Source organism: Cucumis sativus, chromosome 5, assembly GCF_000004075.3.
Source record: "Cucumis sativus cultivar 9930 chromosome 5, Cucumber_9930_V3, whole genome shotgun sequence".
NCBI classification, from domain to species: domain Eukaryota; kingdom Viridiplantae; phylum Streptophyta; class Magnoliopsida; order Cucurbitales; family Cucurbitaceae; genus Cucumis; species Cucumis sativus.
In genome coordinates, this window is record NC_026659.2 from 3,359,667 (window position 1) to 3,488,307 (window position 128,641).

General features: G+C 32.6%; 16 protein-coding genes, 1 long non-coding RNA gene and 1 pseudogene across 30 annotated transcripts; 6 read left to right on the top strand and 12 right to left on the bottom strand.

The window, feature by feature from the left end:
* Positions 1-2,472: 2,472 nt before the first annotated feature.
* LOC101213358 (MDIS1-interacting receptor like kinase 2) lies at positions 2,473-9,359 on the bottom strand. Its single transcript, XM_011657858.2, has 6 exons — positions 9,278-9,359; positions 7,770-8,458; positions 7,058-7,427; positions 4,878-5,730; positions 3,360-4,105; positions 2,473-3,015 (listed from the first exon to the last, which is right to left on the bottom strand). Exons 2-6 carry the CDS (start codon positions 8,364-8,366, stop codon positions 2,720-2,722), a joined length of 2,862 nt encoding a protein of 953 aa, XP_011656160.2. The 5' UTR covers positions 8,367-8,458; positions 9,278-9,359; the 3' UTR covers positions 2,473-2,719.
* A 1,212-nt stretch (positions 9,360-10,571) lies between these two features.
* Positions 10,572-11,107, top strand: LOC116403986. Its single transcript, XR_004216921.1, has 2 exons — positions 10,572-10,726; positions 10,822-11,107. It is a non-coding gene; the product is annotated as an uncharacterized LOC116403986 (long non-coding RNA).
* Positions 11,108-13,777: 2,670 nt separating this feature from the next.
* On the top strand, positions 13,778-16,841 carry LOC101213113 (glycosyl hydrolase 5 family protein). The gene is made up of 3 exons (XM_004143675.3): positions 13,778-14,580; positions 14,990-15,590; positions 16,329-16,841. Exons 1-3 carry the CDS (start codon positions 14,002-14,004, stop codon positions 16,766-16,768), a joined length of 1,620 nt encoding a protein of 539 aa, XP_004143723.1. The 5' UTR covers positions 13,778-14,001; the 3' UTR covers positions 16,769-16,841.
* A 139-nt stretch (positions 16,842-16,980) lies between these two features.
* Positions 16,981-23,029, bottom strand: LOC101216661. Its single transcript, XM_004143613.3, has 3 exons — positions 22,543-23,029; positions 19,731-19,933; positions 16,981-17,563 (listed from the first exon to the last, which is right to left on the bottom strand). The coding sequence occupies exons 1-3, from the start codon at positions 22,636-22,638 to the stop codon at positions 17,227-17,229; spliced, it is 636 nt and encodes a 211-aa protein (XP_004143661.1). The 5' UTR covers positions 22,639-23,029; the 3' UTR covers positions 16,981-17,226.
* A 680-nt stretch (positions 23,030-23,709) lies between these two features.
* On the bottom strand, positions 23,710-27,842 carry LOC101215685. Its single transcript, XM_004143609.3, has 6 exons — positions 27,606-27,842; positions 27,314-27,532; positions 25,867-26,033; positions 24,921-25,002; positions 24,751-24,819; positions 23,710-24,103 (listed from the first exon to the last, which is right to left on the bottom strand). Exons 1-6 carry the CDS (start codon positions 27,726-27,728, stop codon positions 23,933-23,935), a joined length of 831 nt encoding a protein of 276 aa, XP_004143657.1. The 5' UTR covers positions 27,729-27,842; the 3' UTR covers positions 23,710-23,932.
* Positions 27,843-31,071: 3,229 nt separating this feature from the next.
* On the bottom strand, positions 31,072-33,826 carry LOC101215928 (probable serine/threonine-protein kinase kinX). Of its 2 annotated transcripts, none has more exons than XM_011656563.2 (5): positions 33,622-33,826; positions 32,853-33,429; positions 32,531-32,761; positions 31,482-32,443; positions 31,072-31,388 (listed from the first exon to the last, which is right to left on the bottom strand). In XM_011656563.2, exons 1-5 carry the CDS (start codon positions 33,733-33,735, stop codon positions 31,299-31,301), a joined length of 1,974 nt encoding a protein of 657 aa, XP_011654865.2. In that variant the 5' UTR covers positions 33,736-33,826; the 3' UTR covers positions 31,072-31,298. The 2 variants fall into 2 exon arrangements, with proteins under 2 accessions (XP_011654865.2, XP_031742149.1); XM_031886289.1 differs by having other exon boundaries at positions 32,531-32,773.
* Positions 33,827-36,825: 2,999 nt separating this feature from the next.
* On the bottom strand, positions 36,826-41,830 carry LOC101217369 (receptor-like protein EIX2). Its single transcript, XM_011656564.2, has 2 exons — positions 37,767-41,830; positions 36,826-37,385 (listed from the first exon to the last, which is right to left on the bottom strand). Exon 1 carries the CDS (start codon positions 41,776-41,778, stop codon positions 38,866-38,868), a length of 2,913 nt encoding a protein of 970 aa, XP_011654866.1. The 5' UTR covers positions 41,779-41,830; the 3' UTR covers positions 36,826-37,385; positions 37,767-38,865.
* Positions 41,831-44,757: 2,927 nt separating this feature from the next.
* Positions 44,758-47,860, bottom strand: LOC101212393 (receptor-like protein EIX1). The gene is made up of 2 exons (XM_004143674.3): positions 45,223-47,860; positions 44,758-44,970 (listed from the first exon to the last, which is right to left on the bottom strand). Exon 1 carries the CDS (start codon positions 47,683-47,685, stop codon positions 45,223-45,225), a length of 2,463 nt encoding a protein of 820 aa, XP_004143722.2. The 5' UTR covers positions 47,686-47,860; the 3' UTR covers positions 44,758-44,970.
* A 1,146-nt stretch (positions 47,861-49,006) lies between these two features.
* LOC101216892 (gluconokinase) lies at positions 49,007-51,371 on the top strand. 2 transcript variants are annotated; one of them, XM_031885177.1, is made up of 5 exons: positions 49,007-49,138; positions 49,236-49,278; positions 49,575-49,654; positions 50,080-50,418; positions 50,778-51,371. In XM_031885177.1, exons 1-5 carry the CDS (start codon positions 49,126-49,128, stop codon positions 50,840-50,842), a joined length of 540 nt encoding a protein of 179 aa, XP_031741037.1. In that variant the 5' UTR covers positions 49,007-49,125; the 3' UTR covers positions 50,843-51,371. The 2 variants fall into 2 exon arrangements, with proteins under 2 accessions (XP_031741037.1, XP_004143662.1); XM_004143614.3 differs by lacking the exon at positions 50,778-51,371 and having other exon boundaries at positions 49,008-49,138; positions 50,080-50,615.
* On the bottom strand, positions 50,673-65,378 carry LOC101214975 (serine/threonine-protein kinase TIO). Its single transcript, XM_011656565.2, has 23 exons — positions 65,189-65,378; positions 64,570-64,660; positions 64,420-64,494; positions 63,420-63,512; positions 62,940-63,014; positions 62,718-62,810; positions 61,094-61,157; positions 60,605-60,689; positions 59,099-59,171; positions 58,944-59,012; positions 58,768-58,848; positions 58,407-58,503; positions 58,177-58,326; positions 57,388-57,526; positions 56,343-56,514; positions 55,524-55,622; positions 54,905-55,444; positions 53,641-54,798; positions 53,084-53,317; positions 52,644-52,787; positions 52,443-52,523; positions 51,878-52,066; positions 50,673-51,241 (listed from the first exon to the last, which is right to left on the bottom strand). The coding sequence occupies exons 2-23, from the start codon at positions 64,657-64,659 to the stop codon at positions 50,996-50,998; spliced, it is 4,047 nt and encodes a 1,348-aa protein (XP_011654867.2). The 5' UTR covers position 64,660; positions 65,189-65,378; the 3' UTR covers positions 50,673-50,995.
* A 1,406-nt stretch (positions 65,379-66,784) lies between these two features.
* On the bottom strand, positions 66,785-75,411 carry LOC101216417 (ADP-ribosylation factor). 2 transcript variants are annotated; one of them, XM_004143612.3, is made up of 8 exons: positions 75,274-75,411; positions 75,060-75,151; positions 73,253-73,343; positions 70,964-71,079; positions 69,554-69,613; positions 69,411-69,476; positions 67,357-67,558; positions 66,785-67,265 (listed from the first exon to the last, which is right to left on the bottom strand). In XM_004143612.3, the coding sequence occupies exons 2-7, from the start codon at positions 75,114-75,116 to the stop codon at positions 67,370-67,372; spliced, it is 579 nt and encodes a 192-aa protein (XP_004143660.1). In that variant the 5' UTR covers positions 75,117-75,151; positions 75,274-75,411; the 3' UTR covers positions 66,785-67,265; positions 67,357-67,369. The 2 variants fall into 2 exon arrangements, with proteins under 2 accessions (XP_004143660.1, XP_031741117.1); XM_031885257.1 differs by having other exon boundaries at positions 75,060-75,336.
* Positions 75,412-76,292: 881 nt separating this feature from the next.
* LOC101212151 (general transcription factor IIH subunit 2) lies at positions 76,293-84,695 on the bottom strand. Of its 2 annotated transcripts, none has more exons than XM_004143673.3 (5): positions 84,437-84,695; positions 79,055-79,626; positions 78,065-78,526; positions 77,462-77,837; positions 76,293-76,913 (listed from the first exon to the last, which is right to left on the bottom strand). In XM_004143673.3, exons 2-5 carry the CDS (start codon positions 79,334-79,336, stop codon positions 76,762-76,764), a joined length of 1,272 nt encoding a protein of 423 aa, XP_004143721.1. In that variant the 5' UTR covers positions 79,337-79,626; positions 84,437-84,695; the 3' UTR covers positions 76,293-76,761. The 2 variants fall into 2 exon arrangements, with proteins under 2 accessions (XP_004143721.1, XP_031741116.1); XM_031885256.1 differs by lacking the exon at positions 84,437-84,695 and adding an exon at positions 79,871-84,420.
* A 1,665-nt stretch (positions 84,696-86,360) lies between these two features.
* Positions 86,361-91,501, top strand: LOC101215212 (65-kDa microtubule-associated protein 3). Of its 4 annotated transcripts, none has more exons than XM_004143607.3 (13): positions 86,361-86,592; positions 86,990-87,080; positions 87,241-87,447; positions 87,916-88,164; positions 88,267-88,476; positions 88,568-88,723; positions 88,841-89,000; positions 89,090-89,241; positions 89,333-89,420; positions 89,631-89,704; positions 89,799-89,873; positions 90,037-90,295; positions 90,734-91,501. In XM_004143607.3, the coding sequence occupies exons 2-13, from the start codon at positions 87,009-87,011 to the stop codon at positions 91,207-91,209; spliced, it is 2,178 nt and encodes a 725-aa protein (XP_004143655.1). In that variant the 5' UTR covers positions 86,361-86,592; positions 86,990-87,008; the 3' UTR covers positions 91,210-91,501. The 4 variants fall into 4 exon arrangements, with proteins under 4 accessions (XP_004143655.1, XP_011654870.1, XP_011654868.1 ...); XM_011656568.2 differs by having other exon boundaries at positions 86,997-87,080; XM_011656566.2 differs by having other exon boundaries at positions 86,361-86,585.
* Positions 91,502-93,335: 1,834 nt separating this feature from the next.
* LOC101211908 (AT-hook motif nuclear-localized protein 3) lies at positions 93,336-99,719 on the top strand. Its single transcript, XM_004143672.3, has 5 exons — positions 93,336-94,214; positions 95,753-95,820; positions 96,512-96,643; positions 98,647-98,808; positions 99,052-99,719. The coding sequence occupies exons 1-5, from the start codon at positions 93,866-93,868 to the stop codon at positions 99,340-99,342; spliced, it is 1,002 nt and encodes a 333-aa protein (XP_004143720.1). The 5' UTR covers positions 93,336-93,865; the 3' UTR covers positions 99,343-99,719.
* Positions 99,720-100,237: 518 nt separating this feature from the next.
* On the bottom strand, positions 100,238-101,194 carry LOC116404090 (probable ATP-dependent RNA helicase ddx52). Its single transcript, XM_031886298.1, has one exon. It carries the CDS (start codon positions 100,955-100,957, stop codon positions 100,514-100,516), a length of 444 nt encoding a protein of 147 aa, XP_031742158.1. The 5' UTR covers positions 100,958-101,194; the 3' UTR covers positions 100,238-100,513.
* A 733-nt stretch (positions 101,195-101,927) lies between these two features.
* On the bottom strand, positions 101,928-104,106 carry LOC101216173 (probable rRNA-processing protein EBP2 homolog). Its single transcript, XM_004143611.3, has 2 exons — positions 103,923-104,106; positions 101,928-103,116 (listed from the first exon to the last, which is right to left on the bottom strand). The coding sequence occupies exon 2, from the start codon at positions 103,107-103,109 to the stop codon at positions 102,168-102,170; it is 942 nt and encodes a 313-aa protein (XP_004143659.2). The 5' UTR covers positions 103,110-103,116; positions 103,923-104,106; the 3' UTR covers positions 101,928-102,167.
* A 6,075-nt stretch (positions 104,107-110,181) lies between these two features.
* LOC101211673 lies at positions 110,182-112,652 on the bottom strand (annotated as a pseudogene).
* Positions 112,653-117,602: 4,950 nt separating this feature from the next.
* On the top strand, positions 117,603-124,549 carry LOC101211175. 7 transcript variants are annotated; one of them, XR_969469.2, is made up of 5 exons: positions 117,604-120,201; positions 122,119-122,340; positions 122,642-122,810; positions 123,159-123,230; positions 124,239-124,549. XR_969469.2 is itself a non-coding variant. In XM_011656570.2 (3 exons), exons 1-3 carry the CDS (start codon positions 117,896-117,898, stop codon positions 122,119-122,121), a joined length of 2,355 nt encoding a protein of 784 aa, XP_011654872.1. In that variant the 5' UTR covers positions 117,603-117,895; the 3' UTR covers positions 122,122-122,254. The 7 variants fall into 7 exon arrangements, 4 of the variants coding, with proteins under 4 accessions (XP_011654872.1, XP_011654871.1, XP_011654874.1 ...); XR_004216736.1 differs by having other exon boundaries at positions 122,634-122,810; positions 123,159-124,549; XR_969468.2 differs by having other exon boundaries at positions 123,159-124,549.
* The last annotated feature ends 4,092 nt before the right edge of the window (positions 124,550-128,641 follow it).

The following is a 128,641-nucleotide window of genomic DNA, read 5'->3' on the forward strand; positions in this document are numbered from 1 at the left end:
CATTACTAAAATATTTAAAGCCGTGATCTCATAAAAGAAAATAGTCTCTCAACTCTAGAGGCACAAGTAATTACAACCCAGACTTCGTTGTTTTTTTGCCCAAAATGCAAACCAAACTTGTGTCGCGATTGTGATATTATATGTTCAAAATGCAAACATTATTTTTGTATACCAATGTTGTGAATATACAGCCCATATGGTTGTAGCGATCTATCCTTCAAACGTAATCATATTAGATCACAATGAAAGGAAACGTTTTGAAAAATGAAAGAAAATGAAAACAATTAATCCAATAACATTATCCGACTATTGACAAGAGATTAGCAAAACTGACACCTATATGTATCTAAAGATAAAAAGTTATGGATTCAAATCTCCCATCCTCAATTTGACTAATTTTTTTTTTCCACCGTTACATCAATAGAATTTCATTGTAATATAAAAGATTAGGCCAAAATAATTGGCTGGATTCTAATGACAAATGGCTTACCTATGAGTGAGATATTAAATTTTAGATTAAAATATCATTTTGATTAATGCACGTCGGTGATGGTAGCTTTACATTTCAGAAGTAGTACAGTTTTGAAAAACTTGTAATTTTCTTTTTCTCCGTCAAACTTGACTAAGTTCGACACCAAGTATCTTTCCAAATTTTTTAAAAATATTCCCACGTAATTTTTTGGTTCATCTTGACTATGTTCGACGTAGAGATTGTATTTTAAAAAATGAAAATAAAGAAATTTATCAAATGACTTTAGTCTTAGTCTTGTAATTTAGTAAAACTTAAAAACAATTATTCCTCTCTATTAAATTGAACTAAAAAACTAATTAAAAAAATCTGAAAATGATTTTAGAAAATTCTTATTTTTATTTTTATTTTTCAAGGTTCCTTCCCTCTCTCTTTTCCATGAGGATCATCTTCTCTATGAAACCTTTCTCTCTTCTCACATTCTTTCTCCGTTTCTTCCAGCCAAAACAACCAACTCCCAATATATATATATATATCCAATTCATCTTCTTCCACAAAACCCTTTCTTCTCCTAATCTTTTCACTCTCCAACAAAAATGCGTGAAGTTGAAGAAAAGGAGATAATAAGAGATCGACACAGATAGAAAGAGAAAGGGATTAAGAGGTTCATATGTGTGAGTGAAAAAAGAAAGATGGTCGCAGAAGTCTGATGGTGAACACTTGGACGGTGTTTGGTGGCCAAAGGGAGGAAGAGAGAATAGAAGGAAAATTTCAACATCCCACTGTATATCTATGCTTTTAACAGTGTATGAACTCAAATTGAATAATCATCAAACTACTCTGCCAAAATGATACCTTCATGAATGTTTTAATTATATTTTTACACAAAATGTTTATAAATATATCAACTAGTTTTTTCTATTGTCAATTGAGAGTGAGATAGAATTTTCTGCTATTTTAATATAGTATTGTAGTCCATAAAATCTAAATGACCATTTGTTAAACAGGGAATGTGCTGGGAATGTGCGAGGCTCTCCATCCATGAAGAAATATGTCGAGAATATATATCACGTTACATATATAGTCAATTAATTTTTAGATGGAATAGAATTGTTATTTTTCGACAACGATAGTGAAATCAAGAGAAAGAAATTAGTGATACATCACTGTTGAAATGCATGTCCCTATAGATGATTTGATCACACGTTTGAAAAATTAGTACATCGATGTTCATTCCTCTAATCGAGAGATTCAACAAGAACAAGTTAATAAGCATGTCAAGTCAATAGATGACTTCACTGTATATTCTGATCACTCTATTCACCATGCATAGTTACTTGAATGTTTGGGAACCACTCACAACCACTCATCTCCTGCTTATTCATTTCACCCAAAATATCAAATAAAAAGACAATAGTTGATAAATAGACCACTTCGGTTTATTTATTAATAATTGATACGTTGTTTTCAAACATAATAAAATAAATTAAAATATTAATAAATATAGTAAAATTTTATTGTTTATCTATGATAGACATTGACACCTACCATCATTTATTGCGTAATGATAAACACAAATAGACTTTGACATTTTGCTGTATTTGAAAATATTTTCATTGTTACATAATCAACAATTAAGCGATATAAAAAATGTATAACTACCAACACATATATAGCTCGCTAACATATTATTAACTACATCAATGAGCACGGAAAATAATATTATTAAGAAGAATCTTTCATAATAAAATACAGCGCCACTAAGTTAAAGAGTATATATATTCTCAAAATCCTTTGGTCAAAATCGTAAATAACTCATAAATAAGTATATGGGATCAAAACTCTATACTAATTTTTTGATTTAAAACAATTGAATATTTATTTATTTATTTATATTATTAAATATATTGCATGATAGTGATTAATGGAATTAATTATATGGCTCATATCTAACATCTTCTGGTGAACATAACTAAGGGTTTTGTTGCTGACCCAATGTATCCTTTTCCAACAAAAATAAATAAAAGGGATGGAAACCATCTTCGATTGAGTGCTATCATCACTTTTTTACAATCAACCATAATAGTTAAAAAGAAACCTCTATTTATTAGAGTTTTAACTTCTTTGAAAGTTAATGATGCTAGTACCTAATGAAACTCCAACGATTAATTAATGTTGCTACAAAACACCATAATTGACATTATTTTCTTTCAGATTATATTATTGATCCCTTTGATAAAGGCTCTTTTCTCACTTCAATCCCATCAAACGACAGACGTTGTGCATAGTGGGGCGTAAATGAGGCTCAGCTTGCACACAAGAGATTGCTATGCTCACAAGGGAGCTCAATTCACTTAAAAGCTTTCCTGTTTGAGGGCATGCAAGGCGAGGATCCAACGACGCTTCCATCTCAATCGCCTTTTGTGCGGAACTTTGTAAAGGTAGAAGGGCTTCTCCTGGATGTCTTCCCATCAATACTTCCAAACTCACCACTCCAAAGCTATAAATGTCACATTTTTCTGTTACTTTGCTCGTATATGCCAGCTCTGCATTTTTTAATCAATACAAGAAATTGTGACCATTACTATAAAATTAGCTTTTAATATTGGAAAAAAATTGACAGTATTGGGAGTACGAAGAACAAATGGATGACTGACAATGCAAAGAAATAATTCTGAAAGAAAAAAAATGTAAAAAGTTCGACTTGAACATATCTAAAAAGGCAAGGAAAACCAATTTACCATTAAGCCAACAAATTATATATACATATAGAATCAGTAAATAGAGATTTTTTGTTTTGAAAATAATTAACAATAAAAGATAAAAGATAATAGAGCGATGATTTGGACGTCATAATCAAATCATAGGAAGAAAATCGAAAGTCCCATACCTGGAGCCATATACCCATGAGTGCCAGCAACATCAGTGGAATGCAAAGCATCAAACTTCAAAAACCTTGCAGTCCCAAAATCCGCCACATGAGCTTCAAAATCCACATCCAACAAAACATTCTTCGTTGTCACGTCACAGTGGACGATCGCCGGAACGCAGTCATGATGCAAATAATACAAAGCCTCAGCCACACCCTTCACTATCTCAACTCTCTTCACCCAATCAACCTCTATCGCCTTCTCTTCACTTCTCAAAACATCCCATAAACTCCCTCTTTCGATGAAATCGTATACCAAAAACGTGTGTTCGCCTCTCGAGCAGAATCCGTAAAGCTTAACTATGTTTCGATGTCGGATCTCGGTTAGTGTTGCGACTTCCCTTTTGAAACTCTTCAAGTTCTCCATCCCCATGTCACTGTCCCAAAGGTTGAGCTTCTTTACTGCGAATACCTCACCACTCGACATTTCGGCTTTGTAAACTGTTCCTGACCCTCCTCTTCCGATGCAGTATTTGTCGTCGAAATTCTCTGTTGCTTGGATTATCTCGTCGTATACTAGCTTCCCGTCGTACTCCCAGAGGTTTGCAAATTGTGATTTTGGTTCCATTTTTGGTGTTCTTGGTGTGTAGTTTGATTCTTTTACGACTTTTTTTCGTCGGAACCACGAAATAATTCCGAATAGTATTAGAGAGAATAATAGTACACTGAGTAAAGTTGGAACCAGAATAATCAATAGCTTCTGCTTTCTGTTAGAAATATAAACAAAATGAAAGTCAAGCATTTGTTGGACAAGAAAAAAAAAATCATGAATATTTGTTCAAGAAAATAACCAACAATAACTATACATTACTACTTGTTTGTTTCCTAATAAAAGGAAAAAGCTATCCATTAGTACTAACATATTTCATTGAAGTTTTAACATTCGCCAGTGCCAAAAGCCTGCTTGCTTAGCTCAACTATAACTCACGTAAATATTTATCCTCAAGGAGGGAGGTCTAATCCTCAAGTCTGAATTCTTGTACTAAAAAGAACACTCACCAACATGAATCTGGTTCTAAGTGGTAACAACCACCTATATTATTAAACTCAACTCTCAAACAAGATCAAACTAGAAATAAAAGAATTAGGTTCTAAATTGACAATAGAAGTGCTATATGTTTAAAACGATTAAGAATTTCAAAGAATCAAATATTCCTCATGTACTTGACAAATTGAACTGGAAATTCAATATAAAATCCTTGCACAAAGTTATTGATCCTGTTAAATGCACAAAGTAAAAACAAATTAGATATCTCAAATAAAAAAACCACAAATAAATTTGATATGTTTTTATATTTATAAATAGTTTGGTTTATTTTATTACTATATTTTGAAAGCACTCATAAAAAATTGGCATATGTGGTAACAGTTTGATTATAGTTATTAGGGTTGTTTTCAATTATATTATTGTTATTTACCATTTTAAAGAAAGTAAAAAAAATATATCAAACTTTTGAGTTATAGGGATGAGTTTAGTACCTTTCATCTTTGGATTTTCCCATGAAAATATAACATCTTTGCATGCCCTCAATATTTCCACATAAATCTGTGTTGTTAACAAAATCTTGTAGCTGAGCTTTGTCAAAGACACCACCAGAAGGAAGAGGTCCACTTAAATTGTTGAATGAAAGATTTATACTCACTAATCCCATCATATCCTTCAAGGAATTAGGGATTTCACCAGAAAGATGATTATGAGACAAACTCAATCTCTCTAAATGCATCAAATTCCCAAGTGATGAAGGAATTTCTCCAACCAACGAATTGTTACTCAAATCCAACAAATCTTCCAAGGACAAAATATTCCCTAACTCATATGGGATCGAACCGTTCAACCGGTTCGTACTCAAGCTTAGATTTCGAAGCCTTGAGCAATCTCCAATTTGCTTAGGGATCGAACCTTCAATCTTGTTCATCGACAGATCGAGCGATTCGAGATTCGAAAGGCTACCGATATCCAGTGGTATGTTTCCAGATAGTTGACGGTTCCCTTGCAACTGTAGAGACGATAACGACGATAAATCTCCGATATTCTCCGGTATCAGTCCAGAGAAATTGTTGAAGGAGAGATCAAGGACTACTAAATTCTTCAATTGAGTAATTTCTTTTGGAATTTCACCGGTAATCATGTTGGTGGCGATGCTCAACTTGGTCAAATTCTTGCATTTCCCCCAGTTTGGAGAGAGGTTTCCAGTCAGTTTATTGTCACTCAAGTCAATGTAAGTTAAATTAGGATAAACACCAAAAGCTTCTTCCACATTTCCTGTTAATTGATTGTGTTCTAAACGAAGCCTATACAACTTTGGGCAATTTTTGAAGCTAGGAATCGGACCTGTAAAAGTAGAACAACTAATTAAACTTAATTACGCATAAAAGGAAAAAGTTAAATATAAACAAAATAGATCTACATGTTTCTTTCTTTTTTGTACAACAAACAGAAGACATATATTGAATATCAAGAGAGAGCATACAGTTTGTTTTTCACTGAACTAAACTTATTTTTGCCGAAAACAGATTTATTTTAGAAGCAAAATCATCATTGAATTTTTTTTTAATAGACATGTAAATATTGTTGTTTTTCTATAAAATTGTCTATCTAACCCCTAAAACGATCCATTTGGATTGAAAAAAACTAACCAGATCTTCAACAACAAACAAAAGAGCACTTTGAACTTATGGGAAGACTCCTATAATTTGTCGTTAGGCCTTTCTTGTAGTAGACACCCTCTTTTCAAAGATTGCTCCTAGCAACTAAAGCTCTAAACTTCAAAGCTTTTCTCAACTAAGAGGCTTTTCTTAGGGCTCACCTCCAAGCCCTGCATGTAACCGGTTTGATTTTCATTAATAAAATCCGGTGTCTTGGCAGTGCTTTAATTAGGTTTTCCACCATCGGTTTTAATCTAAAATAGTCTATCGTTTTACTCTACAAATAAATAAGAAAAAGTTCACTATATTCGTAAATATTTTAATTTATTTTGCTATATTAGTAATCCTTTCTAAAAACTACTTACACTTTAATCTAAATCAACTTTATATATATACATAAATATTCGTTGATATATATATATATATAATTAAAGTATAATTTAGTTAATAATATTTCTTATCATTTGTCAAATTACATGTTTTGAATGTTCTACAAAAATAAACAAACAAGAAAAAATTAAGTGCTCCTATATCAATTTTTAAAATTCTAAATTACTAAATAAATTGTCGTTAAACATATTTAAAAACACAGTTTAATCTTAAAAATTATATATTAAAACAATAAAAGACAATTTAGTTAAAAGGAATGGAAAATTAAAAAGGAAATCATTTTAAAGTAAACGGATGAGAAATGTAATAGATTTTGAACCTATTTTTCTTTTCCACCACTTTTATCATTATAATTTATTAAAACAATATTATTTTTTATGCAACTTTTTTTAAAAAAAAATCTTAAAAAAGCAATAAGAAAAATCAAGAAACCTGATTATTTCTGGCTTTGAAAATCTCTATGCAACTTTTTTTTTTAAAAAATCTAAATAACGAGAAACAAAAAAACAGAACAATTACCAAAAATTACTTCGTGCTTTCTTAAAACCTTGAACATTATCAAACGAATTTTAAATTTGTCTCATGAAACACAACGAGTGAAACGTTTTGAAAATGAGACTTACCTGTGAAAGAGTTGGAAAATGCAGTGAGGTTAACAAGCTGGCCATGGGTGCACAAACCTGGGGGCAAAGGACCCGTAAAGTTGTTCTCAAAAATCTGAACATCGACCAAAGGTGAATAAATTCCCAAGTCTTGAGGCAATGCCCCACTTAACTTGTTACCAAACAGCCTTAGATCAACCAATTTTGTCAATTTTCCAATACCTTCAGGAATTTCACCACTGAAATTTCCAATACCATTCAGACGAAGTTTGGTTAAATTTTCCAAGTTTCCTATAGATTTAGGAATTGAGCCATAAAATTTACATCGATCAAGAGCAATTATACTTAGCGACTTCATATTTCCAAACTCCTCGGGAAGCTCGCCTTCGACCTGATGATCAGTAGGGTCGAGCTTAGAACTTTATGTTAGATGAAGCACAAATTCTTATATATAGAGTACCCTTTAACATTTATCGTATTGTTCTTAGACCCTCTTTTTGTTTAATGGTAATATGTTTAAACTATAGGTTATTATAAACTATAGATTTACAATAGTTTGTAGGTTATAATAATATGTGTTTGAAAGGTGTTTATTCCAAAAAAGATACATTTTTTTTTCTCTTTAAAATTAAATTATATATATTATATATTAAATATTAGTTTAAATTAAGGATAGCTTAACCGATTAAGAAATTAGTAACTTTTGTTTTCAAATTTCAGACATTTTTCTTACCATGGTATCTTGCATAACCAAGTGCTGCATGCTTTTCCAACCAAATTTCGAATCTTCAGTCGGGAAGAAGCTTGGATGCAAGCCTCCAGTAATGTGGTTTCGAGATACATCGAGCTCGTAAACCTCGGTGAAATTAGCAAGAGAAGAAGGAAGGGTACTATTGAAGGAGTTGGTGGAGAGATCAAAAAATTGAAGCTTACTGAGAAGTCCAATGGAAGGTGGAATGGATCCATTGAGATTATTCAATTTGAGATCCAATCTAAGAAGGTTGGGAAATGAAGAAAAGTCTAAACTTTCAATAGTACCATTCAAACCAGTGTGAGCCAAATTGATTTCTATGACATGAGTGCTTTCATTGTTGCAAGTAATTCCCTTCCATTGACATGGATTTGAGGCTTTGGATGAGGAGCTTGATGAGTTTGATGGAAGAACCACCCATGTGTCTAGAATTGATTGCTTTGGCAAACTTGCTTTCCATTTCAATAAAGCTTCAGTTTCAGTGGTGATACTGGCTCTTGTTTTACAAAGGATTGTTAAAAAAAGAAGCAAAACAACTACAACTGGAAGTGGAATTGGGTGTTTAACTTGGTTGGTCATAATGAAGTTTGGTGTTTGGATAAGATATTGGCTATGTGTATATAAAAAGAAATATTAACGGTTTGTAGTAGCTGACAACTACTTTCCTCTACCTGTTCAATGGAATTAAAGGTATAAATTAATTTTATTTCCAAATAAAGATGTCATATACTTCATTTCATTTTCTTTTATATGTATGGTTCTGAGTTATTGGTCTTTCAACGTTTATGGTGGGTCCTTCTAGCTTTTGAAACTTTTATAAGGTTCTGTTTTTTTTCAACAACAGTTACATTATATATTTTATGGATGTTTTTTTCCCCTTTAATTAAATTCTCAGCCATTAGGTGTTGACTTGTAGTGTATTGGATATGCAAACTTGCAAAGAATGGAAATAGGTCAAGCTTGGAGTAATTAGGCAAAGTATAGGTTGATTATTTTGGCTTTTTTTGTTGTTGGTAACAATAGTTCCAGTGAAACTTGTGACTATAAAGGTGTATATATATGACTGTTGAAAATTGTGGAAAACCTTCTCAGTATATAGTGTCACGTTATACGATCACTTTCATCAAACGTTGATTTTATAATTTTGAAAAACATGTATGGAAATTCTCAAGAGCAGAAGTAACTAAAGTAATACAAAAATTCAGAAGATTTGTTAGAGTGGAACGTTTTTAAGAAACATTTGAAAGGTAAAATAATCTCACGAGTGGAAGCAATAACTACAACAATTCAAAGAAATTACAACAAATAAGAAATGTTATTTTTCAGATAAAAATTACTTAACCAAACACATGACGATGCTTGACATTCAGAATTAATAAAGACACTTCGTGACCTTTGTATTATTGTCAACCAACATATATTGCAGTAAACAAACTAAACTAAACTTGGATCAATGATCTCTAAGATAATATACACAGTCCACTGCTTACCTCTTCCCCAGCTGGGTGATCATCAACTGATATCTGAGCTAATCGTCGTTGTCCTTTAAGAAGAAGAAGAAGAAGAAGAAGAAGAAGAAGAAGAAGAAGAAGAAGAAGAAGAAAGAAGAAGAAGAAGAAGAAGAAGAAGAAGAAGAAGAAGAAGAAGAAGAAGAAGAAGAAGAAGAAGAAGAAGAAGAAGAAGAAGAAGAAGAAGAAGAAGAAGAAGAAGAAGAAGAAGAAGAAGAATTTAATTTTGTGTTTTTAAAGTTATAAATATGCGTATACTTCATTCTTAAATTTTTGTGATTATTAGCATAATTCAAACCGTAATTAATATACATTACTATTCTTTTTTATAAAATTATATATTACAAAACATAAATTATTGAGATAAATTAAGCCTTTTGTTTTCTACTTAGATATATATCATATCAATTATAAATGCATAAGAAAAAGAAATATTAACAATATTTGGACATAAATTAATTTTCTATTAATTATATTGTCTTTTTTAAAAAATATTTAAAAAATCATTTTTTTTAAAAAAAAAGTTAATTTAATTTAATTTTGTTATTTATTGAAAAATATATTTTATATTTGGAAAACAACTTATGGGTTCGGCACTTGAGCCTCAATAATTGCATCTCTAGTTTATTGATCTTATGAGTGAGATAAATGTTGATGTAATAATTGATATAATTTCGATGGAAATTTAATAATATGAGAAACGGACGATGAAACCTCATCTCATATTTTGAAGCTGAAAGTAAACGTTTGTTATTTTTTCTTTTTTATTTAAAAGAAAAAATAAAAGTTACGATGGAAAACACTATAACGAATAACTAGAGATAGTCGAAGGATAAGCTTGCAACCCACTCGTCCCTCTTCCTTTGATCTAAGGTCATAATTTATATGCCTCGTTAATTGTCAGTTGAACTATGTTACATTGGAAGAGAATGTAGTATTCTATATTTAATTGAAGTGCTTTTCTTGAAATAATTGTAACGAATAATACTTTTAGAGTTAATAATTAAGTATATATAGTAACATTTTTTAAAGAAGGGTAAATAAGTCATATATATATATATATATATATACCGTTTATCACTGATAAACTTTGAGTATATTTGTAAAATTGTTGACACCGTCTTATTTTGTTAATATTTGATTGCTACATTTTTCATTGCTTTTTTTAAAAATTAATTAGCAGCCAACAAAATTTCAAGCAATGGACCATTAAACATTAATTTAAATTTGAAAATTGAGCACTAATATATTTATTTGAAAGATACACATAACCTTCAAGCATTATTCACATATAAACAGCAAAGGAAAGAGGATCGCAAGAGATGAACAAAATGGCTTCTTATAAGAAGCACTTAATAATCTTAGCAACTCTCTTGTATCTTATGCTTTTCCTTTCAACCTATGGGGCAGCAAGGATCTTGGATCTAAATGGTACATTTTCTCAACATTTCTATTGTTATTTTTTCTTTGGCTAACCAAGATCCATGAAAAGTTTATAATTTTATGTTTTGATTAATTTTTTTCAGGAAGTATGAAGGTCCGAGAGATCAAGGTTATTGTAGTAGGACGACGAATTGTACGACGAGATTTGGCACATGGAGGAAATTATGGCCCGGGAGTTCAGTGAGATATGATGTTATAATTAAACTAGTTTTCTTCGAGTTTCTTTCTTCTTAAATAACTTGAATGTAGTGCAAAGTATATTGTTAAAAGTTCGATAACATTTCGGTTTGAAACTTCTTTTTTTTTGAAGTACTAATGATTTTAGAGAAGAAAATAATAAGCATATATATGTATATATATTAGAAAGGATGATTAGTACTTCTTGTTTGTTTGTTTTGAAATATATATACATATAACATTATTGTCAAAAGAAAAAAAAATTGTGATTGTTTTGAGGCAAAAAGAATAGGTTTGTTGGTAGAAACCAATTAAAACTAACATGTATAAGTTAATATACTAAGAGAGAGTTGATTTTTCCAATTGAATGCAACAACAAAGATGCAATATTATTCCACTTGATCTATCCCTATGTAGTTTTTATTAATATTCAAGGCCTTAAGTTCATAATTATTTATTAATTTTCGTCTATGGAAGAAAACGTGAAAATATTTATTACAACAAAAAAAGCCCATGAAGTCATTCTTGTTTTTTTATAAATTCCTAATTTGTCTTTGTTAGTTTCGAATAATTTCACGAGAAGAAGTATTGAATTCTTGCGCATCTTCTTCATATTATTACTTCTCCATTTCATATTTTCATTAATTTGTGTTCGCGATTTCTTCATCTCCTCTTCCAGAATTTCTTCCTTCTTCATCATTTCCCATCTTCTTCTTTTTTTCTTTTTCACAATACGATCGTGTACCAAAATCTAAACGACCAGTTGTTTATCCTAGATAGATAAGTGATAGATTTAAACGATCATATCATTTACCAAGATTATGTATTAAGATTGTTTAGATATAATTATTAGTATACCCGTGTCTATCTTAGATAGGTAAATGATATACTCAAACGATCGGTTGTCATGATCTAAATAATCTAATTTTAGACTATATTGTAAGATCGTTTAAATTAGAAACATTTTCGCACGCGAGTGTGGTAGATTAAATCGTTGGTATTTTTGTTATTTTATGTTGTGGACCGTTGACCCTTTTCTATTTCAAAATGATTCTTTACCTTGTAAATAATTTTTGCATTTACTTTTTATTTTTTCAAAAAAACCCCATAATTATTTTACTAATCATTTGGTGGGTCTTCAATCAATGTTAATTAGAGTCACCTTTTTGTGCATTTAAGTTCTAATAATCTAAACTACGTCATGAGCACAAGATTTAGAAACAACAATCAATATAGGGCCAATAGATTAAATAGTGCATGAATATTCATTCATTCAATGGATGGGTCTAGATTGATTAATTTATTTATAAATATAAACACTAGCAAACATATTCATCTAATCAAACGATAGGACGTTAATCAAATTAACTAAAATCTATTTTATAATTAAAAAGAAAAAATGTAATGGGACAACATAGATAGTTGTCCTTACTTGTATATCCAAGATCATCCTCTTATCTAACCAATATGAGACTTTTTCTCGACTTCACATAATAAATAAATAAATAAATGGAAAAGAACAAATAGTTGTCGATTACGTCGATCCGTCTTCTTGGCTCAAACACTACAATCTCGAGCCTTGAAAATTCGTTTCCTTCAACTGATCTAAGGTCATCTCCAACCCCTTAAATGAAATATTTTCATTTTAATTTGTCTAAACTTTTCTCCTTAAGAGAGGGCGCGGTAGCATTGGCCATTGAGACCATAGGGCGTAGCCATCTGGATGCTATTCATTCCCAAATAGTGTTTAGTGACATTTCATATGCCTTACGCACTTTGCTACTGGGAGAAATTTAATGATTTTGGTCATTTGAGACACTTTATTGTTGGGGGTAAAGAGTAGAGTATGGCTATGTGAGATAACAATTTGTCAAAGGCTAACATTTCCATAAAAAATGATTCTATAGCCGAGGCATTGCCTATAAAAAGAAGTGTTGATCAAATTTGAAGGGTTGATAAAGTCCTCCATTTATTATATCATAAAAATCATGACACAAACCCCAACATCAATTCTTTTCAATTTCTTTCCCTAACAAGCTTCCACAACATTACAACAATTAAGCTTATATGAAGGAGAGCATATTTTTCAATGTTGTTCTTCAACAACCCAAAGTTTAAAATATCCATAATTTTTTTTAAAAAAAAATAAGTTTAAACTAATAAATAAGTATTTTATTATTTTCAAATAAATAAACACCTCTATTATTTATATTATATTTATATTAATGACGTGCATTATTTGATGTTTATTTTCATGTTGTTTCATGCATTTTCTTATTCATGCCTATAAAAAATAGAATATCAAAATAGCTTTTAAGTCATTTTAAAACTCTTTCAAATTTTATTTTAAACAATTTTTATCAAAAAAAAGTTTAAATAAAAACTACTTAGCTTTTAAAAATTATATTTTTTTCGTTTAGTCAAATCAGAATAGACTCTGACTTAGGCTATCATCTACCACCTTTAATTGATCCACTTACTGAAAATTTATTTAGCACACATGATGTGTTAAAGTGAGGTAGAAGATTCAATACTTCAACCCACGATTATTGTTTTGTACTAAGAAAAATAATTTATTAAGACTGAACAAAGGTATATAATATAAAGTTGAAGGATGAGATTTTGTTATCAGTTTTAGGCCTTTCTCATTGGAAAAACACAGCTGATCCATCATGATTTGAGAAGACAGAGTATGTATCCATAAATGGTATAGCCTTGTAAAACACATCAAATTCAAAACTTGAGTTTGGTGGATCATTAATTGTTGAGAATTACTCCATACTTTCTCATGAATATATGCCTCAACACTTTTTCTTTTTTCCTTTTTAAAACACATTCTAATGAACACTTGTTGGAATGCATGTTCATTCAAAAAGGTAAACCAAGCCTAAAGATTATTATTTATGATATGATCCCTCAATGCAGAAAAAGCCTGTTGAGTTTTTAAATTCCACAACACAAAGTTGGCCAACAACCTCCCATATTAACTTCTTTCTTGCCTTTGTTGATACCCACAAATATTTGCTTCAAGCACTATAAAAAATGGCTTTGGAGTACACCAAATTTCTCCTTTGTAGAAAAACCCAATGGAAATCACTACTCAATTCGGCTTTGTGGTTTTAGCTTTCATCTCTTTCTTTTCATCTCTTTCTTATTCTTTGCCTCTTTCGACAAACGGGAGATGGATTGTCGACTCCGCCACCGGGCGTCGAGTGAAGCTTGTGTGCGTGAATTGGCCTTCTCACACGCAAAGCATGTTAATCGAAGGCCTTGATCGCAGACCATTGAAAGACCTAGCAAATGAGGTAGTGCGATTGAGGTTTAATTGCGTGAGGCTCACATATGCAACTCACATGTTTACTCGATATGCTAATAGGACAGTTGAAGAGAATTTTGACCTTCTTGATTTGAGAGCTGCTAAGGTGGGGTTGGCTTTCCATAATCCGTTTGTATTGAATATGACCATTTTTGAAGCTTATGAAGCTGTGGTTGATGTGCTCGGGACCAGTGGTTTGATGGTTATAGCTGACAATCATATTAGCCAACCAAGATGGTGTTGCTCTCTTGAGGATGGAAATGGTTTCTTTGGAGATCGATATTTCGACACGGAAGAATGGTTGGAAGGTCTTCGTTTGGTTGCCAGACGATTCTACAACAAATCAGCAGTACGTAAATTCAATCTTCATACTTTTGAAATGATTTTTGTGAAATATGAAACAAATACATAACATAGACACATACACATTTTTATAAAAGTAAGTTACAAGTATAGTTCATTTGTTAAATTAAAGATCAATCCAAATATTTATTAAAATAAGTTAGGGAGGACTCGTGGGTACTCAGTTTGAGTTGTATTAAAGCACTTTTTAGACCCAACTCTATTCAACCATAAAATATATTTACGCTGCTTTGGCTCAGGTTCCTCGAGTCACTAAAGTCATCTATTCATCAAATAATTGGGTTCTTAATATATATTTAGAAAATGAAAATAGTACTAGAAAGTAATTAATTAGTAAGTAAAATTATGTCTTTCTTTGATAAATTTATGGGACTTTCACCTTCACGTCCAAGCAGGTGGTAGCCATGAGCCTACGTAATGAACTCCGAGGAGCAAGCTCAAAATCGAAAGATTGGAACAAGTACATAACACAAGGAGCAACAACAATCCACAACATAAACCCAAAGATCTTGGTAATCATTTCCGGTCTAAACTTCGACAACGATCTAAGATGCCAAAGGCAATACCCCTTGCAACTAAACAACCTACACAACAAGCTAGTATTTGAAGTACACTTATATTCCTTTAGTGGAGAATCCCAATCAAAGTTCATCCATAACCCACTCAACAAAATTTGCTCAAAGGTCATCAATGGGTTTGTGGAGAGAGCTGAGTTTGTGATGGAAGGAGCTGAGGCAGTTCCTTTGTTTGTGAGTGAATTTGGGTTGGACCAAAGGGGAGTTAATGAGGCTGATGATAGGTTTTTGAGTTGCTTTAGTGCTCATCTTGTTGAGAAAGATTTGGATTGGGCATTATGGGGTTGGCAAGGGAGCTATTATTATAGACAGGGTAAAGTAGGACCTGAAGAAGTGTTTGGAGTTTTGAATTACAATTGGAGTGATGTTAGAAACCCTCATTTTTCTCAGATGTTTCAACTCTTGCAAACCATGTTACAAGGTATGATTTCAAGTTCTATTTGATGACGCTTTTGTTTCGGTTTTTTTATTTTATAAAACGACTAAGTTCATTTTTCACTATACATAAATGATAAACTACAAAGGACAAAATGAAATTTTAAAAATAAACTTTTGAATAGAACATACAGCTAATGATAGTCTATTTTCTCTTGTTACTTTGTCTATCGAAAATACTCTTATACGTTCAAAAGTTTTTAAAAAAATTTAAACTCCTAAACAAGAATTCAAAAATACTTTTGTCATTAGCTTTTCATAGAAACGGTTAGTATTTTATTTCAGAAATACTCATAAATTGTCAAAATTAATATCAACAAAACTCCCTTAAACTATAATAAAAAAATAAAAAGTTATTAAAAATATACTCTTACATCGGCATATGAACAAAATCCATTAACATTTGTGAATCATATTAATATTAAATTTTTAATGATTTTACAACTCAACTTTTTTATGATTCGATAATAGCAATTGTGGTAGTACTTTTAGAGCTAATAATTAAGTGTATAGGAACACTTCAAAAGAATTACGAATATAATAAAATCCATCAATGATAGATATTATCGCTGATAGACTCCTAATAATAAAGTCCATTACTTATAGGCTTCGAGAGTTGGACTTAAATTTTACTATATCTATACATTTCTTTTATATTATGATATATTTGAAAATATTTTGGATATAATCTCTATATTTGTTACTAGCTTAATTTGATTTATAGATCCAAATTCCAATTCCTCAAACACTTACGTGATGTATCATCCACAAAGTGGGCAATGTGTCCTAGTGCAAGACATGAAACATATGCAAATTTATCTCAACGATTGTTCAAATGCAAGCCATTGGAGTTATGAAGGAGATGGAACTCCAATAATGTTGGCATCCACTAATTTTTGTCTAAAAGCCAGTGGAGATGGGCTTCCACCATCACTCTCAAGGGATTGTTTTGGTGAACAAAGTGTTTGGACAGCCATTTCAGATTCTAAGCTTCATTTGGCCACACTAACAAAGCAAGGCAATAACGGTATGTGTTTAGAGAAAGAGAGCTCAAATTCTAGTAGGATTTTGATGAGGAGTTGCGTTTGTGTTGGTAATGATTCAAATTGTTTACAAGATACTCAAGCTCAATGGTTTCAACTTGTTGTTACAAATACTTTGTAAATTGTTCACATGGGGAGATGAAATGGTGAAATAAGAAAGTGGGATTATTTAGTTTCAATTATTTGTTTCATGAGGACTTTTTGCCTTTTCTCTTCAAGTATTTTAACGTATACATATCTTGGGATGATTTTGAGTTTGATTTTTAAGTAAATTTTGTCGTCTTTGTTCGAGTGTATCCAAGTATTATTCACATTTTAATCCACCATTAGAGATTGAGTTCCAAATAAATCCTAAAAATAAAACAAAAACAGAGTCCCAAATACATTCCTTTTTCACATAAATACTACATGTTCTGTTTTGATGATAATCTTACTATACAACATCCCTCAGCTAACCTACACAGCCAAATGCTGAGGAGCAACAAATTTCCATATCCTTCTAAAGTTTCCACTCTCTAAGTACTTAGTGTCTTCACAAGCTCACCAACTCACAAAAGTTGCTTGGAGACCATTTATGAATCATGCATACTGTCGTCGTGCGTACGTGTCTTCGTGAACGAAAACAGGTTGCTGAGTGTTTTGTGGTGGAAACTGAGGCTGCCCCAAAGCAATGCCTTGAGCTGGAGCAGAATTCCCCCACAATGGGCTATTGTTTTTTGCCAAATTCAAAGTGAGGTAATAGACTATTGCCAATAAAACACTTGCAAGTGACAGAATGGCGCCTCCAGCAAAGACTCCGGGTTTCACGACATAGCAGTAATAGTAATAATTACCAAAGTACATAGTTCCTCCACCGTGCTGATCGTTAAGGGCAGCACCAGTCAGCAATAACAAGAAGGCAATTACGAAACTGAACCTGAAAACTCAGCCAAATGGAATATGACATCAAGACATAAACTAATGGTGTAAAACATACAAGATTATGAACTTAAATTCCTCAAAATGTGTAGGACCGTGTAATAAATTTGAAGTTGTAGCAAACAAAAACATCCTTCTCAGCATATGCTGACTTGAGAGAAGATGGAGAGAAGGGCAAAAGAGTAAAATAGCTGCTTCTAAAGTAAAAAAATGTTTATTACTGACAATCATTACCTCCCCTTCAAAATAAAAGGATGACCACTTAACGATATACCCATTCCAATGCAAGTTCTGCCTCTCACAGTCATGAACCGATGGTAAGGTTACACAGTACAGGAAGTTAGGATATACCCTCCTAGGTTCTGGGTCCAGATCCCATGTGGAAAAATTAATAATTGAAACCCCTTGTGGTTAGTTAAAGTTGGTTCCATTTATATTCTATTCTGTCTCAAAAAAGGTTGCACTAATCTAAGAGACTATTTCATTCGTGAAATGAAACATAGAAAAGAGTTGGGCTAGAGAACTTAAAAGAAAGGACTTACTATACGAAGGCTTTGTAGTGTTTACACCAAGAAGCAATTAGAAAAAAATACGCTCAACTAAGATCTTGAAAGATTTGCCTTTCCTCCCACAGATTCTTTCTAACCTTCCTAAAACACAAGGAATAGCCCATTAACGCCAATACCAAATGAATGCTCTTAGTAATTAACGCCAAAGAATTTTAGCTTCCTTAGGTAGATAGATAGCCATCTAGAGCGACATGACATCAAACAGAGCATGAAATTTGTTTGATGAGGGGAGATCAGGCCAGGGCCAAAATTACTGAAAATATTACTCCTACGCCAAATTAAAGAAGCCATTATACCAGTCAATTTAGATCCTAAATGAAAACACGAACTCCAGCAGTATTACCCATCAAGAGCTTTGCTTGGTTGGGTGAACACTGTAGATAGGCTTCTAGTTCGCTGGGTGTGTGCCTGTTTTTATGGGATTTTTTTTTTTTTTTTTTGGGGGGGGGAGGGAGATGAACAATGGAGGGTTCAGAGGGGACCCTCGTGAGGTTTCACATGTCACTTTGGGCTCTAATATCAAAGCTTTTTTGTAAATTTGTAATTATTCTCTAGGTGGGGGGGGGGGGGGGGGGGGGGGATGAACAATGGAGGGTTCAGAGGGAAGGGTATGGACCCTCGTGAGGTTTCAAATGTCACTTTGGGCTTTAATATCAAAGCTTTTTTTGTAAATTTGTAATTATTCTCTAGGTAACATTTGGGGGGGGACCAACAATGATTGAAGAGTAATCTTGGGATAAAACCAGTTGGTTCTTTCAAACTTTTAGGACTAACTATGTCAGGCCAGGTTTTGACAGAAAATTTGAGGAAAAAAGATGAGAATTTGATACCAGAGAGGAGAAGGGTGGGAGATTAGTCGATGGGAAGTGACTTTCAGAGTGGAGCGGAGATCACTCTTCTAAGGCTCTAACTCTCATACATCATTTATATTCTAACTCGATCAGTATATCAATACCAGACATTTCCATATTAGTGTAGTAGAGTATAAAACAAGGAAAGCTGAGGAGAGAACAAATTTATTACAAGAAGAAAATTGGCGACTGATGACATCTTCACTGCATCCCAAAGCTAATTCCCTTCTTCCTCAAACAATCCTACAACCCACCCACCTGTTAGTTAACTGTCATAACTCATAATGAACCATTAACCACTCAATAGACAGCCCAGATGACTAATGAGTTATAGTACTGCCAGAAAAAAATCAGCAACTTCCAAAGTATTTGTCTAGGTGCAACTAATTCCAATTGGGAGATGAGATGAATATTCTCTACCAGTGAACTGTATAATGAACTTCAGAGATTACTCAGGATGGGGAGAGCATTAGAGCATCTAGAGTAAAACAGCATAAATACTGATCAAATTTGACCAAATTCGCACCCCAATTCCTGTTTGACTATCAAACGGAAAGGCATTCTGAAATTCAACAACCACCATCATTTCCAACTATTTCAAAAGTCAGGCCTAGTGTTAGCTCAAATTCACAACTCAAGGAATGGCATTTGACAAAAATAATGATTTGTTTCTCCAGTTAGAAAGATATGTAACTGTAAAAAGATGGAATGTTAATTCAATTAGAATGGTTCATAGACCCCTTACCATGAAATAACGAAGCTCAAGAGTGCTATTTTCCAATTAGGATTGGAAGGATTGGGACTTCTTTTGCAACAAATGCAACCACTAGAAACATTTACAATTAGTTGTGCAATTAACAGAGAAATTGCAGCAGTTAAACCAAGACCCATTGCTGGACTTCGCGGATATGCACACTCAGATGTAGAGATAAACTGCACCTGAGAGCCCTGTTAGAAAAATTGGAATCAATTTTGTGTTACTCCTTTTCATAGATTCAGGAAACAATTCACAAACCAAGAACAAATAATGCCAAAACAATAGGTAATTACACCATCTAAATAATCAGTTCAAAGATTTGACTGCAATTTATACAACCGTTAACTGAAATTGTTTTTTTTTCTTTTTTTCTTTTTTTTGCACAAGGAAACTACAAAAATCATGAAAATAATGGGTTCCTAATCCATTCAAACTGATATCCAAAAATAATAATGAAACAAATAAATGATCGCTATGGTTAGAATAATCGCAGTGTTCTTCTCATTATATGTAACGTCCCACATTTTCGAACGTAGTTAATTTCCGTCAACCAAAGTCTTCCTTTGAATTTCATCTTGATTAAGTAATTTAGATTGTGATGGACTAAGATCCACTTGTTGCTTGAAATAAACTATTGGTTTTAATTTGGTTGATTCACTTTCAATTATAGGATTTTGGAGCTAAATTTGTTTAATTTGAGGAGATAATTCATTTGTTTGGATTTCCTAAATTTATTGGATTCAAGGAATTCGAGGTTGGGCTAGGATAGAGTTGTTGGGCTTCATCTTGGCCTGAAAATTGACTTTGACTTGTCAAAGTCAACTAGGACAAAAAAAGAGATATATATACATATGGATGCAGATGTATATATATTAAAATACTGTTTAATATTTTCGAAGAAGTGGGGCAGGAATATCAACTACAAGTCAGAAATATTTATTGTTCATAGCCTTCCACTCATTTAGTCTGCCTCTCTGCTCCAAGTCTTTCTGCTGCCTATTTTCGATAAAGCTGAAGATAACCTCACCAAATGGAGCAATCATTCCATATCAAAGGGTGGTATAGTTGAAATAATCCAAGCGGCCCTCTCCAATTTAACAATGCCTAACTTCAAAACTCCAAAATCAGTGAACAAACGATTGGAGACATTTTAGAGGAATTTTTTCTGGTACATCCTAGAAATGAGAAAGTAAGCTTTGCTTAGTAAACTGGCAAAGGTGCAGCTGCCCACCTAATTTGGACGACTTTAGAAACTTAAAGGAAAGAAATCAGGCCCTTCCTGCAAATGGATTTGGAGGTATTTATATGAGAAATCCTCCCTATGGGAAAAACAAAATTTAAAAAAAAAGTAGAAAACTATTGTGTCTAAAATATGGAGCACAAGGCTATGCCTCTTGGTCAGAAAACAAGCCTTAACGACGCGAAGGACCATGAGCTGATTGAATTTCCTAAATCTGATGGAGGCTAAACAAACCTTGATATAGAGTTGTCAGTTGAGAGGATATCAGTATCAGCTTCCAGCATGACAACTAGACAGCCAACACTCTATTGGCAGTGGAGTACCGCGATTTCTAAGATTTATCCAAAAGAGCTTAGCTCAACCAGCATCTATATGTAGTGAGGACTAAGAAGTCTGTTGTTCAAATCCCCCAACCCCCCCAGCTTACGTAATGTGTTAAGCGGCTACATATTCTTGGAATTATTTCTAGAAAAACAAGACCTACCATCAATCTAGACTCTCTTTTGTCCCCTTCCCCTCCCCTCAACCTCAACCTTGCCACCGCTTCTCAGATGATGCTAACTGTTCACTTCCTCCCTCCTTCGCCTACCATCCTCTATCTCTCTCTCCTAATTCCTCTTGACTCTAAAAAGTAAAAACTTTCCATCCCGATCCCTAACCTAGTCTTCAACCATCTGCTCATTGCATTGTCATCTATTTGGCTTTGCAGCTGATCTCACAACCCACACCCATTCAACCCATAACCCACAACCATTCAACCCAAAACCCATCACCATTCACAACCTGCAACCTGACCATTCGTGACAGTCTTCTTCTGTCTTTGCCAGTAACCATTCATTGATGTGATGAAATTGAATTAAAAAAATATCTTAATGAGAGATAGTTACAAAAAAAAACACCTCCAACGACTAGAAAGGGTGTTTAGAATAAAATTACAAAAAGGAGACAACATGCTCCAACTTCCAAGTAAAAGCTAGTAGAGAAACAGATTCAATAAAGTAGCCTACGTTCTGTTTTTTCTCCATGACGAGCATGGAATAGGGGTATTAAATGGGAGTCTCCGCTTTCTCCTTTCTAAAGCCACAAATATGGGACATTTTACAACTCAATTTTCTTAATTCCTTTATTTAGTTCGGACCTCCAAGCTTCAATAGACAGAAGGAAAAAGAAGAAAAAGACAAAACAGAGGCAACATTGATCTCAAGCACCAATCTAAACCACAAGTTGTATGTTGTTTCAGTGAGAAACTATCCAAAAAAATGAGAAAAACTGAAAAAGGAACCCTTAAATTTCGAAGTTTCGAACAATCAAAATATCAACAGAACTGCAACTATTCCAATAAGATGCATTGCCATCTAAAGTTCACAAAAGACCTTAACATGAAAAAGAACTTCCCCCCTTCCATTTTCCTTATTAATTTCATCAGCCAAGAGAATGGTCGAGAAATACAAGAGAAACCCACAAACAGAAACCCAAATGCAAGTGAAAATCCAATGTTAAAAAGAACAAACGAAAGAAAACTAAAGATGGGTTGCAAGCAGAAATAAAAGAAAAAATGACCTTGATTCGTGTAGCTTCAGCAACAAACCCAGTAACAGCTGATAAAATTCCCAATAAACCCACAACAGAACACACCACCAAAACCTTTCTCTCCATCCCTTTTGCTCTCTAATGTGGAGGAGGACTGATTTCTTACAGAGTCACTCAATGGGAAGTCTCAAAAACCCTTTTTTTTGTTCAAGAACTTGTGGGTTTTTGTTGTTGTATTGGCCAATCTTTGGGTGTTTGCTTTAAAGCAATAGCAAGAAAACGTAAAGTTGGTGTTGCGGTGTCGAAGAGAGTGGATGGTACACCAAAGCAGATTTTCACTATGCACAACTTCGAAAGCTGACGACTGCTTTTTTTTTTTTTTAATACTTTTTCTTTATATGTTCCCCTGTTATGTTATTCTTGCTTTTGCATTGCATATTCTTTCTTCTTTCCTCTTTTATGAACCTACATTTTTCTTTCTTTTACGATAACAATTGACGATAAGACATTGAAACTTCACTATTTTTTTCACTAATTTTGGTATTGTTTCTTACCATTGTTATTCTACATTTCCTAGCATGTCGTCGAATGCATTGCTACTATCTACTACTTATTATTGTATCATCTTTGTCACGTTCAAATTCAAAACGGTAGATTTGTAGTCTTGTCGTAATGCACTGTTGTCAACACACTCATCATCTGACATTGTTGGTCTACCACATGTTACCCAATAGCTTTGAGCACTAAAAATATGAGAAACACTCCAAACTAGAACTAAAGTGTCCAAATCAATCTCTTTCATTCAAGTATAGTACATCCTTGTTTCATCTCATAGTTTTACTTTAAAATGACTAGAAACAAACTAGTTGTCAAATTTGGTCTAATTTTCTTACAACAATAAAAGGGGGATTTCTAGCCATTTAAAGAGCAAACTTCCAAAATTAACAACAGTGATTAATTGAGTCAATTATTTTTTTAAAATCACTCATATCTTGGACTTTAGTCTTCAACTTGAATTAATCGAATATCAGCAAAAGATTATGTTGCCACAAACAAAAATGATTGATAGCCAACACAAGTGACTAGCAATTTTGTATCATTGGATCCATAAGGAAAATACACAAGTAATTGAAATCTATAATCAATGATTGCTAAAAGACAATTTCTCAAATTTATATCAAACAACCATTATCAGAATGCAACCAACACGTCTTTTTCTTAAAAGGGCTTCCATTAAAATTTTATTTCCTCAAGAAAAGGATCTTATACAAGTGAATCGAATATAATTTATAATATTAACATATGTGCAGCTCGAAAATGTGAGGACAAAAAGATCAAGGTTAAAGAAATGGAAATAAGAAGGAACTATGAATTAGGAAAATGATAAATGATACAAGTTTTGGATATAATGGAATGAGTATCACTGAAGGCCATAAACAAGCAATGCTCCAACAGCTCCAATGCCAGCAACCAAACCAGCAATGACTCCAATTGGAGGCAAACCTCCTCCTACTGCTTTTCCTGTGCTCACATCATATTTTGCAAACCTTTTCTTTGGTGCTATACATTGAGGGCATGCATATCCATCAGGCTGCACCATCCAAACACCACTCATTTAGTTCAAACAACAAAACGAAACTCAGTAGAGTTTCAAAACTTTGACTTCTACGTTGATGATATATGTTTAATAGCACAATTAAGTTTACTCGTGTTTTGAAAGAATTATACAATCCAGACTATGCTTAAAAAACAAACACATCCAATATAGCCTTGTCAAATGACATGTGACTCATCTCACTTGAGTCAACCTAACCCCCCCCAGCACATCCATAGGCTTGGCTCAAGCCCGACGTAGTATTACTGTTTGATTAACTTGACTTAGCCCACCTCGTTATTACATATAATCTATCTCTTTGAACTTGTATTAACAACGTCATTAGCGACCAAATTTGAGTATATATTGTTATTCACATATTATTTAGATGTAGAATAATACAATAACATCCTTACTTATCACTATTAGCAACCAACATTTTCTTTTAGATGATATGGATATACAAGCTAAGGCATCATCTTATATTAACAAGTCATTCTTTTTTCAGTTCGACAGTTACAGAGTGGAGATCAAACCCTTGATTTCTGAATTAGGAATTGGTGTCATATCCACTAAACTATACTCTTGCCTATCTGATCTTAACTTAGTGAAAATGGTTTAAAAGAGCCGAGATCAAGACAAACCTGCTCGTCGAAGGGTTTCGATAGGGTGTAAATATATCCACAATCCAGGCATATGTGAGTTGCTTTAGCCTGCACAACACATAGTAATGCAAAAACCATGAAGCTAAAGCCTAAAGATGAAGTAAATTTAATACAAAAGGTTACATTATAATGGCTGAGTGATGCTTTACCTTTTGTGCATCAGTAAGTTTTCTTCCAAAGCGAGGTGGCGCAGGTCTCTTTGGGAGTCGTTTAACATCCACCTCAGCACCTCTGTTTTAACAACATTTTACAAGTTAATATACATCATATATTGTTTGTGAAGTTTTCTTAAAAAGTTAGTAAGCTTTCATTAAAGTTTACTGTTATTTATTGCAAAAGAAATGTTTCAGGGTTGGATCAAATTCAGTGTCCTCTTGGTATTCTTTAATAACGGTTTAGGTCTGATCGTTGGATAATGATTTGTCTTTTGTTTGATTTTCTATTATTTCCTCATCCTGGTTTTATTTTTCTTAGGTAAGCATTTTAACTATTGATTTTTAAAATAATAGTTATAGTCAATTTCTAAAAAATTAACCCTATTCTTTCATGATTTTCAAAATGAAAAATACTGAAGTGCATTATGGATGCAACAAAGTTATTCAATTATGATTTGTCACATGATAAATTGTTTCTACTTTTCTTTTAAAATATTTTAATCCATTCTTCATGATTTGATAAGACATTTTAAGTATGTTCGTAGACTTAATTTTAAAGAATGAAAAATCCAAAAACCAAATTGTTATCGAAATCTTTGTTCGAACTAATATTTTCAAAATCTCACCCAAATTTTTCTAAAACGAGATTGTTTTAAAAAATTTGTTTCATTTTTAAAATTTGGGGAATAAAAAATGTGAACAATAGAAAAAAAAGTGGTAAGGACTACAATAGTTGTAGAAGTTGATCAAAAGGGTAGTTTTTTAAACAAATAAAATACTAATCTTAAGGACTTAAACAGTTCTTTTATACAAAATCAAACCATTAAACAGAATATTGAATAATTCAGGCCATTAACTAAGAACTTACAAAAAGTAGTAAGAAAGTGAAATCAAAGTTAAAGTATATATAAGAAGAAGATGAAAGGAGAGGGAAAGAAACCTGCTAACAACAAAGTAGACAGAATCAGGCTTGGCTTGAATGGCAGTTTTGGTAAATCCCAACTTATCAGCAGGCCATAATTCATCTCCAAAGAAACTGCTTGTGTATAGAACTTGATCTCCTGATTTTAACCCTGCTTTTGCTGCATTCCCTCCCCCATCCACTGCCTAATCCAACATACAAAATTACCTCAAATTACAAATGCATCCACACAAATTCCACATCTACGAATCCATCATAGTAAGATTTTGTTTCAATTTGATCGTCTCTATAGTTTATAATTAGAATTTAATCTCCATAGTGTGATAGAATTTAATAAACTATAAGGACTATTTACACGGTTTTATCAAACCATAAGAACTATATTCTAACTTTCAAAATCACAGAAATTAGAGTCAAACTTCATCTAAATTGTAGGTCTAGATGTATGGATACAAATACAATACACAAACACGTTAGGACACGAACATGGAGAACGTTGTTTTTCTAAATGTAGGATACAAACATGACAAGGGCACATTGATTTAAACATACATTTTAAAATATATATTTTTTTTATATATAGAAGAAAATTCAAAGCAAATGGACCGATACATATGTTTAAAAAATTAATTTGATGTATTACACAATTGCACTAAATGTTTGATATGTATTTAACAAGTGTTAAAAGTGTCGGAGACGAACACACCAATCAATGACCTCAGTTATAAATTTGTTGATTAGTTTTAACTTTTATAATAGCAAATTATAATAATAAATGAGTTTGAGAATGAACATTAAAACAGTAAACTAGAAGTTTTTAGATGAATTTGTAAAAATAATTTAACAAAGTTCTAAATATACTCTGTTCTTCCAAGAGAACACATCTACAACCCCTCTTATTAGTAATCATAATCCATAAACGAAGTTAATCGGTATGGTCACATTCTTATTTCTCATTTCTTTTTTCTTTTTCTTTCTTTGCACTCTTTTAATAAAAATAAAAATAGAATTATGTACGAGTTATTTGTTATTATAAACCAAAAGCAAGCAACTATATATGAAAATTAGATATGCATAAAAAAAAATTAGAAATAATCAACTAGAGCTTAACTCAGTTGGTATGTGCTTAATACCTTAAGATCAAAAGACCTTGTTTAAATCTCTTTTAACTCTATTGTGCTAAAAAAGAAAAAGATGCAAATAAGCAACTTCAAACTTGATTTTCGAATTTTTATATACTTTAGAAAAAGTTACAAAAAGTAATATAAATATTGTTTTGAATTCTTTTTTTATAAATATTGTCCACATCGATATCTCCATAATCTTTATTGTTTGGTTCAAAATACACAATTAGTTAATGATTTTTCCATATAATAAAAAGAATAAACAATAAGCAATCATCCATTCTTGATCACAGATTATCCAAACCCACAAAACAGCAAGAACGAAACCAAAAATTACTTACAGTGATGACAACGCCACCGCCAGATTTCTGCCCCAAAGTAAGACCCAACGGCTTATCAACTTCAACCTCAATCGTCTTGGAAGCTCCGGCAGTCTTCGCCGCTCTAATTTGAAGCCCCTTCGACCGCTTACCGCCCTCGGCCTCTGTATTCTCCGCCGTAAACCAATGCGACACCCCCTTCTTAGCCTCCGCCACCGACAACCCTAGAAAAACGCTTTTCTGAAGAACAAACAACAACAGTCAGTAGAAAGCCCAAGCAAGGAAACGGGGATTTGGGTTTTATTTGGAATACCTGAGTAGTCAGCGAAACAGATGGTTTTGGAGATGGGAAGTGAGGGGAAGATCTGATGGAGGATCTGGTGTAGGCGGCGGAGCAGGAGGAGGATGAGCTTGCTGCAACAATGGCGGATGACATTTTTGTGGAGATGGGGAGATTTGAAATTTGGGGGAAAATGGAGGATGATGATTGTGATATAAATATGGTGTGTGTTTATTGGGTGAGGAATGTGGTGGAGTTGGACACACTCATAGCCACACGCCTACTTCTTTTGCTCACCACTAACTAACTGCTAGACTACACAGTTTTTCAACTTTTTTTTAGTTGTATTTGTTTGTGAAAAAATTACTTTTTTCTTAGTCCTCTAATTTTCAAGTTTGGTCTATGGAGTATGCCTTCTGAGAAAAAGGTTTAAAAACTATGATGTTATAGTTTTTCTTCTGATATAAACATGTGTGAGTTGTTCTGGTGGAAGCATTGGTTTGGTTCTCACAAACATACAAATTTGTTAAATGTATATGATATTTTCTAATGGGTTAAAAAGTTATTTAAGGATGTAGCAAATTAGTACTTCACAAATCTAGAGAAAGCAACTCATATAGATAGAGTTTTGTCAGTTAAAATTCATTGACACTTTCTATATGATTAGAATTCATCCATTAGAATACAAATATAGATAGAAAAGATCTCTTGCCTTAGCACCATGTCTTCCTGTATAAATAAGCACATCCATCAAGAGTACAAATGAGCTTCTTCAATGGCTTGTTCTTCCCCTTGTTGCAACTTTAGCTTTCATGTCTTTTAATAGAAGAGATAATATTTCATATGATTCAAATGTTGTAATTATCAATGACGAATAACGTATTATGGTATTCTCGGGTTCAATTTATTATCCACGCATCACTTAAGCAATGTGGCATGATCTTATTCAAAAAACTAAAGATTGTGGACTTGATGCAATCGAGACATACACATTTTTTAAGATCGTCACAAGCCTCAATGATGAAAATATTATTCCTCTAAACGTCTAGATTTTATCAAATTCTTTCAAGCTTGTCCAAGATGTCGGCCTCTACGTTGTCATGAGTATTGGTACTTACGTGTGTGTCGAGTGGAACTACAAAGACTTTCCATTGTAGTTACACAATATGTCAGGAATCCAACTGCAAACTACCAATCAGGTCTACAAGAATGAAATGCACATTTTCACGCCAAAAGTAGTGAATATGTGTAAACAAGTTAACCCCTTTGCATCATAAGGAGGGTCGATAATATTAGCTCAAATCGAAAATGAGTATAGAAATGTGATGACACCTTATGGAGATGCGGGGAAAGCATATATCAATTGGTGTACTCAAATGGTCGAATATTTGAATATTTGTGTTCCATAGATCATGTGTCAATAAAGTGATACCCCTATGATAATTTTACTCCAAACAATCCTAAGAACCCAAAAATGTTCACTAAAAATTGGGTGGGATGGTTCAAGAAATTGACAAAGACCTTTACAGAACTGTTGAAGATGTAACATTTTATGTGGCAAGATTTTATCAATATAGTGACGCCTTCATATCAATCATTACATGTATCATGTAGGCAGAAATGTTGGAAGAACATCAAGAGGTTCATTCATGACTACATCTTACGATTGCCATGCTCCACTTAATGAATATGGAAACTCGAATCAACCTAAATGGGGGACATCTCAAACAACTTCATGCTTCAATCAAGTTGGCTGAGAAGATTCTCACTAGCGGCACACACTTAGACCAAAATTTTAGTAGCTTTGTAACTTTAATGAAATTGTCTAACCCAACAATGAGGGAGTGGTTTGTCTTTTTTAGCAACATAGATGGTAAAAAAGATGTCATCGTAGATCTACAAGCAGATGACAAATATTTTGTACCAGCTTAGACTATGAGCATTCTTGATGGGTGCAACAAGGAAGTTTACAACCCTGCAAAATCAATTCTCAGACATCTATATTTGCGAGGGAGCAACATTAGAGAGAAAATGCACAACTTTTGTGGGTTCGGGCTTTAGAGCTTATGAAAGACACCCTACAAGAAAACGTAAAATTGTGGCAAACCTTCTTTTGTAACAAAAAAGAGTCATGATTGATTTCAACAATTACTTGTGGTACATGACGAATGTTAACACCAATGATGCAACATCTTCACTTCAAAAATGACTCTCCAAGTAAATAAGAAGGGTCATGTGCTTCATGTTTTCGTCAATAGAAGGTAAATTAGAAGTAATAGTCAAAGTTTTGTGTTCGAGAAACTTATTCTATTAAAATCGAGAACCAACACAATAACTCTCTTTTTAGTACCATATCGTAATATGGTGCCAACGAGAATCGATGGGGTCCTATTTATCTAATTGGAGATAAAAATGTGACGACTGAAGAAAATTAATTTACAACTCAATGTTCTCCCACGTAACAAATTGAAATGCATTAAATTATAAAGCTATTGGAAGACCAATAACATGGCTATAAGACTAGCTTTAAAACCCGTTACGAAAATGGCCTAATAGCCTTGGACATGCAAGGAATGAAAAAATGTCAGACTTGGATAAATGACCAAAGCATAAGCAGATTTTGGTCTTCTTTCATTGTTGGCAATGATAGTTGTAACACAACTTATGACTATAGAGGTGCATACGACCCTACCCTAGCAAATGTGTTGGAAATTGTAGAAATCCTTCTCCAAGATGGTATCAGGTTCCAAGATTGTTTCTATCAAGCGACACAAAACGTGTTGATTTTATTTGAAAAAATTGGTAGATATTCTCAACATATGTCCGTTCAAACCATCACAATAGGAACTACACGTGAAAATGCTAACGAACAAAGGAAGCATCTAGCTATCTTGTCAAAGAAGACATGTCATCTCTAAATCCAATTTGGTAGCTACAAAAGTTTGAAGGAAAAATGTTGTTAGAAGTGAGACTCATGGGACGTGACAAACCATGCTATTTTAGTGGAAAAGGTTTGCATAGGGATGGCAATTCAAGCACTTTAATAATTTGCACAAAAAATTGAGTGATGCAATTCAAGCACACTATGCGACAGAATTGGGTGCTGCGATGCTAATTTTTTTTTTATTTCTTTTCATTTTCGTGGACCGTGGGGTATGATTATTTACTAATTCACAAACATAAGAGAAACTAGAAACTTTGACTTGGCAAACAGAAGTAAAATATAGACAAAAATCATTTTAGTCCTCCAGGTTACTTGGCCTTGGCAAAATTCCATAAACCAGCTCATGAACCAGCTTTGGAAAATAGAAAGAACAACTTGATTTGATTGAACTAGAACAACTTGATTTGATTGAACTAGAACAACAACTATAGAAGGGTTAATGATTTTCAATATTTGTCTCTTTTAAACTGGTTTTTACTCCCTCAACTTCGACGATGAGAATAATAAAATCAAGAAAATCAAAATGGCAGATGAAAGAAAAATGGATCTAAGAGATTCAACTAAGACAGCGGTTGTTTTCATCAAATCCCATCCAAAGTTGAAACACAAACTGCTAGCATTTTTATTATTGAACTAATTAACATAAACTCAGACAAACTAATCGTTTACCTCATTGTTCCCTCCTCTCAAAAAACATCATGGAAAGAATAAAACAAACACAAAATCAATAACATGAGGCAAACCACAGTTTGAACCATGCACAATGCTCTCTTTCTAGACTTTTAATGTCTCTTCTCCAATTCATCCACGGTCATTCTGTTTTCCGGCACTGGTTGTAAAGCAGTTCTCACCTTCACGCCACCTCCAACAACCTGTTTATTATAATAATCATGATGTTATTAAGAATTCAAATTCAGACTACAAATGCAAGTTTCATTAGTTGTAAAAAAATTCAACATGCTTACTTTTGTGTTGATGTTATTATTGTCCATCTTCTTATTGTTAAGTTGGAGTTTTTCCTTGAACAACTTCTTCAGCTGCCTTAGGCTAGTATCATTCTTCACCACAAACTGAACGAACTTTGGGTTCTGTTCTTTTTCAGCTTCTTCTTCCTCAACATCTGGGTTGTCCATTAGCAGACTAATGGTTTGTTCTTTAACGGGAGATTTGGCTTCTATTGTTGGCCTAGGGAATTGGGTTGCCAATGATTGAACTGCATTGTTGTTGGATGATGTGGTAGTGATTTCCACCAAAGCTTCCTCACATTGAACAATGGCATTTGGGATTTCTGGTTGTGAGTCGATAGCTTCGACAGTTATGTCTTTAGGAAGAGTTTCTTCTTCCACTTTCCATTGGATCTTGACATCAACCAAATCATCAGAAGCATTCTCAGGGAACTCCTCCATGGACTCGTTGATAATTGTATCATCTTCTTCAGCTTGAACGGAACTTTTCTCCATTTCCGTTTCCTTCTTGTCTCCTTCGATGTCAGCATCTGATGCTTCATTTCCGGTTGTGGGATCTGATTTGTAATCATTTTCATCTTGATCGTCTTTCACTTCCAAAGATTCTTTATCACTGCTCAAGACATCATCTCCGACTTCGGTTTCTTCTTCCACATTTTCATGGGGAAGAGATAGTTCTTCAGCAGAGTTATTCACGTGTTTTTCTTCTTCAACATCTTCTTCAATTTTATGGTCCAATTCACAGGTAGACTCATTTTGTTGAGATTCAAACTCCTTACCAAATTCTTCTGCAATGCTCGATTTGTGAACTTCAGTAACATCCAAGTCTTCAGTAGGCAGAGAAGATTTGTCAGATTCATTGATTTCCTCAGCAGAACTCTCCACAGAATCATCATCTTTCGAAACTTCATTTACTTTTTCATCTTCAGAGAAGCATTTCACATCCGAGTTAGCATGAGGTGCTGCAAAAATGTAAAGAACATACAAAAATATCAGCTAAATATTGCTCAATACACAGATGAAGAAAAATTATTGACGGTTATTCATACCCTCTGTTATAGAATCATCAACGCTCTTTGCACTAATTACATTTTCATCAAAAGATTTTAACAGATCATCAAGAACAATTTCTGGTTCCTCCTCTGAGAGTTTTACTTCAGTCCCCATCTCATTCTTCTCTCCATCATCAACTTCCACACTCAAATCTTCATCTAATTTGCTTACGGATTCATCGGTTTTCTTAGATTCAGTTTCTAATTCCATATTTTCCTTCACGGGTTCTGCACCAATTGCTATCAATCATCAAATTTCTCAACAAAAACAGATCGATAGGAAAAACAAAAAAGAAGAAGCCAATCACAAAATGCAAACCTGAAATGTTAGGCATATCATCGAATGACATATGGACAGTAATTGGTTCCATTTTCTCATCTCCCCCCAAACTCATGCTCTCCATATTCTTCTCCAGCAATCTGACAGACCTTCTAGTACTGTAAACTCGTTGCTCTGCAGCCCCACTGTCCTTAGTCTCGGTTCGTTTACGAGTTGAGGCCCCGGCAACTCTCTTCTGGCTTTTAGGCACAGCAGGGGTATTTTCAATCTCTTTCTTTTCTTGATCCAGATCTTTATCCTCTTTCTGATCATCAACCGTCATCTGAAAATCAACTTTCTTGCAAGCTGAAGAAGCCGCCGCAGTTCTTCTCCGGCTACCCGGCAATGACGGAGTAGTCAAAGCCATATTAAGATCTCTGTTTTCGGATTCCTCCGTGTCTCTTGCCGCTGCACCTCGGCGTGATCGAGTGGTAATTGTCTCATCTTTGACGGCTTTTCTTCTTGTCGAAGTTCTCAATGCAGTTCGTGGAATTTCCGAGGAAATAACCTCTCCTTTCATCGGCGATTCAGGTACTCCAGATCTATCACCATTCAAAAACTCCTCGATTCCTTCAACCTATATCAAGAGCGAATAAAGAAATATCTAAAAATTAACTTCCAAAATCTCCAAAATCACAAGATTCGACAGAATCAATAAACAAAAATAAGATTCAGAATCTCAACAAGACCCACAGTTCTAAAATAACAAATCTTGAACAAGCAATACAAAATCAAAAGATGGAACACTAAAGGAAAGAAAACGACTCACGGATTGAAGAGCGGCGAGGGCATCGGCCATGGCAACATTAGTGATATTGGCTGGAATCTTATTCCTCTTGCAAAGGGCTTGGAGCTCTCTCCTGGACAAGGTATAGAAATCCATTGCAATAGGAAGATGAAATTTTGGTTTGGATTGAAGAAGTAGTTTTGACGCTGCCACAGGAAACGAGACGATTCGATGAAGTGGAGAAATGGAAGGGCTTTAAATAGGATGATAATCGGTGAAGAGAATAGCCGTTGCGTAAACCCTAAAGAAATGTGACCGTTAAGAGCGTCAATTTTGAATTTTGAAAAAGATGGACTAAGCCCACCGTTTACTTGCATTTCGGATTTCTTATTATTTTTTTTCTTTTTCTGACTGAAAATTAACAAATATAATTTATTTTTAAGTTTTGAATTTAACTTTTCTTAAATATTATATATCAAAAAACTACATTAATAAGTGTTTTTTTATAATTTAAATAGTGAAAACAAATTAGATTTTGTTTAAATAAAAAAAAACAGGTGTCACGATAAATAAAAATAAGAAAATTTGAAAAACTCAATAATCAAAATCTTTTAATTTTATTTCATAGAATATAACACTATGAAAAGCTTTAGTATAATTAAAAAATTATTAGGATGGAAGATTGAAATTCTGTGTGATGTATACTTTTGTGCACCATGTTGATAATCTCGAGTTTAGTGTTAAAATAAGGTCATTTTGAAAAAATTGTTGTATAAGAAGAAGTTAGTTGTATGAAATTTATTTGCAAAAATAGAGTTATAAAAAAGAAGTATTTTACTAATTTTTTGAAGTTCAGTATTTTCTAAATTTTGAACAGTAATTTTTGTTTTATATCTGTTTATTATTTTATTGTAACTCAATGAATTTATATATAATGATATATGATTTCCTTTCGTCTCTATTTTATTTATTTTGAACCTCATTTTCATTGTTGTAAGTGCATTCTTAAGAATTAAATAATTTTTTCTATTTCATAGGTTACACTGAAACCATTTTGATATTTAAATTAATAATAAAATGCTGAATTAATTTTCTAACTTTATGTTAAGTATTATATTTATTTTCTTACAAAATTTAGGATTTAAACAATTTTAGAAATTTAAAAGACATTTAAATCACTTTAATGTTATAAATTTAAATTTATATGTGAGTGGTTCAACTGTCTTCTAAATTTCTAAAATTGATAAATCCTGAATTTTACATTTTAATCTTAATTTAAATGTGAAATGTAGTTTCAACGTGGTACATATGAAATAGAAAATTTTATTTAATTTTAAAAAATACACTTATAGAATAAAAAGAAAGCTCAAAATTAAATAAAAAAGAAAAAAAATTCATCCATTAAATTTATTGAGTTGCAATAAAATAATAAAAATATAAAACAAAAAGATTACTCTATTTTTTCAAATAATTTTCGTAGAACTTTATTTTTTCAAAATGATTTTAACACTAAGATTTGAGGTTCCCACGTAAAAAAAACTAAAGAGATTTGCATTCTTTATTGGATAGATTGACTATTCCTTTCATTACTTTTTCTGTTGGGATAAACACGTTTGACTTGGACCAATTATCTCACTCTTGTGTGAAGCTGATAGAATACTACTCAACAATAATAATAAGCGAATTTAACGTGGAAAAACTCCCTCAACGTGAGGAGTAAAAAACCACGGACCGAAGTCAAAATCTCCACTATAATCTTTAATGGGTACAACAAAGTTCTCCCTAGTCACAACTAGAGGCAAATATCTCGAGAATAACAATCCCGGTAACAAACAACAATGACAATGAAAGAAAAAAGGAAAAATCTCACAATATGTGGTAGCCAACTATCAACGAGAATCTAACTCTAAACAAAATCTCCACCGTACAGAATGAAGAACCTCGTGCCCAGAATACACAGTCCAAAATACGAACCACACAAAAATTTTATTTTTCTTTCTTTTTCCACTGTCTTGTCGTCACTCCTTCACTGTCCATTAGTTAATTTCATAATAAAATTAACCTAATGGACGGGGCTTCAAGTGAAATAAGCTCAACATTCCCTTCAAAAATAAATTTAATTTGTCAATATGATCCATTTAAATTTAGGGATAGTTGCAAATTTAGCAATTAAATTCAAATTAATTAAGTATATAACACAATTTTAAAAAATTTGCAAATATAGCAAAATTTATCAAATTCTATCAATGATATAAGTCTATCACTGATATACCATGTTGCAAATATTGGTCTATCACTGATATATTATATGAATTCTATCAGCCATTGATAGTTTTGCTATATTTGCAACTTTTTTAAAATATTGCTATATTCTTAATTATTATTGTTAAAATAGTCATCCATTACAAATTTCCTTAAATTTAAGATTGTTTTTCTTTTAATCTTTTTCTTACTTTAAATGCAGGGAAATTGGAACGGATGAAATGAGAATCAAGTGAAGTGGAAAAAGTAAATGTTGAATAGATGAAATGAGAATGAGAATGATAGAACGTTGGCAAAGAAAATGAATATATGAATCAAAGGCCCTTTTGTCTAACTTTCAAAGACTTAATCAATGATGCAAAATTCATTTTTGTTTTATATTTTTTATTATTTGATTTTAACTCAATAAATTTATATATACATATGATTTCCTTTCATCTCTATTTCCTTTTATTTATTTTGAACCTTGTTTTCATTGTTATAAGTCCATTCTTAAGAATAATTAAATAATTTTTTCTATTTCATAGGTTACATTGAAACTATTTTGATATTTAAATCAATGATAAAATGCTCAATTAATTTTAAGTTTTAAATATATTTATTTTTTACAAAATTGAGGATTTAGATTATTTTTTGAAAATAACTAAATGTTCAAATATAACGTAATTTATAAATAAAAAACACATATATATGTGACGTTTCACTAAAATGTTTAATTATTTTTCTAGACTTTGACTTAGTCATGCCTTTCCTTTAATTTTTAAAACTATTTTATACTTTAAATTTTGATATTTTATAACTTAGTTTCAACTTTCATGAATCAATGGAACATTCTTGTCTGAAATATAATGAATAAAAAAGCAAATCATTTCTTTTCTAAAAAAAATTATTGTCAAATTATTTAGAAAACTATATAATTTTCAAATAATACTTCAAAGTTATGAATAATATGCTAGAAGATTGTCCAAGATTATCAGTCTAAGGTGATTCACAAGAAAAAGATATATATTAAACGAACAATTTCAATTGACTAAGTCTCTAACAGCCATCTACTTTAGTTACAAATCTGTCTACCCCTTCCTCACAGTATACTGTATACAAATCTTAGCTACAAGTGGAATCAAGGCTGATGATGGCAGTTGACAAAATAATACTATATACAAACTCTATACATTCGAACTACTGGCTCGACAGACACGTATAGAATATAACTAACTGACCTTTACATCGTACGTAAGCATCAGCTTCAAGCATTCTTGTAAGCTTTATCAGAAATGGCAAGGTGATTGGCGGAAGATTCAAGTTTCAGCAACCTTTCTGACAATTACAGAAGCATATTTGGCGATTATGGACTCTGGGGATTGCCGAAGCTGCCCGATCACTGGAAATAGCTTTGATGAAAGAAGGAACTGTCGGCACGGTGTGTGTGCGCACATCTTTGCCAAGGAAAACAAGGCTATCTTGAGAGGACACTCATTAGCTGCATCTTTTCTGCTTGGATTCAAGGCTACTGCCGAACAGTCAGCCACCAACTTTAACAAAGCCTGTATATAACATATATATATATATATATAACTTTACGGGTCATCAAGAGAAATGAGTGCATAACTATAATTCTGAAATGACAATATCTAACAGTAAACCAGATTATTGATGTATAAGAATTTCATTGTCACAAAATTCCAGTCTGGTTCTATTGCCATTCAATCTAACCACAACACTCTAAAATAAACATCAGAATAATGTGTTTCAAAGCACTACGAAAACAGATTGAATAAATGGAAATGTTGGAGTCCAGGTATATCACTAAAATAATTATATCAATAATATGAAGAAAACTTCTGAATTCGGCTCTATCAGTTTCCAACTTCCTTAGCAGTCTTGTTAATAGGTAATTAATAGTTCAGTATGAAAGCTTTACAGACCTGCATTGCGCCTCTGGAAACTATACATCCTCACAGAGCATGTTGGAGTTGCGAACAAGGTTACTTAGTGCATCTGCCGCATTTGCTTTAGTTTTATCTTCCTCAGATGATACCAGTAAATTTGCTAGCTGAGGTATTGATCATCTCCTGAGCTCTCCATATATACAACGTATCATCATGGTACATACAGCATTTCCAATCTGGTAAAAGATATAACCAACTACATCAGATAATTTCACATCAAATAGAATGCAGTAATCAAAAAAAGGATTAGTGACTGAACAATAATGACCAATCACATAGTTCATGTGGTTATTATGATGGTGGCGACTGTGCTTCTATCTCAGACACAATCTAAATCTCCAATACAAACTATAAAAAATGGTACACATAAATTCAATAAACCTCTTGCTAATGAATTTGAAACCTTTAAACCCAGGATTTGAAAAAGAAAAAGAAAAAAAAAACAAACTCAACAGCTAAATAAGAAAAAAAAAAACTTGAACATGATTTAGTCATTTTTAATTAGAGGTAGTTTTGAAATATAAATAAAATCAAATCTAAACTAAGGTTGATTTTACTTGTTTTTAAGATTTTGCGATGACATAGAATAGATATATACACAATACATTTGCTATGCAATGAAATTTCTTATATTATAGTATTGAAAGAAGTTAAATTTATAAATTAAAAATATATTTATTTAAAGGCCCTAAACTTCTTGACTTCATAGAATGGCTTCATTTCCTGTGGCAGCGACAAAAAAAATTTATCTTCCTATCGCCATGGATTTCCGTGCCTTGTCAAATAGAGAGCTCCAAGCGGCCCTTTGTAAGAGGAATAAGATTCCGGCCAATATCACTAATATCGCCATGGCTGACGCTCTTGACGCTCTTGCCGCTCTTCAATCTGTGAGTCATCTTCTTTTTTATTTTGGATTGTTTGTTAAAGATTTGTCTTTTAAAATTGTGGCTGTTGGTGAGAATTTGTTAAAAAATGACAAGTATTGATCACGAGAGAAGCTAAGCAATTACAATATAATTTACAAATTGCATACAACTATTAGAACAAAACAAACAAAACTTTTTTATTACATAACTCATTTGTGAAAGGAGATTCCTTTAAGCCATTCTATGCTCTCCCAAATTATTGCATGAACCTTGTAATAAGCCTCATCCACGAACTTGAAATATTTATATCTCCAACTCTTCTTCAAGGTTAAACTTCCCACAACCGTCCAAAATCCAACTATAAATCCAAGTATTATCATGATGTAAAGCAACCACTTCTCCCATCTATCATCCTCTTCATCCACATTATTGTCTATACTTTTTAATTGTGGCTTAAGTGAATTCTTAATTGTACAGTTCGTTGGAAGTGGGTCTCCGCATAGATATGGATTGTCATCAAAACTTGAAGCTTCATTGAATGTAGAGAGATGACCTTCTCGATAAATTTCTCCAGAAAGATTGTTGTGAGATAATACCAACACGCCTAATGAACTTAGTTTTGATATGCTCCTTGGAATTGGTCCAGAAAGTTGGTTGAAAGATAAGTCGAGTGATTCTAACATCTCCATTTCTCCTATTTCAGCAGGAATTGGCCCAACTAGATAATTGTTGGACAAATTCAATCCGTGTAATCCTTTAAGCATAATTATCTCACTTGGAATGGAACCAACCAAATGGTTTTTGGAGAGGTCTATATTTACCAAAAGAGTTTGTTCCATGGAGTAATTTAAATCACTTGACTTGATGTGTTGTACTACATATTTTTCACCATGATAGCACATTTCATCATCAAAATATTCACAGCCGCTTAAATGACCATTTGAACTTTTTCTTGTCATTACATTGAAGTTGCTGAGATTTGGTGGAATGACTCCTTCTAATTGATTGTGTGCAAGATCCAATATCTGCAAGTTACTGAGTTTGCAGAGAGTTGAAGGAATAGTACCATTGAACAAATTACCTCGTAGTATCAGCAATTGCAAACTTTCAAGATTATTGCCTACCCATGTGGGGATATTTCCAGAGAACTTGTTTCCTCCAAGATTTAATGTATCCAAAGATTGAGAATTCTTCAATACAATCGGCATGGACCCCTCAAAATTATTGTTTCCCAAGTTTAGTTGTTGAATATAAGAAAGATCACCCTTTGAATATGGAAATGTCCCAAAAAAGTTGTTTGAGGACAAATCCAAAATTTTCAAATTTGGAGTCAACAAACAACCTTCAACAATTCCAGTTAACCTATTATTTGAAAGATCTAAAAGGTACAAATTCTTCAATTGACAGAGTAAAGATATTAGAGAATCATTGATAACATTATCATTTAGAAACAACCGACTCAAATTGGGCATTTGATCAACAATTTTCGAAAAAATGGGGCCTGTCATTTTGTTGTATGAAAGATTCAAAGTGCTGAGATTTTGTGATATGAACCATGTTGGTATAGCACTTGAGATACTCACATTGGACAAAAGTAAACTAATCAATGATTTTTGGTTTTGAAGCCATTGAGGGAACTCACCTCCAAAACAACCAATACATGAGTCTGCAGTAAGAAATTTTAATTGAAAAGGAGGAATCCAATTAGGGCTCATGTCCAACGAAAGATGTTCATTGTGGTCAATCAATAAGGCATCCAAACGAGAGAGATTTGCAAAACCAGCTTCTGTAAGAATGCCTTTGAGCAAGTTTTTTGATATGTCTAACCACTCCAAATTTTCAAGTTGGATAAAACATTCGTCACTCACCCCCTCCAATCTATTATTTGAAAGATGCAATTTTCTCAAGTTTAATAATCTTCCCAATGAGGTTGGAATTGCTCCGGTTAAAGCATTGCCTGAAAGAATTAAATATTCAAGGCTTGATAAATTTCCAAGTGAAGCTGGAATTGGACCGTAAATCTTACTATATCCAAGATCAAGGGACTTCATGTTTTTGAACTTTCCCAACCAATCTGGGATTTTAGTTTTTATAGATGTATATCCTAAGTTAAGCAGTTGAAGATCATATTGATTATTGCTGCAACCCATAGATTCATTCACATAAGTTACAAACAAATCTGCATCAAAATCAATGTTCCACGAAAAATCAAATACTTCTAGGCCACAATTGTTTTCAATGAAGGAAGAGTAGAGTCCACCTTCAATAGAAGTAAACTTATTTGCTGAAAGGTTTAGTAAATTCAAGGAAGACATATTTTGAAAAGCCTTAGGAGTTGAACCGCTCAACTGATTGTTTGATAAGTCTAAAACTTGAACTCTGCTGAGAAATGAAGAATAATTTAAGGAACTCAAAGAGAAATGGATGTTTTGAAGGCTACAACTACTCAATCTTAAAGAGGACAACATAGGAAGAGAACTCAGTACTTGCATCAAATTCAGAGATTTTGAGAAGTTCATGTTAGTCAAGTCAAGAAACTGTAAGGATGAAAGGTGAGATATCCATTCAACAACACCCTCGGTATCCACCCAATAATTATTTGATAAATCAAGAGTATCCAAGTTAGTAAGATTTCCTAAATGAGGAAGAACTTTGCTTGAAATGGATGTGCCAGAAAGATTAAGATATGTTAATTCAACCATTGAACCTAAAAAACTTGGGATTTGAATAGAGTCGAAGTAATTCCCACTCAAATCCAAGTAACTTAAGTATTTCAACTCAAACAAACTAGAATCAATGGATTTATTGCTATATAAAGGTGATAGGTAACAGTCAACCTGCCAAGGATCACGTCGAAGATCAATGATGGTAACATGCCCAGTAATTTGATTGCAACCCACTCCTTTCCAATTACAGCAATCAGTTGATGCATTCCAGGAAGCCAAGCGAAGAGAAGGGTCATCATAGAAACTATTCTTGAAACGAAGAAGAGCTTGACGCTCCTTTTGGATGCAAGGTGCTGCTGCAGTTATGGAGAAACAAAAATGGAGGAGTAGAAGAAGCAGTATCATCATCCATAATGAAACAACTACTGAACTTTCTTTACAAACTAATTTCCTCATTTTGCCAACAATAAGAATAAACTTTTCGAGTACTTACTCAGTAATGTAATGAATTTCGTTATGATCAGTTCGTCTCTATTTATAATCAAATTTTAATGCAACCTTTTAATTTCTTTCTCAATTTTGGTTAATTCAAAATATCAATTTATATGTGTTGCTTTTAGCACCACTTGTACAAGTATTCATGAACTAATTAATGTGAGAACAACATTTTGTGGAATCATCCAAGACTCTTATTTTATAGTCAATGAATAGTTTTAAATATATTTGATGTATTATTTATTTCATAACTTCAAATCATATTAAAATAATTGTAAGATGCATTCTTTTCAACATTGTATAAATTTAAGAGTAGAAATCTTACCAAATAAACACATTTTATTCAAATACTTACGAAAGTATATGAAAATGGAAGACGTTGGTAATTCGAAGTATCTATAATTTTAAACATTAAAATTTTTGAATTATGTACACCCCAAATAATAAACCAACTTTTATAATTTTTTTATAATATTATTTCTTTAAATTTAAGACTTCAATTAGGTATTTTTAATAAATGATAGTCAAAAGAATCTATTCAATTACTTTTAGTTGAAAATATACCTAATTTTCAACCAATTTTTAAAGTGATATAATTGAATTAGTTGTAAGTCAACATCGTGTACGAAAAAATGGCCCAAGTGAGTAATTATATTGTCAATCAAATTTGGACAGAATAGATCCAATTTTATGTTTATGTTATTCTTTTTATTTGTGCATAGAGACTTCTTTGTATTACATGATATAAACTATTTTTTATCATTTTTTTTAATGTTTAACGGAGGGCATATTTTTTTATTTAATGTCATATTATACGAATATGTGATATTTTTTAATTGTTGTTAATATTGAAACAATGACATTTGATTTTATAAAAACTGTGTCACGATTGTCATATCCTTAACAGAGAAAAAATGTCATATTATACGAATTCGTGACACTTTATAACTGTCATCAATATGCAAAAGATGGCAGATAATACTCTAATATGTATGAGTTAATGAATAATAAAAAAATTTAAACTTTTCCCAACGTTGATACGCACGGTGTCAGGAGAAGTTTAAAATTTTAAAAAATAAATATTTTTTTTCCTGACGTCATACATAACGGCGTCGGAAAAAGTTTAAATTTTTTTATTACATTACCTTATACCAACGTCACATTATGTCGCGTTATGATTGTCAACCTTTTTCCGATGGAGCTTGTACAATGTTGAGAGAAGCCTTTTCTTTCAGCATCTTTTATCCTGACGTCCGTGTTGTACGTCAGAAAAATACATATTTTCTTGTAGTGAGTAATAGTGGTATACCTCTGTCTATCTTGGATAGACAGTTAATCAATTAGATATTGGTACACGATTATTTTAATCATGTATCAATATTGCTTAGATTTTGTACCAAGAAGAGAAGAGATGGAGAATAAAGAAGAAATTTTGAGAGATAAAATTAAATGAAGAAATCGCGAACAAGAATAAGTGAGAATATGAAAAACGATAAGTAATAACATGAAGAGGACAAGAACGAATAGCAAAGAAGAAGAAAAAGAAGTGAGGTGAAGAATAATCTTGCAATATCCAAAGTCAACAAAGAATAAATCTATAATTTATGAAAAATAACGGTGGCTTCTTGGACTTTAAAATTTTGTTACACAAATCGTAAATATTTTTTGATTTCATTAGATTTATGTAAATTATTCTTTATTAAAATAATTTTATATATTTGAAAAAAAAATATTCTTACAAATGTATATGAAAATGCAATTTATACATTTAAAATTTGTAATTTCAATCATCTACTATTTTAAACATTTAAAATTTTCTATTATCTCCGTTCCCAATTAATAAACCTACTCGAATACATGGTTAAGGGAATAAATGGTAATTTTTTGTGTTTCTTCATGAATGGATGCATCATGAGAGGATGCATCTTTTCGTGAAAATTAATAACTAAACTATAGAAATAGGTATGACTTTTCGAATGGTCACGAATAGGTCTATAAATAAGTCATTTTCTATTTGGTTAAAACATACATCTTTTCATTATCCATAATCTTGACATTCGACTGATCCACAAAATTTCGTTCGTTGATCTTCTAGACGGAGTGCTGCTCTTAGAAGAAAGTTGATACGTTGTGGGACAATTACTTTCAAAATTCAAGCCCTATAGTGAGTAAATTTTTCTTGAGGAGACAACGTAAATTCGTTGGGCTCAAATCTATAATGCATATATGAGTTTCTCTTCATTGTTGTGATGACAATATTGATAACAAAACCATCTTTTATAATTAATATTTTTTTAAAAAAACTATTTCTTTAAATTTAACACTTCAATTATGTTATTTATTTATTTATTTATTTTTGTTCAATCAAGTCAACTAAAAAAAATAAATGTTGAAGAGTTGAAATGAGATTGAGAGTGATAGAACATTTAAATTTAATTTACAGTTAATTAACATATATATTTTTCAAAAAGAAAAAACCATTGACAGGAAATTTTCAATCAAGAAATATTTTAAAATATATTTTATGTAACTATCAAAGACTTTTCAAAACAAATGTGAATTCTCTATCAAAGACTCAATTTTTAATTAACTAAAAAATTTCTACAAACAAATGTGAGAAAGAATTTTTTGGAATAATCAAAGACTTTGAATATTTTTTAATATATATTTTATGTCATATTTATTTGATTATTCTACTTCTTGTTTTTATTTCAATTTAATTTCAGTCAATGAAAATGAATATTTTATAAAAGAAATTATCTTTTAAACAAATCCTAAATGGATTTTGATTATAATCATTGGAGCCAACGAATGACTACCTGAACTTTGTAATTACTGTTAATAAAAATCATTCCAACCCATTTAAATTTCTTAAAACAAATTTTAAATTATATAATTAAATTACTTTAAATTCAACTTAATAAACAACATTTTTAAAAATAGCAAAATAAATTATGATATTTAAAATTCTCCTATTTCTTAATATGCTCTATATCATCATATATCATGATTATGAAAGAGAGGAAGAAAAAATGATATTGGCCTCTTGCTTTTGAACTTCAACACCCTTTTTGATCTTGAGACTTCTGGATCTTCTTTAGATATCAACTCCCAAAGATTTGTCTTTCAAAGTTCTTGAATGAATCCCTTCAGCTATATGGAAAGAAAATGGAATTCAATATGGATTCAGATTAGATTTGAGTTGTAAGGCTAAGGTTAATTTAATAGGTAAAGAAACTAACAGCAAACATTCATTTTACTGTAAATGAATCTTTAATCACTACGTTCTCTTTAATATTTGTTCAAAAATTAAATCACATATTGACTATTAGAGATGAAGCTGCAAAGAAATTATATTTTATAACTAATGTGCATATAATAGAGTAGCAAAAAAGGAATGATTACCTAACTCATTCGCATGGAGATTCGTTCTTTAAGCAATTGTATGCTCCTCCTAGTTGCTGCATCAACTTTGTAACAAGCATTCTCCACAAACTTGAAATATCTTTCTCTCCAACTTTTCTTCAATATTAAACTTCCAACAACACCCCAAAATCCAATTATATATCCGAGGGCTATCATTATGTAAAGCAACCACTTCTCCCATTTATCTTCCTCTTGATCTGGATTGTCAATATTTTTCATTGGTCGCTTAGATGAATTCTCAATTGCACATTTGGTTGGAAGTGGATTCCCACATAGATATGGATTGTCATCAAAGCTTGAAGCTTCGTTGAATGTCGAGAGATGACCTTCGCGAGGAATTTCTCCGGAAAGATTGTTGTGAGATAATATCAACACGCCTAATTTACTTAGTTTTGATATGCTTCTAGGAATTGGTCCTGAAAGTTGGTTGAAAGATAAGTCGAGTGATTCTAACACCCCCATTTCTCCTATTTCTGCAGGAATTGTCCCAGTTAGGTTATTGTGGGACAAATTCAATCCAAATAATCCTTTAAGCTGAATTATGTCACTTGGAATTGATCCAACCAAATGATTTCCGGAGAGGTCTATATTTACCAAAAACATTTTTAGTTGTTCCATAGAGTAATTTAAATCACTTGATTTGATGCGTTGTACTAAATATTTTGTATCACTATCAATGCAAATTAAACTACTTCTACAAATGGTGTAATAACCATTTGTTTTTCTTCCTCCCGTCATTACATCGAAGTTGCTGAGATTTGGTGGAATGCCTCCTTCTAATTGATTGTGTGCAAGATCCAATATCCGCAGGTTACTGAGTTTGCATAGAGTTGAAGGAATAGTACCATTGAACAAATTACCTCGTAGTATTAACAATTCCAGCCTTTCAAGATTATTTCCTACCCATGTTGGAATATTTCCAAAGAACTTATTTCCTTCCAGATCTAATGTATCCAACAATTGAGCATTCTTCAATAAAATTGGCATGGATCCCTCAAAATTATTGTTGCTCAAGTATAGTTGTTGAATACCACCAAGATTACCAAAATTTGGAAAGGTCCCAGAAAAGTTGTTTGAGGACAAATCCAAATATGTCAAATATGGAGTCAACAAACAAGCTTGAAGAATTCCAGTTAACCTATTATTTGAAAGATCCAAAAAGTACAAATTGTTCAATTGGCAGAGTGAAGATAATAAAGAATCGTTGATAAGATTATCATTGAGAATTAACTCGTCCAACTCAGGCATTTGATCGACAATTCTGGTAAAAATTGGTCCACTCAATTTGTTGTGGGAAAGATCCAAAGTGGTGAGATTTTGTGGTGCCAACCATGTTGGTATAGCACTTGAGATACTCAAATTGGACAAAAGTAAACTAATCAATGACTTTTGGTTTTGAAGCCATGGAGGGAATTCACTTCCAAAACAGTGAATACATGAGTCTGCAGCAAGCAATTTTAATTGAAAAGGAGGAATCCAGTTAGGATCTATGTCCAATGAAAGATGCTCATTGTGGCCAATCACTAAGGTATCTAAACGAGAGAGATTTGCAAAAGTAGCTTCTGTAAGAACGACTTTGATGAACAAGTTTTTTGATATATCTAACAACTCCAACTTTTCAAGTTGCATAAAGCATTCGTCGCTCACCCCCTCCAATCTATTTTTTGAAAGATGTAACTCTCTCAAGTTTAATAATCCTCCAATTGCGGTTGGAATTGCTCCGATTAAAGCATTTTCTGAAAGATCTAAATATTCAAGGCTTGATAAATTTCCAAGCCAATTAGGAACTGGACCATGAATGCTACTGTTATAAAGGTTAAGGGACTTTAAGTTTTTGAACTTTTTCAACCAATCTGGAATTTCGGTTTTTATAGATGTAAATTGTAAGTTAAGCACTTGAAGATGATATCCATTGCTACAATCCATAGATTCATTCTCATAACTACTTCCAAACACATCTCCACCGAAATAAAAGTTGTGGGAAAAATCAAATACTTCTAGGCCACATTTATTTCTCATGAAAAAAAAAAGTCCACCATCAATCGTTGTAAAGTGATTTCCTGAAAGGTCTAGTAATTTCAAAGAAGTCATATTTTGAAAAACCTTAGGAGTTGGACCATTCAATTCATTGTAAGACAAGCTTAGAAGTTGAACCCTAGAAAGAAATGAAGAATAATTCAAGGAAACGAAAGAAAAATGGATGTTTCGGAGGCTACAATCCTCCAATCTTAAGGACAACAACAAAGGAAGAGAACTTAACACTTCCATCAAATTTGATGCTTGTGAAAAGTTGGTCTCACTCAACCAAAGAAGTTGTAAGGATGATAGGTGATACATCCATTCAACATCATCATTATATTGAACCCAATTTGGATTTAAGTTGGAATGACTTCGACTATACTCAAATCCCAAGCTTTTTAGGTTCAATGGTTGAATTAACATATCTTAATCTTTCTCATGCATCCTTTGCAGGAAAAGTTCCTCCTCATTTAGGAAATCTGAGTATAGTCGAAGTCATTCCAACTTAAATCCAAATAATTTAAGTATTTCAACTCAAGCAAACTAGAATCAATAGAATTATTGCTATACAAAGGTCCTGATACCGATAAGAAGAGTAAGTCGACCTGAATATCCCATCGAAGATCAATGATAGTAACATGTCCAGTGGTTTGATTGCAACCCACTCCTTTCCAATTACAGCAATCAGTTCCATTATTCCAGGAAGCCAATCGAAGAGAAGGATCATAATAAAAACTATTCTTGAATTGAAGAAGAGCTTCACGCTCCTTGTGGATGCAAGCTGCTGCAGTTATGGAGAAACAAAAATGGAGGTGTAGAAGAAGCAGTATCATCCACAACAATAATACAATTGAACTTTTTTCTGAAACTAATTTCCACATTTTGCTTACAATTGAATTGAAAGAACTGAGTAGTGTATGAAATTTGGCAATGAAAAGCAATAATATATATACTACTTTTAAATTTTCTTTACCTAGTCGTGATCATGTCTTTCTTTAATAATTTCTTTAAAATATTTTATGTTTAAAATTTTAAAATTTATTTATAACTTGTTTCAACTTTGATAGCTGGTTGAATTTGGAATACTTGAAAATGAAATTGATGATGATCATATTATAAAGAATGTTATCCAAGTCAGTCCTACATCAGCTTGAGATAAGGTGATGATCAATCATATGTATATAAAAGAGTATAACTTATATATTTATAGTATACAACAGAATACTTCCATCACCTGTAAAGCACAAAAAGGTTCATATCATTAATTGCCAAAAAAAAAAAAGGAAAAAAAAATTAAAGTACAAAGCCGATGCAAAATTATCGGTCAATTAAACAAAACAATGGAGCAAAATCTATAAGTTAACTACACTTCAAAAACGTATCTCAGTCCATAAGGCATAACACTCCAAACATAATACAAAAATACGTCGTAATTTAATTTAAATCAATCAAATACAATATATCATAGAATGGATGAGATCATAGACAACAAATATTCACAAATACAGTATAACTACACAAAATACAATGTATTTTATATCAAACAGCAACCACATGCCTAGTATTTACGTGTAGAAGATGTATTCTATTATGGTATCCTTAATTTATAAAATTCAAAATCTAAAATAAAATTATTACCAAACTAAGATCTGAATATTTTTACTGCATCTCGTAATTATTTTGTTTTTAGTTAAATTTTTTTTCACATTAATTCCGAGTTTTAGTTGGAATTGTTAAAACAAATTATAAAACACAAAAATAAAGTATTATTAAGTGTTCATCTAAATTTCAACTACCATCTCTCTCTCTCTCTCTCTCTCCATTTTCCCCCACAATTTTCATCATTCTCCCGCACCTTCCCATATGAACTCGAACGGTATTCTATTCTATTGGATTCTATTCTTCAATTTTCGTCTCATACTTGTAAATTTTATTCAATTTTTTTATCTCCGATTCTCTGTTTTGATTTGAAGCTATGGTGATCATTCTGATGGGCGTCTGCGGTTCTGGAAAATCGTAAGTCTCCTATCTTACGCCCGATATTCTTCGTCCTTTTTTTAACATATTCACTCCAAATCCAGATTCTGTACACATTTGGTTGATTGATTGATTGATTGATTGATTGATTGATTGATTGATTGATTGATTCAACAGCTTTAGAAGATGAAATTAAGAGTGGTAATAGTAGTGGAGATTTTAGATAAAGTCTGATTGAATTTGATGATGAAGCTCTGTGGAATTTGCCTCTTTTCTTTGATGATTTGATGAGCTGTTGTTATTGTGTGTGTATGTGTGTGTTGTGTGGAGAGCAGGACAATTGGTGAGATGCTTGGCAAAGCCTTGGATTTCACTTTTCTCGATGCTGATCATTTTCACCCAATCTCTAACAAAGGTATTATTTCCACTATAATACGAATGAAAACTAACCTTTCTTGCTTTTTACAATGTTACTTAATAATAGTATGACAAAAACACAATTTTTTTCTAATTAGAGAACACATTTTGCCAAGCACCTGACTCACATCAAATATGCCGTCCTCTAACCTCACCTGAAACTAAGAAAAAGTTAACAAATTTGCATTTATAAAAGTTAACTAAACTTGCAATTTAACTCAATTTTGTAATACACTTAATAGTAGCTAAAATATCCAATTTAACTCAATTTTGTAATACACTTCATAGCAGCTAAAATATCATCGTCTACTATAAATTGAAGTGTTCGAATTGAAAAGACACTTCTTTCAAAAATCATTTCAAAATCACTCTAAGATGATTAGAACAGTAACATTAATTAGTACTATTCATCGTTATGAGCAGAAAAAATGTCGAAAGGAATCCCTCTATCGGACGAAGATCGAATGCCATGGCTCGAGAAGATTCGAGATACATTGAGAGAGAACATAGCATGTAAAAGTAGTGTAGTTCTTGGTTGTTCAGCTCTACAAAAACACTACAGAGAGATTTTGAGATCAAGTGATCCAAATTATGAAAAAGTGGGAATAACAATGAAGTGTGTGGTGAAGTTTGTTCTATTGGATGCTCCAGCTGAAGTGATTGCTTTAAGATTAGAGAAAAGAGCCAAAGAAGGGAACCATTTCATGCCTTCTGCTCTTTTGAAATCCCAATTGGATTTGTTGCAAATTGAAGATACTGAAGGTATTGTAAAAGTTGATGCTACTCAAACTCCACAAGCAATTCTGAGTAATATTCTTAACCTAGTTTTAATCCATCATTAAAATGTCATGTTGATATCACTATCACTATCATTATATATAGACAGTATATTGATAAAAGTTATGATTTTAGATTTGAGTTGGAAATTTTCTTCAATAATACTTCAAAGTTATGAATAATATGCTAAAAGATTGTCCAAGATCATCAGTCTAAGGTGATTCACAAGACAATACTTCTTTCTCATAACAAGAAAAAGATATATATTAAACGAACAATTTTAATTGACTGAGTCTCTAACAGCCATCTACTTTAGTTACAAATCTGTCTTCCCTTCCTCACAGTACGAAACTTAGCTACAAGTGGAATCAAGGCTGATGATGGCAGTTATGAGAGTACTACTGTTTAGTCGACAAAATAATACTATATACAAACTATACATTCGAACTACAGGCTCGACAGACACGTAAAGAATATAACTAACTGATCTTTACATCGTAAGCATCAGCTTCAAGCATTCTTGTAAGCTTTATCAGAAATGGCAAAGTGATTGGCGGAAGATTCAAGTTTCAGCAACCTTGCTGACAATTACAGAAGCATATTTGGCGATTATAGACTCTGGGGATTGCCGAAGCTGCCCGATCACTGGAAATAGCTTTGATGAAAGAAGGAACTGTCGGCACGGTGTGTGTGCGCACATCTTTGCCAAGGAAAACAAGGCTATCTTGAGAGGAGACTCATTAGCTGCATCTTTTCTGCTTGGATTCAAGGCTACTGCCGAACAGTCAGCCACCAACTTTAACAAAGCCTGTATACACATATATATACACAACTTTACGGGTCAACAAGAGAAATGAGTGCAACTATAAGTCTGAAATGACAATATCTATCAGTAAACCAGATTATTGATATATAAGAATTTCATTTTTACAAAATTCCAGTCTGGTTTTGTTGTCATTCAATCTAACCACAACACTCTAAAATAAACATCTGAATAATGTGTTTCAGCACTACGAAAACAGATTGAATAAATGGAAATGTTGGAGTCCAGGTATATCACTAAAATTATATCAATTATAAAAGTTCCTCGTGTAATTGGAAAGCAATAATAGAAAACTATTGAAATTCCATCGTTATTCTTCTTTTAATTTATTTGAAAAATTAAAGGGACGATGATTTTAAGGCTAAAATTTCAAGTTTCTTCTAGAATTCAGCAGAACCAGTCTTAATTTCGATTCGAATGATAATTGGGTTTTATCCCAATTTTCTACAAGGATCCTTACTCTAACACACAAATTCATTGACTAATAAGTTTATAGATTATCTTTAAATAGTTTAATGAACATGTAATCTGAAGAAAACTTCTGATTTGGCTCTATCAATTTCCAACTTCCTTAACAGTCTTGTTAATAGGTTAATAGCTTAGTATGAAAGCCTTACAGACCTGCATCGCGCCTCTGGAAACAATATCCTCGCAAAGCATGTTGGAGTTGCGAACAAGGTTACTTAGTGCACCTGCTGCATTTGCTTTTGTTTTGTCTTCCTCAGATGATACCAGTAAATTTGCTAGCTGAGGTATTGATCTCCTGAGCTCTCCATACAACGTATCATCATGGTACGCAGCATTTCCAATCTAATAAAAGATATAACCAACTACATCAGATTTCACATCAAGTACAATGTGATAAACGAAAAAGGGATTAGTTGTTTGGAATTTTACTGATTCACTGCCTGACTATTATAAACACACCTATCCCGACTTGTTCTTATAATCAATCTCATGCATTTGAGAGAATAGTGTTTCAAAATTAATTTGCAAAATGAAAACAAAAATGTTAAATTCATTTAACAAAAAAGATGTCTACCACCCAAAATGCAGTTTTCCAAACACACTAACAATTGATGAGTAAAGAATTGTATTTTCGAGTTTCAAATGAAGATATCAAAAGAATGTCAGCCGTATTAAAAAGCAATAATAGAGAGTTATTTTCTAAAGGAATAAAACTTACAGCAAAGCATGCAAACTTTCTCGTCCGTTTGTCCGCATCAGAGCATCTATCGATTAGAAGATTAATTATGCCATACCTTGCCTGCAAGTTTCATGTAGTAGGTTGAATACGCTTGGAACAGAGGGTGACCCAATAAAACAGAATATAAATCCACATAATAGAACCACAAAGGTAAATAGTAATCGGCTTCTCACAACATACCAAGGAACCATAAAAGTATGAACTATGACGGCACATATTTCCCAGGGCACTGCATGCCTTTGCACGTATATTTGGATCTTCATGTGCAAGGAATTCCTTTAGGAACTCCAAAATAGATGCTCCATTGATGTATTCATAAAATGCCTACAATGCAAAAGTCATCATCATTGTCCACCACCAATGCTATTTTAAGGAATTCCTTGTGGCTCCACTAAATACTTTAAAATAGGGCTTTTATGAAAAATTTAATTCTTTCCCACGCGACTCATCAATATTTTACCTTGGGATCCTATTATACTTGATATAATACCCGAAAGAACATCAAATAATACCCAAAATGGGCTTTTCTGTGAAACACAACTAAACCCAGGAGCGGCCAACATAGTTGAGTCAGGATCGTAGGATATACTCAAACATAAAAAATGAATAAAGATACTAACCTTATCCATACGAGCTAAATCAGAAATAATCATTAAAATATCCAGTAAAATCTCCTTTGAATTTGAAGTGTCAAGCAACCGCCTCATCCTATTTGCATCCAACAGCCCTTTACCTACAAGTTGAACGGCCAGAGGTCGATGGCTGATCATTTTAGCAAGAAAGGCAACAGGTCTTCCAATATCCTTGAACTCTGAATGTTCTAAACATCGAATGACAATACCAGGCACTCCCACCTAAAAATTTAACAAGTAATTAGATATGAAATAGATTCTAACTTGAGAGAATATATTAAGTCTCCCTAGCAAGTTTAACCAGAAAGATAAATACTTCTGGTAGTAGAACAAAGTGAAGAATCAGCAATGTTGAAAGGGGATTTTTGTTTTATCAATATACTTCTTCTGGTAGAACAACAAAGTGAAGAATCAGGAATGCAGAATGAAGATTTTTGTTTCTAAAAATATATTTTTTCCAATATAATAAATACTATAGCAGTCAATGCATCACCTCAAATTTCCAAGTTGATAACCAATTTCAAATGCAATGTGCAAGATCTAACCTCTAAAAGAATTTTGATATATTTTCCCAAGTCGTCCTCTATAGCTTTCACCAAATCCTTGTCATCCATGCAAACTCTCCCCCCTGGTGAACCCATGTTGAGAAGAAACCCACTGTTCACAGAAGCAGTGGCAGACGGCAAGCCTGGAGCATTTTGTACAGCAACAAAAGGAAATGCAAGAAGATCAATTACCACGTTTATCACGTCTTTGACTCCACTCTTGCCTCCACCCGGCCCACCCCAACCCTTAACAAGCTTGAGATGAGCATCAGATATCAAGTCAGACATGAGCTTGACATTATCATTCCTAATTAAAATTTGACGGAAAGTTAAAGACCCGCCTAATAAGCAATGGGATATTGATGAAACAGTCCATACAAGCCCAATAGGTGACAATCCAACTTGATCGTTCTTGATATCCATTCCTTGTTGAGCACTTGAACCATTTTTGGCCAGCATATTAACAAGCAAGTGAGGTATATTACTAGCACACAACTGTTGAACAGCTAGAGGTCCACCCCACCTCAGCCTAGCTTCTAGTAAGCCAACACATCCATCCATGCAGCCATGCCAGTGCGAAAGGAATTGACCAAACTCATTTGTATGCCCATCATTGTTGCCTAATGATGAAATTTTTAGATAATCGCATAGTGTTGCCGTTCTAGGAATTAGAGGAATGGATATTTCGGACACTGAAGACTCAACTGAAGCTCCAATCTCAAGCGAAAGAATGGATGCAAGAGCCAACATGCCAGATGCACAATGAGGTAAAACAGCATTCCTTATCTTATCATCAGAAGAAAAACTATGGGCAAGAACTGTAAGTCGTGAGAGCTGTCTTTTTGGAGAGGTGGTCAACATAAACAATGCAGAATTTCTCCCCATTGACTTTAAACATTGTGCAACTGTAGCTAGGAGGAGGCAAGAATGCATAACCAGGGAGGAAGGATTGACTAGCTTGCACTTCATGTTACTCATATCACCTGTTTGTGAATCTTTATTTAAAACTGAAATACATAAAGATAATACATTGAATGCTTCTGCTACTATAGTACCATCCCCTCCGCCACTTACAACAGTAGTTACAGGGAGGGAACTAGGCAAACCACAAAGAACGCCTGGAACGATTCCATTATGCAGGCAGCATCTGAGGAGAATCTACAATATAAATGTAATATACCTAAAATTATCTCTTGTTTAAGTAAAAGAATCCTAAAAATATGATCATCACAATTAAAGGCTCTAAAATATTTGACATAGATACCTGAATACAAGACGACAAGGCAGCTTCATGTCGTTGATGGAGGCAATAGTAAATAGAAACCTGTATTGCATTTGATTTAAGAAATGCCCTGGTCACTGCATCAACAACTTTTGTTGAATCTGATCCTTGTAAGGATCCCTTTTCATGATCCCTAATGTCAAGTCGGAGTAGAGAATGACTTCTAAATGCATTAAGGGGAAATAAATAAGTGTTCTCCTTCACAAAAAGAATTTCGAATGACTCAATCAACGACCAAAGAGCTCTACAAGCTTCACAAGCAGCTCGCAGTAGAATTGAAGAACCTGAAATAAGACTGGCTCCTGAAGTAGCTAAACAGAGACACAAATGATCTACCAAACCAGATGTCTTGGCATGATCCAAAATCTTTCTCAATATTTCATTAGGTGCACAAACTACCTCAGGTCCTGAACCAGAATTAGATGCTTTAAGACCTTGAGCTACTTTAGATAACAAAACAGCAACACAAGCAGTGGATTCACACACAACGTCTCCAGATAAATCTCCACTAGAACATATAACCTACAAATTTAACAAAATTAGAGAACTGAAAACAACTTGGTTAATATTTAAGCATTAATATTCATTAAATAACATAAACCTGGGAGAAAATTTCTGCCAAAGTGACCCAGTGTCTAAAGCTCAAGCTTCCCATGACACCTCCAGACTTACTCACCAATGTTCTAACAATTGAAAAACTCTGCAATCAAAAGCAATTTAAGATGCATCACAAACCTCTCGTTTCAGAACAGTTAATGACCCTGCTTTAGTTTGGGAATCAAATACATATTTTTGAAAAAGCGCTTAAGAGAATTGGTACAGATAAGTTTTAAAAAAGATTTTTTTTAAATAAAATCAACAAATAAATCCACACGTCACCATGCATTTAACTGAAATCATCAGAAAAATGTCTAGAAATCTAATTGTTATTCAAAATATTATTGTTAGCATATAGTTAGTTTAGTAACTAAGCAATTCCTAGATAAATAAACAAAAAATATTCATATTCATTCTACACGCCCTAATACCATTTGAGGGCATAAATTGTAACAAATTGCAGTATTGGCTTCATTATGGAAGTATTCTGGTAATAGAAGATGACCTCAATAAAATACTTCTGGAAGTATTAAGTAATGGAAAGGCAACACCTCCATAAAAGCACGCCAGTGAAAAAGAGGAGAAATTGTTTGTTTGAAAATTAAGAAAATTTATAATGCATGATGTTGATGACATGATTAAAGAATGGTAAAATCCCACATTCCCTCTCGAGATTAATCAAAACCAAACACTCTGTGAATTCAAAGAGGCAATTGAATAGATAGAACAAACCATCTATCGCCATCATTACAACCAAATTAGGTCATCTAAACATGTAACAAATGGATCTAAATAGCTTAAATGAAACTTCAAAGAAATATACCTTTATTATTAAATCGTTAACTTCAATCGATTTCAGGTTTATAATAACTCTAGTGAATACAAGAAGTTCATGTGTAACTTCATCAAATCGCCCAGTGCATTGAATGGCTCCAGCGGCTGCTAAGTTTGAAAGGATTCTCAATGATTGGCTTGAACTAAGTATAATTTGCTCCCTGATAAGATTTAAAATAGAAAAATAGACAGCATTAGGAGAACAGAAAGTTACAGCGCAACAAAAGGATTTGCCAACATGAAGTCATAACATTAAATAGAAGCAAGGTTGCCATGAAACTATAATTGAAAAATGATAATATTGTTATTAGACCAAAGGCCAAGACAACCTCCCACCAAATCAAGTGGGAACCACATCCTCCTCAACACCTTCCCCAGAAGAAATTTCTCCAGATTTTTGCTAACAGAAACCAAGATCCTAAACAAAGATAAGAGGCCAAAATCCCACATTCCCACTCAAGACAAGTCAATCACCCACACCCTTCTCTGCATCTGTTGAGATGAACTCGTATATCTTCCTTCCAACCCTCAGGAGAAGTGGTTCCCCACCTAATCTACAGTACTTTTTTAGCTTCCTCTCTCTCTTCTTCATAAAAAAATTTATAGATGAACCGCATCTCTTTAATTATACCCCATTAGAACTCTATTTGGCTTCAGATTTCTTTAGCATATTCTGTCACATCAATGAAAATAGTTTCCATTTCCTATCAAAGAAAATGGGCACTGTCTACGAACTGCAAAAAATGAATTCAAAATTTTACTATTTAAGTTACTCGGAATAAAGGAAATAAAGTCAAATTGGAAAATTTGGAGCGAAACCCAGCAAAACAGACCATTTTGATCAACAAATGGTATCTTGAGCAATTAAATATTGAGAGAGAGGTTTTATGGAACTTACATCCCAAGAATTTATCTAATTTGAGGCATTATTTCTCTTACTCAAAAGATCGATATTGAATAATGAATTCACCAAACGAAAACATAAAAACATGAAAAGTTAGGAGTAAAATTATAGAGACTTTAAGTTGCATAACCTGCATGAGTTCTGGGACATTTCAGACCATCTTTGTAATTGTCCCAAAATGTGGGTTAATGCTTCAGTATCTTGGCTAATAACTTGAGCACCTTTCACAGTACGCGAGTTATCTTCGAATTTGTCCAATGTCTGACAACCTGAACAAAAATAGTAAATCAACAAACAAATCCACTTAAATAACATTTGTTTTTATTTGATCCAAAGAATGGAAGCATACTAACAAAAGAACACTCAACATGAAAAATAAAATTTCCAAAAAAGAAAAATAAAATCATATGTATAGTAAGCATAAAAATATTAATTATCAGCTGGATTTTATAAAGAAAAATGAGGATGAAGACAACCTGAAATAAAAACAAATGAAAAAACAAGATAGAGAAAACATGGGACAGAGGCAAATATAAATCGATAGGGAAGAGAGGCTTGAAATTTATATCATTTATCACTATCAGTTAGTAAAATACTGTGATCTTTTCACATTACCCAAGAACTATTCATACAAACATTAGCAGAAAGTTACAAGTACAAATCAACCTATAAATGAACAAACCAAGAAGCAACAACAACAGCTGCAATAAATGATTTTAAAGACATAAGGTCCTTGGAAGTATAGTTTTTCAAATAATACAAGACAGATTTTGTGGAATAAGAGATCTATAACCACTGGAACACAAACAGATGAAACCGTTCATTGCCTTAATAGTTCTGATTTAATAGTTGTCATATAAAATCTATTCTATTTGTAAGAAAATTAAAGTGAATAGTAACCAAACAAGTTGCTTCATACCTGAATGTTTAACATCATTGGGACTTGCAAACCCTGGGAACTCCTCGGGATGAGAATTATTTCCCAGTATCGAGTTTGGACTGTTATGCTGAGCATTGGGGGTGTTTACAGAGATCTTGTCCTGGAAACTAGCAGGAGCATCAATTTTACCTTCAATATCGTAAAATAGTGGTCAATTTTCAATGGCCGATGATGACATTAATTCTAGTAAGTATAGATGTGAACCCTACCCCCAGCACTGGAAACATTTGAAGCAAGATTAGCATTTCCTTCTCCCCTCCAAGTTGGACTGCACCCTCTGGTTGCAACAGATGTAGCATTCAACTCCTGGAAACAGTTTTAGGATGTTATAACTTCTGTAATTTCACATTTAAGCATCTATTAAAGATTTTACAGAGACAAATCTTATCATAATGATAAGAACTACTATGTAATTGTAAAATGCCAGTTGGCAGTAGGTACAACGTTAGTTGGCAGTGACAAATTTGAAGCAAACGGCAATACATGCTACATATGTTGTCTTAGCAAAATTTCGAAGCAAATGCATGATCACAGTAACCAAATTGTTATAACCAACAAGAAATCAATTACCTTCATTTCCAGCTCATCTGAAGTTTCTTTAACAAAAGGATGTTCCAGAAGAGCAGGCCATGTGAGTCGATTTTGAGGTACCTGTCTCAATTCAAGCACAAATCAAGTAAAATTGTGAAGTTGCCACACATTTGAAAACTGGTCAATAGAATCAGGCATAGAAATTTCAGAATAACCTTGTTGAGCAATCCTCTCAAAAAGCTCTTGAAACTCGAACTCATATTTTCAGGGTATTTAACTGGATCCTGGTTTAATGAATGTAAAATTAGCTAGCACTTTAAATATTTAGCAAAAAAATCATGCATAAACATTAAGTCACAAGATAAAATACCTTTACGATGTGCCGAATCAAAGCATACACAGAGTTAGTGTAAAATGGAGGTTGGCCAACAAACAACTCGTACCTGTTTCAGCCAGTATTGAGTTTCCGTGAATTTAAATAGATATAGAGGCTCAACAAAATCACAGAAGAAGGCACAATTAAAGTATAAGATCATACAGTCCTTAAAGAAGGTGTTTGTACTGAAGTTTTCTACCAATGGATGGGTTTGCTGTACATATTCCAACATTCTCTTTGTCGTAGACTCAGAGAAGTGACCAATCCATGGAGTTTTAGGGCCATCTTAAAACTATAGAGTTTTGCATTTTCCATGTGCATGGATAAGGGTTGGATGGCCTATTGATTAAAAGTTAATTTATAACTAATCTACACTACCTAAACAGCATGGGTTCTAAGTTGATTATTTTATTAAGTACCATCTTAGTTTAATTGAATTAATATACTAAATCCTGATTAATTAGTATGTTTATTTTAATTAATTTTGGTGGATTGAGTTGTTTAAATTTTATATTTATTTTTTTTACTGTAAAAGGTCAACTTTGATTTCTTAATCAACAACTTCATTTTGGATACACTTAGTATACAAGCTAATTAGAATTTCTTAAATTTTGAATGTTAATCTTTTAGAAGTGATTAATTCACTAAATTCACAATAATGGAAGATGCTCGCAAAAGATGCACATACAAAACTAAATGCAGATATTATATTATCACAAATAACTAGAAATAGTATGATATATACATGCAACCTTTGGAACAAACAGCCACCTCTAGATGTTAACAGATTTAAAAAACAGGGCTTTCTGCCTTAAAGTTGTTTCAATACCAGCATTCATCTCCATCCTCTAGAAAAAAGTTTGATTAGACCTTTACAAGGGAGTATAACTGTGTAGACTATCAAGTTTCCAATAATCTTATTGTTTGGCCAATCGATCACTGTCTTCCAAAAACATTGAAGATGGTACGGGAATTACCCCAAGTAAAAAACAAAGACTGGTTTTTTCCATTATTTATGGCTTTGTAATAAAATGCAGTATGTGATAGACGTAGACCTTGAGCCTCACTTACTCATTGTGGCTTAAACATGAAATAATGCATAAAGACGATGCTCAATTTACATAAAGCCAACAGTGATCGAGGATTTCATTATAGTAATAAAACTCAAGTGTATACCTAACTGAACTTCTTCACCATAAGTAATCTCTTAAACATACGGACCATGAAAAGTAGACAATCTACTAGCACATTGCAAAATGTAACACAGCCACAGGCCTTAAATTGTCTATTCTATGGAATAATAGTAGCGTATAGATGAAAATCAAACAAAGACATAAAAGTTTAAAAAACCAATAGGATGAATAAGAGAGAAGCCAAAGAGATAATTCCACTAACAATTAAGAAAAATCAGATGCAACATGAGAATCAAAAGTACATAATTTCATAATAGAATATTATAATGAACAGAAATAAAATCATGGATAGCAACAATTCACATACAATATCACTCCCAATGACCACAGGTCTGCAGTGTGATTGTAGGGTTGTTCACGGACCAATTCCGGAGCCATGTACAAAGGCGTACCTAAATAAGGTCAATAACAAAATTTTAACAAACAAACAAGAAGTGTGACCTCAAATAACTTTATAATAGTTCAGTCAAGACTGGAAAGCCAAGATGAAACACATTCAAATCACATAGTTCTCAAAGAAACTTTACATTTTCCAATAAAGCTGATGAATGGAAAGTACATTACTGCTCAAAATCATTTTATATTTACAAAAAAAATAAAGATGAAAGCAACTCTAACCGTCAATGGTTACCAAAGGAAAGCAACTCTAACCATCACTGGTTACAAAAGGATAGAGCATAGTAAAGATTCCTCTAACGCAAAGAAAAGGAGGAATGCCTGTATTAGACAATCAGATGCATAGGTTCTTTTTCTATTTGTGGTAATCATATCTCATACAACAATTGAAAGAACTTACCTTTTATTGACCGCAAAACAACAGTATTTGTCGACATTGCTCGAGCAAATCCAAAATCACAAAGCTGAGATAAATAAAGCATAAGAAGAGTCGGGGATGTCAGTATACGACTAATAACTTGTATTACTAAAATAATTATGAGTAAGAAAAATTGCATAGCGTTGGGAAGTTGGATTGTTAAAAATATGGAATGTGCCAAAAATAATAGCATGTAAAGAAAAATTGGATGAAATAAACCGGTAGTGGTAGAACACAAAAACATTAAATCGAATTATTTCATAAATGCATGACAAAAAGTTTGTTACACGAAAAAAGTAATTTTAATAAACTCAAACTGCTATGTACTGAACTGATGTAGAATCAAAAGTAAGCTCATCAATACAAAGAGAGAGAGAAAACAAAAATATACGTAGCAGAAGCCTGAAAAGTGGAGCTGCAGAATAAATAACGTTCTAAATGTCATGAGTGAGTGTAAAAATCTTCTATAAGAAACAAGGATGCAACTATCGAATGAATGACTTAGATCTAGGAAATGCCAATGGATATTTAGATGACAGAAGCTATTCACATTTAATCATGGATATAATCAAAGTTGCAAAAATTGTTTAACTTTGTTCACAAAATTGAAACACTGGCTAAATTAAGTACCCCAACTTCATGTTAACATTTATATTCATAAATTTAAGTCGTGAATGTGTATACCTATAAATGCATAGCATTGAAGACTGAAAGTGAGTTACAAATTAAAAGGAGAGAGATAAGTAAACCAAAAGAGAAAACTCAAGAGAGATAAAGAGACCTCGAGAGAGGGAGAGCTACAACAAAAACAATTAAATTGAAGGAAAATGAAAGAATAATCAAATAAAAAAATTATAGAATAAAGATGGCTGATACAAATGTTCAGATGAGGATAGTCGAGAATATTAAATAGAAATGGGAGGCCAAAAGAGAGGTAGGGAGAGTGAGACTAGAATAGAAAAATAAAATGAGAGGGAGGGAGGAAGAGCCACAACAAAGTAAATGGCGATTAGAATGGCGGCCAAGGAGAAGTATCTAAAAGTGAAACTGAAAATTAATAGGACAGATGGCTTGTTATTGTCATTGATAGAAACTGAACCCATTAAATCATTTCCACCCTTCATTTGATCATGCTCACTCTATTTATAATCAACTCATACTACCAAACATTGTGGCTAATAAATAATATGTACTTAATATCCAAATAATTCTAACTAATCTAATGGTTGGTTGCATTCCTACAAGTCTTCAACATTGTATCGGGGTGTTGTCAACTTCTCGTTACGTCATGGCTATCTATCCATCAAGCATTATCATTCTCTACAATAATGTGCGTTCATCTATAAAATATTTTTCTGATAAATTATCATGAAGTGACATGTCAGTACACAAATTATACAGTACCAAATTTGCACTTTTCCCTCCCCACTTATTGATGTGGGTAATTCCAAATTTTCAGCTTATCAACAACATAGCTAATTTTCTTCCATGATTAGAATACATCTACCTTTTTCTACCCAAACAAATTCAACATTATAGAACACTTAAAGAAGTTACTACTACTAATAAACAGACATGGTCAATATGCATATGGTTGAGGACAAACCTTCACAACAGATCCAGCTCCAATAAGAATGTTCTGGGGCTTCATATCACGGTGGATGATACGATTAGAGTGCAAGTAGTGCAATGCTCTTACCTGAAAGTTATTGTTATAACCAGGTTAAGAGAATATTCAAACTTCATACAATTGAATGATGCTAAAAGTCTTCATAACATAATACTAAGATAACCATTGACCAAGGAAAGAGATAAATTCATGAATTACCAACTGTTTTGCAATTGCTTGAACTTGCTCTTCCGGAAGGCATTTATCATCCTCAAGGATCTCAAAAAGCTCACCCTAGCAATCAGAAATTGTCACATGCGTGAAACTAATTTTCCATAAGCTAGGTTTGGTATATGTTTCTTTGTAAAGAAACAAGCTTCAATTATATCACTAAAATATTTTCAAGTAACTCATTCAACAAAAACAGATTTCACTTTCTATCAAGAAACGTATGATCTGTTCAAAATTGAAGTTCCCTTTTTCTTTTTGCAGAATTTAGGTAGACTGCTCATTTAATAGATTTTGGTTACTGTACTATAATGTTTCAATCATACAGGAAAAGTTCTGATGCCTTTTTATATCTGTGTTTGTGTCTGTCATCATTCCATGCAGAAAGTTGTGCAATCTACAATACATTAGCAAAAATGTATACTATAGATATATTTAATCAATAAACTGGGCAATAAGAAGATGAATTACTTGTGCAAATTCTGTGACAACACAAAACTCTTGCGGGCTTTCAAACGAGTCGAGCATTTCAATGATATTTTCATGCTTCAGCTTTCTTAATATCTGCAATATTATGACAACCAGATACCTTAATTTTATGGAAGAAATGAAGGAGTAAAGATTAATCTCAATTGTCACTACATAATGATCATTCTTCTCTTATCATACATGGTTGCGTAAAAATAGGAAATATTATAAATAAAGAGAAAAGTACGTATGTCTAAATAGAAAATTTGGAGTGTGCCAAACACCTTAGATTCCTTATTTTAAGAAATAAAGTACAAAAATAGTAGTGTGCGTAGCACCTTGACTTTCTCTCTACCAATACAACAATGACCAAATGTTACATACACCAAAAAGTAATTTACTTGCTATGAAGTATTTCTTTCATCAGATCAATTGGGAACCAAGAGAAACAAAAAAAGCAATCAAATATAATCACAACAAAGACATGTTAACAAAATTACAGATTGCGAATGCCAGGTGTCAAATCGCACTTTCTTAAGAGTCTCAAAGCGATTGGGTGGCACTTGTTCTTGTCCTTGAACAGGTCAACCAATCAAAATGCAAATAGTTGGCACAATGGGCATATTTTGCAATTTCTACCCCATTTCTGGAGAAAACGGCTTCAGAAAATTGGGTTAGAGTAAAAAAATCGCAAATGTTTGAACGCATGCTTGAGAAAGAAAGTTGTTGTAGGCTAGAAAGCAAAAAGTGACAACAATGCCTTAATAGCTTATAACTTTAGGTATGAAGGTATGATGATTTATCTTACGCCCATATAGTATATTATGAGCATTTTTGTGACTATTGCCCTTCATATGAAAATGGCGAGGAGTCACTTGCATAATAAAATACATATGATGAAAGCATGATAAAAGAAGGTTAAAATGGGCATGTGGCCATGTGAAACACTTCTTGGACAAGTATGACCGTGACACTAGGAATACCAAGAAAATTAGTCGGGTACCTCAATCTCTTGTCTTAAATTGTGAATGTCTTTCTCGCTTTTTCCATGCTTCATAATGAACTTCATTGCAACGGTCTGGGAAGAGCCATAAATAACTTAAATTAATAACCTTAACAAGTAAAGCAAAAGACTTATAAATACACAATTCACCTGGCCAGTGTTCTTCCGCCTCCCCTTATACACTTTGCCAAAAGACCCCTCCCCGACCAGCTCGATTACATGGTAATTTTCAACACCCATTCTGTGAATAGAACAGAATAAAAGGATATCATTGCCTGAATGGAAAAACGTATGAAGGCACACCACTATTCTGTGAATGGAAAAAGAATAATATATATATATATATATATAATGGGCCGAGAACTATAATTCGTATCATGGAGCTGAGGCAAAACTAAGTCACAAAGAATAGAAAATGATTTACAAATATTAGACAGTAACTCTTCATCAGAAATGCAATCAATGTAGTACAAAACAAAAAAGCACACACAAGTAGAAACCCATCAATTTAATGGTCTCAAATTACAACAAGTAACAAATCATGAAATCATAGAGTGCAAAACAGTGTCCCGATGAGTCCGACATGGGTCCAGTGGAAATGGGCTGGAAGCAAAAAGTGAATAAAATACTTTAAACAATCAACTACTAAGTAAGCAATTGAAGGGGATCGAGGGGAAATGGAGTTAAAATTCACGTAATCAAACAAAAAGTTCAAGAAATTAAAAAAAAAAAAAAAAAAAAAAAAAAAAAAAAAAGAGTGAGGAACTACCTGCTGAAAGAAATTGGCGGAGCTTAAAATGATTGCAGAAAGACTGCTCCTGAGTTCTTATCAGATCGAAAATCAACTCAAAGGAACTTTATGAAAGATGAAAGTTAGATCAAAACTTGAATGTAGAGAGAGAGAAAGAGTTAGATGAAATTGGGGTTTCGTCTTCTTCTTGTTTCCCCCCCGTTTATGTATTGTATTTCAAAATTGAAATGCAAACGTTCAGATTTTGGTTTGAACATCCGGCCGAAAATGGTCTTTTCTTTTGCCGAACCAATTTTTCCGGTTTGAACCGCTTATCTCATCGAATTAGAATAAAATCCGGTTATAGTCAGTTTGAACCGCTTTTTCTCTATGGTTTTTCTTTCTTTCATTTTTTTTCGTAAGGACAAGTTTGCCCTTCTTAAATCAGATATCCCCAAATAAACTTCAAATGGGTGATTGCAACAAATTTTAATTTTACGAAAATCTAGATGGAAATCATCGATTTTGATGTTAATTTTGAAAAGTTATAAAGGTAAAGCACTCAAAAATAATAAACTTAAATTAGTAAATATATATTCTCTCATTTTCAAATAAACCTGCTTTATTGTTTATATTATATGTTGAACAAATGTCAATTTTAGGTAATTGTTTCTATTTAAACCTAAAATTTTATAAAATACTTTAAACTCTGAACTTTTATACGTGTATTAATATAAATCCTCGATTTTGGTAAGTGTTCAAGTAAAACATAATAAAAAGCCTAAATTGATATATTTATATAAGTTCACTATTTAAATTAATATATTTGTATTAGTTAACAATTTAAATCAAAATTCAAGATATACAACTATTAGTTTAAATTTTAATTTGATATAAACTCGAAAGTTCAAATTGAAAATTTTCCTATATTAGTGATATTTTGATATTTTTTTATTTTTTGTTTCTCGAATTCTTCTAAGATATAATAGAAATATCAATTTACGTTTCATATCGATAACGAACACATGGACACGAGATATAATAGAGATATCAATTACCTTTCATATCGATAACGAACACATGGACATGTAGAAATATTGATAAAATTTAAAAATATAGGCATGTGTATGAAAATTAAATACTACCAGTATAGGGAGATAATTGATTAAGTTAAAAGATCGATAACGAACACATGGACATGTAGAAATATTGATAAAATTTAAAAATATAGGCATGTGTATGAAAATTAAATACTACCAGTATAGGGAGATAATTGATTAAGTTAAAAGTGCATGTGGTTGTAACCAACTTCGTAGTCTAGATGTGTAATTTTTCTTACTCTTATTATTATTACTATATGGCCGAGTCATGTTGGATTCAATTAAAAAACTTAGAAGTTAAGATAATCATGCAGTTACCTTTTGATAGAGTGTGGCTGTACTTTTTATACATGAGTAGATATTAGAGTTTGAGGGAAATTGAATCCAAGCATGCAAGGTTGGACCAAAATGTATAAATAGAACATGCACCTGCTTTTAAAAATGGGAACATGTTTTTCAAAAGCCGTTTTTAAAACTGAAAGAAACAAAAAACTCAGTTACAGGAGGCACAAACAACACTATCACAACATCGTAGTACTAAGAGTTATATAATTGTGTGCATAAGGTACCAATTATCATATAAAAAATCAATGGTCTGAAACCAACCCTACAAGAAAAAGAAAATAGTTCTCTCCGCATCCAACCAGGGCTATACATCGACAATTCAAAAAAGGAGTCGAAACAAAACTGTTGACTTGAACGCTCCTTTTCTATCATCTGACATTTTTCCCAGCATCTCAAAATAATATACGAATGTAAAGAGAGATGGAAGGAAGGAGAGAGGAAATTATGTGCAAAAGCTTCTAAAGAAGATATTTTAATTAGGGGCAGACCTCCACTTTGGATTTTATATATATGGATATATATTACAATCTAGCCAGTTAACGTTCGCAAGGTCAAGGCCAAAGAGTAGGCACCTGATAATTTCAAGTTTGATAAGGGAAACAAGACATTCTGATTACAATTTGGGATCTGCAAAGTGAAGTGGAGTTAGCTTTCGACCAGCCAACCTGGACCTGCACAACACAACACAAAACAAATCTAAAATAAACAAGTTTGATAGGCTGAAACAGTAAAAAGGAAGATCAAGGGAAACTAAAATGAAACCTTTCGTATCTCTTTAAAATGATGTTCCTACTGAAGAATATCCAGCAGCTCTCATCTCCTTGAGAGTTCCAGCTAACCAGTCTAAACCCTCGTAAAGTCCATCTCCTCTGAGAGCACATGTTCCTTGTATATGCCATTTTCTGTGTTTGAGATCAAATAAACCAAGCCCTTGACATACTTCCATTGGCGTCATGGCTCCTTTCTGGATCACCAGAATCGTTCAAAGTTGGATTAGTATGATCTATGAAAATATCAAATTAATTATTGATACTACTACTGCATGAGAAATGATACTATTACTATTGCATGAGAAACCAAACTTGGACGAAAGGAAAAGCCTGTTGCAAGAAATAGCAGGGAAAAAAATACAACAGTAACAGGCTCCAGCCATGTCTGCATGGATGCTTTGAGGTGTCAGATTTTTAAAGCCTCATTTTCTTTTTTTAATATGCGGACCAACTTACGTGCACCTTGAAAAATCTCACGAGATAACCTGCTTGATCCAATAACATTTTGGTGTTAAAAGGAAACTCATAGAAAATTAATTCCTAGGCAAGTGACCACCCTAGATTGAACCCATGAAATCTTAGCCATTTATTAAGACTTCCATCTTCTTTTTTACCTTTAACAACCCACGATGGTTTGCCTCAGGGTTTCATCTACCTCACATAAAGGCTTTTGTAGAGGTTTTTGACCTTTTGCAGCACTTTCTTGTCAGTTTTTTCGTCTGATGTCTGTGTATGTTAGGTTTGGTTTGTCTCTTAGTTTCTTACCGGACTCTCTCTCTAAGTTTGTTATGCTTCATTGTTGAAGGATTTCTTCTCTATGCCATGTGTTCTTCATTAGTTATGTTTGTCTCTATTTGGAGATCTAGCATTTTGGAGTAGTGGTCCCTTATATCAATGGAAGCCTTGTTTCCAGGGAACCCTTCTCATAATCTGACAGGAGGAAAAAACCACCTACTGTGACCTTAAATGAAAAATCCTGTATGAGCCAAATCCACACCAAATTTCTCAGAAACTCAATTTCAAATGAAAACCACAAACTGACATCTCCATGGTAAATAAGCCAATTCCGGATCCTCTAACTAACATATACACAAAACATCCTCTAACGCACATATACACAAAGCAAAACATTGAGGCCACAAGGTTATCTAGTCATCTATAATTATTGGTCTTCATTCTCATTGCTGTAATAGGCTAGTTTTATTTGGGATATAGGGTTTTGGTGCTAAGGAGGTGTCAACCTAGTTGAGATGTCTGTGTCAACCTTTTGATCCCCTAATTTTTCTTTTGCTTGTTTAGACTTCTTTACTAGGCTCATTGTATAATTCTCTTGTACATTGAGTTCTTACTATTAATAAAGAAGCTTATCTCCGTTTAAAAAATATATAATTATTGCTAATAAGAAATAAAACCTTTCAGAAAACAATGCTTCTATATTTGAATTACGACCATACCATTCACAATTTGTTTTTTGAGATTGGGATGACACAAGGGCAATCAGACACAAACTTGAGGGGCCAGAAGCAATCTCCAAATCGCATATTCTACCTATGCCCTTCGTCACCATCAATCTAGATAATTTTCCCAATACCTCGTCCTCTACAAGTAGGAAAAAAAATCTGCTATTTTTCTTTGACCAAATTTAAGGACCTGATTTTTAAGATAACTACTAAAATACATTCAACTAAAAGCATCCATTATTCTAAAACAAATCCAATTGTCCAAATGAATATTAAATTTCAGAATTCAGTACTCTTATCCACTATTCACATCAGTTACAGGCCCTTTTCGCATCTTGGGCCTGTTAGAAACTAACCTTTGTTTCTATGAGACAGAAATTGTTTCAAAGTAAAGAGGTATATTACGACTAGCTTAGATCTTTACCACATAAGCACCTATTACTTGGCACTTTAGTGTGAATGTGTGAAATCGCAGGTTAAAGAGTTGATCTTTTGTCTTCCCAATCCCAAACGTAAGATAAAATTATGGATATAAAATATTAATTGTTTCCACAGTATGCACCATAAAAAGATGAGATTTACGTACCATATCCTGCTTATTCGCAAAGACCAATATGACACTGTTCAGCATAAATGGATCGTTAATGATGGCCTGAAAGAAATATTACAAATCAGTAAACAAAGGATACACCGCCATATTTAAATGCACAATGCGCCTTGGGCTATAACCTGAAATTCTGTTTTTGCCTTTACAATTCTCTCTCGGTCCAAGGAGTCCACCACATAAATCTGCATGAACAAAGCTGTCAGTACAAGGACTTGTTTCTGTTAGATGAATATTAGGCGAGAATGATCATAAATATTGAAAAGAAGAGTGAGGACAATAACAGAGAAATATTTGTGAGTGGTAGAAATTCCAATACTAAGCTAGTCTAAAGATGTCTTCCATAGCCAGCTTATCAATTAATTTGTCAAATTGCTACTTTGGAAATCCTTTAGTCAGAACATCAACAATTGACTCTCTGAATAAATCTATGGCTAAACCAAACTTTTTCAAAATGCTCAAACCAAGCTCATGATAACTGTTTAAAGACCATAGACAAACTTCTCTCGTCCACAGATTTTACAAGAGTTGCGCTGCGAACTAGAGAAGCTATTAGAGCTGCTCTGCGCTGCAAAATTAGTGGGAGATTTAAATTCCAAGATCTTATTAGTCATCCTATTTATGAAGTAGACCGCTGTGGGGGTTGCTCTGCTCCTTAAACACTTGAAAACATGCATGGAGAATTTCCGTTCAGTAGAGGAGTATCCCAACAAGCGTACTGATGAAAAATACCTTATGCTTTCTAAAACTCATTAGTAAATCAATAAAATATGTTATTCCATTAAGAGACGGCAACCAGGGTTCCGAAGACAATTAGTAGAAGTGCTAGCTAGGGTTTTCTAGGGATCTAGGTTTATTGTTCTCATGCCATGTTAAACCCCCATGGAACCCAAAAGCACAAGTTGATTAGTTATGGTAAATTTAAACTTACATCACTACTTTAACATTCCCTGATGTAATAAGAATAAGGCTAAAAGAAAGCCATAGTTAGTTAGAATAGAAGACAGCTGTAGTTAGTTAAAACAGTTAAATACTTAAGCATTTCATAAACAGTTTCCTTGTAACTACTTTGTAACAAACTTACAAAACCTTAATAAATACCACATCTCTTAGCCATTATTGGCAGAGAATTCATTTTGAAAAAGTATCGACTTTGATTTACATCATTCCCTTTCATTTCTGGATTTGAAAATTTTTAAAAGGTTGTCCATGTGTAAAATCAATATTAGTTGGGGAGAAAAGTGTCATTAGAGTTTGAATACATAACCTCCTACTTTGATACATGTGCATAAGCTGGTTCGGACACTCATGGATATATATATAAATAAATAAATGAAACCTCCTACTTTGATACCATCTTAATTTTGGGAGGATAAAAATATAGTGATATGTTAAGAAAAGCAATTTAGGACTTTCTTATACAGAAGAAATTACAAACATGGAAAAAAGCATATGGACAATAAGAGCCAATAGGTGACCATTAAAATTTAGACACCAATATTTGAAAATAGTAAAAATTCCAACACAGTCATTACCAGTCCATCTGTGTTATTGAAGTAGTGCCTCCACAACGGCCTCAATTTCTCTTGTCCTCCTACATCCCATACAGTGAACACAACATTTTTATACTGGACTTTCTCCACATTGAAACCTGCAGGGAAATTAACAAATCAATTTACCGCCACATAAACGGAAAAGATCTATCAGGTTATCCAAGTACCAAACGTCTATGAATGGCATAAGAAAAATTACTAGTGCCTGGTAATAATGACAAAGAAATGAAACAATTAGTAGCACAAGAAAGGCCAGAAAATCCCACACAAAAAATCAGATGACAACGGTGAGGTATATGAGGTCTTATGTACTATTCTTTCCTCTCTTCAGCCCTTTTCCCTTACCGCTCCTCTCTGTCCTTTCTCAATGGTTTAGTACTCTCCACAGCAAAAGCAATTGAGATTACTTCATAGAGGTAGCACTTTCAGATACAAGAATGACAGAACAACAACAGAAATCAAGACATAAACTTGATTGAACCTCCAAAGGCAGAAGCTCATAAGACAAGAGAGTTATACAATGAGCAAAGAAAGAGAGAGAGGTGGATCAACAAACACACCTGAGCATCTCAACTAAGTTGACACCCCTTAGTGCCCTCATCATATCCATAATGCGGAAAGGAAAGAAAGCCTAGGTCTCTTATAAGTTAAGTACCATGGCATGTTCTTTTCAAAAAAAAATGTAATTTTTTTATTTTGAAACAAATGCTAGATGGGTCTTTTGTTTTGAATGAGATGTAAGTGACTCAGATATTGCAAAATATATGAGCAATTTTTCAGTGATGAATGAAAAGAGCACAAAGAAACAAACACCGACAGCAAGGAAATATGAGAAACTTTTCAAAAGAAAAAAAGCCACACACAAGAAGGGTTCATTATAAACCTTTTTTCTCCCAGACAAGAACTGGGAGTTGGTGTTATTCCTTCTTAATGAGGTTGGCTAGTTTTAAGAATCTCCTTCTCAATGTATGAAGCTTTGGGACTTGTGTTAGAGGATACTTGTGGGAGTTTCAGTCAATGTGCTCCCGCCCTTCAAGCTTTAAAACAACATATAGAAGCATATATAAAAATCCAAGAAGACTGCTGGCCTTCATTTCATCTAACGTCAATTTGGTTAGGGTGATGAGTATTGATGTATTATATAGTCCACATGGCTCATTCCAAGATTGGGAGTTTTGACTGTATAGGATGGTTGCAGTAAAAATCCAAGAAGACTGCTGCCTTCATTCATCTAACGACAATTTGGTTAGGGTGATGAGTATTAATGTATTATATAGTCCACATGGCTCATTCCAAGATTGGGAGTTTTGACTGTATAGGATGGTTGCAGTTGAGGGCTTCACAGCAAAGAAGTAAACGTTTTGATCTCTACGTGATGTAGTAGGATTAGGGTATTATGATCAAATCCTTAATTGATTAGGATTAGGATTAGTTTCATTAGTTTATTAGGATTATGATTAGTTTCTTTGATTTATTAGGATTAGGATTAGTTTCTTTGGTTTATTAGGATTAGAATTAGTTTCTTGGTTTATTAGGATTAGGATTAGTTTCTTTTATTAATTAGGTATATGATTAGTTTGCTTTTCAATTCTCTATAAATAGAGCACTTGACTTCCGGTATGGATAACTTTTAATCATTATAAAATTCTCTCATTTGGTATATATCACTACAACAGAAGAAGATAATTGTGATTACAGAAATTCATCTCTTTCTTTCTCATAAATAAGAAGGTTAAAAGCCCATGGTTTCAGATCATTGAAGAACATAGAAACTCGGAATGAATGATATAAAGCCATGAGGTGTGCTCTAAGGCAAAAAGTTAATTTGTTTAGAGGTTACAAATGGATAGGAATGCTATTAGGATAGAAATGGGGATATAAGTAGGTATTAAGGGTATTTTAGTAATTAGCTAAGAAGTTTGTTACAAAACTTTGGTGATAAATACAAGGAGTGAAAAAGGAGGTGGTAGGTATAAATTAGAAATTAACTTAAAGATATTTTATTGGGTAATTACTTCAACGCCCACTTTTATTTTCAAAAGCTCATAAATTAGAAATGAATTATTAGTCAAATGTGCAAAAATGTCATAAACATTACTTCTTCTTCTGGCATTGTCACAAAAACACTCCACTAATCCTTGATTCAGGGAAGAAATAATTGGCCAGCACAGAAGTTATGTCACCATGAAATAGAGATATTAAATAAAACTCAATCAAAAAATTACTGCAATCCCTATATTCAGATTTGTTGTTTAATTGTGAAGAACCTACCAATTGTAGGAACCGTAGATAAGACTTCCCCAATGTGCAGCTTGTACAATATAGTTGTCTTGCCCGCTGCATCCAAGCCAAGCATGACAACCTAAACCACCTCAATGAAAAGTAGTAAACTATGTGATAATTTGAAACGAATAAGATAAACAATGATAGAAAATCTAAAAGGCATACGGAAATATAATCCATGAGGTGAACAAAGTAAATCCCATAGACCTTCTATGAACATCACAAAATCATCTCAAAGCATCTCTTTGGTGTTCTATCTCACAATCCTAAGAAGCGCATAAATTTGAGTTTGGCTAGTGCGCAATTGTCTGACATGTGTTAACTTAAAGACACTTAACACTTGTCTTATAGTATATATGTAATTATAGGAGCTTATTAGTCTTTTGTCCTTTATTGTATTTTCCTAGTCTTTATTTAGGGTTTCAGTGTATGCCTTTGCCTATATATACTGAATTCTATTGTATAGAATGAAGCAACGTGTTATTTCATATTTGTTGCAACTTCAACATGGTATCAGAGTTGTGTAGGGTTTAGAATATTTGTTTGACGGTTACCTTAGAGTTTGCACTTCTCACAAACTTCGGGTTTTTCATTTGAGTCATCGTTTTGGGTGACCATTTGACGACACCACCCAGCCCAAGAGAAGTGCCGCCGTATTCCACCGAGGTTTGCATTTTTCGTCACCGGAAACGCAGCACATGAGGCTTACACACCGCTGGAAGGGATCTATTTTCATCGGCACATGGAAGCACATGGGAGGTCCATTTGAGCTGCCATCAGTTGGGTTCGTCTCATAGCTCAGTTTTCGGTCAGTCTGTACCTTTAGTTTCACTGAAATTCATTCAGGTGTGACGATATTGGAAGAAAATCCGATTGTTTATAGGAGTTGTGGCTGTTTTGCCCTATTTTGTGGCTATTTTAGCTCGTTTTGTGGCTGTTTTTTGCTCAATTGGTCTGGTGTGGCTACTCCTTTGGTTTGGTGTGACTTGGTGAGGTTGTTACTATACTATAGCCGAACAAGATCCCATAGTGATGTCTAATTTGGTACAATTGCGGGTTCCTGTGTGCTTTTATGGAAAAGGAAGAATTCTTTGGAGCTGCACTTCCCGAGTGATTTTATGGCATCTTTGGAAGAAAAGGAATAGTAGAACCTTTGAAGATAAGTTTACTTCTTGTGATTTTTTTTTGGGTTCTTGTGCAGCACAGCGTCTTGGTGGGTTACAAATTACACTAAATTCTTTGGTAACTACAGTCTTGTTATGATTATTAACAATTGGGAAGCTCTTCTTGTATAGTTTTGTCGTGAGGGGGTTTCCTCTACCCCTCCCCTTAGGCTGTGTTTTTGTTTTCTTTTGCAATGTAATCCCCAGTTTCCTATCAGAGAACAACATCGAAGTAACACTTTGACCAAAGAGTTCGACTGAGACCTCCATCTCAAATTAAACATCAACGTTACCAAGACATATTAATGCAACTAGGTACAACAAGAAAAGAAAATCCCACAATCAGAAGAAAGTTCAATTACCCAGAACTAGTATTAGCCAAAAACCAAAACTTCATGCAGTTCCCAATCCCGCTAACACTCAATTTTCTGGCTATAGTGCCGCTAAACATAAAGTAAATCAACCGACTACAATTCTAAGCCAACTGTGGGACAGATTGAACAGCGGAATAGGGGGGGAAGAAATCAAGAAGTTGCATTTCTAATGAACAAAATCAAATGGGCACATAAGGGTATGAAATCCAATCGTAGAAAATAATTTAAAAAACAAAAATAAAGAAGAGTATATGATACCCGCATCTCAGAGTTGCCGAAAAATGAGTCGAAGAGCTTGCGAAAAGCTTGACCCATGTTCTTCCGATTGGTGGGTTTCAACTGCTCCCGATCTAAGTATGAAACAATGAAGAGGAAAACGGTTTGAAGTTTGTTTGATTGGTTTACTTTTTAGATAGAGAAAAAAAAAAAAGGTGAAATTGAAGAGGTGGAAGAGAATTTTCTGGGAAGAAACCTTGAAGAAAGAGTAGCGTATGAATGGTTTTTTCTTTTCTTTTTTGTTCTTTGTTCTTTGTTTTTATTGTTATTATTATTTTTAAAAAGATTCACACATAAAACCCTGTAGGTTGTATGTGTATCATTTTTAAATATTAGAAAACTAACCAATAGTTACAAAAATACTAATTATGTTTTACCTATGATAGATCACATTCTATCACATAAATATATATATATATATATATAGATAGATCGTGTTATTTTTGTGTTTTATTTATTAATGGCTAAAATAAACAATATAAATATTACATTGTTTCTTTGCAAAATGTTGTATTTCTTTTCCTTACATTTGGAAATGCCCGTTTGAATATAGATTATACATGTGATGTATAAGTTAAAAGGTAACTGTTTCCCTTTACTAGCAATTTAGTGTAGTTTTTCTTTAAAGGCTTGTCTATTCCTACACTTGCTCTTTTTGTCTACTCTTCCTCTTTTTTTCTCCACCCTGTCTTTCCATATGTGTTGGTCATTCGGGCATCTAGTCTTTGAAATAGTCTAAAAATGATTCTTTCGCTAAACTGAAAAATTTTATTTGTCTTTCATATTAATTAATGTGGATCTAACGGAAATATAAAAATGTCAATGAAAATTACATTTCATGCTCATATCCAAGTTGTTTGTTATGGAATAAAGCTATCGGAAGGAAGCTAGCTAGTTATTTTGGTCTAACCTTATGTACGATAAACTAAAATTAATGTTCATCTTTTTTTTTCTTGATTTGTTAGTGTCATCCTTTAGAAGTCAAGCAAATCGTCTTTGAATCATTCTAATTTTATCGACCATCCCCGAATGGACATTTTAACATTTAGTTGGCCTAACCTTTCTAAAGTTCCATTAGGTACGGTAGTTTTTGTCATGTCAAAGCATGCCCTTTTTCTTCCATTTTTCCAAGAACAATTATTGTCCTCATGAGCAAATATGATTACATTTTAATAACAATCACTATAATTATATTGGCTAATATTTACAACATTGTTACACGTGAGTGTTTATTGTTAATAGTAAACACTGAAGTTTCTGGCACAAGCTCCTTTAATAACTTAACTAAAAGAATGTGTATCAAAATACACCTGAATCAGATAATAATGAATATCAAGTTCTTACAAAATCTCATGAAAATGGAAAAATGTCTATTTGGGGGTCAATTTTGGGTACATTCAAGTAAAGTCGTCCATCCTGCAGCCTAGAAGGAAATTGGCTTTCAGCCTTTCATCTTGAAAAATTAATCTTCTAGCCAATTTCAACAATGACATTAAGTGTCAAAAAGTCACAAGCTTTGGATCTGGATGAAACATGAAAGACGACTGCATGGTAGCAGTGTGAGCCTTGGATTCAGCATTCATTCAACAGAGCTCTCATTGCAGCTTTTTACGCAAATGAACAGAGACAGAGAAGCGTCCTGTTTGGATTCGGTTAGGGCCATGTTGCATCTAAAAGTAGACATTCATTCGTCAGAAGTCGCTAATTTGGGACGCCTGAAACTCTCACAGCCAGGACAATTGTGCAAGCTCTCGTGAATATAAATATCACAATCAAGACAGAAGTGTTGTTTGCACTTTGGGCAAGAAACACGTATGCTTGGACTGTTACCTGTGCCTAAAATGAAAAGTACATTTGAATGGAGAGTGAAAATGTTAGATTCAGCAAATCATAAAGTAACAACAAATCATCCATGTTTATTTATTCTTACTTGGAAGTCACAAGTATAAGTAGCTCCTATTGCCATAAACAAAATCACGTATGAACAATATAATAAAAAGAAGTCACTCAACAGAGAAGGAAAAATCAAATCACATAGATAACAACTTAATTCCCTATGCTTTTTCAGTAGATTGTAGTACTGGTACTTACAATAATTGATATTGAAGAATGACCAAAACACGAACAAGAAATGTGGAAGATCTCTTATACACAACATTTTTTGCTTTAGGAGTCGAACATTGCAAGGCACTAACAAACAACTAGTAGTAAATACAATAAATATGTTCTTAATCTTCAAATCATCTGATTCTAAGATATCCCGATACAAAATGCTGACTAATTTGGCAACATGGCATGTGCACTATATTATTAGAAGACAACAAATGTCATAAAAAGAAGTTTAATTTGAGAGCTTCAAATATCATGTTTAATTGAGTTCTTACTAGGATTCATGAGGCTTTCTTGGCAGCCAAAGCAAACTTTTGGAAGTTGGTGTCGTGGGTCATGAAATACTTTATCAGAGACTTCATCAAATGGTATAATTGGAAAAAGATGATGATACGACCTAGCCAAATGGGGAGAGGAGATAAGCGTCAGTCCACAAATTCGACACTCTGTGGGAAGCTCACAAACCCGTGCTTTGCATCGAGGGCAAGTATAGCCCCCTCCAACTTTAGCTTCCTTGTGGCATGAACATATTGCAATGGAACTCTCTGCTGCTCTTTGTGGAAAACCCATCTTGATTAAATTAGGCATGGCAGAGTCTGCAATCGCTGGGGGTGGGGGTGCATGCTCCAATAGCAACTCTTTAAAGTGAGACTGTACATAAAACGCAAGACAAGTATTCCCCTAAGATTTAGGAAAACTTCCATATATAAAAACATCAATAAAATCTTGCTATAGCAATTAAACTTTGAACTTCTGTTTCATAACTGTGTTCTCTGTTACACTGTCATTAATGGTCAGTTCAATTAGCTGGTCAACTAAAAAAATAGCCATTTCAATTTCTCTCAATTTTGGAAAATTCACACATCTATTGAACTAACCTCATCCAATGCGACAGAGTACGAGCCACCAGTTTCTTGGCAGAGATGTCTGCAAATAAAAATTTCTGCAGTAAGACCAATAACTGAACACCTTATTTTAGAAGTTTTGCATTTCTGAACTGTCTCCATGATGTCCCCAGGATCGCAAGAATTAAGAGCAGAGTATAAGACTAAAACTTCTCGGTGCCCATATGATGGAATTTGATTTAGATAGCTGTGGACAAGTTCCAGACCATTCTGCAAGGAAGCATCACCTGAGCATTCCAGTTTACCCATTAACGCTTTAACATGAGATTCAGGACTTCCACCAAGATCTGTTAAGCAATTAGCAAAACCATCTTTTATAGTCACCAAACCAATCTGGCTGAGTGGATTTTGGTCAAAGAATTCCCTTACAAAAGCGTCTACATGTTTTGCCACCACAGCCATTCGACTTGGTCGGAAATCCATTTCTGTAGCAGCCTGCCCATGGTGGAATAAGCAAAATGAAAAAAATAGAAAAAGAAAAACTTCCATTCCATCACCATATATTCAAAGTTATTTATCTCCAGTAATTTACAGTTTTTATGAACATAAGTCATACTTGCTCCAAAAAAAAAAAAAAACTCAAGGCAGCACATTTTTCATTCACTACATAGTAGTTGGATTAAATGAGTAGCAATCCTCTATGGAATAACTGTGGAGATGCTTCTCCAAACCCTTTGAAACATAAACAGGGAACAAACAATTGGGGAGGCAACGAATTTATACCATATAACAGTTCTTAGGTAAGCTAAAAAAAAACCAATGCAATTTGATGGTTATGATATATTTCAGGAGAGACGCTATGCATTTAACTTCAACATTAGAACAAATTCAATTTCTCAATAAGAAGATGAGAGGGCAAGGCACAGAACCTCATAAATCAAACAGTTGAAACATTTACTAATGTAGTAAGTTATCACAAAAAAAACACTAATGTAGTAATAGTCATGGAAGAGAAAAGAATACCTTGGAGAAGTCAATGACAATATAGAGATAGCGAATAAGACCCTTCTGAATCCGAGCAGTGGTTGCTAAGGAAGAAAGGGTTCGAAGGCGCCTTCGATACTGGGCATGGTAAATTGCTTTATTGTCGATCGGACGAAGGAGTCCAGACTCATCCTCTTGCAGGGCTTCCCACGACCTATCATCCGCATAAGTCCTTTCCCATGCAGCAAGTCCATTGGCATCATCATCATCATCTTCTTCATCGGCTTCCCCATTCAATCGCCTATTTTCCCCATTGTTCATATTTAAGGACTATTTCAGAAGATATACACTTGTTGGGTTTTGAAACAAGATCAAATTGATGAGTCCCCACTACCTAAAACAAATTCTACTCACAAAAATCCCAACTTGGGGAATACAGTAGGTCGGTAAAAATATTTAGGTAATGGCGTCCTATTTGTCAATAGGAGGGATGAGGAATCAGCAATGTAGTCCAGTTGGGTTTGATTTCATTGGATTTCAATTACTTCTTCCAAACAAGCATTTGTGAAGCCCAGGTTCCAAGAAATGTTCTACCCCTAAGCCATCATCTTCTGGAAACAGTGAAGATAAATAAATCCAATCAACTTAGAGGGAACAAAAAAAGAGATGATCAACCGAATAATAGGAAGTAACAAATTCCTGGGGGAAACAAAATTACAAAAGATACACTGTTGAAAATTTAATTTATGTCAATATCGAAAAATTCTCTTCAATGACCATTAAAACCATAATACTGTGAAACCAAAAATGACAGTGTTTAACTGTCATCATCATTGTGTCAGTTAAAAAAATTACTTCTGGGTAACCTTTTCTCCATAAGTTTAGCAAGCATGATGCATCTCCCTTTCTTCAACTTAATGACAACCATAGAGGGAAATAGTGAAGCTGCTAAATCCAAGTGATGATCCAAGAGTTTATCTTAAACCACGTTAGTATAACTTGGCAGTATCTTTCAAGAGCAGGGAGAACAAAGGGTACACTTACCATAATATTTTCAAAGCAGAATATCGTTTTAAACATATTGCCTACTCTTCAATAATGAGCCCACTAGAAGATATAATCAATTAGATAGAAAACAAGAAAGATAGACTACAAAATTTGAAGGAGCCAACATAACATTAAACTACACCTAGTTTTATATTGCCTTCTTTGCAAATTAGAGATATTAATACAATTATGAACTAAAGAACTTTCTTGTAACAACCCAATTTTTTGAGGTCCCTACCCAGGGTCATTACTACTATGCATGCTATTTTAAAACCAAAACTAATTGGCCATTAGGCACATAAATATAGCAGACCTGAAAGTACACAAATCTAGTGTATAAATAGCTATAGGTAGGAGGGTAGTTGCCACTAACTTTATATGCAACATACAACGAGGGGTCTCACATTATATAATCATATCATAGTAACTTATAACTTTATAGCACATCCTTATAAATTGTCAATCATAAACCAGACATACCATAACATAAATTTTCTTAGCATGCCTTAAAATTTAATTAGATTTTGTTTGTCTCAAAGGCATTCTAGGAGGTTGATACCCAATTTATATCTAGATAATCTTTCCTTTGACTCACCGAACCCTTTTGAAATTCTAAAATATGGACCCAAAACAAATTTCAACTTTCAAACCCCTTAATCAAAGCTGTAAATTCATGCTAAAATGCTCTTAAATGTTTTACCTAACTGTCCTTTGTCAAGAAACTGTCTTAGGACCATTAATCACGATAACACAAATTATAGCATCAAAATTGAGCTCAAAAGTGACCTACGTGCCGTCATATTCTGCCCAACACAAGAGGAGCGCCACTGTATTCCACTGAGGTTTGCATTTTTCGTCACCGGAAACGCAGCACGTGAAGCTTATGTGCTGCTAGAAGGGATCTATCTTCGTCACCACACTTCGGCATATGGAAGCACGTGGGAGGCCCATTTGGGCTGCCGTTGGTTAGGTTCATCTTAGAGCTCGATTTTCGATCAGTCTGTGCCTTTAGTTTCATTGAAATTCATTCGAGTGTGACGATATTTAAAGAAAATCCGATTGTTTCTAGGGGTTGTGGCTGTTTTGCGCTATTTTGTGGCTATTTTGGCTCTTTTTGTGGCTATTTTTTGCTCAATTTGTCTGGTGTGGCACTCATTTGGTTTGGTGTGACTTGTTGAGGTTGTTACTATTCTATAGTTGAACAAGATCCCATAGTGATGTCTAATTTGGTTCAATTGCGGGTTCAATCTATTCGTGGTTTTTCTACTAAATCTCATAAGTACCAAAACCCATCAAAAGCTTCTCCTCCATCGTTGGCATGTGCTCCAATTACAACCATTGCTAGGTAACAAGAATCATTGTTTCCTTTCCTCCTCTACAAAATGGATCATAGACTTTGCTGCTACTGCTCATATGACAGATAATCCCAAATTATTTTATGCAATTTTGTGATCTAAATCCATTACCAGTGTTACCTTAGCAAATGGATCAAGGTCTTTTGTTATTAGATCTGGCACATAAAACTCACCCCATCCCTTTCTTTGTCATTTCTCCTACATTTACCTCAGTCGTCATTTAACTTGATCTCTATTAGTCAAATCACACGTGACCTTAATTGTTGTGTCTCATTCTTTCCTGTCTATTGCTTGTTTTAGGATCTTGAATAAAGAAGATTATTGGGAAAGGACATGGATCTAGAGGACTTTACAGTTTTGCTCACCAAGTATCGACATTAACAAATGTTGCCTATTCTAGAGTTTTTTCTCCTTTTAACGCCCATTGTTGTCTTGGTCATCCATCTCTCTCGGTCTTAAGAAAGTTTTGTCCTCAATTTCATAACTTGTCTTCATTGGATTGTGACTTATGTTAGTTTGCGAAATTTCAACATCTTAGCTCCAGTTTAGTTCATTCTTGTATTTGGAATTTGTGTTCTGTTGTGTCCAAAACTGGATTTAGATATTTTGTTACCTTTTTTATGATCATTCTCACATGACTTGATTATATTCTATGAAAAGTCGTTTTGAGTTACTTTGAAATTCGAACTCAGTTCGTGTGTGCCTTAAAAGCTTGAGAAGTGATAACGCTGGTGAGTATTTTTCAGAAGCACTTAATAATTTGTACCTTTGTACACATGGAATCATTCACCAATCATCTTGTGTTGATACTCCTCCCAAAATGGGGTTGCACAATGAAAGAATAGGCTTTGTCTTGAAACTGCATGAGTATTATCCTTTCGAATGCATGTTCCAAAGCATTTTTGGTCTGATGCAATTTCAACTTGTTTTCTCATAAACCGAATGCCTTCTTCTGTTCTTCAAGGTTAGATTCGTTATCATGTTCTCTTTCCAACAAAACAATTATTTCCTATTGAGCCTAAAATATTCAGTTGCACTTGTTTTGTTCGAGATATTCGTCCTACTTTGACAAAGTTAGACCCCAAGTCTTTGAAGTGCATTTTCTTAGGTTATTCTTGTGTTCAAAAAGGATGCAAATTTTACTGTCAAAGTTTGAAAAAATATTTTGTATCTTGAGACGTTACTTTCTTTGAGGACAAGTCTTTCACTACCTCTTTTTATTTATACTCTCATGTCTCCAATTCCCTCCCCACATCTGTCTCCGCTAGTGCCTACCCCTAATCGCCCGCCTATAACTAAAGTCTACTCTCGTCGGCAACAACCTCTAGATTAATGTTATGTCCCAAAAGACTCTTTGTTATCAAATCCAGGACCAAGTGATGAGCTTCTTATTGCCCTTCGAAAAGGTAAACGTTCTTTCACTTATCCTATTGCTTCTTGTGTATCTTATGACCAATTATCATCTCCTTCATGTTCGTTTGCTAAGTTTCTTCAATCTGTCTCAATACCTAAGACCGTTCATGAAGCTTTGTCTCATTTTAGTGGCATAATGCAAAAATTGAAGAGGTGAATGCCTTAGATTATAATGGTACTCAAGATTTAGTATCTCTTCCTGCAGGAAAGAAAACTGTTGGGTGTAATTGGGTGTTTGCAATTAAGGTTAATCTCGATGGATCAATAGCTCGTTTAAAAGCACGCCTTGTGGCTAAAGGTTATGTTTAGACGTATGGGGTTGATTACTTGATACGTTCTCTCTTGCTGCTAAGCTCACTTTTGTTAGGTTATTCTTTTCTATGGCAGCATCTCAATATTGGCCTTTACATCAACTTGACATAAAAATGCTTTTCTTCATGGTGATCTTCAGAAGGAAGTTTATATGGAGCAATGGCCTAGGCTTTTTGCTCAAGGGGAGAATGATAAAAACTACAATGAAATGCAAACTACCAAATGGTCCCCAACTTTTGTAGTTAATATAAATAAGAACAGTTCTTCCTTGGGTGGGTTGTATGGCAATGTTAAACTTTATGCCTATAAATCAATCATGATTTGCAGAGAACAACAAATTAACATCTACCACTTAGAACTCAAGAACGCAATTGTACAACTCATAGAATAGACCAAATCATATTCAAGTTCGGTCATAAATTAACATCTACCATTAAAATTGGGACACAAGTGGACCGTTTTCTCTATAATATAAGGTATGTGCAACCAATCAATAGCTCGTGAGACTGACCTCTTGTCAAAGTCAATTTGTAAAGTATATCTGATTCGTAGACCAACATTGATGACTGGATCTCAAAGTCATTTTCGTTGCGAGAGGGTGGAACAATCTCCTTGATACTTTTGGGTTGAAAAGTTTCCTTCCAAAGAAGGTGAATGACTAGATGATGGATAGTCCAAATGGTAGAAACTTCCATGGAAAAGGAAAAATCCTTTGGAACTGCACTTCCGGGGTGCTTTTGTGGCATCTTTGGAAGAAGAGGAATAGTAGAATTTTTGAAGATAAGTTTACTTCTTGTGATTCTTTTTGGGTTTTTGTGCAGCATACAGCCTCTTGGTGGAGTACAAATTACACTAAATTATTTTGTAACTACAGTCTTCTTGTGATTATTAACAATTGGGAAGCTCTTCTTGGGTTTCCTCTACCCCTTCCCTTAGGCTGTGTTTTTGTTTTCTTTTGCAATGTAATCCCCAGTTTCTTATCAGAAAACAAAATCGAAGTAACACTTTGACCAAAGAGTTTGACTGAGACCTCCATCTCAAATTAAACATCAACATCACCAAGACATATTAATGCAACTGGATACAATAAGTTAAGAAAATCCTACAATCAGAAGAAATCAACATTACGAAGACATATCAATGCAACCGTGGGACAGATTGAACAGCGGAATAGGGGGGGAATAAATCAATAAGTTGCATTTCTAATGAACAAAATCAAATGGGCACGTAAGGGTATGAAATCCAATCGTAGACAATAATCTACAAAACAAAAATAAAGAAGAATATATGATACCCTCATCTCGGACTTGCCGAAAAATGAGTCGAAGAGTTTGCGAAAAGCTTGACCCATGTTCTTCCGATTTGTGGGTTTAACTGCTCCCGATCTCCGAGTGTAAGTATGAACAATGAAGAGGAAAACAGTTTGAATTTTGTTTGATTCGTTTACTTTTTAGATAGAGAAGAACGGTGAAATTGAAGAGAGGAAGAGAATGTTGTGGGAAGAAAACCTTGAAGAAAGAGTAGCGTATGAGTGAGTTATTATTATTATTTTTTTCCTTTGTTCTTTGTTTTTCTTTTTATTATTACTTTTAAAAAATTAACACATAAGAGTAAAGATGGAATTGCAAAATGAACGAAAATAAGCAAATATATATTACATTTTAATCAATTAGGAATCACATTCTATTTATATGTATATATGGTAACACTTCACTATATTAACATTTTACTATATTTTGTGATAGATACATACACTAATTCATCTTATTTTTCTCAATAAATTGTAAACAATGAGTGGTAAATAATATGTTTTAAAATATCATTTTAAATTATATTTTAAATATATTAGAAAAATTATATAAGATTGACGTAAACGTTTAGAAATAAACAACTCATGACACTTTTTTTTTTCATGTAAATATGAATTAATGATATCAAATGGCCATCAAAAATTTGTCGACTTTTAAATTTGCTACTTTTGCAATTTATAAAATATAGTGATATAGATCCTATTATTATAAACTTTTTTGTTATTCTTGTTAGTGTCTCTAATTATTGTTTATATTTTTGTTACCATGAGAAATTATTTATAGTTTAAAATATTTGCAAAATCTATGAAAATATTTATATTTAATTGTGACATTAATAGAACTTTTGAATTTTGTTATATTTTGTAAGTATTTTTGTCGAATGAGCTCATTTAAAAGAATTTAGTTGGTCATTTGTGGTAAACTTTCAATTGTTGGAGGCCACAAATTCTCTTTGTCAGGTGGATGCATATGATGTATCTTTTTGTCTTGCATATGATCGAGAAGTTTTTTATTGTCTTAAATCTCTTTGTCATGCTCCTCGAGAGAGAAAAAAAATACTGCTTATACCCTAGTAGATTTGGAGCTCTTTCAAAGTCACTATTTAATTTGAAAATATATATTTTTTCAAATAGTATTCTCACTATCGTTCTTGATGAAAAATCCAGGTTATAATTATCTTTCTCATTCCCACGAGGAGGAAGAAAAATAATAAAAACAATAAAACAATCAATTGTATGAATATATATATATATATATATATATATATATATATATACATAACTCACGACTAAAGATTAATGTTTGTATTCTAATTAACACAAAAAAATAAAAAATAAAAATCATCATGAACGATTTAAGACACACTAACTGAAGTTGGTGGAACGAGTTATTATAACTCATGCTTTGTTACTATATTTATTTATTAATTTTTACCAATTATCTCTCTTGAATTTGTTACCTGTTTATTGTTTACTACTTTATATTCTACCTATAAAATAATAGATATTTGTAAATATAGTAATTAAATTTAAAATAATTAAGTAAATAATAATATTTTAAAAAAATAACAAATATAGTGAAATTCATCCAATTATATTATCATAGATTTTGTTATATTTAAAATTTTTAAAAATATTGTTATATGCTTTATTTTTATTCTCACCCAATTGTAATTTAAAGAAGAAGAAAAAGACCCGAGATAAACGAGTAGTTGAGCCAGCCAAGGCAATCCCTTAACGTTGGGCCTTGAACTTTCGAATCAAACCCGTCGGCCCGCCTCAGAAGCCCAAGAGGCATGTATTTGTACGAATCCATACAATGTGGCCGCGGCACACCAGATTCCAACCTCAATCCATTTGAAATTCAAACCTTTTTTATAATATAATACAATATTATATTTACTTCCACCAACGGTCCAATTTTCCCTAACATCTCTCTCTTTTCTCTCTACAAATTCAAAGCGCGGAACAGAACGAACATTTTCTTTACCTCGAAAAATTAGAAAACAAAAAACAGATCTCAGGAGAAAATTCACCATTCTTATCCGCCACGGAATACTTTCGGAGCACCGATTCATTGGGGTTTCTTTGATTTATCTTCTCACATCTTCGTTGATTGAGGAAAATAAGCACTGTATGTGGTGAGGATTGAAGAATTTTGTTGTCTTTGTTATTGTTGTTTTGGATTTCTGAAAATGAAACGTATTATTTGTATGTTTGAGCGTAATTATCATATCGAGAATTGCGTTTTTTATTTCTCTTGATTTGAGTTTAGAAATGATGATTAGGTTTTTGATTTCTTACGGTCATGTTGTTTTTGAAACGACGGGGGAGTTTGTAGATGTTGTGTTATGAATCAATTGAACAGAAGTTTTGATGCGAAATGTGGTTGGATTTGTGTATAATAATTCGAGCATTTTGTTTTCTCATTATTTATTGCTCTGTTCTTGAGGAGGCTATTTCGAGTATTTCGTCATTTCTTGTGGTGCGAAGTTTTTTTTTTAATGCTATTTGAGATGACCAAGTCGTCTTTCGTAGCTAACAGGATCGCGTCAGCATGACTAATGTTCGAAATGATCCAATCTTACAAATGGAAACAACATGTGGAACACTTTTACACGAACTTCAGGTTTTTGCCTTGCACTCTCATTTATTTGTAATTTTCTGTTGCTATTTCAAAGATTTTTCCAACAGCCTTTTTTTTTTTTTTTAATTGTGAACGAGGCTTCCATTTTTGGTAAGTTTCACTTGGCTGAAATGTTATCTTGCCCCATATTTATCAATGTCAGATCATTTGGGATGAAGTTGGGGAATCTGAGACCACAAGGGACAAAATGTTGCTTGAGGTTGAACAAGAGTGCTTAGAAGTTTATAGAAGAAAAGTAGACCATGCAAACCGCTTTAGAGCTCAGCTAAGGCAGGCAATTGCTGATTCTGAAGCAGAATTGGCTGCCATCTGCTCTGCAATGGGAGAGAGACCAGTACATACGAGGCAGGTCAGAACATGTTGGGTTAATATCTTGTTCAGATGGTTACACCTAATAGTAATTTTGATTTTATTTAGTTATGATTGACCACCATAAAGATAAAGATGAAAAATATGCACGTAGAATTGTTGATATCATAGATCTTGGAATCTTAAAAAAAATTATTATAAAAGAAGGAAGTGGCTGGGGTTTTGAATGTTTTCTATGCTCTATACAATCAACACATGTGACTAAGTATTAGTGCTTCGTGAAATTTCTTGGCTTGAACAGTGAGATAATGGTCACAGACTCAGCCTTTAAATCTTGCTTAAGAAACAATTGTGCATTACTCATCTAATATGCAAAAAAATTTAAAGAGCAGAGTTCACAGTTTGCTCAATAACTTGTACATATATAATTATGTATGTTGATATTTCTTTTTAATGATTTGATGAGTGCTTTGATAGTGTGATGATTGATACCTTTCTATTCTTCCAGGCTGATCAAAAGACTGGAACCTTGAAAGAAGAGATGGCCCGTGTTCTTCCACAAGTGGATGAAATGCGGAAAAGAAAAGTAGATAGAAGAAATCAATTTTTAGAAGTTCTAGATCAAATACTGAAGATATCCTACGAGATTTATGGATCAAAATTTTCACATTCCAGTGTAGCTATTGATGAAAATGATTTATCATTGAGGAAGCTAGAAGAACTACAAGAACAATTACATACACTACAGAAGGAGAAGGTCAACTTTGTTGAATTTTATAAGTTCATTTTATATTTTTTGGGTAGGTCTTTCTGTCGTTCTCTCAGTCACTTAGTAAAATTTTGATATCCACTTCTGCAGAGTGACCGGCAGATGGTTGTTCAGGACCACCTTCATACTCTAAACTTGCTTTGTTTAGTGCTTGGGATGGATTTCAAGCAAACAGTGAATGGATTTCATCCCAATTTGGGTGACCCAGATGGAACTTTTAGCATAACTAATGAATCAATTGAAACTCTGGCTGCTGCAATAACTAATTTGCGTGAGGTCAAACTACGAAGAATGCAGCGGGTATGACCTCAAACCTTATATATCAGAAGAGAATAAAATAAATAAAACCTATCTGCCTTGTATTAGCTGCAATAACGACTTTTTTGGGCAGCTCCAAGACCTTGCTACAACTTTGTTGGAGCTTTGGCATCTAATGGATACACCAATGGAAGAACAACAGTTGTTTCAGAACGTAACATGCAATATAGCAGCTTCAGAAGATGAAATAAATGAGCCCAATAGTCTCTCTGTGGACGCAATTGATTCTGTTAGTACTTCCAAGTGTTCGCATTGATCTTGATCTTCTGATGTAACAAAAGTTGCATGCCATAGAAGAAACTTAAAGAATTCAATATGGTTTATAATAATGAGCAATATCTTGCAGGTTGAAGCAGAAGTGTCTCGGTTAGAAGAGTTAAAATCAAGCAAGATGAAAGAACTTGTTTTGAAGAAGAGGTCAGAGCTGGATGAGATTTGTAGAAAAACACACTTGGTCCTGGAAGAAGATAAAATAGTGGAATACGCAATTGAAACTATCGACTCCGGTATCATTTGTTGTTTAATATTAAACGAAATGTTGCTGGTTCTTCCTTTCATTGTTTTATGAACTTGAATCCAATTTCATCTGATGTAGGAGAGGTTGACCCTGCCATTATTCTTGAGCAAATTGAGCTTCAGATAGCCAGGGTTAAAGAGGAAGCGTTTGTCAGGAAAGAAATACTAGAAAGAGTTGAGAAATGGTTGACTTCCTGTGATGAGGAGTGTTGGCTCGAGGAGTATAATAGGGTAAAGTATCTTTCGCATTTCATTACATCAACTAGTTGGTTTTTATTGCTTAAGTCAATCTGCATCCTTGCATTATTTGTGTGTTTTGCAGGATGAAAATAGATATAATGCTGGTAGAGGGGCTCATCTCATTCTCAAACGCGCAGAGAAGGCTCGAGCTTTGGTTAATAAGCTTCCAGGTTTGTGTTCAAACAGTTTGTTTGACTTTTGAAGAGAGATTAATTCCAATTCCTTATCTTTGTGTGATAGAATTTTCTATGAAGTGTTCAATGTATTTACCCCTAAAAGTTTTGTTTATATTTAAACCAGGCAGTTATACCATTGGTTTTCTTGCTTTGCTTTTTGTATATTAACTTCTTTTCTTTGAATATCATAATCATCAAATGCAGGAATGGTGGATGCATTAACTTCAAAAACAATGGCATGGGAGAAGGAAAGAGGCATTGAGTTTACATACGATGGAGTAAGTAGTAGGATATTTAATTGTCTGTGGTTTGACTTAAATATTCTTTTGCAGAAATTAATCAACATCTTTTATGTAACCTACTTCTGTCCAGGTCAGTCTGCTTAGTATGCTTGAAGAGTATTCCGTATTAAGGCAAGAGAAAGAGCAGGAGCGTCGCAGGCTGCGGGTTGATACTCATCATTCTTCTAGTTCCCTAGTGTTATTACTCGATAGGACTCATTTAACTGTGCTTGATTTGATCGACATCGAAATGTTCATTTTTTCCATATTGAAAAACTGACTTATTTAGTCAAATCCTTTTTTTTTTCTCCGTGTCTTAATTTTATTAGGATCAGAAGAAACTCCAGGGACAGTTAATAGCAGAACAGGAAGTTCTTTATGGATCGAAGCCAAGCCCCTCAAAACCCCAGAGTGTTAAAAAAGCTCCCAGAGCTTCAGCTGCAGGTGCTGCAAATAGTAGAAGGCTTTCTCTTGGAGGAACAATGCACCAAACACCCAAGGCAACACCTCAGTCACGCCCATCTAGGAAGGGTGATCAGCTGAATGATCAAAACTTTCAATATGATGAAGGATTTGGAGTTCCAGCCGGTACGTTTTTCTGACTAGTAATGATAAATCTGGGTTATAAATCTTCATCCGCCATAATACTTTTTGAGTATTCATTGAAGTCAATACTCAACTTATTTTTCACCACTCGTTGATAGGTTTTTTCCCCTTCTTTCACAAGTATAAATCTCTGAAAATTCTTTTTGAAGTCGGAGTCAATTTTTGAAAAAATAAAAAAAAGGTTTTTCAAAAGTCCTTCATATTTTTCATAATTTAACTAGAATTAAAAAAGAAGAAGAAGAAGAAGAGTTTTGAAGCATTGTTTTCAAAAACAGAATAAGTGAGAATGTCATGAAAGGCGTTTAGAAAAAGGTGCTGATGAAAGCATTATTTGTTTCTGGGAGTAGTAATTTGGTGTTCCTGTGCCTCTTTTTTTGTTTTTTGTTCTGTATAAAACATTTTACCATCTCTCAATTTTAGGCCGAAGAGAACTTGACTTTTCTAATCAACCTGCAAGCCACAATAACTCGCTTGCCAATGCTCGTGAACCCGAGTTGGTGATTCGAAAACCTTTTGCACCAATTGCTTCCACAGTTCAACCAAAGACAAACACGACAAACTCGATCGATAATGCAAACACAGCATCTAGTGAACCGTTGCAGAAAACAAACCCGACTAGTACTGTGCCATTTATTACTACCACACCTTTGAAGAAAATCTCAGTTGCTACAGATGAAGACCAAAACATGACTCCAAAGGCAATGTCAATCCCAGAACCATCCACCCCTTCAACTCTATCAGTTGCAATGCAGACCGCTACAACTCCAGCAGTTGCCCCGCCTCCTCCTGCTTTCAAAGCCGAGGAAATTCCTGAAGACAACGTTGAATATTCATTCGAGGAAAGAAGAGCCGGGTTTGTGCTTCCAAAAACACATGTAAAATCAATTCAAGTTTGATTGATAACACAAATGGTTGGTTTTCCCTCTGGGTTGTGCGAGTTTCAAATGGCCTTTTAGCAAGTTTGTTATGGTCAGTTTTTGGGTAGTGTTTGTAGAGCAAACTCTCCAAGTCAAATTCAATTGGCATTTTTTGTGAACTGTGTATATTTAATTAAGATCATGGAGAGATGGAATTGTGATGACTCAATCAATGTGGGGGAAAACCTTTTCAAACCATTGTTATTTTTTATCCTCTCTTTTGGATAACAAATTCATTGAAATAAATTGATGATCTACAAGAACTTCTCAACTTTTTTGCTTTCATTAAAGTTTCTGATTTTTTTTACTCCATGCCAAACTGTTCCCACTGACTGATATTTCATGATTGAAATTCTTAATTAATAGAAATGGTTAGGTTTAATTACAACTTTAGGTATCTAGCTTTGGTTTGTTTTTATATAAATGTGAACTCTTTACCATACTTAATTTTGACACTTTAACGAGTAGTTGTGTTTATTGATTCTTCAACGTTTCATTTGGATTGTCTAATTTATCTGACAATGGTTGTAAATATGTTTAACGTGATTATGGACATAAAGAAAATTACCTTTTTTAGAAAAAAAATAAAAATCATCACTGTAATGAACAAAATTGAAAACTCAAAACTAAAGAATGTAAATGATGAAGAGAAGAAACTTGTCAATGAAGATAGGAAAGATGGAACGTGACCCTTAAAAGTTGGGCATGAATTTAGACTTGATAATCTCATCCCATAAGATGTGAGAGGCAAGATGGCATTGGCCATTTTATCCCTCCCACAGTAACAAAGTTGTTCTATGTCTAGCATCTTTGGCATTCTGTTCAAGGCTTTCTAGGTCTACAAAGTCATCTTTTTTACTATAGTTCTTTTTCGCATTCTCGTTGGGGGTAACATGATATCTAATCAATGAACTTTTGCTTAAAAAATCTTGTCCTCCTTTTAGCTAGTTTCATCACTTGTACTTTATCGAGTAGGCTTTTTTCATTAACGAAATAGCCAAGTTGATTAACATTTTGTTTTTAATTTAAGGAAAAATAAACTTCATATCTAGATTTTGCGCCTAGATTTATAATTTAACCATTGCATAGTTTAATCTCTGATCCCATACTATCGTTTCCTATTGTATAAGTGAATTTTTGTTCCTATAGTTTGAGTTTCATTTCATTATAGTCAATATACGTTTAAGTTATAGTTGTTTAGTGTCAATCAATCCATTACTTTTAATAAATCTTAAATTTAGTTATTGCAAGTTAACTTTTATCAAAATTAATAAAACAACGACGATAATTTAATGCAAAAAGATACGTGCAAATATAACATTGGTAGGTACCAATTTTAAAATTCTAGCAGCATGGACCAATTTTAAAATTTACTCCAAGTAAATGAACTAAGAAAACCACAATATGAAGAGGATAACCTAACCTCAACATTTCTACCAAAAACAAAACTCAAAGTCTAATATTGTCAAAGAATGACAATAATTTCTATACAAGAAAAAACTGAACACAGAAAAATATTATCACAGCCAAAAGATTTATGTTTTAAAAATATAAAAATGAAAAAGAAACACAGTTTAAAATTCATAAACTAAACTAATAATTTTGTAATATTGGTATTTGTAGTGAGAACAACAAAGTGTGAAATGGTTAAAGAAAGTTGAACCTAAAGTTAGCAAATATGAAAGCAAAGTTAGAGATGTCAAAACTAAACAAAAGAAACATATATAAAAATCGTTGTAATAGCAGCAGGTAGAAGAAGACCAAACCTTTGAATTTAATTAAAATTAAACAATTAATTAATTTATGTTTTATATATTTTTAATTATATATATATATATATTTTATATTTTCTCTATTAATTTTATGGATTTTAATATTATTATTTAGTATCTCAACAATTAATTTCAAATCAATTTTGAAAACGGACGTGAACCATTTTATTAACCAAAATCTATACTTTCAATTTCCCAAATATAATATTAATTATCTATTAAACTTTTCCACCTTAATTTTCCCTTTTCCTGATTTATTTTTATTTAATTTTTCCCCTTTCCTTTTTCTACTTTATTTATTTCTTCTCATTTCCCCTTCCAAAAACCCTAATTTTTCTACCTTCCCAAAAAATATTTCTCCGATTGTTCTTATTTTTTTTTGAATTTTTTTTCTTGTATTTCTAAGATTTTTTTTTTTTTACTGTTTTTAAAATTTTTAATTTTAATTTTAATTTTTTTTTTACAATTTTTTCGTTGAGGTGTTTTGTTGGATTTTTTTTTTTCCTTTACTGAAGCTCTGTGTAGTAGTCTGTAATGGCGGAGATTTAGGGTACTGAGAAGATACTGAATTAAAGTTGTAGTGCTGAAAGTTGAGGTTTTTGATCTTGAATCAGTTCTAGTGTAGGTTTTGAGCTGTGGGTTTTAGTTATAGGTTCTGGATTTCATCTCATTTTCATTTGCTCTGTTTTTGTGTTTTTGTTTTCATTGTCTTCTTCATTGAGAGCTTCTTGGTTGATGTTAGTTTGTTAAATATCGTTTGTAGTGTGAATAATGGAGGTTTAGGGTTTAAGCTGTTGGTTTACCGTTTATGTAGTTGTGCTTTAGAACAGATCCTTTTTTTTTTTTTTTTTCTCACTGTAAAAATGGAAGAGAAAGAGGGAGGAGTGGATTTTGGGTTTGCAGTAAAAGTAAGCCAAGCTCCAGAGAGCTTCGGGATGATGGACACGAGACCTGAAAATTCAAGCACAGATGGTGAGACACCGCCGCAGCAGCCGCCGGCGAGTGTTCCAACGGCGGGGGCTGCCGATGGGAAGAAGAAAAGAGGGAGACCAAGAAAGTACGGTCCTGATGGGACTGTAGCTCCAACATTGTCACCAATGCCGATTTCGTCATCGATTCCGCTGGCGGGAGAATTTGCGGGTTGGAAACGAGGAAGAGGACGGTCAGTAGAGTCTATCAAGAAGTCGCGGAAGTTCGAGTATGAGATTCCAGGTAAAGTGTTTCATTGTTGTATATTTTGAAATCATTTGATAATTTGAAATTCTGTTATGGTGGTTTTCTGTTCTACTGTTACATTTGGATTCTGATCCATTTGAGAGCAATAACTTATATGGATAGAAAGTAGGAATTGTAAAACTTTGACATGTATATCCTTCTCTCTCTCTCTCTCTCTCTCTCTTTAATGGTGAGAATCTCTGTACTTGCAGGAAAAGATAAGAGGGGTCGGTCTAGTTATCTGGCTTAGAAAGCGACGGTTTTAAACGTATCTTGTTTTGTTTTTGTACAGTAGAATTATGAGGGAATGTTTGTTGGGTTTTGATGTGATAGTGGCCTGCATCATTGGTTTCACTTCAGATCTGCTGTAAACAGTAATTTATGAATTAAAAGTGATTTTGTAGCCTTCTGAAAAATGGAGGGAACTTTCTTTCCTAGGATAGGATAGCATTTGAGTATATAGCCATTATTTGGGCGTAACTGACCTGCTGCTTAGACCCTCTTTCTCTCTGGATCTGGAGAATCTAGCCTGTTTAAGTCGGTGGTCAAACATTCCGTGAAGTGTCCAATTTGGCTGCTCATGATACTTAGAAAATGGAAGGAAAATGCAGGGAGTTGCATTGTAAGGAAACATTTCGGAAATTTAGGGGAAAAAAAACTGAGACTGGAAGAGAAAATGCTTTAAGGCTTGTGGATTCTTCTATCTGTGGTGGGATTAGGTGATTTCGACGGGTGCCTTTTTTTTTAACTGATATACAAATTTAGAAAATATTCTTTTATTACCTGGAGTCTATAACATCTTCATTAAGAGACTCTGAAGTGCTTGGTTAGCTTGGAAGTGGACGAAGTGAAGGAATCAGGACATTTATTTATTGAAAGTAAACAATTATGAAATAATGCTTCGTAGTTCTGTCCCTCATCTTTTTTCCTTTTTCCTGTTTCCTTTAATAGAAAACTGAAGTCTAATAAGTAATACCATTAAAACAGAGTATGACATAACAGAGTGAGTTGACTCAGTTGCGGTGTTAACTGATATGAAGTCCAGCAAAAAGTTTGAACTCTTAACTCCATTTACATATTAAACTAGACAAAAAAATATATTTAGGAATTAGGAAATGGAGTTGCTTTCCCTTCTGAAACTAACTGTGGGGTGGGTTAAAATGTTGCTGACAAAGGTTTTTGTCTCTCTTCAAGGGTCATATAAGTTCCGTTATGAGAAGTTAGTAGGATTTAATTTATTTCTTTTATATTGAAATTCTGAAATGATTATTTCAGGTATTATGTTCTTGGTTTTGCTTGAAATTTAGGTTGTTTTTCTTTATGTTGAAGGAGACAATTATTTTTGTCTCTCATCATTCAGAAGACAACAAAGTACTTTGTGCCGATTATATATTATTTAATGGCAGTGGCTGTAATTGATGTCTTAGACTCTTACTAAAATAAATATTCTGAAGCCAGAGCATAAAATTTTATATAAAATAAGCTAACTATATTTCATATCTAAGAAATTCTTAAATATGGCATGTGTTACCCAGGTAACAAGGTTGCCTTCTTTGCTGGAGCAGATTTCACACCTCACGTGATCACTGTTAATATTGGTGAGGTAAGTCTTGGAATCCCTTGCTAAGGGCATCTATTCTGCCTATCATTGTATAAGCCTTGTATAAAATAATATGCGTTAGCAACATGATTGTTCGTATTCTATTCAATTTGGCTTGGGATAATAGTAGCTGTCATGATCTAACAAATTGACGAGTAGCTTTTTATTGATTTTGTTTCAAAAGAAAGAATGAATTAAGCACAAATCTTACTAGATAGAGGGTACTATGTGTTATTGCACGATACTGCATGGGCATAATGATGTTGATCTTTATCAATTCTCTTATGAGAGTGTTCAGTTTGGACTCTTTCCTGCCTGAATTTTGGGTAGTAGTGAAGGGGTTCAACTGGCCACTTCTTTCTTTTAATTATTTTTTTTAACTTGTCGAAATATTCTTTAGTTGACTTTCCCTGGCATTGTGGCACCTACTATTTATATTGTAATGATAAACTTCTTGAAGTAAATTTTATTAGTTGAATTGTGCAAATAATTACCTAGACCTGCAATATTCACTTTTGGTCTGAAATATTAATTACTGCCAACTAGATTAATCATCAACAATCATTCAAATAAACTTGGAACAACAAATTACACAAGTTGTCAACGTTTTGCCGTTGCAATGATCTCGTAATTCCTGTTCATTCTCAATGCATTATTGCCACTTGTTCCTGATAACTTTTTCCCGCTGGTTTAGGATGTTAACTTGAAAGTCATGTCATTTTCTCAACAAGGATCTCGGGCTATTTGTATACTCTCTGCTAATGGTATGGTTTCGAATGTTACACTTCGGCAGTCAACATCGTCTGGGGGTACTTTAACATATGAGGTAGACTACCTTCCTTGATGTGCAAACCATCTTGGCATCCTCTGTATGATGAAAGCATGTTTAATCTTATAGCTCAATCCACACTCTGTTTTCTTTCCAAATACTATTTTACTTTCTGTTCTTTACTTCAAATGTCTGCTGCAGTAAGATCTGATTATTTGGACTACTTTCTGTTTTCTTTCCCATGTTTCATGTTGTTTGTTTTACATGCATATTGGTTTAGGATAATATACTTTAGTCCTTTTACTAATTAATTGTCGATTACGTAGAACCCAAGTATGAAATAATGAATGTTGTCCAGGAAATCAATGCTATCCCATGACAAAAATTCTCTTGTCTACCTCAGCAAGACCTCTAGGTGCTTCCCTTGATTTTTCTCTCTTTTTTCCTTGGACGCATTAACCTAGTGGATGGCATATTGACTTATTTTGACATATTTTTCTTAAGAGGTATTCTAAGAAGTTGGCTGGAAGAAAAAGTTCCATGAATTTCTTTGATGAATTATTTTTTAATAAAGTAGTTTTCATGTGTTTAAATGTACAATGAATTCACAAAATCATAGTTATTAAGGATCTAAAATACCCTAGCTGAGAAAATACATTTGGTAACAGTCGATTTTTTCTATTATTCTTGTTTTAAACCTTTTTCTTTATTTTTTTCCTCTAAAATGCATTTTCATGAAGCAGATAATCTTACGTGTTTTGTTTGAATGATTACTTAAGAAATGGTCTTTGGGCAACTTAGACGTTGTTTGAGAATAGTTCCATTTCTGTTAGCCTTTATCTTTCAGGCATCTTATTGAAAGAACAGCAATTATCATTCGTCTATTTAGGATTTTCAATTTACATCATCACTAGCAAAACAAGTTTTTCCATAAACACAATCTTTTGTTGACCACGTTGAATATTTTTCTTAAGAGAAAATTACCTTTTTAATCTTTGAATTTTCAATAATAAGTGTATTTGGTTCTAGGGTTTTGAACCGTACTCCTTTTAGTCTTGAGTTTCTAAGAACATGTTTAAAAAGTCTGTGTACTTTTCTTTTATTTTATTCTAAATGTTGATGCGATATATTTAATTAACAAAATCATGGACGAAAGGAAGGAGAGAGGAGAGAGAATCTTTTTTTTCAAAAATTATTATCTTCAGTTATAAAGTCATGGAACCATTTAATATAAGAATAATAAATGACTCAAGACCTTTTAAATCCATTCGTAAAATTTTGGAGGAAAAGGTACATTTTGGAATCTTAGGGACTAAATGTACCCATGGCTAAAAACTTAATTGTTCCCTTTTTTATCTTCTGGAATACTCACTCATAATAGTTTTAATGATCTTGATGCTAGTTGTCTTGCAATTCATATTGCTCAAAACCAATTGTGAACTCTTCTACAACTGGGATTGATATATTTCTTGCTTGCAATTCCGTTTTTTCTGGCTCTCGTCCACAAATGAGTAACATGGACGGTAGCTTTCCAGAGTCAGTTTCACATTTTAAGTTGGAATTTCAAGGATTCAAGCCAACTAGGTCTTTTCAGTTAATTTGGAGTTAATTTCAGACACAGCCAGTGAACTTTTACATATGTTAAGAGACAATCTCTGACGAACTTTTAACCATCATGGGTTGACGGAGACAGTCTCAATATTTAACTAAGAGGTTTTGAGTTCAATCCATGATGGCTACTATCTAAGAATTAATTTCCTACAAGTTTCCTTGACACCTAAATGTTGTAGTGTCAGGTGGGTTGTCCCGTAAAATTAGTCGAGATGCGCGTAACCTAGTGCAAACACTCATGGATATAAAAAATCAAAAAAGGAAACAGAAACAATCAGTCACAAATTTTGTTTTCCTTCATATTATGAATTTATTTCCATTGAGTCAACTACGTTTGTAAATCATATGTAATTTGTTATTGTTATCCATTCTATGCAAATGCATCCATTCATCTTATCATCAACGGGCATTCTTGATGATTGGAAATCACAAACTGTTCTGATTATTAGGGTCGATTTGAGATACTTTCATTGTCTGGATCATATATGCCTTCGGAAATTGGTGGAACAAAGAGCCGATCTGGAGGGATGAGTGTTTCTTTGGCTGGCCCAGATGGCCGAGTGATGGGCGGAGGACTTGCGGGCATGCTGATAGCAGCTGGTCCAGTGCAGGTATGATTTTCCTGATGTCCATATTAACTGTAGATTATGGATGATTAAATTAGTACTACTTTGACCTCGGAGAGGTATTAATACATATGCATATGATTTTTAATCATCAAATTCGATATAAATGTATTCAATAGAAAGTACAAGCTATACCTATACAATACAAAAATTGAACTATATGGTAAAATAAAGTTGGTCATGCTTCTGTATTGTTTAATAAAATTGCATGCTTTCCATGATCGCCAGGTGGTGGTGGGTAGTTTCCTGCCACCAGGTCACCAGCAGGAAAACAAACCAAGGAAGAGTAGGATGGAACCTACACTGAACGCAAGTTCTCCTCCAGCCAACATTCTTTCTGGTGAAGGGACAAATGAAGTATTTGGTGGAGTGAAGCCCATAGTCGCATCTACTCTAAATGGAGATAGAACTGCTTCTTTAGACCCAGCTTTTAAAACTCCCCAAGTTAACGACAAATCACATTTTCCACAAGAATCAAGAGGTGTTCTCAACCATTCAAACCACGAGGTTTCTTGTTAAGCATCATCGTCTCCTGCACCGTGAATTTTTCATGCAGATTTTGCTGGTGCGTTGGCTTTTCCTCAACCTCGATCATCAGCAGTATGAACTCATTGATTCTTTAAAGGTCTAACTAAGAGAGTTTAAACAACTGACGTATTTTTCGTCATCAGGTAACATCTCTAGATAGGGTTAAGCCTAATAAGATGAGATAGGAGTTTGATCTTTTAGGCTTATTTGTTCTGTTCTCAGTATGTAGGTTATGCGTGTTGTATCCCACTTAACGTTATAGCAGTTTAGGTGCAGGAATTTGTGTAAATTATTCATGTTCTAGAATTCTCTGTATCTGAAATAATAACATTTAAGTTAAATTTCAAAAACTGTTTTATTTGTGTACTTTCTCATTGATCTTTCTCATTGATCTCAGGCCTGACTAATTTTCATAGTTTATATGGGGTATCCAACTCTCTCATTATTAAGGTTCTGTGGCTTACCAAGTTACCATGTATCCAATGCAACCTCTCAGTTAAATAGTTGCTCATTAAGAATCTTCTTAGCTCCTAAGATCTTAGTTAAAAGTAATGACTTCGATGTTGGTACCAGTATCCAAAATGTTTGACCTTACAACATTTTGGTTGTCAATCGGTTGAATCCATCATCTCTTAGTTAATTATTGAGATCAGCCTTTCTTTTTTACCACTAAGTCAACCCATGTGCTTTAGGTAGAATAAATGATGTTTAAGAAAGCGTAGTCAGTTAAGTAATACTCCACCAACTTCAATTTTGCACCTTTACTTTCTAACTCCATCCTATTAAATCCGGACTTTAAGGTGGAACAATTTGGATTGATCATTAATGGTTTGTTTAAATATTAACAATTAACTTTGTCTTCTAATGAAATCATGGACTAAGATGCTAAACAATATTCCAAATTATTGACGTCCTTGAATCAAACAGTAGAAAAATTGCATCTTTGTGAAACTTTTCTTATTTGAATCTTATCCATTCTTATGCTTTTATGTGTATCTTCTTCAAAATTCTGATATTATTACATTGAGTAACATACATGTTCCAAAAAGAGATACCGAGCTCAACCCCCAGGTAAAATTGATGGAGATTCTCGTTTAGCTTCTACTAAGTATGTTCGAACAATAATTCCATGAACTCAAATCAATCGGTTCCAGCTGGCCAACTATTGGACTCGTCCAAAGGTTCTTAGCCTTTCTTCTCTCCACCCTCTGTTAACCTTTTCAATAAATTCTTCCACTCTTTGTCTGAAATCATCTTCATCTTCATCTTCATCTTCATAATCATCCTCATTATCATCATCACTCTGTTCAACATCAACATTGCAATTGAAGTTCACGCATCTTTCTGTTTCATTTTGGCTCTCTATCACTTCACACACACCAACTATGGGATCTTTCTGAAGCATGGAATTTTGCTCTGTTGTATTTGTTTTGCTATGAATGACAATTGAAAGTGGCATATCATTATCATCATTTTGTTGATCAAAACTGGAGGTGGCTGGTCTTGAGGTGAAGAAGATGACGAGTATGATCAAATTGAAGAAGCAGAAGATGAACAGAGTACTTGAAGTTGCGTCAGCAGCAAGTTCTAGAATGGAATCAGCCATGGCTACAATGGAAATTGGTTGCAATTACTACTTGAGATTGAAGAGAGAAGAATGAATTGCAAGTGTGAAGGTTTTTTTTTGGGTATTTAAAGGGTTTGGTAAAGGTAGAAGTGTAGTGAAGAAGCTTTTTGTTGTGGAAGCAGACATTTCTGTGTTGTGAAAGCAACTTTAATTGTTTTTTTTTATAAAGTCAATTCAAAGATTATCACATGTTGAGGATTTCAATTCTTATAATAACGAATTCAAATTTTGATGCTGCAAACCATTATTTATTGGAAAATTTTTAATTGGATAATTGTAATCAGTACCACTTCTAAAATTTATAATCATATATATATCTAAAATTTTAAGAATATATATATAATAATCGATTTCCTATCAACAATATAGTCTATCAATTATAGATTTGCAATTTTTATTATTATCATCATCATCTTAGTTTTGCAAAGCTAGAGTTTATTTCTTACAAAATACTAAGAAAATAAAACATACCAAATCAAGGATAGAAGTGTTAATTTTTTAAAAACAGAAAATTAAACTCCAATGGTAAGTTTTCGGAAATCAAACATACCGATTAAACTTACGGTCTACATTTGTTTTCAAAAAATTTAAACCAAATATTACAAAACTAAAAAGAATAGTTTTTAAATGATTTAATTATTGTATTTTAGTTGGGAATTCAAATGTTTACCTAAAACCCTGTTTTATTATATTTAAAAAAATGCATAATGCAGCTAATATGACAACTAATGGGGAAATTGATGAATGAAGTGAACAAAAACATCATCGTTTTCAAAATATTTAATTATAAGAATTGGTTGATCTCATAATCTAATAAACTCCAAAAACTTTCAATTTTCCACCTAATAAACTGCTACAATTAATTAGTTTACTACACTTAAAGATCAAAGAAAAATTAAGGACTAAATAGGTACAATCTACACACTTGATTTGCAAAAACTTTGATGTATAGAACATCAACTCTCATCAAGATTTCTAAGATTTAAAACCATAATGGCACAATAACAATAACTATCAAAATTAGGATTTTTTTAAAAAAGGAATACAAAACTATAATTTTCATCTTCAAGGATTATCACAAAGGCTGACAACAATACAGAATGAAGTTTTCAAAAGAACATAGAGGCAAAATTATAAAGTTGACCACAATCCCAACTCATCTCCCTAAACTTGAAACTAAATTAGTTCATTAATCTGACTTCTTCCTTCTTTTGTTGCTTGATAAACTGCCATTGTTGAATCCCCTAATATCATTAGTTGTATCAGCTGTGTTCTGCTTTTTCAAACTTTTCCTCCCGCCGAATCCAAACTTAGAATCTCTAAAATCTCTCTTTTTCTTCGGAATTTTCCCTTTTCCTCCTCCTCCTCCTCCTCCTCCTCCACCTCCATGTCTTGCCTTCCCTCCTGAACGATCGCCAGGAGACACCCCTGGCCTCTTCTTACCTCCAGACCTCTCAAATGTCTTTCCATCTTCAAAGGAAAAGTCCATATCACCACCTTTATCACCTCCAGCAAAATTATTCTTTTGCCTCTGCTTCCTCCATTTCTTAACAGATTCAATCTCCTCCTTCTTCTGCTTAGCCCTCTCCTTCTGCTTCTGAGCTTGAATCTCTTTAGCTAATTTCTTTGCTTCTCTTGCCTTCCTTCTTTCCTCAGCCTCCTCCATCTTTCTCTGTTCGGATAGCAGCCGACCTTTCACTTTTTGCATGTGAGTATCTGTCTTCACCATCTCTGCGTAATAGTCTGAAGGCCTGAGAAATGGAAGTCCTAAAGATTGGAACTTCTCAAGGGCCATTCTTGTACCCTGCAAAGCCTGTGTATAGAATGCAAGCTCTCTAGTTAGATCATCATTCACATCCACCTCTTTTTCTTGCTCAATATCAAAAGTTAGCTTGTGTATCCATTCCACGTTTTCAGGCCAGCTAATATCTCCAAGCTTGTCAAGAAGACCATCAGCATTATATATTGCATTCTTTGATGGTTCAGATAGTTCCACATCCTCTTCCTCCTCCTCCTCAGACCCAGACCCGGACTCAGATTCTGATTCAAATTCTGAATCCTCGCTACTAAAATCACCATCTTCCACTGTATCCTCGTTTAAGAAGCTAGCATCTTTAATTGATACACCCATGTAAAACCTATCCATAAAGATAACCATTGTTAAGGTTAAACCTCTCAACTTATAATTCTATTCCAAAAATACGTGACAAAGCCGAATGTTCATAATCAAGGAACACGATAGTTGACAATCATTTGATAGGAACACTATTAGAGTATTGCCGGGACATATTATTAATTAACTAACGATGTTGCTATGTTAGTTGATTGTAAATAGAAATGGTGGGGAAGGAGAAAGGGAGGCACTATTTTGGTGAGTGATTCAAAGTTTGCAAAGACACATAGTTAGCCATATAAAATACCAAACAACTAACAACATCCTCACTGGTAACACTTGCTACAAGACCTATAAGAGTACAATAGCATAAACTTGCTACAAGAACAACAAAAAATTACCTGATAATCAGTGTTTTAAAACGAGCACTAATATAGCAACCCTAGTCAAGCAAGACACGAAAAGCACAAAAATCTGATTCAAATAAAACACCATAATTTATCTTTTTCATCTACACATAGCCTGTTAATGTGCACCCTATAATCAAGAAAACTCGAAACCATCCAATCATACCAAAACCCAAGTTTATTTTTCTACTGTGAGGGTTTTTTTTTTTTTTTTTCATTTGATAACATAAGTTCCAGTCTTTTCAACTTTTTTCTGCCGTCTTCATAATTTTAACCATTATATTCAAATGCGAATGATATATGTGAAGTATGCATTCTAAATTTCAGGCTAGTTGATCATTAATTGAGGAAGAAATCAACAAACAAAAAAAATTGTTCTATATTCTCCATAACCGAGGGAAAGAAAAGAGAAAATAAAACCAACCTTGGTATGTGGTCACAGTCGGGAAGGCGAGAGTGTGAGAGAGAGATGGCCGGCGGAGATTTCGTCGGAAGGTTGGGAGTACGGCAAGTGAGAGTGCAGCGGCTGAGACGGCTTATGGCGGAAGAAATAGGGTTTTAGAGAATTGAAGAAAGAGATGTTAAAAACAATTTTAAAACACACAAAAATAAAAATAAAAAGATGGAGTTTCTCCGTACGGACGATTGGGAGTGAACTGCCAAATAAATAAATATATATATTTACAAAATTAATAAATTATCTTTAATTTAGCTTTTTAATATATTTATATTTAGTAAATAGTTTCAATTTTTTTCACCTAAAAACTTTGTTTTTTCTTTTTTTTCTTTGTAACATATGAAAATTATTTAAATTGATTATTTTTTCAATATATGTATTTTTCATTTTCAAGTTATGAAATATGTGCAATGCAATTGTTGGAACTAATTATATAAAATACTATTAAATTATTGTACTTTGGTGGAAATTTAGAAATATCTTTAAAAATTTAGAAGAATTAAAAATATATTTACGCCTAGTTTTAGGTTGGAAATTATTGTCTAAATTACCATGGTGATTTTAGATGAAAAAGAGCACTTAAAAGGTATGTATGTATATACATATTGTCCCGATTATAACAATATGTGTTAAGGATGCGTATATTAATTATAATCGTTTTATATAGTTGTGAAAAATAAATTATATAATTTTGAAAAAAAATTAAACTTTCTTAAATAATGAAATTGTGAGGACAAATGGAGAGTTTTTTCGCGTATAATATATGATATTGGTAGTCTTCGTTCAATCCCATCCTACAAATGATATCATTTGTAGTTTATCACTTATAGACCATAAAAATTTGGCGACAAAACAAACTGCCAAACTGCCACATATGTAATGGGTACGTTTGATAACTGACATATAATTGGGTTGAGTGAGTTAAAAAAAACTTACCATGCTGTTTGGATGTACCTACAATTTAAAAGTTCTATTGATTCGATATTCGTGATGACTCACATTTTTTATTAATATTAACTTATATTTCTCACGTCGAATTCTCTTTCGTATGATAATTTACTAATTCAACTCTAAAAAAATAACTTCAACCAAACACCCCTAATCCGCACATAAGTTTTAAGTCGAACTATTTTTCTCAGTGTAATTTCCAAGTTTTTTCTCATTTTTAAAACTCTCAATATTTTCTTCTTTTTCAAGGTTACTTTTATTATTATTATTATGGTTATTAACCATCATATTAATTTAAGTGGCATTTTCAAATACATCAAACCAAATTGAAACTACTTACAAACTATAGCAAAATCATCAAATTCTCTTATTTTGTATGACATTTTCAAATATAGCTCATTTGAGCGTTTTTGCTATATATATTTTATAAATAGTTTCAATTTCTTTGCAATTCATGACAATTCCTCTTATTTTATCGAAGAATCACTATAAAAATGTTAAAACTCTTGAAAATGTTTATAAAATATAGCAAAATTTTAGATTCTCTTATTCTTTTGGTCGTTGTCTTATATAAATATATATATATATATATGCCTATTTTTTCTCTATATTCACAACCCAACACGTCATCTTCTTTTATCTATATTTTAAGTTATTGTTTGATTACATCAAATTTCTAATCATATCATTACATATTTAGTGTAGTCTTTCAATATGATGTAGTTTATATAGTTTAGTCCAAAATCACAACCCTCTTTTTACCTCTTATTTGTTTGTATCCAATATAATTTTATTTTAAATTTTGGATTTTACTTCTTATAATATATTGTAATTACACATTTTTGGAAAGAAAAAAAATTGATTGTATATATATAAAAAAATTGATTATAAACCTGACCAATTAGATCAGTAATTCAAATTACTAAACTCTGACTAATACAGTTCATACTGTTTTTTCTATATATAAAATTTTCACTACTATCTTTTTATCTCATCACCAAATAATCATACTTGGCTCCCTGCTATTGATTTATGCTCATAGTTTATTACTTAAATAAATTTCTTCTAAAATTTCATTGAAATGATTTTATTTTGGATATCCTTAGTTAGTGATATCTACAAATAATGTATTCGAACAGAAAAAAAAAAGAAAAAATCTAATTACTTTTCACATTGAGTTTTGATAACATTACGAGTAATTATAACAGATGATCATTTTAGAAATAATAATTAAGAATATAATCGCATTTAAAAGAATTAAAAATATAACAAAACTATCGCTGATAGACTCGTATGGTCTATCAATCATAGACTAAAATTTACAACATGGTCTATCGGTGATAGACTTCTTTCATTGATAGAATTTGATAAATTTTGCTATATACTTATTTATTCTTTAACTCAATTTCCCTCCAATGGACTTAAATTGCATGGATTGGGCTCGAACAATTTTAGTTACTTGACCCAATTCATTAATAATTGAAATAATCAACTTAAACTTTCGTTGGGATGAAATTTAATCGATCAAACTTTTCATTGAATATAGGTCAGTTTTCAAAATCTTATTTTATATTATGAAAATTGACTGATATTTCAAATGTTTAATTTAGTTCAAAAATTTTAGCACCTAACAAATAAGACTTTAACTTCAGTTCTATTTTAGCGTATAACAAATTAGTGCCTATATATATATTTGAACTTTACATCAAATTAATCCTAAAAAATTTGCTCGTGTGTTTACAAGCCATAAAAACTTAGTTCTTATAATACCAAACTTCATAATAATTTTCACATCAACCATAAATTGTTATAAAAACAAAATTAAGTACTTAGAATAAAACATTATTATAAAATTGCATTCATAGCACAAAGTGCAACTTTCCTTGTCGATTATAAAATCATAAAAAAAAAAAAAAAAATCATTTTTTACAATGCATTTCGATTATCTATAAAAAAAAATTCAAAATACACTTTCTTTTCAACACTTTTTTGAAAATGAAGTTGTCCACGTTTTCTTTAAAAAAAATTATTTCTCAATCTCATTGTCTAAAAATTACGATTTTTTTTTAAAAATTTAAACATTTAAAAGGTAATTCAAACCCATCTTAAATCACTTATAATTAATCCGATATTAAATTTTACGCTTTTAAAAAGAATTCCTACACCATAAAAATTAACTTTAAAGGATTAAAATCACTCTCAAATATACTATAATCTTACAAGACTATATTACTACTATTTCATTTTAGTATAGTCGAATATTTACAAATATAACAAAATTTTAGTTTGTATTTTACTATTACCTGGTAATTTTTTTTTAGAATAACAAAATATAATTATTATAGAGAATATTGAAAAGGAATAATTTAATAAGGTGAGAAAGACCCAAGACCTTACTAGGAAGTATTAAAGTCTTAAAGGTGAGACAAGATGATATGCTTTAGGTGAAAAAAATTGGCACAAAAACCTCTCACCCTAAACCAAACCCAACTTTTTTGACTTTTTTGCCACTCTCTCTCACACATCCCATCTTCATATTATTTTCATTATCACAAATTATAAAAAAAAAAAATCTTTTTATGAGGCCCCCTCCTAATTGCATGGTAGTTTTCTTGTTCCCATCATTAATCTTTTGTTTTTCTAAAAAATAAATTATTGTTTTCTATTTTCTATTTTTCCATTTGGGACCTCCAATTAATAATTCCCTCCTCATTCCCTTTCTTCTCCTTCATATCATCATTCCAATCTATATATATCATTTGTTGTATATATATGTATATATAATGTTTAGGTTTTGAGATGAAATTTGTTTCCTTCTTTCATGGACAAAAGTGTGATTTCATTATATTTAAATCATAACTTTGTTAAGAAGTTACTAATCATATTCATGTAACACTTTTAATTATGTTATTTACTTAAAAAAATTAGTATTATATATAAGTACTTTTGAAATAATCGCAACAATAGCGGTTGAAAGATTGAGTAAGGAAAGATTTTAGTTTGGGTATGTTAGATTTTGACTTTCTAAACCTATCAACTTTTAACTAATTGATACACTCTTACTTTTATTATTATCTTTTCATATTTTTTGTTATATAAATATTTTTATTTATCTAATTGTTTACCATAACAATTCGTGGACAATCTAATTTAAAAAAAGAAAGGTCGAATGTCAATGGTAACTTATATTGATTTACCATTTTTAGCTTCAGGGAGTCACAAACTATAACATTTGGAGGGCATACTCCTTCTCTTAACAGTTATTTACTCGTCTCAATTCATAATATATTAAAATCTTTAATCTTAAAAATTTACAAACTCGAAAAGAGATCATAACCCCCCCACGAGCCAATTCTACTGCTTGGTTTTCCATTGAGACTTGGACCATGCTTGTACTTATTTCCACTAGCCAAGGCGTTTCTTTCAATCAATACTACTTTTGCATCTAATTCATATAGTTTGCCCTTTTCACTTATGGTAACTTTTTTCAATCTCTAAAGTTATTTTTGTTGCACAATCAATTCACCTCATATATAAAAGTCTTCAAACAAAATGAAATGATTTACCTCTTTGAACGTTACTCGTATTCTAAAGTTAATCTATCATTCAAAGAGTACGACGTTCAATATTTTTAAATACTTCAAAAAGAAAACGTTAAAGAAAAAAGAAATCAAATTTTCAAACAAAACCTTATATTATCATAATAATTATTCACCATAAGGCGCCATTATCTTTAGGTCCTATCAGAGCTTTAAAAGTGATTTCATTTTCAGAATCACAATCATTTGGGGAAAAAAATATATACAATAGTGTTCTACTTTTTACTCAATTAACTAAGGTAATTAATGATAAAATATGTATGAATGATCATAATTAAGTACTCCACCAAATCCCTTAATCATTACATTTTTAAAAAAAATCTCTTATATGAAAAATAAAATTTAAAAATTCTTTAAATCATAATTTAGCTATCAATATCAACGTTAATAATAGTTAAAGTAGAAAAGCTATTCCTCTTTGAAAGGATTAATTACATTCATTATGTCTCTAATTAATTAGGCACAAAGATTACTCACCTATATATCTAATAACCTTATACTAATTGACACGTGTTTTTTCTTCTTAATATCATAATTATTAAATAAAAATATAATTGATTTTTTATACTTGAAAATAATTCTAAAATAAAACTAAATTAAATAGTACAAAATACTCTAAATTTTAAGGTAAATTTGAATTATGAATCTCTTACGCTCGAGTTCTAAAATTTAGTTCAAGCATGCTCGTAAAATTTCGACGAAAAGATGAGACAGAATTAAAAGATTTGTGTAATATTATTTATTACTATATCAGACATAAAATCAATTATCATATCAATTAACATAAACAATATCGTAAATAATGTCATCACCTACATTTGTTTTCTAATTTTTATACACAACTCCATGCGTCAATTTTTTTTAGAAAATTTAAAGTTGAGAGATAAAGAATCCGAACTTTCAAACGTTTAAATTAACCACGATCTCTTGTATAATTTAAATTATTATAATATTAACATGGACATAGTATCACCGACATGAATTTGTACTATTATGATCAGCTTTAAGTATGAGATTTAGTATTCACTACATATTATCAAAAGAAAAACAATAACCAAAACGATAAATAGAACAATAATCTAATGTAACGTATATGAAAGAAATCAATTTTGATGTTACAAAATTGCCTTTGTAATTATTATTATAGATATAGATTCTCGTAGAGTAATTATACAATTCCCTAGCTTCTGTTTGAGGCATTTTCTATATCAATAGATATATGGTATAGTTTTATCAAATTTAACATTATTAAACTTATTCACATTACATTAAAATGAAGTGTGTGAACATCTAATATAATTGGCTATTAGTATAATGCCTTTCTCTATCTATTTTTCTCTTTTATGTATTTACGTATTTATTTATTTATTATTCTTTTTATTTTATCATATTTGGTTCAATTAATTAATTTATTTCTTACCATAGAAAGATCATTTATAAGGTTAAAAGATAAAACATTTTTAATGGTGTAATTTCAATTTTTGTTGGCTTTTATTTTTCTCTAAAAGTCATTCATCTCAATTAGCTAGCTAAGATAACTAATAAAATTTATTTATAGATTAGCTAACAAAAGTTGTATTAAGAATACCATTTCAAGACTTTTTTAAAAACCAATATCTAATTAATAGTTAAAAGTTAGTATCAACTAAATTATATAATCATATATATTACACCATTCATCAATTATGTGCACATAGTACTTGAATTGTCAATCTTGTAGATAAATTTGTAGCATCGCCTAATCTAAATGACTTTGCAGATACATCAGTTGAACAACTTTCTATGCCAATGCAAGCTTTTTCCACAACAAGAGCAATGTTTGTCACGTCCCATGAACCTTTCTTAAACGAACCACATTTTCCCTCTGGATTTCCGTAGCTAGCAAATTGGATATCAGAGATGACATGTCCTCCCTGACAAGACAACTCTAAGGTGCTTCCTTCATTAGCATTTTCACATATAGTTCCTATTGTGATTGTTTGAACTGACACTTATTGTGGATTTCCACCAATTTCTTCAAATAAAATCAATGTGTTTGTGTCGCTTGAAAGAAATGATCTTGGAACATGATACCATATTTGAGAAGGATTTCCACAATTTTTCACACATTTGCTAGGGTTGTATGCACCCCTGTAGTCACATGTTGCGCTGCAACTATCATTGCTAGCAATGAATGATAGCCAAAATCGACCTATGCTTTGCCCATTTACCCAAGCTTGGCCTTTTCCCATTCCTTGCATGTCCAAGACTACTGGATCAATTCCAACAGGTGTTTTAAAGCTAGTCTTTGTACCATGTCATTCTCCTTTCAATAGATTTTTGATTTAGTTTAATCCAATTTGTTATATGTGAGAACATCAGGTTGTAAATTTGCTTCATTTCTCCATTTAATCCAACCTTATAAGGCCATAAATTTGATGACAAATCAGTTGTCATATTTTCATCTCCAATTAGATAGATAGGACCTCCATCGATTCCCGTTGGTACCACATCATAAAATGCATCATAATTCTTCAATCCAACTGTGACACTCAAAAGGATTTATTGTGTTAGTTCTCGATTTTAGTAGAATGGGTTTCTCAAACACAAAACTCTGACCATTACTCCCCCATTGCGACCCAAGGTATCTTTTATTAACAAAAGCATGAAGCACATGACCCTTTGTATTTACTTGGAGAGTCACATTTTGAAGTGAAGATGTTCCGTTAGTGTCAACCTTCGTCATGTACCAGAAGTAATCGCTAAAATCAACTGTGACCCTTTTTTGTTCCAAAAGAAGGTTTGCCGCAAATTTACCATTTCCTTGCAGTGTGTCTTTCATAGGTTCTGGAGCCCAAGCCCATGACAGTTGTGCATTTTCCTTCTCATTTTGCTCCTTCACAAACATAGATGTCTGAGAATTTACTTTTGCAGTGTTGTAAACCTCCTTGTTGCAACCATCAAGAATGCTCACAGACCAAGCTGGTACAAAATATTTTCCATCTTCTTGTAGATCTATGGTGACATCATTTTTTCCATCTGTGTTGCTTAAAAAGCAAAACCTCTCCCCAGTTGTTGGGTTAAAGAATTTCGTTAAAGTTACAGAGCTACCAAAGTTTTGGTTTGAGCGTGTGCTGTTAGTGAGAATCTTCTCTCCTAACTTGATTGATGCATGGAGTTGTTTGAGATGCCCCCATTTAGGTTGATTCAAGTTTCCATATTCATCAAGTGGGGCGTTGTAATCGTAAGATGTACTGATGAATGGACCTCCTGATGTTCTTCCAAAGTTGGTGCCTCCATGATACATGTAATAATTGTTGAAGACTCCACCAGATTGAAAAAATCTTGCCACAGAAAATGCTACATCTTCTTCTGCAGTTCTATAAGGGTCTTTGTCGCCCCATTTCTTGAACCATCCCACCCAATTTTCAGTGAACATTTTTGGACTCTTAAGATTGTTTGGAGTAAAGTTATCACAATAGAATCCATTGCATGTATTAATGATAGGTTGTGGGGCATCACTTTGTTGGCACATGATCCATGGAACGCCAATATTGAGAGATTCGGCCATTTGAGCACACCAATTGATGTATGCTTTTCCTGCATCTCCATAAGCTGGTGTCATCACATTTCCATACTCATTCTCGATTTGAGCTAATATTATTGGCCCTCCTTGTGAAGCAAAGAGATTGGCTTGTTTACACATATTTACTATCTTTGTCGTGAAAGTTTGCATTTCATTCTTGTAAACTTGATTGTTAGTTCGTAGTTGGATTCCTGGCATATTGTGCAACCACACTGGAAAGCCTCCGTAGTTCCACTCGGCACACACGTAAGGACCAATCCTCATGACAACATAAAGTCCAGCGTCTTGGATAAGTTGGAAGAATTTAATAAAATCTAAACGTCCAGAGAAATCATATTTTCGTCGTTGTGGCTCGTGACGATCCCAGAAAATGTATGTCTCAATTGCATCAAGTCCACCATCTTTAGCTTTTTGAATGAGATCAGGCCACATTGCTTCAGTGCTGCGTGGATAATGAATTGAGCCTGAGAAAATAATACGTCGTTCTCCATTGATAATTATCGCATTTGAATCATACGAAACATTATCTCTCATGCAAAAAGTCAAGCAAGCTAGAGTTGGGACAAACCATTGAAGCTTAAACATCTTTGATCTCACAATTTATGTCTTTAGTTTATTTGTTTTCCCTAATCGGTGTGTTTATTTATATAGAATATGTAATGATAAGGTGAGAGCTATTTCCTATCTATATTTGTGTTCAAGTTGTTGATCAATTCTAAACATGCATGGAAAAACGACTTACAAAAGTTTTTCGATATGAGTTGCATCCTTTGAAATTGTAAAACTCTAGTTGACCTTATCCTTAAATAACTTTTTTACCGAATTATAACTATTATGCAATTAACAAAAATGTATTTTTTTTTCCAACAACTTAGGATTCTATTTTTTATTTTTCACATTTGGCTTAATGTTGTAAGTCATCAACGCAATGATGATATCAACATATGTATTTAACCAACCTCTTAAATGGTGAGTTTTTAATCATTCACATTAGTACTCAATTGTCATTAAAACTAATTAATTAAAAATCATATTCAAATTTGAAGAGGTTAATTTAAAATACTTCTTTAATTTATATATTTATTTAACAAGCTTTAAAATATTGTTTTATTTTTCACTTTTTATAATATGTAAGAGCGAAGAAATCAAACCTCTAATCTTAAAATCGGTAATACAAATTTTATGTCAATTTAGACGTATTCACTTAGTCATATAAAATTTATTAAGTTCTATTCAAATATGATTATTATACCCTTCCAATATATGTTAAATTTTGACCATTCTATTTTACGAACACAATTTTTGAAAAGAAAATTGGAGAAAATAATAGAATAGAGCTCTCAACTTGAATTTCAAGCAATTAATTATAAATTAAATTAGTTGATGAAAACATTGATCAGTTGATTAAAAACTTATATGTCGACGAAAAATGGTTTCTTTTCATTATAAAATTTTATAACGATTATTTTTAAATTTTAGAGGGCATCCGTCTAATAACTCTCTTAGGTTACCAACTTATTTCAATAAACTTTGTTAATTTCTCCATAATCATATGATTAATAACACGAGGTATACAACTACCAAACGTATAAGATCTTATTGATCATATCATCAAAATGAGACATCTATTGAAAATAGGAACCGAAACGTGGAAGCAGATTCCTTAACTCGTATAGGTGACCTTCGACGATCCATGTAAAACTAAACATTCAATATTGATTGTTTTAAGCAATTAGAAAAGTATTTTAGATTGATTTCAATCACGACAAAAATGATTTGAAGGATTTAACATATAGTACACTTTTAGGTTGAAGCTTAAATATGACCACAACATTAAATTTTCTTATATATAGGTCAACAAATGACCCAATGAATGAGTAGCTTTTCCTTCTATAATTATCTCAATAATGCTTATGGTATTGGACCACTCTCCACTTAATTATTAAATTTGATGTAATTACATAACACTTTATAAAAATATTATACCATGGAATTATTCCCAATATTTGCTCACTCTATGAGAAAGACATTTTCCATAATAAAAATTGCAAAATACAAAGTATATATATATATATGTGAAGAAAAAATTATCTAATGTTATATATAGTTACCTATTAATTAGAGAAAAATTCTAATAATAATGTGCTTGAACTTTATACTAAGATAATTTTTCTAAAACAATCATTTTGTTTTATTAGTGGAAAAAATGTAGAAATTTTAATAATGATTATTTATATGCTTTTATAAAAGCTAATGTGTATTAAATATTCTTATAGTAATAGAAATGAAATAGTTTTCAAAATAGAAATTTGCTTTTCTTTTAAAAGTATCTAAAAAAAATCATGACTAGTTCATTTTTAGGTCGTTATCATTGAATTACTAAGATTCATAATTTAATGAGCTATTATCTATAGTTGTTTATCATTAATAAATATGAACGTCTTACTATAATTGTAAATATTTTCAACCGTTTTACTACTTAAAATTACCTTAGAAAAATGCCCATTATCGATAATGATAAATTAAGGTCTAATAGTACTTTAATTGCTTTTTAAAAAAAATTAGAATCATAATACCTTAATTGTTTATATCACTATTTACAAACCAATAATTACATAAGACTAAATAATTTGATTGGTCTTATAGGTAATCTAAGATATTAGACATCCAATATTACATGGGTATCAATTAATTGTTCTTTGTGTACCTTCTCTTCTAGTACTCTTTTGAGATTGCAATCTTATCATAATCAAAAAATTTCTTCCTAATTTACCATTCCATTATTTACAACAAATTAGAAAGAATCTTTTCGTTTGGTAAAGAATTCTTCTCTAATGATTTTTCATTTTTAACTTTTCAAAAATGGTAGTTTGCTTTTCGAGCTTCAACTCAGTTTTAACACAATAAAGGCGAAATATTGTTAAAAATGAATAGTTTCATTTCTATAGTTTTCTAACCGTTTCAAGAAGCTAATTTTATTTCATTTAACCTATTATTATTATTATATTTTATCTCTTTTTCTTTTTCATGGATTTTTTGAAATATTTCTTTTTGTTTCTTTACCTATCAAAATATATATTTTAGTAGCAAAAGTTTTAAATTTTGTAAATTTTGATGGTAGTTTTTGGTTCATTTATCTAAATATAGATTGTTATTAGGACATTGGGTATATGCAATAATGCATTGATTTGTTATATATATATAATTATAATTATAAACTAGGTAGATGTGGTCGATGAGTATTAGATGGTAGAATTATATTAAACACTAAAGAAACTTTTGGGATAAGAGGTAAAAAGTTGTTTAGCCGTGAAATTCATTGTGTAACATGATGTGTTTTGATGTGAGAACGAAACTATTATTTGGTTTGATCGAAAGCCTCGACAACTTTCGGTCGATCACTCTATAAGCTAACAAAAGGTGGAGTAAACAACTCCACTCTTATTCGTTAGCCGAACATGTAACAGAAAAAGATTTAGCATTTTATATATCTAAATTTATCATGTTGTATGTCAATTTTCATTTTAAACATTCAATTTTATCGACTTATGATCCGTTTGTATTAACTTTAAAAATATATATATTTTTTTTTCCTTTCCAAATCTCATTTTTATTTAAACTCTTTTTATCTTAACTTACTTTTTTCAATAATAAGTTTTGTGTAAGTTCTAAACTTGATCAATGAACACGTTAAAGTAAGATTAGCTCAACGATAACTTACACAACCTTCTATTCTCAAAATGAAAGGTTTGAATCCTTCCATCCTCAATTGTTATACTCCAAAAAAAAAAAAAAGAAATTCATCGACGAATACCTTAACCATGGTTGAAATCATGAAATTTTCAACCAAATTTTCACCTCGAGATTTTTCTTAGAGATTAAAATTTTATCCTATGATAAAATTGAAAATGAATAGTAAAAGTTAATCAAGTTTTAGGAGTAAAAAATGAGAATACAAATTATAATCTTCGAAAAGTCTCTATTCCAACTTCTGTTTTGTAATAGTTTGAGAGTGCACAAAACAATATTCCAAAGGACATCATTACAGACAAAAAAGTAGACAAACCATATTGAGCTTTCCACTTTTATTTTGCTAATTTTCTAAATTACAATTTTAAATCCATTCAATTCTTTTTTTTTTTAATTTTAATAACTAAAATATTGGTTATCAAATTATATTTTACTTTATTATTCTTAGAGTATATTTTTGTTTTTACATTTTAACCTTATAATTATGTCTTTATCTTTCAAATTTGATTTTTAATTACCATTTTTCTATTATTTTGGAATGGGAATAATAGAATAGTGTGATGATTAGCTTAATCACATGACTTATAGTAAATAATACATTTATAAATAACAATAATACTATTTTCCATTTCTTCATCTAATTTCTCTTCTAAAATTCTCCTATTTTAGCAAATATCATATTATTATTATGTACAAATCTTATCTTCCCATTTTAGTATTCACCAAAATATATATTTAATTTTAAAAAACGCGACCATTTATATATGTTTTTTTTATAATAATAATTAATTAATTAATTAATTTTAGAGAAAATGTAAAAAAATAGTAAATTTGACAAAATATTTACAGCATATAACAAAATTTCAGATTTTATCAATAATAAATATTGATAGATACTAGTATCTATCATGATTTGACGGTTCGTTGTTTAATTTATTTTACTAATTTAAACAATGTAGTTTGCTTTTTACTATAAAATCCTTTAAATAAAAAACGTGAAATTGTTGCATATTAAAGAGCAATCGATGGAGTTTTGTTACTTTGCATGGAAGGGGTGATAATGGAAAATATTTTGTAACAAAAAAAACTTAAATTTTATTTTATATAATTTTTAGGTTAAATTATAATTCTTCAAAATTTTTAAATTTTGTTTGTACTAATTTTTTAACAAATTATGTCTATTTGGTATCTTTTAAGTTTAAAAAATTTTCAACAAGTATCTAAACTTTAATTTTGTGGAACAAGTCTATGAATTTTTGAAAAAGTATATAATAAATTTTTAGTTTGATAACTATTTTACTTTTTAAAATCAATTCAATTTTTTTAATGTGAATTATATACGTAATAAAAAAAGTTGAAAAAAATAAAACATATAATTTTAGAAATCACTTTATTTATTTTTCAAAATTTAGGCTTAAGATTTCAAAAAAAAATTAAAAGTTTTCTAATACTAAAACTAAAAGTCAAAAAATAAATTATTAAAATTTTAATTTTGTATCTTATTGAAGTTTTAAGATTTTATTATGCATTTAATAATCTTCATTGTTTACAAATACAATAATATTGTAGTTAGATAAATTTCAGTTTGTTATTATAAATTAAACATTTAAACGTTAATTAATAATTAATAGATCAAATAGAAAAAAGGAAGAAAAAAGATTAAAGATAAAATTTAATTAATTTTGTAAATAAATCAAAGGTTTGGATGTAATAATTGTGGAGTTCTCTATAAATTTCCCAAATTCTTTTTTGTACGTTATCGTCTTCTTCTTCTTCCTCTTCCACTTTCTCTCTCTCTCTCTCTCTCTCTCTCTCTCTGCAATTTTTCAATTCATCCATTTCTCTCTCTCAACTCATCATCTTCCTTCTTCATTTTCAGTTCTTCCATTCTTCTTTTGCTTCTCCAACTCTCACTCTCAGCCGCCGGCGACGGTTTTTTCCTTTTTCACGATGATGCTCCAGAGTTCTAGTATTGTGCGATTATCGGAGCGGAGTACGAGAATTGAGCTTTTGGTTTTGTAAATGAATGTATGCGAATCTTTGTTGTGATTACAAATTGGGTTTTGTTATTGTGATTGATGGCTTCCACTAACTCACCGCCCAACATTGATGCTTCGACGTTGACGGAGGATTTAGCGACCAAAGCTTTGAATAAACGGTATGAATGCCTTGTAACTGTTCGAACAAAGGCTATTAAAGGGAAAGGGGCTTGGTATTGGGCTCATTTAGAGCCTGTTCTTATACGGAATCCAACTAATAGTCTTCCCAAAGCGGTGAAGCTCAAGTGTTCGTTGTGTGATTCTGTTTTTTCGGCTTCGAATCCGTCAAGGACTGCATCTGAGCATTTGAAACGAGGGACTTGTCCTAATTTGAGTTCAATTTCTCGGTCTATTGCTTCGGCTGCGTCTCCGTTGCCGATATCGTCTATTCCTTCTCCGACATTGCACAACCACAAAAAACGGAGCTCTCAAATGAATGCTCCAATTCTTACTGCTTCTTATCAAGTTCATTCTCTTGCCATGATTGAGCCAACGCGTTCGTATGCTCCGTTAATTTCCTCTCCGCCGACACCAGGGGCTCAAAATTCGGTTGGGATGGCGAGTAAGATGGGGTTTAATCAGCATCAGTTGGTGTTGTCAGGTGGGAAAGACGATTTGGGTGCGTTAGAAATGCTGGAAAACAGTGTCAAGAAACTCAAGAGTCCGCATGCTTCACCTGGGCCAAGGCTAAGTAAGGAACAAATCGATTCTGCTATTGAATTACTGACTGACTGGTTTATTGAGTCATGTGGGTCAGTTTCACTTTCATGCTTTGACCACCCCAAGTTTAAGGCCTTGCTTAGTCAATTGGGTTTGCCTTCATTACCTAGAACCGACATTTTAGGAGCTCGGCTTGACTCCAAGTTTGAAGAGGCCAAGGCTGATTCAGAAGCCAGGATTAGAGATGCAGCGTTTTTTCAAATTGCTTCAGATGGGTGGAAGAATAAGAACTGCTGTGATGAAGAGAGTGTTGTTAAATTTATGGTCAATCTACCAAATGGTACTACTGTATTTCAAAAAGCACTATTTACAGGGGGATTGGTATCATCCAAGTATGCAGAAGAGGTTATTTTGGATACGGTCAACGAGATTTGTGGAAGTGGTTTGCAGAAATGTGTGGGGATAATTGCAGATAGGTATAAGGCCAAGGCGTTGAGGAATTTGGAGATAAAGAATCATTGGATGGTAAATCTCTCTTGCCAGCTTCAGGGTTTTATTAGTTTGATAAAGGATTTTAACAAAGAGCTTCCACTTTTCAGGGCAGTCACTGAAAATTGCTTGAAGGTTGCAAATTTTGTAAACACCAAATCTCAAGTTAGAAACTGTATAAACAAGTACAAGGTGCAGGAGCTAGAGGGTCATTGGTTGCTTCATGTTCCTTCTCCAAACTGTGACACATCCAAAAACTTTTCACCTGTTTATTCTATGCTTGATGATATGCTTAACTGCGCTCATGTGCTTCAAATGGTTGTGTTAGACGAGTCCTATAAGGTGGCATGCATGGAGGATTCACTTGCTACTGAGGTTTCTAGTTTGATACAAAATGAACGCTTTTGGGATGAATTGGAGGCAGTTCATTCATTTGTGAAGATGATACGCGTGATGGCTCAAGAGATTGAAGCAGAACGGCCACTGATTGGGCAATGCTTGCCACTCTGGGAGGAGCTGAGAACAAAAGTGAAGGAATGGTGTGTTAAGTTCAGCATAGCTGAAGAGCCAGTGGAAAAAATTGTAGAAAAGAGGTTTAGGAAAAATTATCATCCAGCATGGTCAACTGCATTTATACTAGACCCGCTTTACTTGAGGAGGGACATGAATGGGAAGTATCTTCCACCCTTCAAGTGCCTTTCACAAGAGCAGGAAAAGGATGTGGATTCACTTATCAATCGGTTAGTGTCAAGGGAAGAAGCTCATCTTGCATTCATGGAGCTTATGAAATGGAGATCTGAAGGGTTAGATCCACTTTATGCTCAGGCAGTTCAGGTTAAACAAAGAGACCCTTTAACTGGAAAGATGAAAATTGCCAACCCACAGAGTAGGCGACTTGTCTGGGAAACTTGCTTAAGCGGGTTTAAAACCCTCGGCAAGGTTGCACTGAGGCTCATTTTCCTCCACTCAACATCTTGTGGCTTTAAGTGTAAATGTTCTATCATGAATTTGGTTTGCTCAAATCGGCACTCGAGGGTCGGCTTGGAGAGAGCTCAGAAGATGGTATTTGTTGCAGCTCATGCCAAACTTGAAAGAGGAGACTTTTCTAACGAGGAAGACAAAGATGCAGAACTATTTGCAATGGCAGATGGTGAAAATGACATGCTCAATGAGGTCTTTTCTGATGCACCCTCAATGTAATGTCTTCTTTTGAACTCCTGTAGAATAATGGAAATAGGGTATATTAAATTCTTTTGTTGTTTTAATTCATTTTACTTTTTCTTTTGGTTCTTTTTTCTTTCTTTCTTTCTTTTTTCTTTTTTCCTTTACCGCAATTTTTGTGTTGTCCATGTAGAGTAGATTGAGCCATGTACTGATAGAATCTACGCAGGTGCATGATTCTAAGGGAGTCCTCAATCTTTTTTTTTTTCTTCTCTTTTTTCTTTTCTTTTTCCCCTTCAGGAATGGTTATGAATTCCTAGCCTTGCAGAACAGAGGGCATAAAAAGGTAAAAAAACTGGTCAGGAATTGAGTTTGAGTACTCTTGTAATAATTTTCTAGATTGACATGGGACTTAAAGTGCTGTTAACTTTGCAATTGTTTTCACAAGGATTTGGTTTCATTCAGGAAAAAGAGAGAGAGAGAGAGAGAGAGATAGAGAGAGGGAAAAAAAAAAGAAAAAGAAAAAGAAAAAGAAAAGAAAAGACGATGACACTGACCTAAAATATGGAGCCCCTTTAAATTGACGATCAAATGTTTCTGGAAAGTGGAATTAACTTCGTCCGATTAAGAATGTTCTGATATACATTTCCTTGTCTGTGTATGTATCAAGAACACATTATACCTTGACTAGCTGCAGTAGCACCAGAAGGATCTTCATGATCCAGTCTTTCCTGGTTTCCCACATCTTTATCTTTGTGATCGGTTTTAACCGTTTAATCTCCTTTGAAGTTGAATCATAATTAATTGAATTGTTAAAAGAAGATAGAAGAAGAAAAAGAGCTGTAGCACATTTGAAGACAAGAAACTGCTCGAGATAAAATGTGAGCTTAATCGCAGTTTTTCACGACTGCCACAATTATGAAGCAGTCTTTGACATTGCTTAGTCTAGGCAAACATAATATTATTCAATGACAGACACGGTGGCATTCAAATGAATATCAAATTGACTGACTACTCTACCAAGTGTGACACATTGTAAAAGTTTCTGAACAGAAAATAAAGTATTGAAGGATATTGTTCTTTTGTATTCAAACAAAACTTCCTCCTGTAGTAACTAAAGACATTTTCCCGAGTCCTATTAGGCATCCAATCAGCAGTTGAGTTCCATATCTAACATTTGAGATTCCAATTTTCTTTTACTGCTAGTACTGATAGTTAGCGTAGCTGCTCTGTTTAGCTTCTTTCATGTTTATGTGTTAACTTTATTAAAACACCACTATAGTATGTATATCTTGCCACATTTCATTTTGGTCCCCCTAGTTTCAAGTTCTCAATTTTATTTTCTATATTCAAATGGACTGAAGTTTTTGTCCATACTCTTCATAGTTGTTGGTCAAGCCATGTTTCACAAGGGACAAAAAGTTCTGGTTGTTCAAATAACTGAAGTTGAGCCTTGGGACTCTGGGGACCAGAAAAAGAAAAATAAATGGATTTTTTCCTGAGGCAATTATTATTTGTAAATGATATTTATCCTAAAAATTGTTATCATTTTTAGTGAAGTGCCCCCTGCAATGTATGGGCCATTTTCTTTTCTTAAAAAACATGAAAATAAATTTTCGTAATTTTCATGCAACTTATTCAAGCATCTGAAAGCTCCCTAAAGAATATTAAGCTTTTGAATCTCAGTGCTATGTATTCCATGATTAAGAAGCCCAAATTAATGTTTAATGTTGATTAATTTGCTCCGTATTTAGATCTAATGAAATATTTCTTAGTTCATAGATAGAAATGATCAAAGCATGCAAGAAGCTTCCAGGGATTAGGTTGGTTTATTAGGTTAATTAAACGTAGAATTTTAATAGCTTGGTGGACAAAGAAATTTAACAACTCTCGGAAATAACGTCGGGTTGAAACTTTTATAACCTTTTTTCTTTGTATTTTTTTTAATGCAGTAAAGTGGTGGATGTGTTTGATCAAACCGAACCAGAGCTGTCAGGAGTCAACCTCGGACTAGGTACCATATCTTTGCAGCTGAAGATGCACTTGGCTGATAGAATCCCAGATATATCTCCTGTTTTGCCTACTTATGTCACTTTTTGAGCCCCACTGTTTGGAGTGGATGTCTATCTCAATGCTGTTGTAGATGTCATAGTCAAAGAAAAGACATTTACAAGGTGACATATCCTCTCTCTCTCTCTCTCTCTCTCTCTAAAGATATATATACACATATTTATATATATATATATATATGTGCGTGTGGTGGGGATGGGGTGGGGAAGGGGGGAGGGAAGACACCTTCATGCATGAGACTTTGAGCATGGATTTATTTTGCATTATTCAAATGTTCTGTTCGCTTCTGTCACCAATTTTTAGTAGCTTGTTATTGAAATCTTCCTGTTCTTATGACATTTTTACTCTTAGAATGGGCCCTTGTGTGAATTTTCCACCTGAAAGTTGAAGTTTGAAGTTTTGCAGATTTATTGGTTAGCATTGGCATGATTGCTAAAAAAGTCTTGAGCAAAGGGCAAGCAAGAAGGGCTGTCGGCATGAGTATGCACATAACAAGGTCGAAAGGGATGTAGCAACGAACTTGAATTGATGTTGCATGTATGGCTCAGAAAACAACTTTGACAACACAAAGCAGGTTGGTAGTGCTTTTGAGGCGACATGTTTTATTTATTATTTTTCCACTGTTCTTTTCCACCTCTCGGCTCTAACCAAGAAAAAGTAAATGTTCATAGAATATCTTTTGTTACATCAATATTTTTAATGTTTGATAAGGATATGTTAGTAGGAAAAAAAAAAAAAAATTAGTACATTTGATAACACAATAGTCAAACATTAATACAAAACTTGAGTATCGCATTCTTTTCCTAAGCTTCTTCTTCTTCCTGCTTTCAGTGGAGAAGTTATCATTCAAGCTTAATTTATTTATTTTTACTCACTCCATTACTTTTCTTCTTATCTGCCACAATATTCTCCTATGTCTTAGGTTGAAATGGAGGAGGTTCTAGATCTCAAAGGAGCCATTATGCTAAATTTGCCAAGTTACCTTTTAATGATGGTAAGAATAAAAGCTAAACTTTTTAATGGTTTATCTGGTCCTACCTTTCTTATAATTGTGTATTGAGCATCCTCTGGCTATCTCTTCCTCGCTAAAAAAGAAAGTTAGATACCATTTACCATTTAGGTGTGCTGAGTCTTGGTTTAACCCATAGTCACTGTTAGTATTGGGAATGATGTCATAAGCTAAGCTTGTCGGCTTGGCCAAGTTGTATGCCATTGGCATCCCAATCTGGTACACCTGAAAGTGTTCTTTCTCCCCACATTCACAAAATCAATGCTTAAAAAGAATATAAAAGTAGATGTAGTCTTTTAGTTTTTGAAAACAGTAACTACATTTTGTTCCAATTGATGCATAAGATGGGGCAGTAATGAAAGGTTCAAAGCTGAGAGAGGATTAGATGAGAAAAATGTAAAAAACTTGGCAATATTTGTTTGTACATTTGTAGATATGATGTATTATTAGGTCTTCATTGCTCTTAAATTACAATAAATTTTCTTCAACGTTTACCAATGAGAGAAAGATTGTCCTAGTAGGTCTTCTTCTTCCATTAAAGAATAAACCAAAAAAAACACATTGCTCCCCTCATTTCTAGGGATATCAATAAAGTTCATTGACCCACATTCACTCTCTTTTCTTTTAATCATGGGTCTCAAGATTTACCTTCATTACACACGCACTCCACTACAAATTGACTTACCATCAAATAGATTGGGGTGTGAAAAACGATAACAAATAATAGACTGCTTTGGCCTATTTTGAAAATATACCAATCAAACCCAAATATTTACAAGTATAGCACGTTGCAAAAGAATTTGCAGCTTCAGTAAAATATTGATCTAGTTCTTGAAGTTTAATAGTGATAGACCTTCCATCGTCAATAGTTGTTATTTTTTAATTCTTAAAAAATGTTATTATAGACTTGATTATTATTTTTGAAAGTATTATCCGTAATTATGATGGCTTTGAGAGGTTGATGGTTGGAATTACATTCTGCCATGGCTGTAGTGATGAAGTTTTAAATTTACTGACTTGGCTTTGGGATTCAATGATGGTGGAATGTATGTGGATTTTGTCGGCAATGTCAGACAATGGTGACTGCTCACCAACTAGAGAAGAAAGCTTTATTATTATTATTATTATTATTATTATTATTGTTATTATTATCATTATACTTTTCTTATTCACTTTTTAGTATGCTTATTAAAATGTCATTCCACTCATTGTTGTTATTGTTAAAGGGAAAGTAGATATAATTATTTGTACACAGGACACACTCTTTTCTACAAGGAATCTTCACCCTTTGAATTGCTCATCAACTGTTTCTGTTTTCACTTTCTTTTTCTCATGTTTTGATTGCTTTTGAAAATTGATGCCCAACCATTTTATGTGCCATGATGTCAAAAACAAATGGGTAGAATTCATTGCCTTTTTTTCTTTTACCTTTCCTTTATTCTTCTATTGCATAGTTTGTAAATGATTGATTCTCTTAGGGGTGTTCAAAGAGCTGGAAGGTAATCAGATTACCGGATATATGAGGGTTATTGGGATGCACAAGGAATTAAGGACGGAACAAAAATAGGATCATGAAGTGTGAAAATGGTGAAAAAAAGGACTGAGTTGAAAACTGGTAGAATCAAATGAGTTTCGTATTACAAATTAAGTCCAAGATGCTCAATCAAAAGTTAGTTTTGAATTACATTACAATCCAAACACACTTCATTACTGTCCTCCAAACAATCCCTCAAATTTCAATGGAGAATTTTCTGATGAATGACTTTAGCCGTCTTTATGTATGGAAAAACCTTATATAAATCACAACTTTTAAATATAATTTTATAATCTGAGACAAACTAGGAGAGGATAGTTGCCAACCTCTTCATTGTTGTTCCCCTAAACTAGGCTGTTGAAGTTGTTTGAAAACTTGGTAGCATACTTTCTTGGAGAAAAAGGTTCCATTACCGACTCAATTTTCTTCAATTTCAGGATTTCTGAGAATCTTTTTTAAGAAAATATTATTGATATATGATTCATTAGTCAATTCGAGCCAGACATGTTTCCTTATCAATAGGTTTCAAAATGTTACAATTTTAATTTTGTCTTAATTTAGTCTATCAAAACTAAAATTATTGAACTCAAATTCGAAGGTAAAATTGTAAGAAATGAAAACTAAACTCAGTATTTAGATATGGAAAAAAGGTTTCCCCAGGATTGATTTTATATGCATATGCATATGTGTGGTTTATATCTGTATATTTTGTGGTGTTTTGGCAGTAAAAATTGAATGGTGGGAAGGAATTTGTGTTTGAATTAGTGCAATGAAATCTCAGGTAAAAGGACAATGGTGTTGAGAGATTATGTCAATGATTTTGGGTAAGAAAGAAAGAAAGAAAGAAATACTTTAGATTATACATTAATGTGATCCCTTTTTCTTTTTGTTTGAATGACATTTTACTGTTTAATTCACATGCTAATCTACTTTTTTGGTATGCACTTTTGGCCCTTTCCCTATGAACTTTGCTACAAAGGAATGTCACTATGCATTTTCCCATCAAAACCCTTTCCCCACCAAAACCCTTTCCCCACCAAACCTTCATTTTATTGGTTATGTGGCCCCCAATTTTATAGCCCAAAATAATAATAATAATAAAAGGAAGTGTATATAAAAAGCTATGTGGAGATTGAGATTTTCAAATACCACCTATTTACACCTTTCAATTAAACAAAGAGCGATTGTTTTCGATTGCAAAACCGTTAAAAATATTCACAAATACTCTAAAATTTTATAGTTTGATAGATTTCTATTTACGTCTATTAACATCTATTAGCGATAGATGATAGTAGTTTAGTTTGGATATCTTGCTATATTTATAAACATTTTGGTTTATTTTTCTAAATTTGAAAACTAATCCTTAATTTTGGTTTGTAATCATTTAGTCATTGTACTTAATTTTGTAACAATTTAGTCTCTACCGTAAAAAATTCATCAAAATCAAGTGTTGGTGTTTAATTTTATGATAATAGCCTTTGTGTATTTTGTAAAAAAAAAAAGTGTGTTTTTAATTAGTTTTATCGATTTGTTTACATAGAAAACCTCATCAAGCTTAACACTAAAAAACGATTATTTTTTAACCCTTGGATTAGTATGTATATTTATTTTTGTTTCTATATTTTTAGAATAATAATTAAATCATCAAACCTACCACTACCCTTTTGATTGTAGATGTGAAATGGAGGGATTAAATTGGTTCTTTCTTTGACAAAACATATTAAAATTATTGTAATAATTACATTGATGAATGGATTGAAATGCCCTTTATTTATTTTTTTATATATAGGGAGAAATAATACTCTAATGCTATGTGAATTATATGAACAAGATTAAGAGAGAGTGTATGATAATTAATCTTTTCAAATCTTCATAGAAACTTCTATTCAAAATTTAGATATTTGCATAAAGTTAACTTCATCGTAATTTTAATTTGAGTCTACGTTTCTGAATACTTTTTTAAAAAACTATTTTGTAATTAAGATGAAGTGGAAATTTCTAATTAACAAATTTCAAATATTTTGTAGGGTTAGATCTTTTATTGATCATTATATTATTATATATTTGGCCACTACATATATATATATATATATATATATATACACACACATATGTATCACATAAGTGAGTGAGAGAATTAAAATACAAATATTGCTAATGGTCTTAATTTTAAATATAAAACCTCAAATCATAGTATCAAATTAATTAATGGTCTCTAAGAAAATGTCCATTTGGTAGGTCAATCCCACTTGATTATTACTTTTATTGCCACAATCATAAATAATATCTCTTTTAGTTACATTTTTTTTTTTCAGAAGAAAAAAGAAATCAATATTATGAAACTATTCATATTATTAATTGAATAATATTAATATCATCTCTCTTTGGTCTTCCCTCACCCACCTATTAAAAAAAAGGTCAAGCTATGAAGGGAAATAAAGGATGAAACATGGTGGTTGGGCATTGAAAATGGTAAAAGGGTAGATTTAGAAAAGAAAATATATACATTAAGGTAATGTTTGCTTTAATTTGAATTTATCAATCTTAGAGTTGGAAATTTTGTGTATTTGTTGAAGTTTTGTAGAAAAAGAATTTTGGGTTTAGGTAAGGATTATTTATGAGAAGGTTTAGTATCCAAATGTGGTAATTAGATTGCTTAATTAAGACTGAGTTTATAGAACTTTGTGAGGTTATTGATGGATTTAACAACAAAGTTAAAAATCTCTTAACATTTTAATTTTGAGATACACAAACATGAACTCATCAAATTAGAACACTCTTTTATTGAAAAAGTTAGATTGTGTAAGAAATGTTATATGAAGTACATTTGTCTTAATGTGGCTTGTAGTTTAAAAAATGGGGTAAAACCTAAAATGATGTAAATGTTTCAATAATCAAAGTTATAACAATGGAAAGTATAGGAGAGAGTGATTTTCTTTTTCTTTCTTTTTGTGTGTAATGCTCGAAAAGAAAATTGTACGTTAAAACTTAGGTATTAAGGGATTACTAAAAGAATTGTGTGATTGTATTTTCAGATTTGAAATTAGACTTGTCAGAGAGGACTACGTATTGCTTATTTTAATGTTTACACCTAATAACGTATATATACTCGTTTTTTTAGTACGATAGAACAAAAGACGCTAGAGAATGAAAAACCAAGACAAATCAAAAGGTAAAACAAAATTAGCCCATGGAAGATGGTCTTTCGTTCCAATATAAACTGATTAAGCATCAAATTATTAATTAGAAGTTGTTTAATAATTTTAACGTAGTTTTGATATTTTCTAGTTTTAAATCTTTTTAATTAATGACATTTAAAGTTGGAATTAATTTAGTTTTCTTATAATACATTAGGGTTTTATTAAGAGTTATTTAAGTCTTGCATTTAGGTTTTTTTATATATGGAGATTTATGATTTTCTATCAGTGAAATTTTTTTGGCAGATGACAGAGCCTCAACACCATTCTTTGACAATTCTTGATTCAGGGTTTCATGCTAAGAACATGTAGATAAATTTAATCACAATACTTGTGGAATGTTCGAACTTGGAGTGAAAGAACTAGTTTGTATCAAAAGGATAATACAAAATCTAATTCATTCCCTTGGGATGTTGTGAAACTGATTGGGGATAACATTTTAGCATTTGATATTATGGGTTCACAAAATGAGTTCGTAATTTTCAAATTCTAGAGATTTTAAAACATTTGAGATGATAAGTATGAGCGACATGTATAGTCTCGTATACACCACGTTAACAATTCTTTGTTAGGTATTTATCCTTCATATAAAGTTGACAATGACACAATAACAGGTTCAATAAATGTGTGTTTACCATATGGCTTTTAAAAAGAGTTCTCATAAG

What these genes read in the sequence shown, in the direction of transcription:
- LOC101216417 (XM_004143612.3), bottom strand. Translation starts at nt 75,116, where the DNA reads ATGGGTCAAGCTTTTCGCAAGCTCTTCGACTCATTTTTCGGCAACTCT. An exon ending in ATCTACGGTTCCTACAATTG is followed by an intron (nt 71,080 to 73,252) that starts GTAGGTTCTTCA and finishes ATTTCCCTGCAG; the next exon opens with GTTTCAATGTGGAGAAAGTC. An exon ending in TTGCGAATAAGCAGGATATG is followed by an intron (nt 67,559 to 69,410) that starts GTACGTAAATCT and finishes CTGGTGATCCAG; the next exon opens with AAAGGAGCCATGACGCCAAT.
- LOC101213358 (XM_011657858.2), bottom strand. Translation starts at nt 8,366, where the DNA reads ATGACCAACCAAGTTAAACACCCAATTCCACTTCCAGTTGTAGTTGTT. An exon ending in ATTTTCCAACTCTTTCACAG is followed by an intron (nt 5,731 to 7,057) that starts GTAAGTCTCATT and finishes CTACTTTTACAG; the next exon opens with GTCCGATTCCTAGCTTCAAA. An exon ending in TCATGGGTATATGGCTCCAG is followed by an intron (nt 3,016 to 3,359) that starts GTATGGGACTTT and finishes TAAAAAATGCAG; the next exon opens with AGCTGGCATATACGAGCAAA.
- LOC101211175 (XM_011656569.2), top strand. Translation starts at nt 117,896, where the DNA reads ATGGCTTCCACTAACTCACCGCCCAACATTGATGCTTCGACGTTGACG. An exon ending in TTTTCTGATGCACCCTCAAT is followed by an intron (nt 120,202 to 120,466) that starts GTAATGTCTTCT and finishes TTTCCCCTTCAG; the next exon opens with GAATGGTTATGAATTCCTAG.
- LOC101215928 (XM_031886289.1), bottom strand. Translation starts at nt 33,735, where the DNA reads ATGGATTTCTATACCTTGTCCAGGAGAGAGCTCCAAGCCCTTTGCAAG. An exon ending in CCCTCGCCGCTCTTCAATCC is followed by an intron (nt 33,430 to 33,621) that starts GTGAGTCGTTTT and finishes CTCTTGATATAG; the next exon opens with GTTGAAGGAATCGAGGAGTT. An exon ending in TGATATGCCTAACATTTCAG is followed by an intron (nt 32,774 to 32,852) that starts GTTTGCATTTTG and finishes GATGATTGATAG; the next exon opens with CAATTGGTGCAGAACCCGTG.
- LOC101216892 (XM_004143614.3), top strand. An exon ending in GTCTGCGGTTCTGGAAAATC is followed by an intron (nt 49,279 to 49,574) that starts GTAAGTCTCCTA and finishes TGTGGAGAGCAG; the next exon opens with GACAATTGGTGAGATGCTTG. An exon ending in TCACCCAATCTCTAACAAAG is followed by an intron (nt 49,655 to 50,079) that starts GTATTATTTCCA and finishes CGTTATGAGCAG; the next exon opens with AAAAAATGTCGAAAGGAATC.
- LOC101217369 (XM_011656564.2), bottom strand. Translation starts at nt 41,778, where the DNA reads ATGAGGAAATTAGTTTGTAAAGAAAGTTCAGTAGTTGTTTCATTATGG.
- LOC101212393 (XM_004143674.3), bottom strand. Translation starts at nt 47,685, where the DNA reads ATGTTAATTCAACCATTGAACCTAAAAAGCTTGGGATTTGAGTATAGT.
- LOC101212151 (XM_004143673.3), bottom strand. Translation starts at nt 79,336, where the DNA reads ATGAACAATGGGGAAAATAGGCGATTGAATGGGGAAGCCGATGAAGAA. An exon ending in TTGTCATTGACTTCTCCAAG is followed by an intron (nt 78,527 to 79,054) that starts GTATTCTTTTCT and finishes CACCATGGGCAG; the next exon opens with GCTGCTACAGAAATGGATTT. An exon ending in ACTCTGTCGCATTGGATGAG is followed by an intron (nt 77,838 to 78,064) that starts GTTAGTTCAATA and finishes TTTTATGTACAG; the next exon opens with TCTCACTTTAAAGAGTTGCT.
- LOC101215685 (XM_004143609.3), bottom strand. Translation starts at nt 27,728, where the DNA reads ATGTCATCCGCCATTGTTGCAGCAAGCTCATCCTCCTCCTGCTCCGCC. An exon ending in CTGTTTCGCTGACTACTCAG is followed by an intron (nt 27,533 to 27,605) that starts GTATTCCAAATA and finishes TTTGTTCTTCAG; the next exon opens with AAAAGCGTTTTTCTAGGGTT. An exon ending in GCGGTGGCGTTGTCATCACT is followed by an intron (nt 26,034 to 27,313) that starts GTAAGTAATTTT and finishes ATGTTGGATTAG; the next exon opens with GCAGTGGATGGGGGAGGGAA.
- LOC101214975 (XM_011656565.2), bottom strand. Translation starts at nt 64,659, where the DNA reads ATGGGTGTTGAAAATTACCATGTAATCGAGCTGGTCGGGGAGGGGTCT. An exon ending in AAGCAATTGCAAAACAGTTG is followed by an intron (nt 62,811 to 62,939) that starts GTAATTCATGAA and finishes AATAACTTTCAG; the next exon opens with GTAAGAGCATTGCACTACTT. An exon ending in TGGCAGAAATTTTCTCCCAG is followed by an intron (nt 55,445 to 55,523) that starts GTTTATGTTATT and finishes TTAAATTTGTAG; the next exon opens with GTTATATGTTCTAGTGGAGA.
- LOC101216173 (XM_004143611.3), bottom strand. Translation starts at nt 103,109, where the DNA reads ATGGGTGTATCAATTAAAGATGCTAGCTTCTTAAACGAGGATACAGTG.
- LOC101211908 (XM_004143672.3), top strand. Translation starts at nt 93,866, where the DNA reads ATGGAAGAGAAAGAGGGAGGAGTGGATTTTGGGTTTGCAGTAAAAGTA. An exon ending in GTTCGAGTATGAGATTCCAG is followed by an intron (nt 94,215 to 95,752) that starts GTAAAGTGTTTC and finishes TGTGTTACCCAG; the next exon opens with GTAACAAGGTTGCCTTCTTT. An exon ending in GGGGTACTTTAACATATGAG is followed by an intron (nt 96,644 to 98,646) that starts GTAGACTACCTT and finishes TCTGATTATTAG; the next exon opens with GGTCGATTTGAGATACTTTC.
- LOC101213113 (XM_004143675.3), top strand. Translation starts at nt 14,002, where the DNA reads ATGGAAATCACTACTCAATTCGGCTTTGTGGTTTTAGCTTTCATCTCT. An exon ending in GATTCTACAACAAATCAGCA is followed by an intron (nt 14,581 to 14,989) that starts GTACGTAAATTC and finishes ACGTCCAAGCAG; the next exon opens with GTGGTAGCCATGAGCCTACG. An exon ending in CTTGCAAACCATGTTACAAG is followed by an intron (nt 15,591 to 16,328) that starts GTATGATTTCAA and finishes TTTGATTTATAG; the next exon opens with ATCCAAATTCCAATTCCTCA.
- LOC101215212 (XM_004143607.3), top strand. Translation starts at nt 87,009, where the DNA reads ATGACTAATGTTCGAAATGATCCAATCTTACAAATGGAAACAACATGT. An exon ending in CTGTGGACGCAATTGATTCT is followed by an intron (nt 88,724 to 88,840) that starts GTTAGTACTTCC and finishes AATATCTTGCAG; the next exon opens with GTTGAAGCAGAAGTGTCTCG. An exon ending in AGGAGCGTCGCAGGCTGCGG is followed by an intron (nt 89,874 to 90,036) that starts GTTGATACTCAT and finishes TAATTTTATTAG; the next exon opens with GATCAGAAGAAACTCCAGGG.
- LOC101216661 (XM_004143613.3), bottom strand. Translation starts at nt 22,638, where the DNA reads ATGGAGAGAAAGGTTTTGGTGGTGTGTTCTGTTGTGGGTTTATTGGGA. An exon ending in CTGAAGCTACACGAATCAAG is followed by an intron (nt 19,934 to 22,542) that starts GTCATTTTTTCT and finishes TTTTTCTAACAG; the next exon opens with GGCTCTCAGGTGCAGTTTAT. An exon ending in TTGAGCTTCGTTATTTCATG is followed by an intron (nt 17,564 to 19,730) that starts GTAAGGGGTCTA and finishes CTGAGTTTTCAG; the next exon opens with GTTCAGTTTCGTAATTGCCT.
- LOC116404090 (XM_031886298.1), bottom strand. Translation starts at nt 100,957, where the DNA reads ATGGCTGATTCCATTCTAGAACTTGCTGCTGACGCAACTTCAAGTACT.